Consider the following 109,570-nt stretch of genomic DNA (forward strand, 5'->3'; position numbering starts at 1 on the left):
TATATGCATGCCATATGTTTATACATGTGTGATGTGTACATCCCCACAGATTGAGGTGCACATGGACAGTAGAATGCATGTACATTCATGAGTGGTACTTCACGGGTTTGAACATAGTTGTGGATGTGCATGCATGAGCCCACATTTACATGTGGTACACATACAGGGTGTGCATATGAAGCCACGTGGCCGCACACCTTCTTCTCTTCAAATTCATCAGGGACTGAAGCCCTGGGGCTGGGCAAAAGATGAATGAGAGCCAAGGTAGATGGAGAGAGACTCGCTGCAATGGAAGCTAAAGTCAGCAGCAAAGGCCTGGGGGCCTGCCTTGACCTTCAGCCACCACACCTTCTCAGCTTTTCTCTTGCCTCCTTTTCAGGCTCTAGGAAGACCAGAGGTCAGTTGGGGTTGGTGAGGATAAGTGGGGGTGTGTCTTCGGTTCACAGAGCCGCCCACCTTCTTCTGAGGAATTGCCCAACTCCTGCGTTTAATTCTGAACCAAGACATCCAGAGGGCCATGAGTTAAAGTGTCCAGTGTGAGCTGGACCACAGGTGTTTCTGGAACCTTGCAATAGCCTAACTCTCTTGTCAAAGTCCTGGAGACTCTGTGGTGTGGTGGCCTGCTCGGATCTTGAATATTTCTACCTGGATCACATGGGTCCTTCCAGAGGCCAGGGGGACCTCAGGCCCAGGGTGGGTCTCTGGGAAGACCTCTCCAACAAAACCCAGACCCATCTTGGTCAAGTCATTTCCCGGCAACCCTACTTCTCAGGTCACCTGACATTTGAGGGGCATCAGGGCCAGGTTGGGGGTGAGGGGTAGCATCTCAGGTAGCAGTTTGCTTGCTCCTGACCCTGGAGCTGTGAGTGACACAGTGTGGCCCTTATAACACTTACAACTGCTCATGGATATACACATGCTAAGCTCACACATCAAGAGTACACATAAACCAAGCAGCCTCAGTTCAGCCTAAGAGAACAGAATGCTCAGGTTCCCATGGCTGCCCTTCCTCCATGACCAAGAACAGGGGATGGGGATGGGTGGATTCAGCCTCATGTCCTGTTCTTTTCTTTGGGGACAGTGGCCTTCCCCACCTTCTAAGGGTTGGAGAGCTGCTGTTCTTCACGCCATCTAAATCTGGGACCCACAGGTCTCCACCACCACAGGCACTAAAGAGGTCAGCCCAGGGGGGCCGAGTTACACAAGCTGAGCCCCAGTTCCTGACCCACATCTCCTGCCTGTCCCCTCCAGCTTCTGCAGGGAATGCACACAGGGTGTGACGCCGGGATGCAGAGCATGTGTGGGCGTGTGAGCCTGTGCCTTTGTACTCAGGGGCACTCATGCCCTGGCCTGCTGTCCTTACAGAGTTTACCCGTCATACCAGGCTCTTGGTGCTCTGGGCACAGCACAGTTGTGTTCTCCCCCAGCATCCTCCTTTGCTTCCCCCTACAAACTCCTATACCACTCCCCATCGCAGCTCCCAACTGAGTCAGCCTGCCACATCCCCACCACCCACAGATCCTCCTTGGATTCATCCCTAAGCAGAACTGACTGAGAGTGAGTCCTTGAGGGAAGAGATGCTCAGAGAATTGTGGGGATCAGTCTGGCCTCTGACCTTGAAAGGTTACAACTGGAACTGGCCAGACAGCATGGTGTAGTAGTCCTTCCCGTGTCTGCATGCCTTGGATGCATGACTGTGCCTGTCACTGTAGATTTCTCACTAGGGCTGCTCACGTCACAACAGCCCAGGCACCTTCACTTTCCTAATTTTCTAGCTCTAGTATCAGCTGGGGTCAGGGAACACCAGCACCGGAGCCTTTGTTTCTATTACCATCCAACACCAGAATCAGACCACTGCCCACAGCACTGTCTCCTCTCTCCCATGTCTCCCTCAGGGCTTCCATAAGCATCGTCAGCCACCATAGGCATCCTCAGCCTTGTCCCTGCTTGGGCTTGATCTAACCTGCCTGCAGCTGGCCTCGAAGCTCGTGGTGCCTGTGATGGCCCTGTCTAGGTGGGGCTTGGTCTCCCAGCTCCAGGGCTGCAGGGGGACGTGTAGTCCCCACCGCAGGCTGCACAGGTTGGCTCAGCAGCAGCTAGCTCCCCCTTGCTAATTCTCTAAATAAACAGTAATGGGAGCTGCTCAGGCTAGCTGGGTTGGGCTTTGTGGGCTGTTTATTTATTTTTTTCCTCTTTGCTTTGAATTTCTTCTTTTTTTTTTTTCCTCTAAATTGGTGTGGTGTGGGGAATTCATAATTCGCCCTCCTCACTCCCATTTCGGCTCTCTTCCGCTGCTTAATTATCTAATTTGTAATATTCCATCTACCCTCCCTTTCATCTCCCTCCAAACATCCAGACCTGTTCAAATAAATATGTATTTTTAATTTTAAGGCTCCTAATTCAATCTGGCAGACAGCGGTCTCCACTCTCCAATGGGCCTCTCTAGAAGTAAGTCACAGCCCCCGAGTCCAGGCCCACTCTCCTTCTGCTGCTCTGCCAGTGGAGTGGACACAGGCAGAGAGAAGTCTGAGACTGTGGGCCTGAGGCAGATGGTTTCTGGTCTGAGCCCTGAGCCCCAGCTGGTCTGTTCTTTCTCTCCTTCCTGTATCCAGGTCCTCGTTTGGGGAGGCAAGAAGCACCTCCCATGAATGTACCAAAGCTCAGTAACAGAGTGGACCAGACTCAGACTGTTCAAGTAATAGAATGTCCTTCTAACCTCTCTAGTTTCCTCCACAGGGTGGACCCAGGGAAATGTTCCTCGTACTATCCCACAGCTCACTACTGACAGCCACATCCTCCCTGGAGACCATGACCTTCCTGCCACAGACAGACGGACAGACATGCACATGCGAGGGTGCACACACACACACACAGAGAGAGAGAGAGAGAGAGAGAGAGAGACAGAGAGACAGAGAGACAGAGAGACAGAGAGACAGAGAGACAGAGACAGAGGGACAGAGAGACAGAGACAGAGACAGAGAGACCACACTGTCCTTGGTTGACATGAGCTCCAATACACAGGCTGGAGAACTGAAGTTCCGGGCCTGCCACTCAGCCTACTTAGGGACAGGGACACCTGTAGGGACAGGGAAGCTGAGACTCCTATCCTGCTCACTTGATCAAGCTTGGCTCTGATAACCTGAGAGGTCTTCTCTAGGGGAGACCTCAGACTCCACCTGCCACACACCTGAAGTCACCTACCTAATGGATTAACACGAACCCCCAACTAGGCGAGGGCTCACCTTGAAGTGACGTCTCTTTCCACTCTGGTGCTCTTAATTTGGCCAGTTCACGTACTTCCTCTGGGTATGTCCGGCCAAGTGAGAGCTACCCTGGGAGTTCAGAAATGAGGCATGGGGGACTGCAGTCGCCCAGTAATCTCCAAGTCCCAAGCGCTTGGGCTAGGGAGCATGGGAGCATCCTTCTCTCTGAATGAACAGGCTTACTGTCTCAGCTGATGTGCAATCAGTATATGTTACATCAGGTTACACCTAGGCCAGGCCCTGACTGCCACTGTGTGTATCATTCCTTCACAACATGGACATTAGGGTCTGCTTACCTGTCCCTGCTTCCTGTCCCTCTCAGCTTCTGAGACCAGCAAGAACAGCAAATGGGCATGAACAGGCGACAAGGACAGCAAGATGCATGTCCACACCCTCCGGCAGGATTGTCTAAAATAGGATACAGCAACTGCCAGATATGGAGTGGTGATACTCACGTGCCCTCCTGGAGTGTCGGCAATCTCTCCTAATTCAAGGTGCACAAACCCTTACAACCCAGCACTTTTGCATGCCAGAGAACCCCCGTGTGGATGATGGGTGGATGAGGATGTGGTACTGTGAGCTCTAGGGAGAGAAGCAGATGTGGAACTTGGCTACACAGATTCATTCGTCCTCAGTGTACCACATATGATAATTCACTGTGTTTATGGGGCAACTGGTGAGGTTGAACGTGTGCAGGAATGGCATTCGGGGACTGAGCTGGGTGGACGAACTGGCATGCATTCTCACAGTGGAGTACTATTCAGCCACAAGAGTGAATAAGCACAGAACCACAACTTTGCTGGGAATATATCTTCCTACAAAGCTGATACTACAAAAGGACCATGTGGAAAGAGTAAGATCTGGATGCCTACGACAGTGATTCCTAGGAGCCTAAGGACTCTTCCTTGTGCTATACAGACTGAGATGCAGCTTAAAGAAGATGCAAAGGAGCCAAGGAATGTGCCAGCACCTTAGTCAAGGCAGCAGGAAGAGAGACCTGAACACCGTAAACCCCAAGGCTGGAATGGAAAGGGGGAGGTGGACTGTGTAACTCACTTGCTTTTCAGTAGAGTTGAAATACTATATGAACTTCAAAAGAAAATTTGTACTCCGTGATCCAGAATGGTAAGAATTTCTCCCTGGGGAGACAAAAAATGTCTACTCTTTCCTAAGATTCTAGCAACAAATCAAAGTATAATCCCATCCAAATTTACCCTTGAGTTTGTTGGGCTTACTTACAGAGTGTAGGAGAGAGGATACTTGCAGATGCATGGGTGATGCTTGCTAAAACAGCCATACTGTAAGTCTTCAATCCAGAGTGGATGATGGCTTCCCCATAGCCACATAGCTGGAGCCCTTCTCAATTAACCTCCCCTGGCCTATAGACTCTAAAATCTCTGCAGATTCACGCCACCCGCAGTTAGGGAAGAAATGTCTATAGTTAGCTCCGAAGAAAACTGGAAATTGAGGTAAGGGTCCAATGACCCTGCCTTCTTGTATGAGGGAATGTCAACAGTCAATAAGCCTGATGGGAATAGACCCTTGTCATGCAGGCACATCTTTACAATCTAATGAAGATGGGGGCTGTTTCGACTGAAGGGCTGCATTCTGCAACACCCAGCACACTCCTGAGCCTTGGCAGGTGGGTATATGCAGGTTGGCCTGAAGAGGAAGAGGTTCCTGAAATCCTAAGCTGTCTTACCACCTAGCAGTGGGAAGTCTGGAAGGAGATCTTCCCTGGTGTTGATGTGAATGACTCAGGCAGGTGGTACCCAGAGATGGCCCATCTCTCCATCATAGCCCCTTGAAATGACAACAGCTTTGTCTCCCTCCATGTGTTGCTGAGCCTCTGCCTACTCACAGAACTTGGGTACCTCAGTCTCAACAAGACCCTGTTGAAACCAGGTCTCTCTCTCTCTCTCTCTCAGTCAGTCATAGGCTAAGGCAGCACCCATCTGGGCCCTTCAGAGACACAAAGCATTAAAGTCACATGAGATACACTGGGTGAGCACAACCCCGAAGGGCAGGGATTCGAGAGACTTGCATAACCCAGACCATCTTCTCACCTGCATGCGTACTCATGTGCATATATGAATGCATATGTGAGCTGTTGTGTGCACCTTTGTATGCTTGTACACATGAGCACCCCTCACTTGAGGCTGTGGGAGTTTCAGCTCAGAGTGAGCCAAGTACAAGCAAACATCCAGAGGCTCTGAGGAACTGTGGAACCCAGCTCAGCTGCTTGGGCTCAGTTTTAGTTGAGGATGGAGAGAAGGAAGGCCCCGGCTTCTGGGTCGTAGCTGTAGAAAAGGTGGGAGATGGCTGCAGAGCAATGGGGGATCCTGAGGGTTTGGGGTGGGGTGACTAGCCCCTGTCTGCTTATGTCTGTCCTCATCCATGTGCCAAGTGCTCTGCAGTTGTTAAACCAGGTGACCTTGGACCCAGATCTGTGCCGAGGGCTCTGATGAATGCAGAAGTAAGGGCATTCCTGTCCAGCTAGGGGTCTGCCAAGAGGCACGTGGGATTAGCACTGAACAGAGGCCATCAGAGTGAGGAAGAAGATGCTGAGATGACCACAAGTGGAATGGGAGAGACTTTAGGAGAGTATCTCTGTAGGCATACGGAAGAGCATCAGACTTGTGTTTGAGGTCCCTGCGTCATTCAAACCAGAAAGGGCCATTGTTTTTGTTTTTTTTTTTAACACTTTCAAAGCCAGCATCATCATCCCACTATCACCAGCACCACGATTACCACAACTATCACTACTGTTCCTCACCACCATCCCAAACAAAACTACCACCACCGCCATCACCACTACCATCATAACCACACTATCGCCATGATCACCGTGCTGTCACCATGACCACCACGGTTATCTATCACTACCACCATCTTTACCAACATCATTACCATCACTAACATCATCACCACCACCACCATGTTCCCCAGAAAACCATGAGCAGAGAACTGTACAGACCCTTTGGAGGTCTGTATGGCCTACTTGGCAGGTTGGGTTGCCAGGCTAGTTGATTTTCATGTGACCTTGTACACTGATTTGCTACTTCTGGACCTCAAGTTTCCCACTTTTAACAGGAAACTATGCTTCCTAACCTCTCTAATTCCCATGTAGTTCTGAGAGTGGATAACCAGAATTGTCTGATGTGTTCTGTGAGCTCTAAAGTGGCATGCAGATGCTCTGGATTTTTCCCCGGCTATACCCTTCCTCGGCCCCTTCTAGCAACCACTCACTTGTGGGTCTTAGGAGACTGTGGTTCCAGAAATCAAACTCAGAAGCTGGAAGGTTGATTCAGCCTTTGACTGGCATGCAAACAGTAGGCAAACGAACAGGTAGATTCTCTGCAGCCTTCTGGGAGATCAGCATGGTCTTCTGGAATTGGCTGCACTGCCTCTGGTAGAATGTGTGTGAGGAACTGGGTTTGAGACATTGTAGGAGGAAGGAAACGGCTTTGAAACCTTGGTTCTTGGCTCATCAGCTGTCTCCACAGATGTCCAAGCTGCTCTTCATTGTCTCTAGTGTGCCCTCCTCCTCCTCCTCTTCTCTCTTCCCACCTCTCTCCTCACCCACCCCTGTCCATTTTCTCCCCGTTCCCATTTCCCTCTCCTGCCAGTGTCCTGAAAGGTTGGTATTATCTGTGCCATTGAAAGCTCTGACTTGGGGGAAACTGAGGTGATGCCACCCTAGTATCCTACTCACAGTCCCATCCCATTGCCCCACCTCCAACTTTAAAGTTGTGTGGAGATATAGAGGCCTAGACCATGTTCCTCGAAGGGAAAAGGAGCCTTCCTCCCAAGGGTGCCTTGCCAGGACATGGGGACACATGAGGTGGGGAAGATACTTTAGCTGGGCCAGGCCTGGTGCCTGGTGCCTCTCTGGAGCCTGCACTTCTTCACAGCATGCAGAGCTCAGGACAGGATATCTTTCAGATTTATTTTTTCCTTTTTCTTCTTTTTAATGACAGGGTCTCTATGTGGCCAGGACTTGATCTTGTGATCCTCCTGCCTCAGTCTCTCAAGTACTGGGTTTGCAGGTCTGTGCCAGCACACCTGGATCTTGTATGTATGTATGTATGTATGTATGTATGTATGTATGTATGTATGCATGTATGTATATATACATGCATTACGTTGTGTGTGTGCATGTGCGTGTGCGTGTGGGTGTGCGTGTGCGTGTGGGTGTGCGTGTGTGTGTGTGTGTGTGTGTGTGTGTGTGTGTGTGTGTGTGTGCAGAGCTTGTGAAGGCCAGAAAAGAGTACTGAAGCACTGGAACTGGAATTGCGAGCCGTTGTGAGCTCCTTGACATAGACTCTCTATAAAAACAAGAAGAGCTCTTAACTGCTGAGCTATTTCCCCAGCTCCTTGTATTTTGTTTTGTTTTTAATGGATCTTTTTATAGAGTAATTTTAACTTCCAGAAATTTTGATCTGGTGGACAGGGTCCCACCTGCTTCCTTTTTCCCTTGTCTTTTACTTCCCCTATTTTTTAAATTATGCTCTTACATTTTTAAGGATTTATTATTTAATTTTATGTGTATGTGTATATGGGTGTACACAAGTACACTATATGTGCACTATGTGTGTGCAGTACCCACAGACACCAGAAGAGGGCATAGGATTGCCCTGGAACTGGAGTTCAAAGTGGTTGTAACCTGCTATGTGGGTGCTGGGAATTGAACCTGGGTTCTATGTAATAGCCGTAAGTGCTCTTAGCTGTTGAGCTGTCTTTCCAGCCCCAACTGGCCCTATTATTTACATCTTGCATTTGGGCAATTCATCTGCTATGTGGATCAGCCAAGAATACACAGATCAGGGCTCCTAGGTCTGGACACATAGTCAAGGACTTCTGTATACCATTATAATGTCACATGGAGCAGCCTGTTGTGATCCCCTAGTCATCCCTTGCTGCTCCAGGCCCTGGCAGCCACTGATCTTTGCACCGTCTCCATAACACTCTTTCCCTTTTCCATAATGTGGAAGGGTTCCTTCACTTAGCAATGTGTGTGGAGAGGTTCCTCCAGGTCTTCTTATGGCTTCACAGGCCCTTCTTCTATGTGATGACTACTACTGTTCCATTATCTGCACACAGCAGCATTAGCAGCAGCATCTGCTCCCTTCCCTACTGCGGGACATCTTGGTAGCTTCCAAGTTTGAGCCATTGTGGTTAACGCTGCTATAAACATCCGTGTCCAGGTCAGTGTGAATGTAAGCTTGCAAGTCCTGTGGGTATATACCAAGGGTCACGGTCGCTGGGTAGTAGGAAGGTTGAGTTCTATAGCAAACTGTCTGCTCTTTGTAATAGTTTTTTACTTCTGCATCATCACCAGTAACAGCTGAGGTTCTCGGTGCCCCCACATCCTGGACAACACTTGACAGCAGTGTTCCCGAAGGTAGGCCTTCTCACAGGTTCCTGGCCTTTCCTTCCCTGCCTCAGTTTACATTTCCCAAGGACACTGACTTAACACTGACACCCCCTCCCTCCCCCGCCCTTTTTAAGACCAGGTCTAAGTATCTTCCACTGACTTGCATCTTACTGTGTAGACCAGGCTGCTCTTAGAACTCACAGTGATCCTCCTGCCCCCACCTTCCTAGTGTTGGGCTGCATTATGTCCAGTTAACATCTGCTTCTGTTGCTGTTGTTGTTTTGGTGGGTTTTATTTTTTGTTGTTGTTGGTGGTGGTGGTGGCTTTTGTATGTGTGTTGCCGTTTTGATTTTTTTTTTTTTTTGCTTATTTTCTGGCTGTATGCCTTTTTCACCTCTGAGTTCCTGCTCATTTTTAAATTACTTTCTCATACTCAAGTTTAAGAGCTGGCTATGGCGCCCTTATGTTCCCAGCAGATCTTATCGAAGATGTCTTTCCCCCCGAGTCTGTGATTTCCTTCATTCTCTCTTAACCCTGTGCCTTTTGCAAAACAGTTTTAATTTTTAAAGATTTATTTTATTTGATTATTCTGGGTTACATAAGACCATTTTCATGCAACCATATAATGAACTCTGAGCCTATTCCTCCGGTAGCCTGGTACCCTCCCCTGTGTACACCTCCTCCTTCCCTTTAGGACTTTTTGTTCCCAAGACAATTTGGCTTCTACTCTCCTGCCATCAACACATACATGACTTTTTTTTTAATTTATAAAATCTATGAGCCACACACGAGAGAAAACACGGTTGTCTGAGACCAACTTTGTGTGCATTTGCTGTTGCTGTCTCCAGTTACATCTGGTTTCCTACGAACAGCATGACTTCCTTCTTCTCTGCGGCTGAAACAAAGGGCCCCCTGTGTACGGACCATTTTGAATCCAGTCCTCTGCTGACAGACAGCTAGACCGGTTCCGTAACTCAGCTGTTACGGCTATTGCTGCACTCAACACTGACATGCACGTCTCTGTGACATGTTGCCTTGCAGTACTTTGGGCAGATGCCCAGGAGTGGTGCCCCTGGGTCACACAGTAGATCTACTTTTAGTTCTTTTAGGAACCTCCAAGCTGATCTCCAGATTGGCTACACTGTTTATCCTTCCCATCAGCCATACCAGTTCCTGGTTGTTCAGATCTGTGCCAGCATTGGTTGTGATTTGTTTTCTTGATGCCTGCCATGCTGACTGGGGTGAGATTGACTCTCAATGTAGTTTGTTTGTTTGTTCTATTGTTTCTGTTTGTTTGTTTGTTTGTTTTCAACACAGGGTTTCTCTGTGTAGCCCTGGCTGTCCTGGAACTCACTTTGTGGACCAGGCTGGCCTCGAACTCACAGAGATCCGCCTGCCTCTGCCTCCCAAGTGCTGGAATTAAAGGCGTGTGCCACCACGACCTGGCCTTTCAGTGTACTTTCAATCTCCATTTCTCTGATGGCTGTATAGGCCAAACATTTTTTTCATATGCTTATTAGCTGTTTATATTTCATCTTTTGAGAACCATCTCATCTCATTAGAATGTCTACTGTTTGGATTTTGGTGTTTAGGTTTTTTAGTTCTTTGTATATTCTGAATACTAATCCTCAGGCAGATGCATAACTAGCAAAGGTTTTTCTCTCACTTTGTAGGTTGTTGCCTTAACTAATTTCTTTTGCTATGCAGCACTTTTTTAATATCATGAGGTCCCATTTGTCATCTGTTGGCACTGCCTGGCTGGCTATATTCCTGTTCAGAAAGTTTCCAATAAGGGTGCTCACATTTTCACCTGGCTGCTTCCAGGGCTCTGTTTTCCTTTGAGTGTGTTTGTTTGTTTGTTTCATTTTGTTTTTGAGACAGGTTCTCTCTGTGTAGCCCTGGCTGTCCTGGAAACTCATTCTGTAGACCAGGTTGGCCTCGAACTCACAGTGATCCATCTACCTCTGCCTCCTGGCGACTAGGATTAAACGTGTGTCCCATTATGCCTGCTGCATGCTAGGAAAGGGGCTCTGAAAGTGAGTGGTCCAGCACCTGGATGGAACTACAGTGCCCAGGCCATTACTACAGTTTGGCTCTAAAGTGGCTGCCATATGTGCTAAAGGTGGTGTTCAGACATGGGGCTTCAGAGAAGTGAGTGGATAGTGAAGATGCCAACCTCATCAGTGGGTTCATAACCTGATGGTACCTTAGATGTTTGGTCACTGTGGCAAAATACTTGACATGATTTAAGAGAGAAGCAGATTTATTCAGGCTCGTGGCTCATACCATTATGGTGGGGAGGGCATGGTGGAGCTGAGCAGCCTACATGGTTGCCAGGAAACATCAACAGAGCACCACCAGTATCTTGGGTGCACTCAACTGAGTCTCCTAGGCACCTTTCACTCCAATCAAGCTGAAGGTTGGGGTTCACCATCACAGCTTGGTTGGCAATGGAATGGGCTCCTGGGAAGTGGTAGAAGCTGCAGGAGGTGGGTAGAATCACGTCCCTGGATTAAACATGTGTGTCCTTGGCATGATGCTCTTGGGTTTTCTCTTGTTGCCAGGGCATCAGCTTCCGTACAGTACATGATGCTCTGCCTCATCTTGCATCAAAGCTCTGAAATTGGCCAGCTCCAGAGGACGGGAACCTCTGAAATCATAAGCTAAACAAATCTCTCTTGCTTCCAGCTGGGTTCTCTCGGGCACTCGGACACAGAAACACAAAGTTGGCGAACACTAATTGTTTAGGCCACTCTACCTATGGGAGAAGTGTTGGCATCATTTTTGAAGACTCAGTCTTCTAAATGTCCACATACCCAAACTTCTGGCAGCTCAGCCCTATTGTCAAGAACCTTCTTGTCCTAGAGCGGGGAGGTCTTTCTGGACCATCTGGCCTTCTGCAACGAGGGGTATCTCATACTTGACTGACTGTTCCACCAGAATGCTCACCTAGGGATGAACCGTGCTTGGCCCAGCCAAAGGAGCGACTTTCTCAAGAGATGGGTCACCTGTGGTCATGCGTCCACTTATAACCAATGAGATTGTTAGATAGAAGCCCCACGTCAATCACCAGGGTGACAGCCCCACACTGTGGGGGACTCAAACCACAGAACCTCACAGCCTCACAGTTCTGGAGGCTGGGAATCCAGGGTCAGGTCGCCAATATGGCTGGCAGACTTTAGGGAACAGCCTAGTTCCTACACTTCTCCATCCTGCCGATCGTTGGTGGGCCTCAGCTGGCAGGCACCCCAGGTCAGTGTTTGTTCCGTCTTCTCACAGCCCTCCCAGAGCCTGCCCCGCTTCCTTGCTTCTGTGCAAGCTCATCTAACTACCCCACTTTGAAATAAGGTCATGTCCTTGGGGGCCTTAGCATGTGAAGTTCAGCTCATCACCTCTCCACACCTGGCTGCTGTAGGCCCGCCCTTCCAGGCTCTGCACTCCTCTGGCTCTATCTCACTCTCCACATCCATTTCTCTGCCATGGAGGTGGTGGTGTGTAGGTGAGAGACCACCACCACTACACAACTACCCAGAGAAAAGTGTGACACAGTGGAGGAGAAGAGGTCTGGGAGGGAAAGATCCCACAGGGAAGCACTGGGGTCCCCTAGTTCTTTGTACTTCACTTAGGAACAGCAGTTCTTTGAGTCTTAGCCCCCTCCCAAACCCTACATCTAGTAAACAGACGAGGACAGAGGGTTGCCAGCAAGAGAATGGATGTAAGTCTAAGGATCGGGCTCTGGTCCTCATAGGGGACCTCACCCAAGCTGCGCCATTGCAGGGAGGTGTCCTAGTCATACCAGACCTTTAATGCAGGGTGTCCCTGCAGATATGTTCACACACACACGCGCGCACACACACACACACACACACACACACACACACACACGCACGCACGCACGCATGCACACACACACACACACACACACACACACACACACACACACTACTTTATGTTCAGTTGGAGGAAAGGCCTTTCTGGTAAATGTGAGGAGGACAGAGAGGGATGTGGAGGGGAGGCAGAGGTTCAAGCTTCAACCCATCACTTAAAGCTACTCCCCCAACTTACCTTCAATTTCCTTATCACAACCTACTCTTAATTTTCCTATCTCCAACAGAGACAACTGGGACCCTATGTTGGTGCTATCTATATATGGTGGAGTGCCTCAGTGTCAGGATCATTAGTACATGGAGGGCCCTGGTGAGGACCCAGGCTGCCTCAACCTAGGCCAGCTGGAGGGGTGGAGGTGGGGTAGATAGGAACAGATAACCACAGGTCCACTGAGGACTTCTTGCAAGTGCTGAGGTCAAGGGGCACTTATCTGACCCAGGCCCTGCCCTTCACTCACCCTCTAGCAGGTGGCTCTGGGGCTCCACCCTCACAGCGTCACATCCTCAAGCCTTACGTCTGAGAAATCTCTTTGAAAAAACCCTGGGGTAGAGGCCGTGCCCACCTCTGTCTGTCTGTTTACATGCCACCCAGGCTGTGCTAGGATCCGGGATGCCCAAACCAGTTCCCATCTAGGACAGCGGAAGACAGCATACCCTCTTGGTGAACTGTAGGGCTAGGACTCAGCCTAGGGCGTGGGAAACAATGTGGCTGCCCCCGCAGTGTTGATGGACTTCTGATAACAACCTAGGACAGGTGTAGGTGAGGATGACACAGCTGTGCCAATGGGGAACTAAAAAGGCAGCAGGGGCAAAGGGAGGCTTGTGCCCAAGGGAGGCTGACTGACGGTCCACACATCAGGAACCCATGCAATGCCAAGACCGAGCAGGTGAGCACACAGAATCAGCCAGGCCCACCTCCAGCCTGCTCCTGTTGGCTCCCAGCTCTCTCTTCCTGCCTGTATTGATTTTTCACTGTGCTGTTTATTAAATGCCTAAACTCCCTCCAACAAGAGCTGGCTTGGCATTCTGTATTCCTGGGGGCTCCCTAAGCCCAGATGTGGGGGGTCTGAAGGGGCAGCTGGGACAACTGTTTATAGAGGCCTTGAAGCCCATAGTCTCAGCTTTAGGAACCAGGGTGGAAGGTTGTCTAGTGTGGGCAAGATGCCAGGCCCAAAAGAGGGACTTGGTAAACTGTGTGACTGCAGTTGGTGCCCATCTTTAGGCTGTGACACCGGGGGACAAGGACAAGGGACCAGTCTGGGATTATGGGTTCTGAGCCAATGGATAACCTAGATTCAGGGCTCAATTAATGATTCTAAATATGTGTCCAGATTTAGAATTCAGTCAGAAATCAAGGGTGAGTATATAACCAGTGATCTGGGATCTGTATGTACTCTGAGCCATCTTAATCAGTAATGAGAAGTTAGGGATTAGCATAAGAGTATGGGTCAGCATGCACTCTGAGTCAAGGCTCAGTTAATGAACACAAATTAGAGTTTAGTCTATGGACAGGGATCAGTAAAAAACCAGGGATAAGTGCCAAGGCTCGGATAGTAACAAGGTCAGAGCTCTCTCTAGGGATCTGAAGATGTGGCTCAGTGGTAGAGCACCTGTCCAGCATGCATGAAGCCCTTAGCACCACCCACACATGAAGCTGTCTTTCTAGGAAGAGGGTCCATGCTCTGGATGCTGCATGACTGGAAACAGCTCTCTGAAGTGCCTCATGCTTTCCCTGGAACATTTCTCCTCCTTCACTTTCTGCCCTGTCAGTCTTGAAGACCTCCTTCAAAGGACAAATACATGACTCAGTGTGCAGGTTCTGGAGTCTATCCTAGACCCTGGCTGTGTGACCTGGGGCACTCATCATCACCTCCCTAACTGCAGTTCTACCCGCTTTGGAAGGGGGTCCTTCTCTGCCACCTCTCCTAGCTGTGTGGGAATAGAGGGAGGTAGAGAACAAGCCAGACAGGCCGGTGAAGCCGCTGAGGAACCTTCCAGAACATATGTCTAGGCCTCATCATTTGCAGACGCCTTTATGTTTGCCACCCCCACAGCCTGGCTGGTGCCACCTTGCCTCTCCCTGACCTGCATTCAATGTGCCTGGGCCCTGAGGGGTGTTGGGAAAACCCGCTGCTCACACCTGGTTTGCACTCTGAGAGCTGTGACAAGGAGTGGTTGGAAATAGCTTGAGCTCCTGCTCCGGGAAGGTGGAGCAGGTCCTGAGGCACGGACAGGGGCCACTAGGGTTATGTGCAAACTGAGTCCCTCCGGGGTCAGCATCCCTGACCCCTTGGAGAGGGTCCCTGCCCTGGGGAGCCCTGGCCTGGGGCAGGGCATGAGGAAAAGGCAGCCTCAAAGACCTTGCCAGTGGCCAAGGGAGAAACGACTCAAAGCACCGCCCCTCCCCTCCCCCATCCCTCCAACAAGTGTCCATGCGATTTCTCTTCCCTTGTCTGACTCCCTGACAGCCTTCCAGAATCCTGGCCAATACCTTCCCCTCCCTGAGTTTTTCCCCGATGTGCAAGAATATGTCACCTGCCCTCAGCTTGACAAGGGCAGCTGGCCAGCGAACAGATGTGCACTGGATGGAGTCCTGGCCTGGTCAGGACTAGCCATGCTCCCTATAAGCCCGAACACAACCTTCTGTGCACTCCTTCCAGAAAATCAGTGGCTGAATGCCCCAGCCAAGGCACCTTTGGAAGCGCATAACCTGCCTGAATCTTTCCAGGCCTAGTACTCTGTATGAGCCCTGAATCTACCATCCATAAGGTGAGGCAGTTGCCCCAGGTCTTGGGGGCTTCTCTTGAGTCTTATGCAGAGGAGGCAAGAGTCATGGGGGGGTGTTATCTATGCAAGGCTGCAGTAAGGTACTTGGACCATGCAGGGTCAGCTCCTGAGGGCCAGGGCCACACAATGTTGGAGCCCTGGGGAGTTCCTTGCTCCCTTTCTTTTTTAGGGATGCTCAGACAGCTGGCCCAGTCTACCAAGGGGGTAGTCTATGGGACTGGGCATTGACCAGGAGAGTAATCATAGTTCCAAGGTTCTGGAGGTGAGCAGAGGCAGGGGTTGGGCTGGAGGAGCTAGTGAACTATGCCATTTGCTGTAGTTCTGTCTAGTGCTCAGAGGGCCAGGCAAAAGGGCTCAGCTCTGCAGACTGCACTCAGTTGGCAGACGGGAGAGCTTTATGTACTGGTAAGAGACCTACAGTTATCTGGAGCAGTCCCTCTCCAGCATACACATAGTTGGGCCAGAAAACCAATGTGCTCACTTGGTCCTGTCAGAGATCACCCAGGAAGGCAGCACTATTGTCCTTGTTTGCAGATGAGGCAGATACAGCTCAGAGAAGGTGAGAAACTTGCCTGAACTCAGGGCTGGAAAACAGAGGAGCCAGGACACAGCCCAGCTGGCTGTGGGACTCACTAAGATGTCATCCCCTTTCCTGGTGGTCCTGATGAAAGAGGGAAGAGAGCTGAGGGATGCTCCTGCTCAGCCACTTGAAGCCACAGGACTGTGCTTGATAGAGATAGGATAAATGCCAGGTCCTCTGCCCTGCAGCCCTGTGAGAAGGTAGTCTGGTAGGGCCAGCCTCAGCCGGAATGCCAGTCCAGTAGAGCAGGCACCAGCTATGTGACACATGCAGCTGTTTAAATTTAAATGAACTGAAAGTCAGGAAAATGAATTTCCATCCTCAGGCCACAAGCGGCATTTCCAGTTTGTAGCCACTGTGCCATGTGGGGCATGCCAGACAGAGTGGACAGCAGGCTCTGCCACCATCACAGTGGGACCATGTCCATCTAGAGGCAGATGCTTCCCTTGATGCTGGGTCCCAAAGGCCAGGCCTTCTCTGCCCTATGTCACCCTGGGATCTAAGGTGGGGGACTTGGGAGGGAGGCAGGAGAGCTGGGAGGGTGAGGCCACAAAGCCAGACTCCTGCCTCCCCGTTTCTTGCCCAGATGGTGGTTGCAAGGTGACCACCCCTGGGAACTACTCTTTTTTTTTTTGTACTGACCCTAGGTAGGGATAGCCCCAGAAAGCACCCCTAAGTCCCCAGTCTGTCCCCGGCCTCAGCTGGTGATACTGGAGATGATGAGTGAATTCTGAGGTGCATCACAGAATCAGAGAAGTTGGACAGTTGCTCCTGGAGGCCCTTAGGGTGTCTTGGCTGCCATTAACCCTGGCTGGCCTAACCGTGCAGAGCCTTTCCTGGAGAATCTGTCATTGTTTTTCTCTGGGCCCAGGCAGGAACAGAAGCCCTTGGGCAGGGGAACCAAGAAGGTTGCAGAATCTGAGTTGGCTGGTGAGTGGGCAGAGACAGAGGTGCTTGTGAAATGCCTGGGGCACACAAGGAGACCAATGAGGCTTCCTGGAAGGAGAGTCTCGGAGTTCTGAACCTTGTCAATGAGGGAGCTAGGAAAACCCTGATCTTAGCATCAGTTCCTCTGATATTGCCTCTTGGCATTTTCACATTATGAAGGTTTTAAGGCTGAGCTCAGTCGGGGTTAGGTTATGGGGAGGAGAGAGAGCCGGCAAAGGGCAGGGCTTGCACCTGAGTTATAGAATGGTAGCAGTTTGTGACCTGACTGGAAAGCTTACACAAGGCATTATCGTTGTTAGGCACATAATGATGTCAACACTCAGTATGTTGTGGGATCATGGCTCAGGGTCAGAGTTCAGCTTAGGAACAGGATAAGGACCCCATGCAGCCAGCATCAGGACTCAAGTCTGTGACTAAGGGTAAGGGCTTAGTGTGTGACCAGGGTCAGAGTTCAGGTTGTGAGTAGAGTTTCTGGTCAGTGCGTTGAATGTCATGGTTGAGTCTAACTGTGGTTTAGAGCCTGTTTCAGCCAGAGATGTTGCTTAGAGGGCACTAAGAGTCTCATTCTCCCTAGCTATATGAGGAGACTCATGGTTGGGGTCCAGTTACATGGGGCCTGCTCGGTAGGAGACCATCAATTCTAAGCATTTAGGGCTTCTCAGCAAGGCCGACACCCTTGGAAGAAAATCGATTTGGATACGGAATAGTGCTTAGTGGGTCCAGGCTTAGTGTAGGTATTGGGGGGAAGAGCTACTGGTTGTAAACTGGTGGCAGATCCCCTGGTTTAGAGTTGTAGGACCCTGAAGCAATTTGGCTGGAGGAATTATTGAAGGTCACTTGTGTCCAGAGGGAAGGGGGTGACAGGGGGATGGATGATGACTGAGGCTGTAGTTGGGTTGGTTTGTGGATGCTTCAGGGTGGCATCCCCTGCCTCTGACAATGCCTCTTATCTGCCGAGGTGTAGGGGTGCCCAACTGAGGCCTTACCTTGCACCATCTGGACTCTGCTCGGAGGCGTGGGTTTGGGGGAATTGCTGAAGGCAGCAGGTCAGTGGGGCGAGAATGAGTTCCCACTCAGGAGGAGAAGGTTAGGCCTCTTAGCCCAGCCCCCCACCCAGAAGCCCCAGTTTGGGAGGTAAGACCACTTTGCCCTGATGGCACAGTTCAAGGGGATCTCAGCCTTGCCCGAAGAGCCTCCAGGGCAGATCCCAAATCCCTGCTGCCCTCCCCCACCAACAAGAAACAAGTGTGGAAAGAAAGCGCTCACAGCCTCACTGCTGCTTAGCAGCCTCTTGGCCTGATGTCAGAGGCCCCCTGGTGACCACTGGCTGCTACTGCAGCGAGAAGACCAAAGCAGGACTAACCTCCAGAGACTGGAAAGTTAAGAGGCCCAGCCAGCACAGAGGATGGTCGTCTGAGGCCTCCAGGGACAGCACCTCCTTTTTTGTGTGATTTCAAATACCTTGGGAGGAAGGCCCTTTCTCAAGAAGGCTAGATGGATATGGTACTGACGAATAGGATGAACTGGAAAGGACCTTGGGAGACTTTGGTGTGCCCCTGCTATCCGTCCCTCAGGACACCCTCCCTACACATTGAGGCCTTGCAGGAGTAACTGGTGTGTGCAGAGTAACATGTGCAGTGTGCTTGGGAGCCCCCCCCCACACACACACAGTGTTGACTATGACATTGATGGAGGACACTGACCATAAGTTTCAGTGGGGGCTATGGAACAGCGGTGTGAGTGCCGACACAGGGGGTGGGGGGGCAGGGGGGGAGGGATGTCGACAGTGAGTTTGTGTTGTGGACAGTGGCCCCGAGGGAGAGATGCAAACAGCTCGACCAGACATGTTCTTGGGTAGCAATGGTATCAGTGGTCTGCTCAGATGGAGAGTGTGGAAAGTAGTGGATCCTGTACAAAACTTCCCGAATTCGGATGGACCACAAGTTGTGAAACAGGACCAAGGGGCTGGATGCAGGAGCATCCTGGTGGAGAGGGGCACAAGGCAACTTCCCTGACTGACATCCCGGCTCTGGGACTCTTGCTGTCAGACTAGACTCAGGGGTGTCCAACCTTTTGATTAGAATGTGACACTGTGGTCTACGAACATGTCGGTTCACACTCATCGCTATCCTGGGATGCATGGAGCTGGTGGGCTGCAGGCTGAACATATCTGCTAGAGGGACCCCTTGGGGCACCTAACAGAGGAGGAACCAGGGATCTTAGGACGGAAGACAAAGCAGCTCAAGAGGCCCATCTCCACCCATGGATGGAAACTGTCATGAAGGGTCACTTTAAAACCCGCCTCCTTTAGGCTCTCTCCCTGGCTGGCTCCCCTCACCTCAGCATCACAGGACAGGAGGTCCTCCCCTAGGTACATCTAGGCCCACCAGACCCAAATGAAGCTGTTCAGCGCCACACCCCTGTTCTTCTTGGAAGGGCCCCAGTCCTGCCTCTGACTCCATCTCTTTGCCCATCACTCATCCAACCCACCCACCCACTCATCCACCTATGCATGCATCATCCTTCCATCTGCATGGCCCACCCATCTATGAAGCCCTCCCCCTAGTGCCACCAACGAAATCCACTTTCCCCCGAGTCCTGCTCACACTCACCCACCTTCACAATTCCACCGATCCTGATCCTGAAGGTTACCTGTCCATCCACCCTCCCGCCAACTCGTACCTACATTCACCTGCCTCTTCCACCCCCACACCTATAAGTCTGTGCACAGCCCCTAACTCCTCTTCTCCATCCATCCGTTTGTTGGTTCATCACCTGTCACCCAGATGCAGCCACTCCCCTGCTCCTGGAAGAGAGAGAGCACAGTCCCAACTCTTGGCTTTCCTGCTGCGTGGGGCAGGAGCCGGCTGTCCTAGGTGCGGGTGCCTGTGCGTCGCACCCCTTCTCCGTGATCCCGCTCCCCTCCCCCAACCCGCCCCCCGCTCGCGCTCCCCCTCTAATGTGTGATCTGGAAGCTCTATAAAGCCTGATGTAATCCGTAATGCAGTCTCTGGCTCCCGATTCGGGATCCAGTTTCAGAGAGCGAGAGATTGGGGAGCGCCGGCAGCCGGGCGGGGGAGCAGCTTGCCTCTCTCCTCCTCCTTCCCCGCGTCCTCGGCCTCCTCCTCTTTCTGCCCGCGCCGCCCCGCCCCCGGCTCCGCTCCGCTCGCGCCCCCCCCCCTCCTCAGGAAGGGGAAAAAAGGCGAGAAGAGCCGGGCAGGCGAGAGGACCGGAGCGGCGGCGCGGCCGGAGAGGGAGCGGCGGGCGCAGGCGGCGGCGGCGGCGGCGGCAGGCGCGGCGTTGGCGGCGGCTCCGACAGAGGGAGCGGAGCGGGCGAGCCAGAGGCACAGGCGTCCGCGCCGCGTCCTAGCCCGGCTCCGGGCCCGCGTGCCCCGCATAGCCTGCAGCCGGGGCATCTAGACCCTCCCGGCGCCCGGGGGGCTCGGCCAGGCAGGGGGTGGGGAGGAGCCTGCGAGCGCCCGCGGGTGCGCTCTTGGGAACGTCTCGGCGGGGCCCGGAGCCGGTCGGGGGCGGCAGCGACAGTAGCCTTGGGTCGGGCGCGCTGCTCGGCCGCTGGCGACGCGGTGCGCTCCGGAGGCTTTGCAAGTGGCTGGATCAAGTCCTCGCCCGCGGGGCCTCTACTGCTGGGGAAGGTAAGAAAGGCTTCCGCGGGAGAGGGGGTGGGGGCGAGAGGGGGCGTCTCGCGCTCGGAGGGGGTCGGGAGAAGGGTGGCCTCCCGGACTTCCCAACTTCGCTGTTTGGGGCTTCGCAGCACCCAGGTTTGAGCTCAGAGCTCGGGAGTTTGAACAATCCCCCCCCCCTCCCAGCCCCCTTCCTCCTCCAGCAGCGGCAACGGAATCTGGCAGGTCCCTGCGCGCCCGCATTGGGCGGGCTGAGGAGGGGGCGCCCTGGACGTGGGAGAGGCTTCTTGGTGTTCCTCACCTCCCCCTCATCCTCACCAGGCAGAGCCTGGCCAATCTGGCAGGCTGGGCCGGGAAAAGACCCCCTGCTCTATCACCAGCACAGACCCGGGGCGCCCTGGGGAAGGCGTTCCCGTGGCTCCCCAACACACAGATGCTGACAGGGGTCTGAGGGAGCCCCGCCTGGCTCCCTATGCCGGCCCAAGGAGGCTCGCGAGAGAAAACCCGATGTGTCCCCCATTCCCTGATCTTCCCCCAGAGCCGTTACATTATCATAGGGCCCGGCTGCATCTTCCCCCCCCCCCACGCACAGAGCTGGAGGCGGGCAGAGAAGCCCCCAGACTCCCCCTTACAGCTCTCACCTACAGCCCCGACAATGGCAGAGAGGAGACCCCCAGAGGCCTATCTCCAAATTCGGAAAAAGGGCTATCCTCGTGCCCCCACCATCACAACTGACACGCGCAAACGCCCCAGCTCGTTCCCTGCCGGTGTTCTTTTCTGTTTGGTTAGACAGGCGGAGCAGATAGGCTGCCCTGAACTTTAGGTCGGCCCGCTGCCCTCTCCGACTGAAGCAGCGGGGCTGGGCTCTGAGCACTCCGGGTTGCGTTTCTCCAGCGGGCAGAGGCCACCAGCCTCCGCTGCCGCTGCGCTCTTTCCGAGCTGCGTGCCGCTGCCTCGAGGAATGAGCACGGCCCCCGCCCCCTCCTGAGAGGCCGAGGGCTCGGGATCCAGCCGGGAGCCCTTTCCCTTGGTCCTCTGCACAGCCTAAGCAGGGCAGAAAGCATCCCCGACATCGGGAGAGGGGCGGCGTAGCGGATAATCGCCGCGAAGCGAGGTGGCTCGAGGGCTGGTCCGAGGCTGCGGCTCTGCTCAGGTCCCTCCGCCTGGCCGCGGTGGCTCCTGCTTGGTCACTCCCAGGCAACCCAGAGAGCTGCACCAGCCTGGCACCCTCTCGGGCCTGTTGGGCACCGTTACCCTTTCCACTTTTATTTTGGGTTTCCAAGTTTCTCGGAGCGCGCGGACCCGGCTAAGGCTAGCTTTAATCCACTCCTTCAGTGCCCCTTCCCTCCCCAAAGTCCCCATCACGTTCCTCTCCCCTGGGTCTGGGGCGCTGATTCCTTAGCGGCAACTCCGAGGGAGTTGAAAGGCATGAAGGCGCGTGGGTGGGCACGGGGCGCGCACTCCCGCCCCAGAGGAGCCACTTGGCATCCGTGTTGGGGAGGGGGTTGGGAGGGCTGCGCGTCTCCTCCACCCTGGGGACCCAAGGAGACCCTCTGTAGCTACAAACACACGCCCCTTGTGAGAGCTACTGCAGGGGCACAGACAGCAGGCGGAGGCGTGGGGAGAAAGGCTGGGGTCTTTTTCATTATCTGGGAGGCGGTATCCCGTATTTGGGATCCGAGAAAGCAAATGTAACATCTCCCGGAACCTTCAAGCCTTCCATTTCTCTGAGACCCTTCCAGCAGCGGCAGCAACAAGGGAGGTCGAGGAGGTAGCTGCTCCCTTCCGGACCGCGGGTGGCCTCAAAACTCTGCGCTCGGATGCCGCCGCCGCCGGGGTGCCGTAGGGTCTGGCTTTGAGTACCCAAGCAAGGTCAAGCAAGCGAAGGAGGGGGGCAGAGGCTCCTGGGCGCGTCCCCGCGCGCTCAAATTTGGGGCCTTGGAAGGGGGTGTGGGTAGCCGCCGAGTCAGTCCCGCGGGCCCGCCGCCGGCTCCCGGTCCCGAGAGGTGGACATAGCGCGAGTTCGGGGATCCCGGAGCGCCTCGCGCCCTGTGCGGGGCCCTGCACCCTCCCTCTCCCCTTGCTCGCAGCTGTTCGGCACTGCCTTCAGACTTGTTGCGCCTGGATCTGGGGACTGGAGACCGGCGGGGTAGCTCCGGAACCCGGGAGGCCGGGGCAGAGCCCCAAGGCCAAGGGATGCGCCAGGGAGACGCGCGGACGCGCGATGCGCCGGGAGCGCTAGCAGGGAGTTTGCTGCCTCAGATCCGAGAGAAGGACGCTTGTCCCCGCCTCGATCCCGCGCGGGGGCGGAGAGGAGGCGATTTGGTCGCCTTCGGCTTCATACCGCACTCCTATGGACCTTGAGCCGCGGAGGGGCCGCCGCCAAGTTACAGTGCCCTCCCAGACCCTTCCTTTGCTCAGAGGCTCTTGGGCCTCGGTAGCTGAGACCGCGAAATGGGAACGCGTATTATGTTCTTGGAACGCTTGCAGCCCCGACCCCTCGCGCCCATCCAGAGATCCGACGTTCCGGGTCCGCAGTGTGCTGGTTCTGCAGCGTCCAGGCCGGCCGGGTTCCGAGGCGGCTCTGAGCCTGCAGACACAGCGGTTAGGCCAGGGAGCAGCGGGCCCCAAGCAGGGCCCGGCGAGCAGCAGGGGCCTGGGCAGCTTCCTACGGAGTCCTGGTCTCCTGGCTGCCCGCCTGGCCCATTTCTACCTCCCAGAGCGGGTCTAGGGATGCGGAGTCAGTCCCCGGGGATGCCGCGGGCTCCAGGCCCAGGCGGCCGGCGCCGGGCTGCGGTGGTGGAGGGCGGGAGGGCCCGGCGCGCTATCGCGGACGACCAAGAGAGGGCGCCCGCGCTGCGCCGCGCCGCGCCGGCCCTGCCCGCCCCTTCCGTCTCCTTTGCCGCGGACCCGCGCTCCAGGCCCCATCTTGGGCAACCCCCCGCCGCCCTCTCTTGTCCCTTGGCTCCTGCAGCCACAGCCAATGACGCATCTGGTGTTTCAGACTGAGCCTGCATCACCCTCTCCCAAACTCGCCTGTCCTGTGTGTGCAATGCACAAGCGTGACTGTGTTTGTGGGCACGTGTACATATGTGCCAACGGATGCACGTGTGTGGGGGGGACATTCTGCAGGCTGCATGCATATGTGTGCATGCATGCAGCTTTCCATGTGTGTGCATGTACTCCTTCTACATGGAAGGGGCTCTAGCACCCTCCCCAAGCAAGTCTGGACCTGAAGGGTTCTGTGAACCCCACCATGCCTGAAAGTCCACCCTTATGGCCCTTGTGCCGCCTGGGTACCACTGCACCAAGGCATAGAGCTGTGAATTCTGGGTAAACACTGGATAAACACTGCGACCCTGTGCACAGCCCACAGACACACAGAGGAAGTGCTGCACACCAAACACCATTGCTCAATCGAGCTGGAAGGATAGGGGTGGGCAAAACCAGCCCCCGCCCCCCAAGTGCTTGGACTAGTGGGAATATAGGACAGGGGCCTGACAATCTCCTAGGGGCTGAGGTAGCCCAGAGGTGTAGCTCTCCTAGGAGAATCCCAGGAATGTCAAAACTTAAGAGCCTCCCATCAGCGGAAAGGCAGCGATGAGATCAGAAAGCTGTAAGAGGGTGCAAAGGCCTGAGAATATGAGTGTGGGTGTGAGGACTGGACAGACACTGGGAAGGAAGGAAGAAAGTGAGAGAGAAAGAGAGAGAGGCATCTGAGGGCCATAGACAGGATTGATCACTTGGATTGATAGACATGCCAAAGAAATGGTGGATAGGCCTTTGGGCAGTGGGTCTCAGGGACACCAAGCAGGAGACAGAAATGCACGCTCTGTTGTATGGGGCTGCCACACCCCTGGCTGCCATGGCATGGGAGTTATAGATAAGTTTGTCACACAGGAGAATACCTAGGTTGATGTGATCCCAGGTAGCCCATGTGCCAGTGTGCAACAGACATACAAATATCCCACAAAGAGACACACGGGGTGGGGCGGGGGTTACACATCACTGCCCAAATCCTGTGCCCACTGTGGGCTCACTGTGACTCGTGTTGGCATGAGTAACACAGTAAGTGGAGTGTATTTCATGTGTGCCCGTGTGTGGGGGAGTGTGCTACAGGGTTCCAGGCCTACACTGATGGTTGGGAAGGTCTGTGTGACTTGCTCCTAGAGTGCCCAGGCTGGGGAAAGAGCATGCCTCTGGCTTCCTGCACCCCCTGTCAGACAGGCTGTGGCTGTTTGCATCCCATAATCCATACACACACTCACCCCTGGTATCCCTCCTCACCTGTTCAGCATCAGATGGCATCATATTGGTCTCTGGGTTCTTCATCCCACCCTACCCATCACCCCTACCACCTCATGCCCATGCACAAGTGTCCGCCATTGTCCTACCTCACCCCTCAAACCCTTCCCTCGGAACTTTTTGAGGTTCCTAACTTGCCTACCACCTAACTTCTCACTCCCAGGAGGTCTATGGGTCCGTGCTAGGTCAAGAGTGCTGAGGCCCCCTCAGTCTTGCTACTCAGGGCCTGCAGGTGCTGTCACATTCTCGAACAACAACCTGCAGCTGCTGATTTTCAGAGCCCACTGGTCCTTTCCAGGCACACGTAACATTCTGAGCCAGGGAACTTAGAGGCAGGGTTAAGCCATAAGAAAAGCCCAAGCAGAGGATGGCAAAGCCATGATGCATATCTTACTCGGCCGCCGACCACTTTGTGGGGATTGGCTTTCAGCTGGGACATTGGATTGAAGGACATGTGGTGTGACTGAGTTAGAGGAAGGGCCCCTGGGATTCCCCAGGCCATGTGAGGGCAGCCTGGACTCTCATGGCTGACCTTGACAAGCTTGAATGTGAGGATACTGAGGGAAGAGCACAGACTCCCAGGCCTACCCACTGGCATCCATGCTCTAACTTTTCCATGCCCCTAGTAGGCCAGAGGTCACAGAATGGACCCTTCACCATGCTTGTTGGCACTGTGACTTTAGACCAGCGACTGTCCTGTCATGGTACGTTGATGAGGGGTTAGTCAAGATGAAATTGGCAGAGCATGGGCTTGCAGGGTGTCTAAAGTAGAGGTGGACGACAAGGCTTGGTGGTATGGGCCTCTGGGAACTCATGTAAGTGTTTCAGAATCGGAGTGGAAAAGAATATGGCTTCAGTGCTGGGGAGGTGGCCCCCTGCGTCTGTGCCCTGACTGTCTTCCACATGCTCCTGCTGTCTAGCCTGAGACTCCCAACCCCCATGCAACCCAGGTCACCATGCTGGTGGCTCTGGCAGCATCCTCCTGTGGCCACAGCACACTGACCCCCATGGTTGCAACCTTGCTTCTACATGCCACAGACATGTGTACACCTGTGTTCCTTGCACCCACACACTAACCATTCATATGTACTGTTCAGTACTGTCTTTGCCCACTTGGACTTACAGTGCCATGTGCATACCACACTGCACATTCACAATGCCACGTGCCCATTGCACACACAATACTCTCATATGGGCGGGCTCACACACTTGTAACTCAGCGAGCAAGTCTTCACACATACAGACACACATCCTCGTATATGTAGGTGCACCCATACACTGTGTGACTCACTCATTACCCGCACACACAAACTGATGTACGCACGTCAGACACACACTTCCTAGTTCCTCAGTGCTTAGCTGTCCATCTGCAGAACATTTCCTCTCTTCCTCCCCCTTGCCCTCCCAAGCAAGCTGCTCCTGGTTACCCTTGGAGGCGGCTGGGGTGGGACCTGCTCTCCAGGCCATAATCTCCCTCTATCTCCCCCTCTGAGCACTGGTTTAAGAAGTTGACTCCTGTTACAGCTGGAGAGGAGTGGCCACTTAAGAAACTTGCCAAAGGTCCTGGCTCAGGACCATCCTCCCCTCTTGACCTAGCACCTGAACTCTGCCAGCAAGTGCCCTGCTTGTCTGCCATGGCCTCAGACCTGCCCTGGATTTCTTGGGCCTGAGCAGCAGGAAAGAGGCATGGTACGGGCACAGGCCAAGGGAGTTGGGCATATGGTGCGCCTTCAGTGCCAGGTTGGTTGGGGTGATGGGTACTTGGACAGGAGGGTGCTGTAAGGCAGGGGTCAAGGTCCAATGGACAGTGGGTAGAGTGTGGTAAGGGATGACAGTCCCTTTCTTCCCAGGGGACCTGGGACTATCGCTCATCTTCCCTGTGCTGGAGGTGACTGTCGTACTGCCCTGTCTGGGTGGTCTAAGCCAAAGTGGATTATGCACTGGCCTGAAGAGGGGCTGGACCTAGGCACTCCAGACACTGCCAGAGTGTCTCATGTGTGATCTTTTCTCCTGGCAACTCAGGAGAAACTCAACGTGGTTTCCAGCCATGTCCCCTGAATGGCTCCTGTGTCACGGAGAGCAGTGACTTGCTGGGGCTGATGAATTGGGTGACTCCTGCTTCTGTTTCGGGGTCTTCTGTCCCGTGTCCCTTGTGGGACTGATGCATGGGCCACCCCACATCTCTGCTATGGGTGGAGCCTCAAGAGGCCTTGCTGGCCCAGGCTGCACCAAGCAAATGGGCCTGAGGCCATGTCTGGGGAGCAAGCTATGCAGATACCCCTCTTTGTCTTTGTACCTCTGGGGAGGGGGAGGCCTTTCACAGATGCTTGGCCCTCTCTGGCCCCGAGTCCTGAGGGCTTCACACAGGTTGTCTTGGGCCCACATCAGAGGCTCTGATAGGGCCCACAGGCAGGTGCCAGGGCCACCTCTTGAACTGGTGACTAAGGTCCCTATCCCATGGGAGCAGGGATAGGGGGAGCACCATGAGCAAGGAGGACACCCACCCCCCGTCTCCTGGGCAGTCCTCAGTGCCCAGGGCGCCTACCCCTCCCCCATTGCAGCCTCATCTAGTACACAGGAGGGCACTGTTCAGAGGCCGCAGGACTACAGAGTGGCTTTTGTGGCTGGTGTCTAGGATGCCATTGGCAGCCTGGGGTGGGGAGGGGACACAAGGCCCAGGCCCCTGGTTGATCTGTTGAGATGGGCCTAGGGCAGGGCCTTGAGAAAAGATGGACACACTGAGGCTGGAGAAGGGCTTCTGACAGCATCCTGGATACCCCTGGAACATGATGTGGGTGGGGGGCAAGTTACTGGACCTGATTGCTCGCTCTCTCTCTCTCTCTCTCTCTCTCTCTCTCTCTGTGTGTGTGTGTGTGTGTGTGTGTGTGTGTGTGTGTGTGTGTGTGGTGTTATTTGAGTTTACACTGGAGTGGTTTCTTCCTAGGCTGGACTGGATCTAGGTGGGACTCTCTGGTCTTTGGGTATGGCCTGGAACAGTTAGCTCCCGCCCCCAATGCTCCAAAGACTAAAATCTAGGGTCATAAGGGGCCATGCTTATTCTTGCCTGCAGGTGGCGCTCAGGGAGCCAAATCATCAGTTCCCTTTTCTCCTCTCCTGCTTCCTGCTGTTCACCTGCTAAGGCTTCTATGAATTCCACTACCACTTCCTCCCCTCTCAGGTTTCACTGGGGTCTCTACAAGATGCTGTGTCCAGTAGAGGCAGGCCAGCCTTCTCTGCAGAACAATGGTGGCTAGACACTAGGAAGAACTTCCTGAAGTAAAACAATTGGGCCTTGGGAAAGGTGTTGGGAGAAGGGGCCCTGCAGGGGATTTGATGCAAATTGGACACTGTCTCTAGGAAAAGAGAGAGTAGAAGGGTATATATACTTCCCAGTGTTACTCAGACCTGGAGATGGGGACTTTACCAGAAAAGTGGACTGTGGTTGGAGGGGGGGAGGCACAAGACAATTACCCACTTTTTTGGAGAGAGGGCCAGTGACAGCCTTATATTAACTAAGAAACATTTAACCTGAGAATCCCTCAGCACTTGGGATGGGAAGCATGAACCATTTGCTAGCCTGTTTTGAAGCTTGTAGGCTCTGAAATTCTGTGGGCTGCCCACGACAGGCCAGGCTGCCTTCCTAGGTCCTGATGGATGATGCTTAGACCATCTCTAGGGCATGATGCTGGTAGGTAGCTGCAAGGGATGCCAGGCATTCACTAGGAAGTACAGAGCATGGCCTTGGGAGGTGTGGAACTCAGGGAGCCTGGTCCAGCCCCGGGAAACCCAGGCTCCTCTCAGGGAGCAGTCTATGGACTGACAGAGGGACACAGGCTAGGTAGAGCAGAGCATCTCTGTGCATGGTACAGTGGTTGCGAGGCCGCTTCCTGTGGGAGAGCATATGACTCAGCTGTCCTCTTCCCCCAGCTCCTGGCCACCAAGGTTTTCTGAAACTTGCTGCCTAGGTGAGCCCTCCTTTCCCAGCCTGACTGGCTCAGCTCCCTCTGGACAGCTGAGTGGGTGTACCTAGGCTGGGCTGTCCAGCACATTATATAAATGCAAATTGCCCATGCTCATATAAACGCACACATGTGTATAGACATGGATTACACAGAATGAATGCAGTCACACAAGGGACACATGCCTGCTCCACCTCCTCATCTCAGGGAGGGCCACCAGGGGCCTCCATTTGCCCACCAGTCATTGCCTGTGGCCTTCTGTCCCTGCTGATAAGGGTCTCCTCCTTCTCTCCTTGTCATTGTGTCCCTTAAAATCACAGATGCCTCTAATGAAGATGAGATGAGGCCTCAGCAATCCACTTGGGCTCTGTCTCCCAAGATGCCAACCTTTGGTGCCTGAGCTTAACCTAGCCCATGCCAGTAGGGGGACAGGCCTTGTGGTGTCCTTCTCAGAGTCATCTACTAGAGGGCTTGTTTGGGCTGAGAAGAATGAGAAGGGATTTGTGAGAGGAGCCAGGCAGGTGGCTGCAGGCCTTTGCTGAAGGGCCACTGGGGACAGGCTGGCATGTAGGCAGGGGCCCAGTGTGTTGACATCCAGATTTCTTCCTAGACCTTCCTTATGACAGAGGACAGCCAGGTCCTGTTATGGCTGTCTCTTGTGTCAGCAGTGATGCCTCTGGGCCAGCTGTGCCTTTTCCAAAGCTAGGGGTGGGGCAAGCTTAAGTCTAAGGAGCTTTAGAGATGTGGTTCTCAACCTGTGGGTCGAGACCCCCTATGAGTGTGTGTGTGTGTGTGTGTGTGTGTGTGTGTGTGTGTGTCCTGCATATCAGATATTCACATTATGATTCATAATACCAGAAAATTACACTTATGAAGTAGTCACAAAATAATTTTATGGTTGGCATCACCATAACATGGGGAACCGTATTAAAGGGTTACAGCATTAGAAAGGTTGAGAACCCCTGCTCTAGAGAATGCCAGACCACCTGGAAGAGGCCTGAGCCTTACCACCTCCCTCTCTTGGCGGCCTTGTGCCCCTCTCCAGGCATTTTAGGCACCTGTTTGAGGAGTCCACAGGTGGTGTTTGTTGAAGGCCTTGGGGGATGGTTGCCTGACAAGACATTGGACAATGCCCTCCCTTGCCCCTTCTCCTATGTCTCACTGGGACCGTCTACATTCTTCATAACCAGTCCAGACATGTCCCCTCTTGGTCCCCTACCTTAGTTGGCTCTGGTTCTAGGCCCTTCTTCCTGCCTCCTCCTTGACCTCTTTTGGCCCCCAGCCTGCAGGTGAGCCCCTGGCTATCTGGTGGCCCATTTAAGGGACAGCTCTGTGGCAACACTGCCACTGGCCCCCATGGCTACCTTCTGCCCCTGGAATAGACATTGGGAGCCTATGTCCCTGTCCAGTACTCAAGGAGCAGTTGGCCATCCTACAGGAATCGACCAGGGACAAGAGTCAGCCGGTGCCCTGGGTTCCTGGGATGGTGGCTAGTGAGGACAAGGCAGGGATCCTCTGTGGACCTTACTGGCCATCTGTGAAGTAGATCCAAAGCAAGGGCCCCAGGCTCTGTTGCAATGACAGAGTACAGGGACAGGGCAGTGTATACCATGTATTGTCCCTCCAAGAACTGAGATGAGCTTGTTTCTCACCAAGCTGACCCTTGGAGGCCAGTGCCACAGTCCACATGGCTCTAGGGACACCAGTGATACCCTTACACTCTCTGGTTAAGTTGCCCCATTTTCCAGAAGGGATGCAAGAGGCCCGAGGGTGCTTATATTTGACCTCAGATCTGGAAGTGGGTCTCCAGAGCCAATGCTTTCCTCTGAGGAGAGGGCCCAGGAGCCAGTGGTCCTTCTAAGCTATGTAGGCCCCTAGGTAATAAGGCATGATCACAGCCATGAGTTGTGGCTCCCAAGATGGCCTTAGGCTTCCCAGGTGCTTGGGCTGAACAGAATGAGGGTGGCTGGCCTGGAGTTGGGCAGCGACATCATGGGAGGCTGTACCAGGCTTATCTGAGTGCTTCCTCTAGACCTTTACCAACATTACCCTGGGCTGGGCGCTGACCTCTGCTTTTCATGGCGGGGGGGGGGGGGGGGAAAGTATGTTCCTGGGGTGGGCTCTGCTGAGGGACTGGTATCAGGACTGATAACAGAGTGAGAGGCAGATTGTGAGACCCTGGCCAGAGCTTCTCTGGTTCTGTAAAGGGGAGGATGGTCAGGGAGGCCGCATCAAAGGTCGCCTCTAAGGGTATTTACCTCGGAGCTGGCAGAGGTAGGGGTAGGAGACATGGGGAGTACTTTCCAGGGTACCTGGGGGTGCCAGGGTTGGAAGTTAGCAGTGCAGGTTTGGACATTTTAAAGACCACGATGAGGCTGGAGTGTGTGTCTGTGCTTTGCCCCTCCTTCTGGGAACAGTTGGGGTCCTGCCCATTCTATAGATCCATAAACAGAGGCTCTGTGAGGACTGTCCAGCTTCAAGCATCCTGGCTTCCATCAGCTCAGAACCTCCACCCAGGCTGGGGCTGGGCCTGGAGGCTGCTGCCTGCCCAGGAGGCAGTCCAGGAAGGATGCCAGGATGAGACGCAGGGCTGTGACTGACCTTGAATCAATGGTCAGTTTGGGCCCAGGCTGCTTAGAGAGTCCCTGGGGTGGGGACAGGCTGCTACATATGCAGGGTCAGCAGAGTCAATGTATCTGCAGCTGGAGGCTGAGAGGGCAAGGAAGGAGGGGCTTGGTTGTGACCTCCCTTCTTCCCCTACTGGCTCAGCTGTGGAGGGACAGTAGGGAAATGATGCCTTCAACATGGCAGATCTGGGCTGGGTGGCACACAGCAATCCTGCTGAGCCCAAACTAGATTTCAAGTCCTTGCCCTCAGGAGTGCACAGGGAATTACCCAGTGGTACCACTGCTGAAGATGGAACTATTCCCCAGAGGTACCCTTCATGGTCAGTCCAGGGTTTGGGTTGTATTCTGTTACCCACACCCTGTGACCTTGAGGAAGCCACTCACATATTCTCAGCTTCTTCATCATGAAATGTGGGGCAACTGTGTGGCCACTCAGAGCTGGAGGTAAGGGGAGGGCCCAAGAGGCAGGTAGTAGCAGTGCGGGAAAAGGAATCCCCAGCTGGATTGGCTGGTGCAGGGACTGCCATGGATGGGAAGCAGGCCGCGGGTGCTGAAGCCCTTCATCTCCAGGGCTGCATCTCACCTCCTTTTATGGCAGTCCATACCCGTTCCAAGTCTATGGAAAGGTATGGGGGTCTGTTGGGAGCCCTGGAGATGCCATGGCGACCTCTCTCCTCTTCCCTCCTGTTTCTTCCCTGACTGTCTGATTGGCAGATTCTCGGGAAGGAGGGAGGCCACTGAGGAGGGAGTGAAGGTCAAGAGACCGTTGGAGGGAGCCAGGCCTCTACTCCTGGGGGCCTAGAGGGTGTGAGCAGATCCAGGGCCCATGATTACCCAGGCGTGGCAGAGAGGCCTGAAGAACACAGCTTGTCCTCACTCAGGACAGGAGAGGCGGTACAGTGTCCCCTGGGTTGGACCACTGGTGGAGATAGAGGAGCAGGTGGACAAAGAAAGTGCCTAGGAGGACACCAGGGCCATGTACTGCCCAAAGCCTCATGTCTCACTAGACTTCCTGAATTCCTGCCTTTCTGAGTCCTGGGCCCATGCCCACAGAGGCTTATGCTATTCCCTCTGCTTTTTCTTCCAGCTACCATTGGAGGCCACAGACAAACACCGGGAGCCTGGACGTTAGGAGTCACCTCTGCAACCACTGTATCCTGAAGCCCTGCCCTGAGCCCACCTTGCCTTCACCCAGACCCTGCCTCTTGCCCACTGCCCTGGACGGCCCTGCCTGCTGCCGGACCCTGGCATGTCAAGGCCTGGCCTGCACTTGCCTGCCCAGCCCGCGGAACCCCAGCGGCCCCGCGAGCTAGGATGAGGGGCCAGGCTGCCGCCCCGGGCCCCATCTGGATCCTTGCTCCACTCCTGCTGCTGCTATTGCTACTGGGGCGCCGGGCACGTGCTGCCTCTGGGGCAGACATAGGGCCTGGGGCGGAGCAGTGCACCACGTTGGTGCAGGGCAAGTTCTTCGGCTACTTCTCGGCAGCTGCTGTGTTCCCAGCTAACGCCTCACGCTGCTCTTGGACCCTCCGCAACCCGGACCCCCGTCGTTACACGCTCTACATGAAGGTGGCCAAGGCGCCTGCACCCTGCAGTGGTCCTGGCCGTGTCCGCACCTACCAGTTCGATTCCTTCTTGGAGTCCACGCGCACCTACCTGGGTGTGGAGAGCTTTGACGAAGTCCTGCGGCTCTGCGACCCCTCCGCACCCCTCGCTTTCCTGCAGGCCAGCAAGCAGTTTCTACAGATGCAGCGCCAACAGCCACCCCAAGATGGTGACCTTGGCCCCCGGGGCGGGTTCCCAAACTCTGGTGACGACTTCTCTGTGGAGTACCTGGTCGTGGGCAACCGCAACCCCAGCCACGCTGCTTGTCAGATGCTGTGCCGCTGGCTAGATGCCTGTCTGGCCGGCAGCCGTAGCTCGCACCCCTGTGGCATCATGCAGACTCCTTGTGCCTGCCTGGGTGGAGATGCTGGAGACCCTGCTTCCAGCCCCTTGGTCCCCCGTGGGGATGTCTGCTTGAGGGACGGCGTAGCTGGCGGCCCGGAGAACTGCCTCACCAGCCTGACCCAGGACCGGGGTGGGCACGGCTCAGCAGGTGAGTGGTGGGAAGAGGCCTCTGTACAGTGCTGCGCCACAGAGGGAGTAATAGTGTGAGGGAATGTGTGGCCCCCAAGGCCAGAGTCTATCTAGCGTCACCTTTGTCATCTGGGTTGAGAGACCACTTGTAGAGTTCACATTCACTGATGACTCTCTCTGTTCCCAGGGTAGGAAGCTAGCTAGCCCACATAGGGTGGCCTGTGAGTGAAGGAAGGAAGAAATGATCAGTAGCCGGTCTCCTCAGGCCACTTCCTCAGTTTAAATCTCCCACTGTGGGAAGACACCACGTAGCCTCAATAGCCTTTCCAGCCATCCCAAGGCTGCGGTAGCTGGTGTCCAGGGACTGAAGTGGAGGTCATTGCTGCCCCAGGGTGGGGCATGGGAGCATGTATGGACAGAGTATTCATAGGGCTGTTGCCAGGAGGTAAGGTTTTGGGGTTCAGTATAGCATGTCTACAGCAGCTGCCACTGAGGTGTGGTAATGAAAACAGGGACAAAAATGCCATCTTGGTCTTATGGCCACAGGAAGGAGGATGATACACCACCCAACAGTATACAGCCATCTCAGGCAGAACCAGGGTGTCAAGGATACTTAGAAACCCAGTGTTGAAGGAGCCACTGTCTTAATTCAAGGCTAAGAGGTCCCATGGGCTGGAGATCTGAGGACAGTGGCCCTTGGGGAAGGATGACAGTGCCCAGGCTTGATGGGGATGGGTAGGGTTGACAACTAGTCATATCTTTGTGAGTGTCCTGACTATTATTGGAGGTGGGTTGGCAACCTGGAAGAAAGAGAGGTAGGGGCATCCAAGATTCAAGCTGGAGACCCGAGCTGAGTCAACATCAAAGGGACATTGGGGTATGAGAAGTCAAGACTGTTCCCCACCTGGTGTGCAGGGCCAAGGCAAGGCTTAGCTGAGGACTTAAGGCCAGGAGAGCCCGCGTGGGATGGTGATGCCCTTAGGACATCCAGTAGCCTTAGTATTTCTGAGACCATGAGGTCATGCAGGGCTGCAAAGGAATTTTCCAACCCCGAGCACATTCTGGTCAAGGCTCTGTGGCAGGTCTCAGGTCAGGACCTCTGTCAAGCTGGGGTTGAGCTGACCTCTCCAGGGTCCTCAGTGGAAATTCTGCACACATCATTGTGGTGAGAAAGAGGGTGGAGGACCAGCCTTCCTGCTGGGTAAGCTGGAGGTCATTGTGACCTTGACAAGGGCAGGTTTCATTGTGCGGCAGGAATGGGAGTGGGCTCAAGGGGAACCCTGGAAGAATGGGGTACTCACTGGAGGACTAGAGAATTTGGACGGGAGGACAGAGCCAGCTGCCACAAGCGGATCTAGCCATGTGCCCTACTCTGCCACTCCCCATCATTTAACTGCCCTGAGCCTTGGTTCCTTCATCTACAAAACGCTTCTCAGGGTGACAACATCACCTTGGTTTTATCTGTCTGTCTGGGGCCACAGTCATACCACTTGGGCAGGAGCCTGTCCTCTGTGGCATATTGGGGCAGCTACTATGCCAGAGAGCTTCTGAATGCTGCTCCAAGCACCTTGGCACAGCTGCCAGCAGCCAAGACCTCTGGGGCTGGTGTGATCAATGCTGAGGACACCAAATGGAGGGTCCTGTGTGCCATGAGGCTGGAGGAAGTGTCGAGCTGCAATTATTTCCTGAGGACCTACTATGTGAGGGCCTTGCTGCAGAAGCTGTGAAATGGCCAGGCCTCTCTGTCAAATGTTTATATGACCTTGAGAGCAAAAGGACTTTGGGAGGGCTTAGTGCAAAAAAGGAATGGTGTACCTGGGCTCCTCACAGGAGCCAGGTTAAGGAGGCGGCCGACCCGACGTTGGCCAAGTCAGGGTGTGATGGGAAGGGGGAGGAAAGAGGAAGGACTGTGGATGAAAGAGCCTGGGTGTGGAGGCAGGAAGAGCAAGCCTGGCCTCCAGGATGCTGTCAGGAATGAGGACATCCATGTGGGACAGAGGAAGCAGGATTGCAAGATGCAGCTTGAGGGCGATTCTGATGTCAGGGTAGGACTTGAGATGTTTGTGGCATAGGTCATAGGTTGTGTGAGCACAGCCCTGGCACCGGGTGAAAGGGAGCAGGCCCAGACTAGAGCAATGGCCTTGGAACCCCACTTTGAGGCCATGGACCTGACCCTGGCCCACATGCGTTCCTAGGCCAGCCCCTCGGTTCTCATCCCTAGAGGCCTGAGAATGCCCCCTTCTGTCTCTGTGAGGCTAAGAAGTGGGATGAAGCAGCCAGTGATGAAGAATCAGTGTCCTTGTTTATTGCTAGGCAAATTCCTGGGGCCTGGGAGCAGAGGCAGCCAGAGGCAGGGATATATGCAAGTTGAGCTTGGGCAGTTTGGGGTATGTGTATGGATTCCAACCATGTTGGCAAGTGGTACTCAGAAGCCAACGAGAGATGTGTGTGAATGAGTGTATATGCATGTATTATACATGTGTGTGTACAGGTACAGTGCACACTGTGCACATTTATGCACATCAGTGGAGTGTGTTGTGCACCTATGTGTTCATGAGCTCACACGCAGATATGATACATGGAAACCTAATGGGTATAATGATTATTGTGTTTGCAATTTTTTGCATATGTGTGTGTGCTATCATGTATGTATGTGTCAGCATTGTGTGAATCCACATATGTCCTTGTTTATTGCTAGGCAGACTCCTGTATATGAACAGGTGCATGTACACATGTAGCGCATTGTGTTCATGCTTGAACATGTGCAAAAAAATGTGTACATGTATGAATACATGGTGTGCATGTAGCACATTGTGACTGTGTATGTGTCTGTGGGTGTATGTGTGTGTACATGGTATATATGTACCACACAAAGAGCATGTACGTTCATGTGTGTATGGTGAGTGTGTGCATGTGTATCTATGGTAGCCTCCATCTGTTTGACTTGCATAGGTTGCTGATCTGCTGGAAGATGGTTTGGAGAGCACAAAGACCAGGCTCCAGTGTATGAGGCAGGGAGCATTCCTTTGGGTAGGGTAGACCGTGGCCATCCGGATCAGATTGGGTGCCTGTGCCCTGTGTCCAGAAGGCTCTGCCACTTCCTGGCTGTGGAAGGGGAGGGAGCCCACTGGTGACATCAGTGGCTGGTCACTGAGCGCTGACGGATGAGTTCCCCCTTCACATGGCCATGAGTTAGGCCCCAGCAGAGGCTGTCCCTGTCCCCACCTTGCTCACACCTTCACAGGGGCTGCACCTCCCCAGGATTCCCTCCCTAGGCTGTCCTAAACAAGGCTCTTCCCTGGAGCCCTGCTTCTATGTGTCCTGCCCAAGTGAGGCAATTTATCCCTTTCTGCCTTCCCTGGCAAGTATGTAGTTTTGGTGCCTGTCTTGGACCTCACTCTGTAGCCCAGGCTGGCCTCGAACTCACAGAGATCCACCTGGCTCTGCCTCCCGAGTGCTGGGATCAAAGGTGCGCACCGCCACTGCCGCCTGACGGCAAGTATCACTTTCAAACATGCCATGGAACTCCTCCAGTGGGTCTCTTGCTCACCATCTGTCTATGTTAAGATGTGAGCACAACAGGTGATGGACCTTTGCCCCATTCACTGATGCTTCCCTAGTGTAGAGGACAGAACCAGGCCCAAAGTAGGTACTCGGTACATGCTCGTGAAATCAGGCCCTGAGATATCAAGGTAGGTCGGGTCACATAGCTTGTAACAGCAGACTAGTGGGTGGCGTCGTGTGTACTGAGCTCTACTTTGGGCAATGGCAATGGCTAAGGACTCAAGTTAGACAACCCTTCAGCAGAGAGCAATCTGAGCCAGGATGTGTAGCGGGTGCCTCTTACCTACCTCTGTGCACAGGACCTTTGCCCTCACTGTCTTTTGGGAGCAGGCAAGCCTGGGCACCCATCCCCTCCTAAGGCAGGCGATGTGTCGCCGAGCTGGGGAGCCAGCAGGCAGCCCACTGAGTGTGTGGCCCATTTTCAGCCCTGCCCCCCTGCCAGGCCTGTCCAAACGCCACATGGCCGTGTCACGGGTTGGATTCCATAAGCACTCCTCGGGCTAGGGCAACTGTCCCTGCTGCCTCGTCTCTCTCAGGCTGCCAGGCCCGGCACCTACCCTTGCACAATCTTCAGTTCCCTGTCTCTTTCTGTTTCCTCCTCCATCCCTCTCCCATCTCTGCCTCTGGTAAGATGGACCATTTCTCTCAGGGGTTGCTTTAAATATTCATGTTTTAATTAAAGAATATTATTACAGAAGTGACATGTGAGATAATGAAAAAAGCAGCATTCTGGGCGTGGGGGCCTATGAGTTCCTGTGAGTGTGTGTACCTGTGAGTGTGTCTCTGTGTCATTGTGTGTGGTCCCCGTATCCTGTGAGCCCCTGTCAGTGTGGCTCTTGAACCACACTGTGAGTGTGTCCCTGTGAGTGTGTCCTGTGTGTGAGTCTCTGTGAGTGTGCTCTTCTGTTAACATGAGTCCCTATGTTAGAGTGTGCCCTATGAGCCCTTGTGAGGATGTCCCTATTAGTGTGAGTCCCTGTGAGTATGTCTCAGTGTATCCCTGTGAGTGTGTCCCTGTGAGTGTGAGTCCCTGTGAGTGTGAGTCCCTGTGAGTATGTCTCAGTGTATCCCTGTGAGTGTGAGTCCATGTGAGCTTCTGTGAGGGTATTCTTATGAGTCCCTGTGAGTATATCCTGAGAATGTTTCCTGTAAGTGTGCCCCTGTGTGTCTTCATGAGTCTTTATATGTCCCTGTACATACGTACCCATGTGTTCCCATGAGTGCGTCCCTGTGTTTCCCTGTGAGTATCCTTGAGTGTGTGTCTCTATGAGTGTGTTACTCTGAGTGTATCTCTGCGTCCCTGTGTGTGTTGCTGTGTGTATTCTAGCATACATATGCATCCCTGTGTAAATGCAGTGTTAAATGTGTCTGTGTGCACATGCCTGAGGTAGAAGGCTGGGTTGAATCTGCATGTTAAGTGTGTACACATGCTACACTTGTCTGGGGGTCCTTGAGGGCTCATGACTTGCCCACAGACTAGAGCTGGTTCTCCTACTGTGTGTGTAGCACTGGTCCTACTTGGCCAGTGATCCTCCAATCTTTGTGAGGCTCAGTCCCCCAAGACCACAGAGAAGGAAGGCAGCATGTAGAAGTAGAGGCTAGACTTGGGGGTGAGCCCCTAGTTACAGTTTGGGCTGCAGTGGAGTTGTAGGGGTGACAGAGAGGCACCGGGGTCCACCATGGAGATTCTGGTAGCATCTTGGCAGTGTGAGTGGTTTGTTGTTGTGTGTTTTTTTTGTTTTGTTTTGTTTTGTTTTGTTTTGTTTTGTTTTTTGTGTGTGTGTGTGTGTGTGTGTGTTTTAGAATACTCCAGAAAACTGGCTTCAGTATACAGACAATACTTCTAGAAGTAAAGAACAAGACAAGCCCCTGTGGAAATGTCGGGTGTGGGCAACATCCTCCATAGGGAAATTCCCATGAGCCTTAGCTCTTACTATGTCACCTGCCTCAGGTCAGGGCCAGAACTGCAAGAAGTCCTTGCGGCCTGAACTTGAGTCATGCTGTCCGTGATGATGGGAGGGCCTGTGACCTCTGTGACACACCCTGATAACTGAGGACAGAGGCCACTTGTCTAAGGTCTCCAGCATGCACAAAACATTTTGGGCCTTGATTTAAGATATCTTCTCAGGACAGGGGATACCCAGCAGCAAGAACTTCCTACAGATGTGGCCAGCTTCTTCTTCAAGTGCCTTGGTTCTCCCCCCCCCCCCCCCGGAGAATTAGGGTTGGGATGGTACTCATTTGAAGAGTCTGCCTGAGGCCTAGAGGTGGCTGTGCAGCTGGCTATAGGACCAGGATCAGGGAGGCCAGTGCTCCACAGTGGACAGTGAACTTGGCCACTCAGTCTGTCCTGGGATCCGATTGCCCTTCTGTGGCCCTGACTGTTGCTGGCAGCCTGCATAGCTGTTGGGCGAAGGGCTGTGGAGAGCCTGTGTGGACAGGTCCCTCCTCAGCATCCAGGAGTTCTAGACCCGGCTGTTGGTACCAGTGTCTAAGTACTTCATGGTATGCTTGCTCCAGCTAGGTCTCTGGAGAGGCGGGGGGGGGGGGGTCTTGCTAGCCACCTGGGCAGGGACTGTCCTTGGACTTGCCATGAGAATCTGGAGAGCTGTGTGGCAGTGTGTGTGACCCAGTCCGCTGCTCAGCCTGCTGGAGTAGGGATCCCTCTGCTGGGAGAAGATGGAAGTGCATGGTTTCCTTCCTCCAACGGGGATCCCCGGAACTCGGGAGAGACCGACTGGCTGGGGGAGGGGATCTCCTTCCTTCCCCTATTTCAGCCCTCTTGGGGTGAAGGATCAGGGGAACCACCACCCTCAAACCAGGGCATTAGGGTAGGAAGGGTACCAAAGCCCCCTCACTTCACACACACCCTTCCTCCTGGGTGGCCGGCCTGCCTTGGCCAATAATTGGCTCTATTCATGCCTGTAATGAGATGGAAATCAGGCCGCCAGACAGAGGGAGCATTGAACTGGGAAGAATGACAGCTTCTTTCCGGGCCTGGAGGGGCAGCCCACCCCTGAGCCCTGCCTGCTCCTTCGCTGCCCCCTTGTGCCCACACAGGCCTGACGCACCTCTGTGTCCCCCGGTGCCCTTCACTTCGGCCCCAGGACTTCTTCCTTCATAATGCTCCCTCTGGCATGGATGCTTTCAGTCTGGGCAAACATTTATCATGTCAGCTGTGTGTGAGGACACACATTAAAAATGAAAATGATAATAAAAACAGCAGTTACCATTTTCTGAACATTCATTAGAGGAAGGAGTGTGTCCAGCACTGGGGAATCAGTCTGTGGCTGAGAGCAGGGCCCAGTTTGTGATGGAGGATCAGGGATCCTATGCCTAAGGTCCTAGGTCTAGGATAAGAATCGGGGCTAAGAGTTACCAAGGCCAGATGTTGGTCTGTGAGCAGGGTGTCTAGGATCAGGGATTAGTATACAACCAGAGTCAGGACTCAATGTCATGAACAGGGCATGTGGCCTAGATCAGGATTCAGTGGGACCCGAGTCAGGGCTGGGCCAGAGGAGGGCATCCATCCTCTCCCCCAGCTTCTGATATGCCCCACCTCTTCCCTCCCACATCTTCACCACCTGGGTCACCAAGGTAACCAGCCCCGAAATAGTGGGTGTTTTGGCAGCTGAGGCCTAACCTGGGTCTATCCTGAAAGGCTGTGTGCTGCAGCAGTTGCCATGGGAACTGAGTGGCATCCTCCGATTAGCCCAGCTTGGACACCCTCTTCTCCCACCCACTGCCAGTTTTCACATCACTCAGGCTTCCTTGTGGGGGCTGGGCCGGGGCAGTGAGGGGGGCACAGGAAGGATACAGAACCCTGACCCCACCCTGGGCCTGCCCCCAAAGACTCCTGGCTCCTTTGTCTGGAATCATGAGACAGGCATGACTGTGGCAGGTGAGACTCCCAAGGCCAGAAAGCTAGACCAGGCTTGGTCCTGGCAGGTGGCCTTCCTGGGGCTGTTGGGGAGGGCAGAGATCGAGAGTCAGAACAGGTTCAAGACCTGGAGTCTGACCTGCTTGAGAGCTGCCCCTGCTTGTCCTGAGTTGAAGCATGTGATCGGCAGCCTCAGAGCGGCCACCTGGGCCCCTTCTGTGGACAGCTGCTGTCCTGTCCTACCTATTCTGCACGTGAGGCTGTGCTGGAGACTCTCTGCCCTCTGCTCTCAACTGTGTCTTGGTGGGGGTGTCACTGCTTACCTTTCCCTGTACCCTTGCTGTGCCCTTGCGCCCACCCTTGGGGCTCTCCTGGTGAAAGGGAAGAATCCTCCGTGCTTATAACCGTCACTCAAACCCTGACTCCCTAGCTCGACGCCTCAGCAGAGGTGGGGTTTTAGGGCCTCTACAACAGGCTTGAGAGCATGGAAGATGGCCTTTCCAGTCCTACCCATCTCAGAAGGGTGAGCGCTCACTAGGGGGCCACTCACTCCCTGGAAATCCAGCGCCCCCTGCTGGTCCAGCCCAGCACAGGCAAGGGGAGATGGGCAGACTCTGGCTGTGGTCTTTTCTAAACCCTGGGAGTTGGCTGTCCTTGAGATGGTAAGGCCAAGGAGATGGTTCGTGGGGCCATCGGGTGGGATTTCTCACACTGGGACCTACCATCTCTGAGTTCTCGCCTCAGGAGATGGGGCCTATTCTCTCCAGCACTCAGGCCTGAGTGTCCTGGACTTACTTAGTAGGTAGGCAGATGTGTAGTCTAAGGAAGGTTTCTGGGCTACTGGTTGTGGGAGTGGCTATTCCCTATCCCAGGCTCTGGAGTGGAAATGTGGAGGTCTTGGAAGTGACCTTACATGGACAGGAATGTAAGGAAATAGTCTGAGGGTTTGAGGACCATGGGGAGGCTGGATCTATGTATTTCTGAATGGTAGCCCATGCTGGTCACCAGGCCTCCCACTGTGAGGCAGCCTGGGGTGAGCAGGAGCTGATTGTCTACTCCGAAAGGCAGCCTGGGACAGCAGTGGTTACTTATCCCAAACCTACCTAGTAACCCCTGGCTCAGGGCTGACACCGACTGTCTAAAAAGAGCCCAGGCCTAGGAGCAAAGCTCCCCATGGCCTTGTCCGGCCTTGCTGTCTTCCCTGGCCAGACCTGGCCTCTGCTTACTCTTCCAAAGCCCAACGCTACCCCTTCTGGCCTCTACTGGACCCCAAAGATGGCAGGGCCCTGAGGCTCTCTCTCTTGTTCCCCCAGGTGGCTGGAAACTGTGGTCCTTGTGGGGTGAATGTACGCGGGACTGCGGGGGAGGTCTGCAAACTCGAACCCGCACCTGCTTGCCCACCCCTGGCGTGGAGGGCGGAGGCTGTGAGGGCGTTCTGGAAGAAGGACGTCTGTGCAACCGCAAGGCCTGTGGCCGTGAGTGGGCAGGGCTAGGGTGGTGCTGAAGTGGTGGCTAGGTCCAATCACGGAAGGAGTCAGGGCCTGCCTGGATGGGGCAGAGTAGGGATGCTGCTAGGGATCTGCTAGGGAAAGTGCAGGTGGTTGGAGACAGGGGTGCTCAGAGGTGGAGACTTGAAAGCCCAGTCCGGTCCAGACCCAGGAGGAAGCCGGGTACCTGGAGCTAGGTGGGACTAATTAAGGTTTCCTTATCAGATATGGGTTGGGATTCTTGATGCTGCTCCACAAGCAAGCTGCAGCCAAGCCAGTCAGCTCCAGCAGGCTAAGCCTCCGGGATGTATTTCTCTAATAAGGTTTTCTAATGACCTCATGCATTTTTTAGCTGCTTCCATAAAGTTAAATCAAGTTCTAATGAGACTACCATTCTTCAGGTTTTGTTTTGTTTCGTTTTTGGATGCACTTTCCTGAGGAGACAGTTCTCAGGAGCCTGGGGAGGCCCCTGTGTATCTCACAGGGAGGAAGGGATGGGATGTTGGGTAGGAAGCAGCAGACACTAAGGAGTTGCCCTGCAGGTCACTACCTGCCCGCCGTGCCAGAAGCTGAGAGGGAGGAGAGGCAGGATCCTCATAGAGGGGCCCACAGTGACCAGAAGAGAGTTGATGCCATGGGAAGTGCTCTGGGCGTGGTCTCCCGCTTGTCCATTGGGGACAGACTGCTCTGGTGGCCAGCTGTGGCCAAGGACAGAGGGAATCACACAGGGATGCTGACCTGAGCCCATCCCACAGCCACTGGGCGCACCAGCTCACGGAGCCAGTCCCTGCGGTCCACGGATGCACGGAGGCGTGAGGAGTTTGGAGATGAGCTGCAGCAGTTTGGGTTCCCATCCCCCCAGACTGGTGAGCTGGCAGGATGGGTAGGGCTGACCTACACACAGCCCTGGGCAGGGAGGGGAGAGGGCTGGCTTCTGGGACCAGGTTAGTAATGGCTGCTAGTTGCCAATAATAATTCTAATAACTTACTTCTCATCTCATCTAGTCGGTGCCAGACTCCTGCTCCAGGCAGACTGGCTTAGGGGAGCTGATAGGAGAATAGAAGCCCGACCCAGCCAGACCCAGATCCTGGGGCTTTCAGCCTTTGGGATCGTAGGCTATCCCAGAGCCCCAGTCCGTGGCCTGTTGCCCCACAGCAAAGTCCTGCCTCCCCAGTGGGGCTCCGAACCTGGCACAGCCCTATGGGAGGGGGCATGGCAGGCCCATGATGCTGCAGGGCTGGACCCACAGGTGACCCAGCAGCCGAGGAATGGTCCCCGTGGAGCGTGTGCTCCAGCACCTGCGGCGAGGGCTGGCAGACCCGCACCCGCTTCTGCGTGTCATCCTCCTACAGCACTCAGTGCAGTGGGCCTCTGAGGGAGCAGCGGCTCTGCAACAATTCCGCTGTGTGTCCAGGTGGGTGGAGCAGAGCACGGGGCGGGGCATTTGGCTGGTGGGGCGGGGCTTGGGATGGTGGGGCGGGGCCTCTGGGCAAGGGACAGCTATGGCTGTCCTGTCTCTCTCCACAGTGCACGGGGCCTGGGATGAGTGGTCACCTTGGAGCCTCTGCTCCAGCACCTGTGGCCGTGGCTTCCGTGACCGCACACGCACCTGCAGGCCCCCACAGTTTGGAGGCAACCCCTGTGAGGGCCCCGAGAAGCAAACGAAGTTCTGCAACATTGCCTTGTGCCCTGGTAGGTGAGAGGGAGTGAGTGGCTGGGGGTGGGGGATGGGCCCAGCGGGTCACTGGCCAGTCCAGGGACCCAGCTTGACCCACCTGCAGGTTCATCTCCAGGTGCTCAGTAGTTAAAACCTCAGACCGAGCTAGGTTGAGGCCTTTCCCAGTCCCAAGGGGGCTGTTGCGTGGTGCCCCTGGGGTGTTCTTGTGTGCCCCAGGCCAGGCCTCCGTGTGCCGGGTATTCACACCAGTTTCCTGTTCCCTTCTTCCCCCGGGCCGGGCAGTGGACGGAAACTGGAATGAATGGTCCAGCTGGAGCACCTGCTCTGCCAGTTGCTCCCAAGGCCGCCAGCAGCGGACTCGAGAGTGCAATGGTCCTTCCTATGGAGGCGCGGAGTGCCAGGGCCACTGGGTGGAGACCCGAGACTGCTTCCTGCAGCAGTGTCCAGGTCAGGATGCCGTCTCAGGGTTCAGGGAAAGGATGGGGCCCACTGGGGAGGTATGGCTGTGTGTGGGGGGTTGGTATAAGGTGGAAGTGGTGGCTGTTAGAATGCAGAGTAGGGTATTAGGATGAAATACAGGGTGGTGGAGGTGGGATTGGGGTACAGGGTGGTGTGGTAGGGTCAGGGTGCTGGTTAGGGTGTCAGGGTCGAAGTACAGGGTGGAAATGGTAGGGTCAAGTGCAGTTTAGCGTGGTGGGGTTGGCTGGAGGGTTAACCAGGTTCAGGATGGAGTAGTGGAGTCAAGGTCAGGTGGCAGACTTCAGCTGCACAAGACATCGGGTTTCTTTCTGAGTCAAGATGATTTTAGACCTCTTCTCCACTGATCTCAATTTTCTCTCTCCTCATGGCCCTGCCCCAACACTCCTGGTCTTTGTCCTTGTCTCATCTGAATACTGTTTTTGTTTTGTTTTGTTTTATCCTCCTGGCCCCTGGCTCCACTTCCCTACTGATCCTGGGTCCCACCTCCACTTCCTGTCATCTGTGCCACCATTGCAGTGGATGGCAAGTGGCAGGCCTGGGCATCATGGGGCAGCTGCAGCGTCACATGTGGGGGTGGCAGCCAGCGACGGGAACGTGTCTGCTCAGGGCCTTTCTTCGGGGGAGCCGCCTGCCAGGGCCCCCAGGATGAGTACCGACAGTGTGGTGCCCAACGATGTCCTGGTGAGACCCTTCCCACTGCCTACTAGCTCAGAGGGACCGGAAGAACCGAGTGTCTCAGCCCCTCATCCCAAACTCTGTCCACCTCACTGTCTGGCCCCTCACAGAGCCCCATGAGATTTGTGATGAGGACAACTTTGGGGCCGTGGTCTGGAAGGAGACCCCAGCTGGAGAGGTGGCTGCAGTCCGGTGTCCCCGCAATGCCACAGGTAAAAAGTGGTGGTCTGAGAGGCCCTCCTCTGTCTTTATACAGCTCTCCTCACAGGCCTTGTCTGAGACTTAAAGCTCATTGCAGCTCTTGTGTATGTGTGTGTTGGTGCAAATGGCACCAGATAGGACATCATGGGCAGCCATTGTGTCCTGAGTTCACAAGGGTCAGGGCACATCCATGCCCTCTGTCTGAGAGGGCCCTTTGAGCATAGACAGTTCTGATGCCATTGCCCCTGTGCAGGTGAGAAGCAGGCATAGGACAATCAACATATCGCCTACTCTGGGCTTGCATTCTACAGGAGAGAAGTTGCCTTTAAACACCAGTAGTTATAATCCCATGTCATCCCCGGGGACTGATGGGGTGCTTTCGGAGGGTATGAAAAGCAGGGTGGACTCCATGGGGAAGGGGCCTGCCCACTCACAGGCACTGGTCTTCTTCACTTTGAAAGAGTGTGAGTAGTTCCCACACCTGGGAGGCCGCAGGGAGGGAGGTGGGGAACCCAGTTCAAACCCCGACTCTGCCCATGTTTGCTGTATTGCTTTTGGGAAGTGACTTCATTTCTCTGAGCTTCAGCTTTCTATAAAAGGACTTCAGGTGATCCTTTGCACTGGGCTGCTGTGCGCAGTGGGTGAGGTGGCCTCTAGGGGCAGAGGTGGTGGGTGCTGAACATTGCAAGCTATGCTTGCTGCCCCATCCTTAGTTACTCTTTCTTGCTGGCATACTGCAAACCCAGAGAAACAGAATAAAGACAGTGCCCATCCATCCCTCATGGTATCTTCCCCTGGCCCTTTTCTAACTTCGTAGACACACTGTGTTTCCTTCATTTTTGTTCCCGTCTAAGTTCATAGCCCAGGCGTCTGCATCAGGCCACCCTATGGTTCCTGTCAGGTGATAGGGCTGGAACCATTCTATGTGGCTGTCACCCTGAATTTATTTACTCTGCCGTCCCTGCTCAGACATCTTTCTGGGGGTCCTTCTGAGAGTGAGCTTGTGTTTCAGGCTGTTGATTTTCGATACCAAGTGGCCCCAGGAGGCTGCACCAGTGTTCAGGGGCCAGCAAGCCCCATGAAACCCTGTGAATGTGCCAGGACATAGCAAGAGGCTAGAGGACAGCTGTCCCTAAGTCTAGATTTCAAGGAACTCCAAGAGAGGCTGTGGCTGTACCCAGAAGCCCCTGCTTAGCTGAGGATCCCACCTCCACACAGCAAAGTTCCTGAAGGGCTGATGCCTATTGGTCCCCAGGTCCTCAGGTCCCCAGGACCTAGAGTAGGGCTGAAGTGTGTGCACATAGGAACAAAGGCAGCATAGCTTGATTCGAGGTCTCCATGGTCCTAAACAGAGCACTCCTGCTCTGAGAATTGTGGGTGGGACCCCAGAGCTCCTTGGTGAGCAGTCATGTGAGGAATGGAGTTTCCCCAGGCCTCATCCTACGCCGCTGTGAGCTGGACGAGGAAGGCATCGCCTACTGGGAGCCCCCCACCTACATCCGCTGTGTCTCCATTGATTACCGGAACATCCAAATGATGGTGAGGCTGGCCCTAGGGGCTCAGGAAACTCCCGCGCCCACCCCACCCCCCGTCTTTGAACATGAGGTTGGGGCTGTAGGGGCCTCCAGGCATCGGAAGTCCCTGGCCCCCACCTGGCTGTAACCTGCAGCAGTGACAGCATCCAGCCCTCTCCATCTCCCCAGACCAGAGAGCACCTGGCCAAGGCTCAACGTGGGCTGCCAGGGGAGGGGGTCTCGGAGGTCATCCAGACACTGCTGGAGATCTCACAGGATGGCACCAGCTACAGCGGCGACCTGCTCTCCACCATTGATGTCCTGAGGAACATGACAGAGATCTTCCGCAGGGCCTACTACAGCCCTACACCTGGGGATGTGCAGGTGGCTCCCAGGGGAAGCTCCAGGGGAGGACACTTGGGGAAATATCAGAGGAACTAACCCGGGTCCCAGTCAGAGACTAAGTCCCAGTGTTGAGTGTGGGCGGGGCTGTGACCCCACTATAATAATGAGCTTTAAACAGAGTTACATGCTGAATCCTGGCCTGGTGGTCATAGGATGATCCCTGATCCAGGCCATATACTGAGTCCCGATCCAGGTTGTATACTGAGTCCTGATCCTGGTCACAATGACCTCTGACCCCAATGATAGACTGAACCCTATCCTTGGTTAAAAGACTGAGCCTTGACTCAGATCATATTAGTCATCATCCTGGATCCTGCTCACACACTGAGCCCTGGCCTTGGTCACATATAAGCCCTAACTTTGATCACACACTGAGCATTGGTCTGATTCTGGCTACACTCTGCACTCCGATCCTGGTCCCACACAGCCTGGATCCTGGCTACTGTCTGCGTCCTCGTTTTGGTCATCCATTGAGCCCTGGTCCTAGTCTAGACTGAGCCCTTACCCTCGTCATAGGTTGAGATTTTCCCTCCCTCACACACTGATGCCTTGTTCCCTTTCACTGGCCCTCATTTCCAGAACTTTGTCCAGATCATCAGCAACCTGCTGGCCGAGGAGAACCGGGACAAATGGGAGGAGGCGCAGCTGGTACGTGTGGAGGTCCGGAGCCCCCCTGGTGTTAGCCACAGGATCAGGATAGAAGTAGGCAACTCTAGGCCTCCTACACTCCAGGCCAGCCGTGGTGGGGCCTTGCTGCGTCTTCTGTGGGAGTCTCAACACCGCTTCCTGTTGATTGAAAGACCTTGAAAAAGCCACTGCACCTCATAGGCTTTGTTCCCCCACCCATGAAAGTCCAGTGGCTTTTCCCTGGGGCTGAATGAGGAGAGCAGGAAACTGTGTTAAGATCACTGGGTATGTCCAGAGGGTGGGGCGTGGTGAGTCTTCTCCAAGCCTCTCTCTGCCTTCCAGCAGACCTCAAACCTGCCATCACACTAACCCCAGGGCAGTAACCCTCACGGTGAATATTTGGAACACTTTCTTTCCTACAACTTAGGGACCCCTGTGGTGCCCATAGCAGTTTCTCTGGGCCTCTGATCTTATCTGTAAAATGCAAATGGACACTCTGAGCTCACCTTGCAAAGGAATGACCCATAGGGCCTAGAAAAAGAGATAGCAGAGGAGGGGAGGGCACAAGAACCTCCCCGAGCTTGAGCTTCTCCACCTTTCCCTACTCCAGATGGGCCCCAATGCCAAGGAGCTCTTTCGGCTGGTGGAGGACTTTGTGGATGTCATCGGCTTCCGCATGAAGGATTTGAGGGATGCCTACCAGGTGACCGACAATCTGGGTAAGCAACCTCCATGGCCTGGTCCTGTGCCTTTGGGCCGGGTCCCCGCCTTATTTTTCTTATCTATAAGGAACAGATGACCCTACCTTTCTGCAGCCACTGGCTGTCATTACATATTAGCCTGGGGCTTAGGTCAAGTCCACGGGGTTGATATCAAGAGCCCTTTGGGACCTGAGATCCAGGCAGAGACCTGGAGATCTCATGCCAGGGACACATGCAGGAGCCCAGCCACCCCTGGGGTCGAGGCCCCTTTGTCCTGTCACCCCAGAGCCACCTCTGCAGCTGCTGTTTGTCTGCCCTCCGGGTCTACAAAGCCTAGGTGCAGTGGGGCAGGGGACTGGCATCTGCCTGGTTGCAGTCTCATGCTTCCTGTATTTTAAGAGTGGAGCTGTAGACTGGTCAGTGGTCCTGAGGGTAACTGGTAGCTATCCTCACAAATATACACCGATGCTTGAGATGACCCCCTATCTAGGCTCCAGTTCTACATCCCCTGAGGGTGTGACTCCAGCCTCCCATGCTGAGTCTTTCCCAGCACCTGGCTTTACTTTCTCACCAGCTCTGTCCCCAGCTCATTCACTAGTGACCACTCTTCTATCATGAAGCCACTGTGTTCTTTTCTTGGTGTCCTCACTCCACCCTAGACTGACACCTGTCTCTGCTCTAAGTCCCTCCCCTACCTCCACTGGCCCTTTGCACTTCAGGCTTACTTGGCCCTTCTTCCTCACTGGGCCTCTTGCCTACCTGACCCTCCAGCCTGGCCCCAGGCTCCATCAGCCTTTAGCACCAAGCCTTTCCCTAAGCTCCATGTCTGTGACTTCATCTTTTCAAGGCCTGAAAACAAGTTGGGTCAAAAGCCCCCAATGTCCATCTGAGCCTGCCAGGTCTCTAATAGCTCAGCCTGGGACCCCGATTCAGCTTCCCCTCACGCGACCTAGGAGTCACATGCCTCTGTACCTCCCTGCCTTCCACCCACAGGACCGTCTTTCGGAAGGTGGCTGTCACACTCAGATCTCACCCCTTGCTCTCTGCCACTTTTAGACCCTTTGCTCCCTTCCTTCTCCTCTCCCTGGGGTATGTCCCTCTTTTTCCTGTCCTCGGCAGGGGGCTTCCTGGCTACTCTGTATGGGAACATCACCCCCCTTTGTTGCCACTACCAACAGGCCATGTCCCCATTTCATGTGCACACACGGTTCTGCTGCCCACATATCTTTCTCAGCATGTAGTGGCCGTGAGCGTGCAATTGGGGCTCAGAACATGTGCCAAATGAGGTGGCATGTTCATTCCCTGGGAAGCTCTCAGCACCAAGGGCCAGCTGGGTGCTGACATTCAAAGGGAGGCTTGTCTCTGTCCCCATGGCCTCTGGTAAGATAGATACTTACGAAACACTGTGGGAGAACCCTCGTGCTCCCGAGGCCTCATGGTCCTAAGGAGGGCAGGACCAGGTAGGTGGGGAGGCTGCTGAGCCTGGCCAGGCAGAGTAGGTGAGACAGCAAAGGCAGAAAGCACAGGGACCATGCCTGGGTGCATGGCTGCATGGCCTGGAGCTGAGCAGCTCTCTCTCTCCCACAGCTTTATAAGTAGCCCCAGGCTGTGGTACTGGTTGGAGTGTGGAATGTGTGCCTAAAGTGGGTTATAGAGCCTGGATGGAACTGGAAAGACTACCTCACTTACTAGGGACCTCTCTTTGTCTCCCAGTCCTGTCCCCTGGGCCTTTGATCACTGGGCTAGTGTGCATGTGCTGGAGGAAGATGGGGTGGCAGGCAGGGAAGTCTTCTAGGATATCCCCTAAGGTAGAGAAGGGACCATCCTGCTGAGGTTAGTGCTAGACTGGAGTCTGGTCTTGAGTGAGCTGGGAGGGCCCCAAGGACAGGTCTGCCTCTGGTAGAGGCTTGCCAGGCCGGACTACAGGAGAATAGCATCCTACCTGACTACAGTGCCCAGGATTCTCCCTCCATACTTGCTGCCCTCCCTCGCAGAGACCTCCCACCCAAATAGAGAGACCTTATGCCTGAAGCTCAGCTACTCCCCTCTCTTTATAGAGGGAGAGGAAGCTGGAGAGTGGGTCTCAGAATGGATGCATGACCCCAGTGGGGTAGGGGGATGGTGGGAACCAAGGCGGGTGCCTACACCTGTAGATCCTTCTGTGCCCACAGGATCCACCTTTGACTTTTCTCTGACCACAGTGGCTGAGTCTGAGCCTCGATACTAACCAGGCTGGACAGGGCCTGGTCAGGTTTGAATCACTAAGAATAAGACTTCCTGCTGGTTGGCGGTGGTGTACGCCTTTAATCCCAGCACTCGGGAGGCAGAGCCAGTCCGATCTCTGTGAGCTTGAGGCCAGCCTGGTCTATTTATCGAGATTTAGGACAGGCACCAAAACTACACAGAGAAACCCTCCCTCGAAAAACAAAAACAAAACAAAACAAAAAGAGTAAGACTTCCTATAGGTATTCTGTTCCATACAGTCCCCACCAGACAGCCCCGGGCTCTGGGGTTTTCGCTCATCTGGGAGTGAGGGCCTGTGGAGGAACTAGTGAGTGTCAGAGTCAGGGTCTACAGGCTTGGTGCTCATGTCCGACAGCAGCCTGGCCACGGGACCCTGCCCACCACTAGCCTCAGGAAACCATGCCATCATCTTGCACCAAGGCCTACTGCCTGGGTCCCAGCTGACATTCTGGGTGGGGTGATGTTTTTTTTTTTTTTTTGTTTTGTTTTTTTTTTTATATGTTGTCCCTTCCCTGCCTTAGTGCTTAGCATCCACAAGCTTCCAGCCAGCGGGGCCACCGACATCAGCTTCCCCATGAAGGGCTGGCGTGCCACAGGAGACTGGGCCAAGGTGCCAGAGGACAGGGTCACTGTGTCCAAAAGTGTGTTTTCCACAGGCTTGGCAGGTGAGGCTTGGGAGTGGGATGGGCCTACTAAGAACCAGGGTCCCAGAGTCTGAGGATTGTCATCCTGGGATATTTCTTGTAGGGTTTTGTGCATGGTCTCCAGTGATAGGGAGCATCCCTGGTACACCTCGTTATTCCTGAGACCATCTTCTTACAGGAATCTCGTCCTTTCCTCCATGGAAGAGTACCTAAGTCAGAAGTATACTCGGAGTGGAAGGGGCAGGGTGGATCACGCTCAACAAGGACATGGGATCCCAGGGAGAGAGATGTATCTTGCTTCCCCCTCTCTCTTGTGGGGTCACTTGAGGAGATAAATTAGCCCTCTCTCCCCATATAGACCCAGACTGGTGCCCCAGATCCCAGCTGCACATCAGCATCTGTGGGGGTTGAAGCACAGGCCTTTTCTCGTCAGGACCTTGGATGGGACCCAATAGATGGGACAGTGGAGATCACTGGGGTGAGGTCCAGGCTAGCGGGCAGTAGCAGGGCTGGGGTAACCGATACTTCCTTCCAGAGGCTGATGACTCATCTGTGTTCGTGGTTGGTACTGTGCTCTACCGAAACTTGGGCAGCTTTCTGGCCCTGCAAAGGTGAGTGTCACGGAAAAGGGATAGCCTGGGCTCCTATGAGAGGTCAGGAAGATGCAGGTGGGCTGGGCGTGGTGGTGACTGGTGGCGTGGGACAAAGCACCCCACTGGGGCTGGGGCTGGGCTACAAGGCTGGCTCAGTGCCGTTCCGCACCTCTGACAGCCTTTGATGCTTTTGATGCCTCCAGGAACACAACTGTCCTCAACTCCAAGGTCATCTCCGTGACAGTGAAGCCCCCGCCTCGATCCCTGCTCACACCCTTGGAGATCGAGTTTGCCCACATGTACAATGTGAGTGCTGCCCATATGCATGGGTGCAGGGACACTTTCATCAGCTCTGAGTGCCTCCGTGTACATCCTTTAGGGTCATAATGGGAATGGCTCTCATCTAAATTCCAAAGTGAGGAAACTGAGTTTTAGAGTTAGGGACTCACCCAGGACCACACCGTGGGTCCATGGGGATACTGAAATTCAGCCCATCTCCCACCTGCCCCCTGACTCAGTCCCTAGGTTCTCTCCCTCCACTCCAGATCCTGATCCCTGGAAGGGATCTGCTTGCTATTCCCTGTGCCCATGGCCCAGCATCCTGGGGAGCTGTGTGACAGGCCATCTACCCCAAACCAGGTCTCCAAAACTCCCTTCCCAGTCCACGTAGCTGGGAGCGTGTGAGAGCCACCTTCTGCCAGAGTCAGGGCTGACTACCAGGCCACATCATGCAGGACCTCTGGGAAGATAGTGCCAAGAGCATCCTCCCCAAACTCCCTAGGACTCCAGGTCACGACTGCTGTGTGACCCTGGCAGGTCCCCAGTTCCGGAAATGCTTGGATACCTTGATTGGCACGGGGAAGCTGGAGGCAGCGGGGGTTGTCAGTCCTCTCATATGACTTTTCAGAGACTTGAGCTGAGACCACTACAGCTCACTGGCTCTGCTTCTGAGTGGATTGAGTAAGAACCCCAAGGGGGCAAGACAGCTGCATCAATCGACCAGGACATGGCAATGCCACAGGCCACAGGTTCAGGAAGAACCCAAACCTGTCCCTTTCTCCTGAGTGGCCTTGGGGGAGCTGCTTACCTTCTCTATGCCTTGGCTCCCTCCCCTTATCAAATAAGAACAAGTCATCCTCATGAATGCCCAGGGCATGTAGCTATTGTGAGCATAGACAAACCCCACCGTGCTCTCAGCTTTCCAGTGCCGAGCCCAGTCAGTAACCCTCTCGGGGATGCAATGCTCTCAAGGTTCCGCTTTCAGGACCAAGGACAGCAACCGAGCAGCTTTTCCCCTTAGGAGCCTCTAACTCCCTCCCCTTCAGACGTGACATTGTCCTTTAGCCCAGCCCTGTCGGGGGGCTGGACCAGAGAAGGGACAGGAACTGTCTGAAGCCATGTGTTGGGCATTGGTGGGAGGAGGGAGGGGGTCAAGCTGGAACTAGCTAACCTGGAACTGCTCTGAACGTCACTTTTTACCTCACACGATGCAGTCTCTTGGGGGACGGCATCAGCATCATATATAGTGTCCCCATGAGTGGATTCGGTGACCCGGGTTGTGACTAGAGGTGGCAATGGCCCTGACTCCTCCTTCTTTCTTAGGGCACCACCAACCAGACTTGTATCCTGTGGGATGAGACAGATGGGTAAGTTCTTTGGGGGCTTGGTAGCCCCAGGGCCGTGGGGGAGTGGGAGAAGCTTGAAGTGTGATGGGGGAGTGGAGGGCTGATTTTAGGGAGTGGAGCCACTGCCCCCTGGTTCCCTGTCTGCTGGTGGTACCCCTGCACAGCCCTCCCCTTCTTCCTGCCCACATCTGGCTTCAGAGCCATTGACCTGCCCTCCTTATTCTTCTAGGGAAGTCCGTGGCGCAGGGAAGGAGGGCCAGAGAGGTGTGTCCTAGCTAGATGCTGAAGTGGGGAATTCAAGCCATCCTGTCCTGATGTTGGGTTTGGGGCAGGGAGCAAGCACTAAGAATTGGGAAAGTGGCTGTGTGCACTAAGACAGCTTTGGGGTTGAGGACCCCGAGACCCCAAATAATCAACTGGGACAAGGGCCCCAGGTGTCTCTAGCAGCATCATATGGCCCTGGACCCTGAATTCAGACGTTTTTTTTTTTTTGTTGTTGTTGTTGTTTTGTTTTGTTTTGTTTTGTTTTGCAAGCACATAGTGGGCACCAGCCCGCTCTAGGACACTCAGACACAGAATGGAGCCTCCTGGCTGGAATAAGGTCCCAGGTGAAATGATGGGGAGGTGAGGAGGGGCCTCCTGAGGGAGAAGGAAGTGTGTGGCAGGCTAGAATAGTGTTCACGGAAGCCAGGAAGGCCATTATGCTTGGGGTGAAGGCTTACAAGCTGGAGGCTTGGTGGTGGGCTGTGTTTAGGATGGTCTGGTTGGAAGTTAGGTACAGAGATGTTGTTCCCTTCCTCTGGCCAAGTGGCTTGGGAACTCAGGTGGTCCCAGGCACTGGCGGTGTGTGTAGCAAGCTCTGGTGCTGTGGGCTGTGTAGTGATGCGCATGTTCTAGGCATTAGGGAAGGCCTCTCGAGTGACTGGCCTGGAAGAGGAAGAAGGTTCTAAGAGAGATGCAGTCAGGGCACCAGAAGGAAGGCTTGGAGGGCTCAGGGAGGCTCAGGCATGATCCAGAGGCATCATGGAGGGGTGCAAACAGTGAGCTATTGTGTGGGGTTATCTACCATCCATCTTCTGGTGACTGTGACCATTGATGACTGTCCGATGAGGTCCCAACCCTCATTTTCTCCATCCCAGGGAAGAGGGACAGTGTGTAGTCAAAAACTTAGTCTAAAACAATGTCAGGCCCTGTCCTACACCAACAGGGGTTCAGAAGGCTCTCCGGTAGGTTGTGTGGTACCTTTCTGAGCAGGGGCATAGTGGTCTCTGTGTTGTGGGGGAGGCTGATTCCTGCCCAGAGTTCCTGCAAACTCTTGTGTGGTGGGTGTCTGAGGACCAGCATTTCAGCAGAAGGAACAGCCATTGCTAAGGCAAAGTAATGTTGAGTGCAGAACCAAGCCATGCTGCCTCTCCTGCAGGACACGGGCCTGCATGCTGTGGGTCTGGCACCAGGCTGAGCTGCTTGCAGCCCGGGAGGCCAGCCTTTGGGTGTGTTGTTGTCTATGGCTTTCTTCAGGTGTTGTGAGTGCCATGTGCTCTTTGCATATGAAATCAGAGAAGGGTGTAAAAGGAAAAGGAAGAACAGTTCTTAGTTCTTGGTTCACAGCTTCACCCTGGGACTGCCATGGGTATGCTGGGGCTCTGTGCTTTGGAGCTGGAAGTGACCTCCCTTGGAGGGCTCAATGGTGGCAGCTTGTGGAGAGGTGGCCAACCTGTTTGTCCTCTTAGTTCATACTGGCACCCTGCAGAGCCCTCCCTCTTCCTAGTAATGTAAAGACCAGCCTCCTGGTGGGGACAGCCCCATCCATGTTTCCGACTTCCCAGATGAGTCAAGGGCACTGTCCCCTGCCAGGCCATAGCCCATCAGACATCCCTTAAGTTGAGACTCCTAACCTTGAGATGGCAGCTGCCTGATACTGGGTAGGATCTGGGCTGCTAAGGTACCATGGTGAGCCCTCGGGTGTTGCAAGTTAGTGTGGCCTCCCCCTGCCCTGTTCTCACAGCTGTGGGCAGTGACCTTGACCTCAGTCACCTTAGGCATGCTTTACCCCAGCCCTTGAGAACTGGACTGTGGAAAGTCAGGCCCCAGGACAGCAGAATGATACCTATTCAGCTGAGTGGCCTGTGCCTAAATAGAGGTACAAGTCTATCACATACCGCCCACCCCCCAATGACTGGTTACAAGGCCTCCAGAGCCAGCCAAAAGCCCAGTGGTGGTTGAGGACACTGCTCAGGACAAGTAGCTAGAACCCTTACACTGAGGCTGGAGGATGACTGGAGTATGACTGGATGGTAGACAGGCTGGTTTTTGTAACTTCCCCATGCCCTGGTCACTCCTCTGCTCTCTGTTGGGTGGATTTTCATGCCATAACTGGTGGCCAGGACTTTTGCTGTGGCTTGTGAATGTGAGTGCTTTCCCATTGGCCTAAAGCAGGACAAGTGGCAGAGCAATGGTTCGCTTCCACCAGGGCCTAACCACCAGTGTCCCTGACCTGCCTGGTGTGGCCCGTGCTTGCTTGTGCTTGGCTGAGAACAGGCCCAAGGGACCAAGGAATGGCCTGACCACTAGGGGGAGAGGAGAGCCTCCTGTGTCTGTCACCTTTTTGTACTTTCATTGTGACCCATAACCAAACCATCCTAATCTAGGGTAGAGCCCAGATCCCTAACTAGAAGTGAGCTGAGACCAGACACTGGCCGTACCTTGAGTCCTGACTCTCACTGGGTCGTTGAGTCCTAATTCTGGTCAAATGTTCCTCGTGGTCACAGGTTAAGCTTGCTCGGACCCTCGTCACACACTGAACCCCGATTCTGCTCTGACACTAAATGTTGACTCTTATCACAAATGGAGCCCTGATCCTGGTCCACGTTCAGCCCTAATTCTGCACATAAACTGAGCCTTGATCCTGGTCATACACTGAGCATTTATCTGGCTCACACACTGAATACTGACCTTCATCGTACACTGAATCCTGATCTTGACCACTCACTGAGACCTCACCCTGGGTACACTCTGAGCCTTGATCCTTATCATACACTGAGCTCTGACCATGGTCACACACAGTATGCTGACCCTCCTCACACACCGAACCCTGATCTTGGTCCTAGGCTGAGCCCTGCTTCCTGTCTCTGTTGGACCACTGAGTTTGCTCACACTCATTCCATGTAGGCCACGTGCTCAGAGGATCACCCTCTCTTCCAGTCACATGGGACAGTTGATAGCGTGACACATTCACATAGAGAACAAGCCAGAGGCTTCCTTCTACAGTGTAGCCTCTCTTTTGGCTTTCCTCCAGGAACTCCACAGACCTGCACAGACTCTGGTGGTGTCCACATTGGAGATGTCTGTCCAGGCTCCTTAAACACGCAATGTCTGTCACCCATGTCCCTGGATCTGGGTCTTGAACTCTAAGTTAGCAGCAGGGTTCAAAAGCTCAGTCTCTTTACACCCCTATAGAAGCATGGCCAATGGTTGGGAGAGCCTGGGGTAAGAAGTGGGGAGAAGGGAGCAACCCTTGCTACAATATACCACCCATGCTGCATCCCCACAGAGCCCTAGTTTTCTATGTCTCCCCCATGAGGAGGACAGCGACAGTCATGTGTGTATTCTCAGAGTCTTCTGCCACCTGTTAGGATGAGGAATTATTCGTGAGTGGGAATGGGCGGCAGGAGGCAGGGCTAGATGGTTGAGTAAGTAGGTCATGATCGGCCGTGCTGGGCAAGGAGTGAACAAGGTAAGCAGCTCGGGAGTAGGGTGGAATGGGGTATGGACTGCAGGGGTACAGCATGAATGACTGAATGGAGAATGAGATCCAGAGGACAAACAGGTGCCTGAGGAAGGGGCCAATGTCATAGGAAGTGGGCAGAGAGAGCACAAGGGCCTGCTTCATCTGGCTACTCTAACAGGTGGGCAGGTTGCCCCAATGATGGGAGGGTCGTAGCAACTGAGCTCTGTCTCCCCCTGCGCAGGATGGCCAGAGCTCTGACCTCAGGCATTGTTAGGGCTATCCCTCTCCGCAAAGTGTTCCTTTCCAACTAGATCCTTTCCTGGGTGGACGGCCAAGCCCCACTAGGTCCACTCACGTCCCCCAAAGAGCTTCCTGCTGCACTGTCCTTTGTGAGCCAGGTTCACAGCCAAAGAGCCTAACCCAAGTCTCAAAGGTTCCCAATGAAACCAGGACTAACTTCAGGAACCCTCTCTGGACACTCTGCCAAAAGCATATCTTTTAAGAGTCCTCTTTTTGTTTGGTTGGTTGTTTGGTTGCTTTTTTGAGACAGGGTTTCTCTGTGTAGCTCAGCCTACAGTTGCTTCCCTTATAACATGGCTAAGCAGGGGCTACTGAGTGGGTAGAGGGTTTGAGTTGGAGCAGAACATAGGGGCTTTGCCACCCCCCTTTGCTGCTCCAGGGAGCCCTTTACTCTGCAGGCCCCAACTTTGCCCAGGATTCTGGGCTCTTGTTTGCAATGTCCTCCATCCATTCCCCAGGCTGAACCAGTGGGGCATGTGGGCTCATAATGCCCACTACAAGTGACCCCTGGCCTGTACCCATACAGAGGTCTTTGTCTGTCATGGCAAGCTTCCATCATGTTGAGCCTTGGTTTCCACATCTGTGAAATGGGCTGTTGTTGTGGTGGGCAATGTGCTGAATGTCAGGATGTCATCCCAGAGGAAAACAGTAAGCCACATAGATGCATGCCACCTCATAGCATTCTATGATGGCTGTAGTGCACCTCGGCAGGAGGGTGTGGGAACACAGGGTGTACAGAGACCCAGCAAAGTGCAACTGGAGTTGCAGCGAGTGGTCGGTCCAAGGAGAGGGAGGTAGGGAATAGGACAGAGAACATACTTGATAGGGAAGTGGCTGCCCAGGCCTGGGGGTCCCTTCCTGTAATCCCCATACCTCTTTTTAGATGTGGAAACAAGGCTCTCTGGCCTCAGAAATGACCTAGCAGAGGTAGAATTGGTGTGGGTCCTATTCTCAGATTGCAGGGTGTGTGGAAAGGCAGTTAGCTGGAAAGCTTGAGTGATGTGAGGACCTGCTCTTGGCCCTTGCCTGGAAGTGGTGGGATGATGGAGTAAGCAGGTCTGCTGGATCAGGTAAGCAGTGAGGTGCAGGAAGGAAGGTCGTAGGGGCAAAGGCAATAGGGCAGGTTAGCTGGCTGTCTGCTCTTACCACCCTGACCTGTCAGGGAGCACATTGAGGCTCCCGAGAGAGGGTCCACCAGTATGACAAGCTGAAGAGGACTGCTGAATTCTGGGGACAGTGTCCATCCTGGAGACAGGCTGATGTCGTGGGCTGGACAGTAACATGCCCACGGCAAGCAGGTGGGCACTGGTCCCTATGAAGGAGGACACATTGGGCAAGGTGGTGCTGCCCGGCTGTGGACCTTCGTCGGCTGGTGCAGGCGGTCTTTAGCATCAGTGATACACACCGCTGACTGCATTGGTAGACATGGTGATGATGTCAGTGCTGGTGCTGGCACTGGCCTGGGGATGTGGTGGTGAGGGAGGAGGATTGTGTAATGTCTATGGTGATGAGGACTGAATCGTGCTGCTGGAGTCAGTGCACTGAGCGGGAACAGTGGGGCATGGGGTGGTGAGAGAGGGGCTGATGGCAGGGTGGTGGTGGGGACGGCTCTGTGGTCTGTGATGCTGGTGAAACTGGGGCTGCTGGTGGTGGTGAGTGTTGCACCATCATTCATGATAGTGTTGCTGTGGATGGGAGTGATGGTGGCATGGAGTGGTGTATTGCCAACATAATGAGAGGTCACGGTGCTTCTGTTGGCGATGGTATTGCCAATGTCAGAGGCATGGTGGTATTCGTAGAAGTGGTGTCGGCGATGTAGGGCTGCCCATGGAGGTGACGGTTGCTATGTGGTAGTGGTCACAGAGGGGGTGTCAGCAATGTGGTAGTGGCCATGGAAGTAGTATTATTAGTGATGCAGCAGTGGCTGTGGCTGGGGTGTCATGATGTGGCCATGGTTATGAAGGTGTAGTGGTGATGAGAATGGAGGTGGTGGGGATGGAGGTGGTATCAGGGATGGAGGTGGTATCAGGGATGGAGGTGGTATCAGGGATGGAGGTGGTGGGGATGGAGGTGGTATCAGGGATGGAGGTGGTATCAGGGATGGAGGTGGTATCAGGGATGTGGTGACCATGGAGGGGATGTCAGTGGTGCAGTGGTGGTGTGGTGGCCATGATGATGATGATGATGGTGATGACGATGATGTTGATGATGTTGATGATGATATGGCACCTAGGGAGGTGGCCGGGATGGTGGCAGTGGCCATGGAAGTGGTAGTGGTGACATGGCAGTGGTAATATTATGGTAGCTGTGGAGATGATTTTGGTAATGTGTGAGTGGTGGTAGAGGTAGTAGAAGTATGCTGGGGTAGGGATGGTGGCTAGTGGTACTTACTGACTGCAGATGCTCTGGGCCTTGGTTTGTTATCTTGGTGGTGGTTCTGAGGGTGAAGGTTGTGGGCATAGATATTATGAGAAGAGGCTGGCTCTGGAAAGATTTGCAGACTCCCTGTGGGTATCATCTCCCTTCCCCTATGGCACAGGTCATGCGTCGCCACGGTAACCACGTGATAGGTATTATAGGGCAAGTAGGAGAGGAAGGAAGTCTGGGAAGATGTCTTGGAGATGAGGCTAGGCTGGCTAGGGTGGGGTGAGGTACACATCATCTTCAGCTAGGGGAATGCCAGGAGTGCCCAGTGCTCAGCAAGGGTCTAGCTCAGCAGGCGTCAAATGCTAGAGCATGAGTGGTCTCTTGACTGGTTGGTGGTGGTGGGGTATGTGACAGGCCAGGTGGGTGTGTCTGTAGGAGCCTATTCAGCAGGAGCCTAGGAGAGGGCCGGGGGTTTAGGGCAGGTATCAAACACCTTCCTGAGCCAGGCATAGTCAGCTGGACCCTGTTCCCCAGGCTAGGTCATTTTTTGCCAGGCTGAGGAGCCAGCGTCATCCACTGTCCTCAGGTTCCCCACTCTGTCCCACAAACAACCATGACCTATGTGCCCTGCCTGGGTAACCCGAGAGGAGCCACGAGGCATAGAGGGGGACCGTCTGAGACCAGAAGCCCCAGTGCAGAGTGTCTGGCGCCAGATGGGAGAGAAGAAGAGATCGGTGTCTGGGTGGTGGGAACAGGAGATGTCTCAAAGGCCCTGCAAGATCTGAGGTGCAAAGAGAGGTTCAGGGTGGCGCCAGCTTCATAGTTAAGGGCACCAGACCACCGGTGTTTGGATCTCAGAAACAGGCCAGGAGGGGCGCCAACCTAGCAGCGTGGAGTGGCCCAGAGGTCTGGACACAGTGGTCTGGCCTCACAGGAAGAGCAGCAGGCTGAGAGCTTGGGCATCCGAGGCAGCAGCATCCATCTCTATGTGGAAGGAGAAGTGAGGGAGGGGGAGGGAACTGGGCACCCCTGATGGAGAAAGTGTGACTAAACAGGAGAGACCTGGGGTGGAGATGGATCAGGGAGTTGATTTCTGGGGTGCAGGTCGAGGCTGGCTCAGGAAGGATCTCCAAGGCACAGTTGAGAACGCCTCAAATGCAGAGGCTTCAAGTCCCACCCCTGCCCAGAACCGAAGATCCCCCACTGGGGTGCGCTGTGCCCACTCCTGGCTGTTTTATACCGCGTGGGTGGATACCCTATGAGTCATTCATACTGGGGTGTGAATTAGCCCATCAGATCCAAGGGGACCCCGACAGGCACAGTCCTATAATAGCACCTGCTCGTGGGCTGGCGGGAGGCATCACGATGCAGTGAGGGCCCCTGCTTGGTGGGTGGGAGGTGGGCTCCATGCACTCTCCACACTGTCCCCTCATGTTCCTCGAACACACAGGCCCCACAAGCTCTGTCCTTCTCTGAACAAGCCCAGGTGACTGCATACCCACTGCCCAGCAGGTAGCAGAGCTCTGAGTAGGGTAGGGTCAGGATTCTCTGTTCACTTCTCCCTCCTAGAGCTGAACTGGGCTGGCAGGTACTAGGAGAATAGAACCAGCAGCTAAGTGTGTGGTCAGCTGCAGGGCTATCCCCTTGGGGGTCTTCCAAACTTCCCGGATCCACCTCTTTTGGGCACTACTGGAGGCACCTATAGGGGCTTGCTGGTTGGTCAGATGGTAATACCTTTCTTGGACCACCGAGACCTGGGGATAGGGTTGTGACCCTGCTCTTGGAGCGAAAGCTAAAATGAAGGTGCAGGAGGTGTGGGGGGCACACTGTCTTTGAAGTGACATTAGGAGTTGTGACTGCTCCCAGGTTTAGGGAGAGCTCCATGGAGCTAAGGTTCTTGGCCAAAGTGTGGTTGTGGTCTAGGAGATTGGGGCCAGTCCCCAATGGTCCTGTAGGACTGTGAGGAGCAGTATGGCCTTGTATTTGAGTGAAGAGGGGCCTGGGAAGTTCTTTGGATGAATGGTGTGGGGTGGCAGCTGGAGAGCAGAGCTGAGGCTGAGCTGGGATGCAGGAGCCAGGTGGATCCCAGCAGGTTCCCATGGGGGGCCAGGCCAACAGGAGGCAACCACCTCGACAGAGGCTGCTGGGGCCGATGAACTACAATGAGCGCAGGCAGAGACAGGGGAGTGGACACATTTCCCATGGATGGAATACGTGAGTGGTATCCACAGAGCTAGTCATCCTTCCTGCCTCACTTTACCTAAGGTCGGTACTGGGTACCCTACCTTACACACAGGCCTGCAAGGCCGGGGATGACTGTGACCTGTCAGGACCTGTGCTTGGGGTAGAGGAAGTTGAATCAGGCCAGGGGATCATCAGAAGTGGAGCGATGGGACAGAGAACTGTCTCTACATGTGTGCTGACATGTATATCATTGGGCATCTGGGCGGAAGCTAAATATAATTTCCATGATAGAGAAAGGTCATTAGTGGCATGTAGAGAGGTGGACAGTGTCCAGATCCATCCTGGGCCCCTGGGACTAGAGGCCCTTCCCTGGGGCCCTGTCTTGAGAGTTGTAGGCTTCCACTTACTCAGGAAAGGGTTCCTTGTCATGACCCCAGACCCATGCTACTCAGTGTTGAGGAAGGTGCCATTGACCTAGCTCCTTCTCTAGTCCTGGATCTGTTGCCAGGACACGGGGGCAAGTATGGCCAACCCAGATTCCTCAGTTCTGGTCCAGGGTAGGGACCTGGCTGGCTGGCTGGCCCAGATCACATTTCTGAGGCTCAGAGGAGAGGCTGCAATAGGCACTGTGGGAGCAGCAAGCGAGCAAGCAAGCAAGGGATGCCTGTGTGTACTGCAGCCGAGAAGAGACAACCCTGCAGAAGCATGGGTTTCAGTCAGGCTTGGGGAAGAATTTCCAGATGTTCGGAACCAGGACCTGGGTATAAGATGATTGCCAAAATACTATGGCAGGGAGGTTGAGAGCTTTTCCTCCACCTTCAACAGGTGGGGTGTCAAAGGTACGCGCGAGTGTCCACCCACTAGGGCAACCTCCACACTTGTGCTGAAATGCCGAGGTCCGGGCTGAGCTCTCCTGGCTTAGGGCCAGTCAGGATTCTAGGTTGCTGAAAGGGCCGGATCAGATCTGCATTCAGCCAGGGTTCAGATGGGGACGCTGGGGCAGCAGTAGAGACGAGCTGGAATCTAGGCCCCGCTGCCATCTTGCTGTGTGGACAGCTGCACCTTCACAGCTTCTTTTTAGTGTCTACAAAGCTGACCTGAGGCTGTGGCAGAGAATGGAAGATGAAACACACAGGCACCTCAGAGCAGAGCGGAAGCTGGGGAGGGAGGCGAGGAGAGGACCTGTCCCTGGGCTGCACGTGGGGTGCCCACGATACTCCTAACACACGTGGCACTTGACTGGAGGGGTGGGCAGGCAGAGGCGGGCCCGTATGGCAGTCTGGGCAGCTTACAGAGGCTAGCTCTGCCCTGGCTGGCTGGCTGGCTGGCTGGCTGGCTAGCTGGCTGGTTGGTTCTCTGGGCCCACACAGGTGCCTTCTCTGCTCTCCACAGCCTGGGACCGGAGAGTCTGGCTCTGGTGACCCTCACTTGGGTAAGGCGGCAGCCGCTCCTCCTCTGCCCCTGGGAGGCTGAGCTAATTGATGCCACAGCAGAGGTCCTGGGTAACACTGGCTCTCAGGCTGGCGGTCTCCCAGGTGGTGACCAACAGCTGTCAGCCTGGCGCCCTGTGGACCTGACTTGGGCTTCTGGGAAACTGCCAGGCTGCCAGCCCAGCTCCCTTTACCCTGCCTCAGGGTACTGTCCCCCGAAGCCTTCCCAGCAACCATCAGGCAGGTAGGAAAGCTGAGAACTCTATGTCCTGTTCTAGATAGCAGCCACATGGCCAACATGGACAGGCCAGTGATGGCATGCAGACCCAGCACACAGGGTTTTCTTGGAATGTGTGCATGCTGATGACATTTGTTAGTCTGTGTCTAATCTGTTGTTTGTGGCTTGAGACTGTCCCTCTTCCAACCCCTATCCTTGAGGGAGGGTACAGTCAGCCAGGACTCCATGGCTCCTAACCTGGGGTGGGGCAGGGAGGGAGATAGCCAGAGGCATGTCTGGCACACAAGTGTGATTTTAGAAACCTCTGCAGATAGCACAGAATCTGGGGTACTGTTCAGAGCAGGGGTCTTTCTGGGGAACCCACATTCCCTTCCCTGACCCCTTTGTATCTTTTCTCCTTCCCTGTAGTCTTCTTTAGTGGGGGGAAATGTGGGTTTGCCCTGGGCTATTTATAGTCAGGGGTGTGTAGTCCTAGGTATGCTGGGTGGCAGGCTGGGGGAGAGGCCACCTCAATAGTAAGTAGTCTTGGTTCTTGGAGTTGGTACTGGGGCTGCCCTTTGGGGACTTGCAACGTCCTGACGGGACAGGGTCTCAGGGCTCAAAGGCTTTCTTGAGAACAAAGGTCCTGCAAGAGAAAGACCTTCCTTCGGCCCATTTCTGCTTTGTAATCTTTCTCTTTCCGTGGGAAGAGAGCCCTTGGGTAGAACCTGGGCCTCAAAGGCTGGCATCTACAGACCAGGTACCCAATAGCTCGACTTCGTACTGCACCTCAGAGTGAGCTAACAAGCATAGGGGATGGAGAGAGGTTCCCACAGCTCAGAGCAACACTGACACTCCTGGGCTAGCCCCTGACCTAAGTCAGGCTTCTCTGCAGTAATTCTTTCTGAGGGACAGAGGGACACCGAGGGAGATGCAGATGCTAACTAAGGGTCCTGTCTCCCTGGACCTGACTCACCGGATTGCTGAGAAAAAGGGAAAGAAAGTAAGGAGTCACCTGGAATTAAAGGAGGGCTCAGCTTTCTGAGAGATGGAGCTGCTGTGGCTGTCTCCATGCATTCCAGCCAGGCATTGAGTTGTGCAGCCCCATGCTGGGTTGGGGTCCTTCCCCTCTTTAGAGACAAAGAAAATGAGGTAAGGGGTTGAAAGTTACTGCAATTAGGAAGCAGCTGACTGGAACCCAGGTATCTTGCTAATCTTTCGGCTCTTAGCATGCATGTGCATGGGTCAGGGCTATGTGTTGGTCAGGGCCGTGCACAGCCAGATTGCTCTCCAGTCTATCAGGAAAGAAGCCAGACAAAGAAAACCCACCTACAGTGTAGACAGGCAGGCCCATTCTTGTCTGTGGACTTTACATTCTCCAGTGGAGAGGCCTCAGGCCGTCATCCAAGCTGGGAATGGAAGCTACAGCCTGAAAGCTTCCTGGGTGCAGAGAGGACCTCTGGCTGGCCTCCCAAAGCCTTGGACTGGGAAGGGGTGAATCCTTTCAAGCCCTTAGAGTGGTTCAAGAGACCACTTCCACCTGGAAGTCTTGTAAACTCGAATCCTTGGGTGCTTCTCAGACAGGAGCAGGACTGGGTCCCAGAGAGGTGCCTCCTGGCACTTCCTGCAGGGCAAGCTCAGCCCCAGGGCCAGAGGGTGAAGGATGGAAGTTAGCAACTTTCTGGTCAGAGTTTCTAGCTAGTAGGCCCCAGGGGATGTAGCTCAGTGGCGGCAGAAAGGGGAGGAGTGGGTATTTGCCAGAACCCTTTAGATCCTGACGCGCCCAGAACATAGATAGCACTTTGCTTTACTGAAATGGGGCCAGTGGAGGCCTGGAGGCAGCAGGAGGGGCCAGGGTCAGCGCGCAGAGGGAAGTTTCCAGCGGCGGGCCGGCTCCCTGCAGGGAGAGCTGCGCTAGTCCAGGATTGGAGCGGCAGACACCCTGGCGGCCTGGCCTGGAGGAGGCTGCCGCGCGGGATGGAGCCGTCCCAAGGTCACCAGCTCCGAAGGGCCCTGGGCTGGTGGGGCTGGGGTGCTCCGGGGCGGCCCCTCGCGCGCCCCCGCGCCAGGGCCTCGGGCTCGCGCGGTCTCGCAGCCGGGCAGGCTGGCGGGCGGGGCAGCCGGGCCCCGGGCCAGCTCCCGCCTCCCTCCCGCCGCTCCCGCGGGCCGCGTTCCCGCGGGCCGCGCTCCGCGTCTCCAGCGCGCGGCAGGCGGTGCAGAGCGCGGCCATGGGCGCCGGGGCGGCGGGTCCCGGTGGCGGGGCGGGCGCGCGGCGGGCGCAGGTGCGGGCCGGGCCGGGCCGGGAGGGCGCGGGGCCCGCGCGCCGCCGCTGACGCTGTCTCCCGTCCCGCCGCCCGCAGACCCTCCTCCTCCGCCCCCCCGCAGCTCGGGCCCTGGTCTTGGCGCGGCTGCCGCACGGTGCCCCTCGACGCCCTCCGGACGCGCTGCCTGTGTGACCGGCTCTCCACCTTCGCCATCTTAGCCCAGCTCAGCGCCGACGCGGTGAGACCCGGGCGGCGGGGGGCAAGGGGCGCGGGCGGGGATGTGCGTGCGTGTGGGCGGGCGGGCGGAAGGCACAGGGCCCGGCCCCCCCAGGGGTCCCAGAGCCAGGCAGCCAAGGTGGCCCGTTGAAGTGTTGGAGAGGGTGAGTGGGAGCCTGGTGGGCGGCAGTGTGGAGTTAGAGACCCCTAGGAAGTGACTGCCAAGTGGGTCCTGTCTCTACTCTTCCTTGGAGGCCTGGGGCCTTGGAGACCTCAGAACTGGGGCTGGGAGGCGGGCCTGTGGACCCCTTCGCTTGGCTTGCCAGAGAACAAGGGGAAGAGGCGCTCCTTCTCACACAGCGCTTCTGCCTGCCCCCGCCCCAGTGGAGCCTGGGCTGCGGAGGTGGTTGTGTCCCCAGGCAGGGTTCTGGGGGTGGCTGAGGCTGCTGGGCCTGGCCCAAGTCCCTAGACAGGCCCCATGGTCTCAGGGGCCTCCTTTTTTGTTCCTGTGATTCTTGTGGGGGCTGCTGGTTTCTATGGTGACAGCATCTCAGGCCAGCTTGCTGCCTCGGGCCCCGGGTGCTGGCCGAGCCCTCTAGACTGGTGGGCTTTCCTGTCCTACAGCCCCAAGAAGGCCAGGGGAGTGGGGGTAAGGACTGGAGTTGCACCGTCCCTGGGCCAGGCTGGCTCAAGAAGAGAAAGAGGCAGGTTCTGAGCTCTGGCCCCCAGCCCAGCCCTCTTGTGGAAGGGGCCTCTGGGCTGGAATGGAGGACTCTGGAGAGAGGACTTGGCTCTCCTGGATGTGGGCAGACAGATCTTGGCCCTCTCAGAGTCCAAACTCCATGTAGATGAAGCTCGGGACCTCAGAATTCTTGCCCCCTTCCACCCCTCATCATTCTCTGGAAAGTAAGGAAGGCACACTGTAACAGCTAGGGTCTCAATGGGGGCGGGGGTCAGAACCAGAGGGGCCTCATTCTGTACTACCAAACTCCTTTTTGGCAGTCATGGAATCTGAGGCCAAGAAGGGCCAGCTCCAGGTCCTAGGGTGAGTCTGGGCTCTTGGTACTGGCCCTGTGTGCCCTCCAACTGGGCAGTTCCTTCAGTGGGGACCGCCTGTGTTGGCAGGTCTGTGGGCAAGGCAAGGGCAGTGGCTGGTGCCACCCTGGGAACTCTCTGCAAGAGGTGGCTTCTATGTAGACGGCCATTCTAGGGTTCCTAGAGGTTGGCCTGGATGACATCAGTCCAGCCTAGTCTCCTATGCTGCTGTGCCTCAGGACATGGACTCAGAACCAGAACAGGGAGAATGACAAAGGACATGTCTCCACTTCCTTTCTAGCCCAGGGTGGGTCAGGCTGTGGGAGGTCAGAGTTGTAGACTGGAGAAATGTGCTTGCTCCTTACACACAACATGACCCTGGGCTGGCCTTTTACTGTCTGTTAAGAGTCTCAATTTCCCTTGTGAAAGGGAGGGGGCCGTTTGCCCTTAGGGAAGAGCACTGTGGTTGTGAGCTGGACCCCTGGAGCAGCCATAGCCGGTGTGGTGCTCCTGATGCTGGGGGTGAGCTGAGTGTTTGGATGTGGGGGCCCCAGGTATAGCTGACCATGACATGTGCCTGGGGTAGGGAGAATGAGGCCACCCTGAGGGGGAGGGGCCGATGGACTGGCCCAGCTCTGCTTTGTGTCGCAGGCATCCATGGATGCCTCCAGGGGCTTCTATATCAGGTTAGTGGTCACAAAGCAGTGTCTCTGCAGGGTGTCCTTTGCTCCCTGTCTCTGTAGTCCAGATGAGGCAGTAGAAGCTGAGTTCAGAGCCAGGTGGTACCTCCTGGGGCCTTTTCCCTCACTAGTGTGATGGAACAGGATCAGACCTGCCTGACTGCGGGACTCCACCAAAGGCAACTTGGTGGGGTTTGAGGAGGGGAAAGGGGTGGTGGTGAGGGGAACCACAGTAGGCGTGGCTTCTGCTTACCTCCTTCCTACTAGAACCCCTCTTGGTCTTCCTCTCCTTTCTACCTGACCCATACTAGCTGCCCTAGGGCTGAGACCCCACTTAAGATGCTAAGCGAAAAGGAACCAGAATTTTAGACAGGTGTGTATGCCTGTCAGCCCCTGCTGATGCCCTCCAGGTCTGGGGCATGTGTTCATATGGCAGAGTCACCAATCAGGAGGCGAGGAGGCTGGTGGGGGTGGGGGATTGGAGAGGAGCAGGCAGGAGTCTCCTTCCCCGAAGAGAGCATCTAGAAGTACGTAAAGAGGAGGTTCGGAGTGAGGTCCTGAGGGGGTACACAGGAGTTCACTAGCCTAGCTTGGGGTAGGAGGTATCAGCCATCCCTTTAGGTGAGAAAGGCATAGAGATGCCAGGGATATGGGGGATATGAGAGAGGCACGGGACCCAGGACAGGAGAGACAGGGTGAGAAGGAGGACTCAGCTTCATGCCGATGGAAGGAAAGACAGGAAGGACTGAGCAGAGGCCAGCAGTGAGGCATGGGACCCTGGTAGGAACAAGCAAAGGACAGCCTAGCCAGCTACAGAGAGGTGGCCAGGGCTGAGTTAGGTAGCTGCAGAGAGAGTCGGGTGGTCCTCTCCCTGGCCGACAGGGCTGGACCAGCGAGTTGGAAGCATAGACAGAGACAATGAACCTGAGTCACAGTCGCTTGGGGGACTCTTGTCTAAAGGGCCTGAGGCGGAGGTCGAGTGTGTGGCACCCAAAGCTGGGGTCACAAACTGGTCAAGGCGTGCTATGAGGGAGACAGACCTGAGAGCTGGGAGCTGGCCGTGAGCCAGGGTGTGGGCGCAGATGCTGCTGGGATGCAGCTGCGGGAGGTGAGTAACCGCTCTGAGTCACACCTGTGAGTGGGATGCACCACCTGCCTGAGCTTTGTGGATGGACTAGGCGATGTGTTTATGGTGCCCCACACAGCCCGGCCATAGTAAACAGAATGTGAGGCCAGCTGTTGATGTCGTTGCTTCTGGGACATGCCTCAGACTTAGCGGGTAGTGGACCAGGCCATCGTCCTTTGTGTAACCAGGATTGGTATCAGCGTGTGACCTAGATCAGTGCTCTGTATGTCACCAGGATCAGGGCTCAGCCTGTGACCACAATGAGGGCAGGTGTGTGAGTAGGGTTAGGGCCCAGGTGCAGTGGGGTCAGGTATTAGGGTGTAGCCAGGATTACACTCAGAGTATTAGTAGGGACGGGGTTCAGAGTATGACCAGGATCAGGGCTCAGTGTATGAGTAGAGTCAAGGCTCATATTGTAACCAGAATCAGGGCTCAGTGTGGGAGTAGGGTTCAAAGTGTAGCCAGAACCAGAGATATGTATGTGGCTAGGATTGTGGCTCAGCTTGTGACCAGAATCAGGGCTTAGTGTGTGTCTCCTTGGTCAGAACTCAACTTGTGATCAGGGTTAGGACTCAATATGTGGGACCGTGGCCCAAGCTCAGCCTATGACAAGGATCAAGGCTCAGTGTTTAGCTGGTATCAGTACTCAGAATGTGCCCCAGGTCAAGAAGCAGAGTGGAAATATGACTGGGATCAAGACTTAGTATGTGTTAGTGGTGAGGTGTAATGGGAGAATGTGCGATAGAGTTCAGATCTTAGTGTCTGAGGTAGGGTTAGTTTGTGGGTACTTAGGGGCTGTAGATAACAGTGGAACAGAGCAAGAGGAAGCCAGCATTGCAGGATAGAAGTGACTCTTCAGGAGATGCATATACCACCTGGAGACTTGGAGTGGAGAATTTATGAGGTGCTAATGAGCATCAACTGTGGAAAGTGCAACCCAGGCAGGCCATTGGTGAGGCAGGCAACCATTATCCAGAGTGCTCAAGGGAAAGCCACAGGCAGAGTACCAGAGGCTGGTTCAGATGGAATGTTCTGAGGGTTTCTAGATGGTGACTTCTTAGCTAAAAGAAGAGCCAGTCACGTGAAGGTCAGAGGGACAGTGATGGGTGATGGGAACAGCCTGTGCAAAGGCCCTGGGGCATGCTGAGCTTGGCATTGGAGCTGATCTCCTACAGCGGGCCAGCTTGGTCTTGTCTCCTCTCTAGGATTTGGGGCTTGTTTCTTGTCCTTGGGGTCTCCAGTCTGACCTTCCTAATAAGACCTGGCATGTCTCTTGACAGACAAAACTCTGCTTCAGAGATTGCTGCTGCCCCCATCCCCCACCCCCAATAATGTGCAGAGCTGAGGTTGTCGTGAATGACCCTGAGCCAGTTGGGAGGAGCAAACGGGCTAGGGGTGTCTGGCAGCTGCCAGACCTAATGAGGGCAGACAAGGCAGATGGCCATAGAGGTCGAAAGTGGAGTCAGTCATGGCATGGGTGTGAGCCACTTGCTCAGTTGGCTGTGACCTTCCCAGAGCTCTGGAATACTTGCTGGCCACTTCCCCCACCTGTCCCTGTCACCTGGCCTCCTGTCAGTTTGGACCCAGGTTCTCCATTGGTAAAGCCAAGTATGAAAGGACTGTGATCCTAGAGGGCTCACTCCTGGAGGATGATGCCCAGCCGTGCCCTGTCCACACTTGTCCTTCCCAATTATGGCTAGAGACTTTTGAGGTTGCAGAGTCACATGGCTGGTCACCCGGGTCTCCTGCAAGGCCTCAGAGGCCTAGGGTAATGAGAGGGGCCTGCTACTTCAATACAGCAGGAGTTGAGCCTCTTTCCAGAGGAGGCTTGGCATATACATAGGTGCCTACTAGCATGTACAAAGAGCAGGCTTGGTGTGAGGGCCAGCGCAAATCAGGGTAGGCAGCCCAAGTCTGCCTGCTTGTGCCAGGGGTTATGTGTGTCTGTAGAGATATCGGGTAGGTGGGTATCTGTGGATGTGCCAAGCATGGGGCCCATGTCGCCCTGTGGGTAGAGCCTAGTTAAGCCACCTTGGACCTCTTTTCATTCTAGAAGAGGGAAGGGAAGAACTGGGGGTAGTGTAGAGGTTCTGCTAGTGCCCCATGACCGATGGCCTGGGGCACTGCATGGCTTATGGGGTGAGCCGTGTTGTCATTTGCAGTGAACGTTGCCTTGCGTGAGCAGGGCCAGCCTGCTGTCTCTGGGTTGTGCTGGGCGTAGGGTAGAGCATGGTGGTGTCCATGGGCTCTGCCCCTGCACAGGGATGAGCAAGATCAGAATGGCCAAGGCCCCAGTCTTGCGTTGGTGGGAAGTGAGTTTGGGAAGAGGGAATCCCAGGTGCAAAGACTCTAAGATGGAAATGAGGCATCCCGTTGAGTGGCCTTTGCAGCCAACTGGGGGTCCTGAGGCCAGCAGGGAGGGGACATCCCAGATAGGGAGGTGAATCAAGGTACTTTAGAGAGCAAGGGGAAGATAGATAGAGGAGCTTTGGCAGAGAAATGGAGTTGTGGGAAGGATGTTGGGGTGGTTGGCCATGGAGTTGGGTGTGTTGGCTGGCTGCCCAGTCAGATATAGTGGGAGCTGGGGGTGGACACCATCCTGGGGCCCTGGCAGTGTAGAGCCACAGCCTGGGAGCTAATTGTGGGGGCAGGGCTGAGTCTGTGCCTCCCTCACCCTACCTGTGATGTGGTGTGAATTGAGGGATTGGAATTGAAGGGTTGTGACATGAGGGAGCTGAGGGCTATTGTCAGGCATGGCCTGAGACTGTCATTACCCTGGGGAGGGTTTGTCCTCAGCAAGGGACAAGGACTGATCTTAGGGACAGCCCAGCAGAGAAAGAACAGGGGTGGGAGGGCACAAGACCCTGGGGCTACATGGGGCTTTGGCCAGACCTCTGTTTGCCATGGGTCCTGTCTTACTCCTTGTCTCCTCCCCCCCCCTCCCCAGAACATGGATAAGGCGACCGTGCCATCCGTGACGCTCATCGTGGGCTGTGGCGTGTCCTCCCTCACCCTGCTCATGCTGGTCATCATCTACGTGTCTGTATGGAGGTGGGTTCCTGCTCCAGAGCCTGGAGATCCAGCCCTCCCTTTCTCTCTCGTACCATCTCCTCTGGACCATGCTTCCCATCTCTTTGTCCCATGCGGCCTGAGTTTCTGTTCCAGGTTTCTGATTGCTGTGTCACTCGGGTCATGGAGGAAGGATGGGGGTGGGGGCCATGTTGACCACACAGGTCCTCATTCCTGCTGTCACCTGACTACACTTCTTGACAGACACTAGTTCTGAGCTTAGGCTCCAGCTGGACACTTTGGTTACTTGGAGTCCTGTGGCTACTCACTATCCCTGTGCACACTCATACCTGGACCTACAAACTCCTTGGAGTCAGAAATAACTTCCTGCACTGGGCTCCCAAGGCTACAAGGATCATCAAGGACCCTCATGTCCACCTCAGGCCCTATCTGCCCATGTGTAGGCTGTGGGGTAGCACAGCCTGGTTAAATCCCAGACAGGTGTGGGCATAGGAGGATTGCATAATGTGACTTCTCTTAATGGCTGAGCCATTAGGAGCCCACTCAGGTCACAGATGTGTCTGGGCAGTGCCCCCACCAGTAGGTACATGTAACCATGGACGTGTGCCAGTGGGGTGGCCTTCTCCCTGCTTACCAGCCTCTAACCCCACCTAGTAGTTTGCAGTGAGGTACATTCAAGGTCATTGTACACAAAGCTGTTCTAGGGCTCCCGTGTGATGGCTGGCCCCTGTGACTGGCTGTTCCATTTCCCTACCCTGTGTGATGGTACCCTATAATCGAAACTGATGTGCCAGTCACTGCCTGCAGCCAGGCAGCAAGAGATCGATGTGACTAGTGGGAGAGGGGCAGTCTATGCAGCCTCTAGCATCAGCTGCCCTCTGTTCTTCCCAAAGACGGAGCATCCAGAATGCTTCTCATAGGACTCCCTCTTACCAGCCTTTCAGAATCTCACACCACCTAGAGCTTGGAGCTCAGAGGCTGGACTCAGCTCTGACCTGGAGAGGAGGGTACTTGGTGTTCAAAGCACCTTCCTTAGTGAGCACTGATGGCATCACTGTGCCCTGTGAGCTGTGGACAGGGACTGTTCTGATGGCCAGTTAGGAAGTGGGGGCCAGATGAAATAAGGGCTCTGCCTACATCAAGCATGTCAAGCCCCAACGGCTAGCTGAGGACCCTCTCTCTGATCCCTACCTGGGTGGTTCATAGTGTTGATGATTAATGATGATGTTGGCAGTGATGGTAGCCCTGGTGGTGGGTTGTGATGGGCACAGTGGTGGTGGTGTTGATGACAGTGGTGGGCATGGTTGTGATGGTGGTGGTGGTGGTAATAATGGTGATCGTGGTAGTGACGATGATAGTGATGGTGATGAAGGTTATGTTGGTGGTGCATGATGGTTATGGTAGTGGTCCAGGTAATGATTGGGGTAGTCATGGTGGTAGTTGGTGGTGGTGATGGTGGTGGCAGTGATGGGGATAGTGATGATGATAATGATAGAGGCAATAATTTCAGGGAGGAAATGGAACACCGTTTCTTGGACAGGCCGCATGACCTTGATTCCCTGTTAGGTGCTGACCCCAGGCCCTGACCCCTCTCACAGGTACATTCGCTCAGAGCGGTCCGTCATCCTCATCAACTTCTGCCTGTCCATCATCTCTTCTAATGCTCTCATCCTCATCGGGCAGACCCAGACCCGCAACAAGGTAGGCAGCCTCTTGTGTTTTCAGGCGTGGTGAAGATGCCCACTCCCCCACCCCCCGCCCACCCTGGGCAGCTCCATGTGGGAGCCCTCTGTTTGCCTTGCCCAGGACCCCTTCCTCACTCCCACCCTGTGATCTCCATACCCTGTCCTGCCAAATGTGACCCAGAGGCTAGGCTTGGGGAGGGCTCTTCATGGGCCACCCTATCATGTTGGAGACAGAAAGAAGGCCTAGCCCCGGACACTGCTGTGTGCCCTGGCAGAAACTCAGCCATAGTGGGCTCGCCTGAGATTTGATGTGGGTCCGAGAGTGTGACTCCCCCTGACCCTCGGGCCTCAGTTTCATCCCTGCTGAGGGATAGGCCTGACAGGAGCTCCTCAGTAGACTTCTGACCCCAGTTTATTGGAAGCTGGGGGAGGAGGATGAACATCTACCCCAGGCCTTAGGCTTCAGTGGTCTATCTCGGGGTGGGAGGGACCATGTTGCTTCCTGCCTAGGAACTTGACAGGTCTCAAAGTCATTGGAAACAGCTGGGTCATTCTCCCAGCTGTTGCCACATGCCCATAGGGGATGGGTGAGAGCCAGTGAGCACCTGCCCAGTCCCCTTGGCCCCTGCCTGCCCAGGTTGTGTGCACGCTGGTGGCTGCCTTCCTGCACTTCTTCTTCCTGTCCTCCTTCTGCTGGGTGCTCACCGAGGCCTGGCAGTCCTACATGGCCGTGACTGGCCGCCTACGGAGCCGGCTCGTCCGCAAGCGCTTCCTCTGCCTAGGCTGGGGTGAGCAGGGCAGCTAGGGTTGGGAAGTGAGGGTGGACTGTGGCTAGGGCTTGTTGGGGGATAGAGCAATCAGGAGCTGGGAGCGAGGGCGGGCAGTGGGCTGGGGTAAGTAAAACCTCAGGGGATGGGCAGCCTGAGTAGGATGATGGGCTCTCTCTGTTCCTGGCATTCTTGTCTTGGCTCTCTGCTTGTTCCTATCACTCCCAGAGTCTCCATTTGCTACCCTGGCTTTTCCCTTTGGGCCTCCAGGTCTTTATAAGACTGCCAGGAAATGCAGCCCAACCAGGCCCCTTAGCATTCAGATGACACATAACACCGTGCTGTGTCTTTCACAGTACTTGGGGCACATGCTCTAAAAATGATACCCTCTTTCTGTGAGACTGAGTGGTAACAGGCCACGGCTCACCCTCCGATCTGCAGTCCTGCAGCATTCCCCCATCTCTCATCTCCTACCGTACCCTGTCCACCCCTTCCCTGTAGTGATGCCCTCATTTGGGACTTCCCTCATGCAGTTTGGCCCTGGGCCCATGTGGGCAGGGGATGGCAGGACTGACCCCCTTTCTTCTGGTCCTCTTCTAGGGCTCCCTGCACTGGTGGTGGCCATTTCCGTGGGATTCACCAAGGCCAAGGGGTACAGCACCATGAACTAGTGAGTTGGTCAGGCGGGGGATGGAATAACCTTCTGCAGACCTGGGAGATGCCCCACCTTGCTGGCATTGTGTCAGCCAGGCTTAAGAGGGTGGGCCCTTAGGCAGCTCCCTCACTCCTAGGCAGTCAGGTCCTGTGGGCAGGGAGATGAGAAGAATGTCTGGGGCCTCCTGCTTCCTTCCTCATTGTCTGATCTTGATGGCCATGAGCCTCTGGAGTCCTCGTCCCCATGTGTGCAAGTGTTGAGGGGACTCCCAGAGGATAGTGGCGGGTGCATCCTTCCTGTGGGCATTATAGGGGTGAGTCAATTTCACAGATGAAGCCCTGGGGCCCAACAGCTGACCTAAAGTGATGGTAAGCTCCATGGGCAGAGACAGGTCCCCAGGCTCAGATGGGACTAGAAAGAGGAAAAAAAGACCTGAGGGGTTGTCTGGCTCACACTAGTCGGGATCCAGATAGGGATGGTGGCTAAAACCATCAGAGTGTGGGGGTCAGAGCAAACCTAAATTACTCTGGAGCCCCAGGAAGGTAGGTGGTAGGGCTCTGGAGCCCCTCTATCTGAGCCATGTTGGAGACACAGATTGGAGATTCTGAAGAATGGAATGGAATGCATTGAACATCGTTAGCTAGAATGCCCAGGCCAGAGGTGGGGACAAGCCCGAGGCATGCTGAGTAGCCTCTCTGGCAGTGATTCTCAACCTGTGGGGTCATGACCCCCACAGGGGTTGCATATCAGATATCCTGCATATCAGAAACTTACATTTTGATTCATAACAGTAGCAGAATTACAGTTGCAAAGTAATAATGAAAATAATTTTATGGTTGGGGTCACCACAGCATAAGGAGCTGTACTAAAGGGCTGTAGCATTAGGAAGGTTGAGAACCACTGACTTACTGGTTTGATCTCCCAGGGGTACCATGGATGGTTCCTAGGGGCTGATGGATAGTATGGGCTGTGGAGAGCTAGGCAAATGAGCATAGGACTATTGACCTAGGCCAGGAACCTCATGTCAAGGAGGGTCTGCTAGAGACTCAGAAAGAGCCAGAAAGCGCCCCACCCACAGAGAGCAGAGGGGAGCCCCAGGGCTTCTGAGAAGGCGTGCCCTATTCCCTCTACTGGGCCATGCCTCCATTTGTAAGTGGAGATAACAGTGGGTGCGTGGGGACTCCTGGGGATCCAAACCAAAAAACTGTGTGCATGTTTCCTGGTTTCTTTCACGGCCACCCAATTCCTATACTTCTTCCGGACACACTGGTTGCCTGGTGGGCATGGGGCTGAGTACTGACAGCTTGTCTCTTCCCCAGCTGCTGGCTCTCCCTGGAGGGGGGACTTCTGTATGCCTTCGTGGGACCAGCTGCTGCAGTTGTGCTGGTACTGACCCAGCCCCTCCCCTCCCCTATCTCCCAGGCTGGACCCCTGGGTCTTTATGTGGCCCTTGGCTGACCTATGGGGGTCTGGTCACCAGCTCCATTCACCCCACTCCGGTCGCTCAGTGTGGTCACTGTCGTCTTCTTATCTCCATGACCATGGCTTGCCTGGATATTGGGCATTGATTATGTATCTGCCAGGAGGCCCTTGCAGGTTTGGTGAGTAACAGGGAGGTGGGGACAGATGGACAGATGGACAGCTGTAGCTGCAAGGATTGAGCAGACATGGCCCAGGTCAGGCATGTCCACAGCTGTCAGCACCCAGAGTGCCAAGAGCTAGGACTGCTTGTTTCCTGGTGTCAGAGAGACCTTGCTTTTTCCTGGCCCTTCGGTGGACATGCCCATTTGGAGGAGAGTCCAGAACTACAGCTGGGGACTGGCCCAGGGCCAGGAATGGCTTGGCTCAGCATGGGAGTAGATGCTCTCTCTCTAGTCCTTGTCTCCCGGTCTCACCCTCTGTCGAGGAGGGATGGTTAGGAGGCTTGGCTCAAGTCAGTCTAGCAGACAGGTGGCACAGGAGTACCTAACTGACCCTGCCAAGTGCGAGTAGTGGGTCTGGGAAGAGTGTGTAGGTGGGTAGAAGAAGTTGGATGGTTACCAGAACCCTGCTCCTTCTTCCTCAGAGGCACCCAAACGGAAGGCCAGGTGGGCATCCCTGGCAGTGCCTCAGAGGGGAGCTGCCGACCAACTAGACCAGGTTGTCATTTAAAGAACAGGCTCCAGGGCCTGCCTGAGGGCTGCTGAGAAAGAAGCTCCTACCCCTGCTTATCCACATGAGTCACAGGATCCTGTGCCCTGGCCATTCTTCGTGTGACAGCCAAGCAGGGCCTCCTGCAGTAGAGTAGCCTGGCCTAGGAGGACACCCTCAGTCCGGCTGTGGTCAGCAAGCTAGGAAGCAGGGCTACACCAGGAGACAGGGCCCTGTGTTTGGAATCCTGACTGTGCAAAGCCATGGAAGCTGTCAGCCCCTCGGCCTCTGGGCATGATCCCTAGTGTCTCCCCACCTTGACCTTTGCCCCTTAGGGCCAGGCCAAGGCCTTCAGGTCCTGGCAGCCTTTCTACAAAAAGGTAATTACCTAGGGACCCTCAGGGATTCTCTTGGAGTGGTGATAAGAAGTAAGATTTGAGCAAGGCCTTGTCCCTTGTCCCACATCCTGGCAGAGACAGCCGAAGAGAGGCAAGGTGCCAGGGTCCCCAGGGCATGGAGCCTCTGACAGTGGACTTAGGAATGATTCTTACCTTGTGTAGTAATTTGGTTAGCAGCTTAGAGATGCACCTGAGGCCCTAAGAAGCCCTCAGGACGCACCCAGTGGAAATTGTTAGTGGGGTTGAGGGTCAGTGGTCTTGGAGATCAGGAACAAGGGGTGCCCAAGATCAGCCGGTGAAGCCATCCTTGGCCCTAGGCTAGTAGCTCACCATTATCAGGGGCCAGGGGAGGGGTGTTGGTGGTGTGGGGTACATTGAGGACAGGGCTCTGGATGGATCCACCTGGCCAGCACTGGGGTCTGAATTGTGGGGGCACATGAGTAGCCCTTGGAGGACTGTGGACATTCTGGGCATGGCCATTGCTGATCTGGGCACCCATGGGCTCTGGCCCACTCCTGCCTCTGCCCGGCAGGTGAACATGGTGATCGGGATCCTGGTGTTCAACAAGCTCGTATCCAAGGACGGCATCACGGACAAGAAGCTGAAGGAGCGGGCAGGGTAGGCCCTGTGGCCCTGGCACCTTGCCCTTCTTGGCTGGAAAGACCCAGAGCCCACCCACCATTAAGTCCCAAATCCAGCCTGACAATTCCGGTGTCATAGAGCAGGTTAGGAAACTGGGGCACAGACTACAAAGGCCTTTTCTAGCCGGTCAGTCTTGGTCTTGCTCTGTGCCTCAGTTTCTTTATCTGACCTGTAACAAGGTGGGACCCTGTAGCGTCTCCAGAAACATTTTTAAGCTCATTTCAAAAAGAGAGCCCCCTTGCTGGGCTCAGGCTAGTGGGAGGGCACCTCAGGCCCAAGGCTGGGAGTGTTCTCCCTGTCCCATGGACCCCATAAGAGGCCTTGCCTGCCTGGTGCCTTCATCACTGGAGGACAGCTAGGGACTGGTGGGTAATGCTCCTCCCACACTGCTCAGGCACCTATTCTGTGAGTCGTCCTGGGAGTGAGGGACGACATGGGGGTCACTGCTGCTTCCGCTTAGTCACAGGTCACAGGGAATTGGGGTGGAAGCCTTGTCCTGCCCGGAGTTCTCCCTGTCCCGCCTTCTGCATCCCGCAGCTGGTGTACTGGTGTCTTTGTGGGGGCCCTCCCCCTGCCCTCCCCTCTGTGCCTGTCTTGCTCGGTGTCTTTCTGTCTCACTGTCTCTCTTTCTGGTTCCTCCTTCTCTGCCCAGTGACTTCTCTGGGTGTCTGGTGGGCTCTGGCCCTGGTTAGAGCCCTTGAATGGGCTAAGGGAGTTCTGTCACTGTGCTGGGTGCTCTGTGGTGGAGAGCCTGGGCCTGAGCCTCTAGCCTCAGCCCTGCTGTCTACCCCAGTACAGTGGGCCCACATCAGAGTCCGAGCCCCATGCACGTGGGTTGAGCTGTGGCTGGAGTTGTAGGTGTGGAGGTCTCCTTGTATGCTCCAGCACTGGCCTGCTTGATTTGCTTTCAGAATAGCCACAGGGAAGCTGCCAAGTCTATATCTCCAAGTAGACAGAGGTTTAGGGAATGGGGAAAGCTGGGGGAGCTGGAATCAGACCCCAGTTGTGGGTGTCCTGGGCCAATGCCTAGATGGGAAGGCACCCACCTGCTGCGTGTGCATGCACACACCTCCCTCACACGCATGCACTCGCGCACATGGACAGGGTTGCCATACAGCTCACCCTATTTCTGCTATCCTTGTGAGGCCTGCAGATGGAGCCTTCAGCCCATGAGCTAACTAACCTCTAGCATGCCTATGCTGGAGGAGGAAGGCTATCAGGCCTCCTTCAGATCTCGCTGCTCTGGACACTTAGAGACAGAGGCATGCTGTCAGTCAGCAGATGCTGGCAGCCTGTACTCCTGCCCATCTTACTCCCGGCCCTAGGCTTGGGTCCCTTAGATGACCGAGAGCCTCAGGCTACCGTCTCTGCTCCTCGCCTCGCGGTTTCGAGGGAACCTGTTTGCTTTTGTTTCAGCCTTTGATTTCACTTGCAGTCAGCCGCCCGCGCCCCCCCTCGGGCGTACCCTCACGTGTGCCGAGTGCGGAGTCCTCTCTGCTGCCGAAGCCACCTCCGACGCCACCAGTAACGCCATGTTAGTGCCTTGCTGCCACCTCGGAGCAGCCCTGTATGGGCTCTGCTCCCTCTTGAGTCACTTCTGTTCGTTTTATGTTTTTCTTTCGTTTCTTTCATTTCTGCCGCCCCCTCTGGATTTCCAAGGCAGCCCTGCCCTCTGCCTGCAAGCTCGTCTCTCCCGACTCAAGGCTGGCTTGCTATGCAGCATATAAGACACTGGGGAGGCAAGCAGTGGGTCAGCTAAGGTAGTAGAATGGGACTGAATCCGAGGACGGTTGGAGTGGGCCTGCACTGCTTCCTGCTGCTCCCTGAGCCCCCCCCCCCCCAACAACGCTGGCCCAGAGCCTGGCCTCAGCCCCAGCTCCACAAGACAAGTGGATAGGTGATGGAGTCATGTGAGTGTGTGTATATATATATATGAGTGTTTAGCGAGGGGGTGGGGGAGTGGGACAGGTAGTGACTCTGTGCATGTACATGTACGTGTTGCTCATGTATAAGAATAGCCGGGTTTGTATACAGAATATATGTGCTAGTGTGCATAGGAGCGGTGCCTATGTGTGGGAGTGGGTGTGCTTCCAGTGTGCAGGTATGCATAGAGGTTCCCATATGTGAGAGTAGCTGGGTACGTGTGGATAGTGTGCTGCTGTGCATGGGGGTGCCCATGTGTAAGAGTGACTGGTATGTGTGCAGACATGGGGGAGAAAAGTGTGCAAGTATGAACTTGCAAGCAAGTAAATGGTGAGTTGGTGTGAGTGTGTGTGTGTGTGTGTGTGTGTGTGTGTGTGTGTGTGTGTGTGTGTGTTGTACCTGTAAGCGTATATAACCTGTAAGAATATAACTGGGCATGGACAAAGGTGTTTAGATGCATGTATAACTGAGATGTGTTATCCCCTGTGGGTACATGTGTTGTGTGTCTGTGTGGGTGCACAGGAAGATACAACCATGGGGACAAGATACAAAGAACAAGGGATGCTGATCCCTGACTTGGCTGTGTCAGCATAGCTGGATTGGGTGGATGGAACTCAGCATAGAAGGTCATCTTGTCCAGGCCCCTGTCTCCTTCAGGTCATAGCAATAGCAGAGACCCCAAACACTAAGCTTCTCAGGTCCTCGTGCTCACTCTCAGAGCAGGCACTGGAGCCCAGGACTCTTGGTGCCTTAGGCAGATATGAGGGCCAGATTAGGCTGGATGGGTAAGAGGACATGCATGGTATAGAATCCAACCAAGTAGAGTCGCTTATTCCCACAATGAGCTCCCACTGCTGTGAGCCCCAGTGGACACCTTTTGGATCAGCAGTCTTTCTGGGTGGAGTGCAGACACTCAGGTCTAGCCTGAGCTAAGCAACTGAGTCCTGGGATCCTGAAGGTCAGGCACCAGCTAGAGGTGGTGACACCCAGGCCTCACTGGAGGTCTTCTGGTGCTCAGAGGTATCTGAGTCCCTAGGGAGATGGTGGCTCCTCTTCCTCTGGGCTCCTGGGGACGTGATTTGGAAACTGGTGGCCTAGAAGAGACAGAGATGACAGGGCTAACCTTATGGAAAGTCAAGGGGGCCTCTGTTCCTGCACCAGACACCGGTGACATGAGATGTCAGAGGTCCTGGCTCAAAGAATGTCTGCTTTGAAGGGGAGGGAAGGTGTTACTGGGCTCAATGCTATGGTGGAAACAAGTCTAGAGCGGAGAATGACCCTGCCCATGACAGGAAGTCATGTACTAGAGGGCCAGCCTGCCATTGTTCAGTTCTACCTTCAGGGATGGGGATGGGAATGGGGTTGCGGGGTGGGCGGGTGAGCTGGCAAGTGGGAGGGTGGGGGATACTTCTGGCTTCTGCATCCATGGGGGAGGAGAGTGCAGTAGCCGGCACTGTGTGGGGAAGCTCCACACCATCCTCAGCTCCAAAAGTATGGGTGGGGTCAGCAGGGACCCAGGAGTTGGGGCTTTGTGCCTCGCATGGGGTTCCCTCTAAGAAGGGAATGATAGATTATATAGTTGACTGGAAATGGAGGCTGTGTGAGGTACAGTTTAGAAGCCCACACTTCAGGGCATTGAGGGAAGGGTGGGTCATCAGGAGGATTCCTGGTTGGGGCCTGAGCTGGGCAAGGAGAGCTGACAGAGATCTGAGCAGGGCTGAGAGCCAATCCTGAGTGTGTGCCTGGCTACAGGTGGTTACTATGTTCACCAAGTGATGATAGCTGTGGCTGGGGGCAGGAAGCTCCCTGGGGTCAGAATAACATGGGTTTCATAGAGGCACAAAAGTAGGCCTGGAAGAGGCCATGGTAAAGGGCTGGTGTAGCCAGCTATGTGGCCTCAGAGGCCAGAGATGTGAGGCTGGCTGTGTCCTTACAAGGCCAGACCCCACATAGGACCCCTGTCAAACTCTTTGGTTTGGTGGGAGTTTGGGGGATCCTCTGCCCAACTGGGCCCTCAGATCCTCTAGCCTCTCCCTGCTGCCCTAGCTCCTACTCTGTGTTCAGTTCTCCCATCTGCTCTTTTGGGGGACGGTATGACCCCCAAGAGGGGAGGAACCAGTGATCCCGATGTCCACCTGATTCCTAGAAATGGCAGGGGTCACAGACAGGCCACAGTGGCTCCTAGCTCCTGGGAACTAGGAGTTGGGGTCAAGGCACAGTTCTGAAGCACTGACATGTCCCTACCTGAGCATGGGGGGAAGCTCAGTGGTTGACGTGCAGGCCGGGTACTGATGGAGGGCATGGAAGGCTCAGGCTGCTAGGCTCCCCGTGCCAGCCAGGTGCTCTAAGAAGAGACTGAGTACTGAAGGCAGGGGTGGCTCAGGTTGGGGCCACAGGAGGGCACTGAGACTCAGGAGGGTAGCTGCAGCCCCGGAAGAGGAAGAACACCCTTCATGTCTGTTCTGTCTGTCTTGGTCTCTTCTCTGACCTTCTGGCCTTGTCCAGCTGTCCACTGTCTGTCCTGTCTCTCCCTCACAGTTTTTCTCTCTCTCCTTCTCTCGGTACCTCCCAAAACTCCTGTCTCCTCCAGCCATCTCATATTGCAGTTGGGGCCCTGGGGCTCTGGGTCCAGGGCTTAGGGCCTGGAAGATGGAATCAGGGGCTGGCTACCTTGCTCTCTGCATCTCTCCCGTCTCTGTACCCTTCCTGTGTGTCTCCCTTCTGTCACCTCCTGGACAGGGTCCAAGTTCTCTCCCAAAGAGCTCCTCTACTTTGCTGGGTCCCTTGCAAGCCCTCAGGCCTGGGGATGGGGGAAAGGGTTGTCCTCAGGAGAGGTGGAGCGCCCACGGGGCCGCCCTGACGCCCTCCATCCCCAGGGCCTCCCTGTGGAGCTCCTGCGTGGTGCTGCCGCTGCTGGCGCTGACCTGGATGTCTGCCGTGCTCGCCGTCACCGACCGCCGCTCCGCCCTCTTCCAGATCCTCTTTGCGGTCTTCGACTCACTGGAGGGCTTCGTCATCGTGATGGTCCACTGCATTCTGCGCAGAGAGGTGGGCTCCCTGGGCCCCTCGAGGTGGACTTGCACCCAGCATGGAGCCAGGGTTGCTGGAAATGGCCCCCTTTGGGGGGGGATAGCTTATTTTCAAGGATACTTCATCAGCTATGGGAGGTCTGTGGCAGACAGGACAGAGGAGGAGAGCCAGCACTAGATGCTTGGAGTGTTTTCTGATCCTTTCAGAAGGTGAGAGCATGAGGTTCATATCCAACTATGTCCTGATGGCTACCACCAGGAGGCAGTAAGGAGACTGAATGGTTGTCCTGACCCCAGAGAGGCTGCATGTGGACAGAAGGACATCTCACCTCCACAGACCAACTTCTGCCCCAGATAGAGCAGGGGACATGGCTGGGGCCTAGAAAGAGCCTTTTGCCTCTGTTCTCCTCTGAACCTCCTAGACTGCTGCTAAGGGGTTTGAACTGAAGCAGGTATAAAAGGACAAATATCGACCGTAGCTGCAGGAACCAGGGACCTCAGTTGGCAGAAGAGACTGGGCTGGCAGGGCAGTGAAGAGGTCAGATACCGCTGCTCCTCTAGAGAGGCTCTGGAGGAGCACCCTGGGAGAGAGGGATGCCTGAAGTTGCAAAGGTATTCCCACAAGGCCTGTGCCCTCCTTCCCCCTCCCTGTGCCAGTCATGTGTCACTCAGCTGTGACCATTGAGACTCACAAAGAGCGACCTCTGAGCCCCCTTGTCCTGGCTACCTGACCAACGCATCTACAGTTCTCCGGAGCTCCCTAGCCCCGCACCAGGTGCCCTGACTTGTAGCCCACAGGCAGATGAAGTCTAGCCTCCTATTATAAGGCCACTGATCTGCTCTGAAGTCACACTCTTGCCCTCTGCTCCTCCCTCGGTGTCCTGGCTTCTACAGGGCCAGCTGACTGAAAGTGAACGTAGGCACTCCAGGAAGGTAACAGGACAGACGTCAGCAGAATAGCGGAGCATCCCACTAAGATCTGTCCCTAGGGTGTGGCATCTGCAGAAAAGTCTTGTGGTCAGGAAGTTGAGATGCGACCAGCAGCCAAAGGGCTCACCACTCCATGTTGGGTAGGGTGAGCATGTGGAGCCAGCTCGAGCCCTTGTATATGGTCCTGATGCAGGTCTCAGCATCTCACTGCTATCTCCAGAGCCCGGGGTTTTAGGATAATGTTTGATCCTGTGTCCTTCCTCTTGCTGATTATCCTGGGTGGTTAGCTAGTTCCTTTGGTGTCTCTTCCTGCCAAGATCTATGCTGACCTTGTGGCTGGCCTCAGCCTTGTCCATACAGCCTGCCCTGAGGAACAGGCTCCTTGCCTGCAGTCAGGATGGGTTTTGGGGGTGCTGACCTGCCCTGAAGTCAGGTACCTGCTTTAGGCTAATGTTCTTACAGTGGCTTCCAGCCAGTGGAGTCTGCAGCTCCTTCCCAGCATCAGGAACTCCAAATGTCTTCATCTTACATCCTTTCTCCTCCTAGCACAAGGGGCATTCCTGTGCTGCAATGAGGCGTCTTGCAGCGGGTGCTGTGGGAGCCCGTTTTCAGGTTCCTCGTGGCTTTACTCAGCAGATCTGCATAGAGAGGATGATTAGGACCGTGGGCCTGAGTACAGGTGTCTTAGATGGTCTGAGCTTGGGTGTGCTGGGGGAAAGTCTTTTGCTCTACCGCTTGGCGTCTCTATAAATACCCTGGGGCAGAGACAGTCGGGGCCGTTCCGGGCCCTCTCGAGGCTCTCCTGTATTTTCTATCTGTTTATTTCCACAATCTAAATCCTTCTAGCTAATATTTCCTGCTGCTCACAATCAAGAAAACTCTGGGGAGCTGTGGGTTGGTGGGTAAATGCCCTGCAGGGTGCCATGTGGGTCCGTGTCTCTTGTGACATGCTTTCCCTCCTCCAGGTCCAGGACGCTGTCAAGTGCCGTGTGGTAGACCGCCAAGAAGAGGGCAACGGGGACTCAGGGGGCTCCTTCCAGAATGGCCATGCCCAGCTCATGGTAGGACTGATTGCCTGGGGATGCCAGCTCTCCTACCAGGACCTCTAGGGCCTCCCTGTGCCCAGAGTTTTGCTGGGCTCTGGTAGCCCTAGTAGATGAACTCTGAGCCCAGTTTGTAATTGGGGAAACTGAGGCCAAGTGGAAATCCTCGATCCAGGGTTTTGAGCTGGGAAAAGCTGTTGGTGAGTTGGGTAGGGGCTGTTGCGCATCTTTGCCTTCTTCAAAGCCGGCCCATCCAGAACTTTGCACAAGCCAACCGTGAGTTTGCCCATACTGATTGCTTCAACTATGGGGTCTAGGCACAGTAGCCTCTGCAGCAGAGCCCAGGGCTCTGCTGGCCAGCTTCCTGCCCCTCTGGCATCACCTATATGTTGTCCCAGGTGTTTTGCACCCCGTGGGTGAGTGAGGCACTAGGGAGCGTCTCCAAGTGGTGTCTACACAGGGCCAACCCTCTGGGCCTCAGGGCCACCATCTAGAGGGAACAGGTGTCAGCTGGACAGGTACTTTGTCATTTGGGGACACAGCTTTCCCTCCTCTTGATGTTTCTCTTGGCCTGACCTCTGACCTCAGGGGAAGACTGCCACCTTCCCAGCATCCTGGCTCCTGCTTTCAGGGAAAGACCTCCAGTTTGAGATTAAAGGCCAGACTGACCCCCCTGGAGCCCTGTGGTCTCTGGATGGGTCTTCTAGACCCAAGCTCCTAAGGTGGTCCTGGGTCACCACTATGGCCTCCCCAGCTGCTGTCCTCGGAGATGCAGCGGGGACCATGTCTCTGCTCTAGGGGAGGCTGGTGCTGGCCCAGGTCTGTGTCTGTCCCCTGCTGTCTGCCTTGGATGGAATGGCAGAGGTTTTGGAAGCCCTGGTGGCTGCATGGCTTTTGGGGGGCATGGCCAGAGGGGCAGAGGCTGGCTGCTCCGTGATGCCTTGGAGGTAGAGCACGCATGGTTGAATGCACGCACACACAGGCAGACACAAACACATGCATATGCATGGAGAAATGTGCATATGCTCCTTCACATAAACACAGATGTGTGAGTCATATACACAAAACTCCTCTCAACATACATGTTCATGCTCACACAGTACAGTCCTCTGCCTTCACCAAGGCACACGTACCACACACACACAGAAACATGGCTCACACATGCATGTGAATGCCGGCAGACACACGCATGCTTGCATAGACAAGCATAGCAGATGCATGGCCACATGATGTGGCCCGTGGACTAATCATGTGGGCTGGGGCTCTTGGTGGCAATATCAGCATATTTGTAACCTCTGAGGTGTGGGTGTGGCTTTGGTGGCCCCCTTCCTACCACGCTGAAGGTTGCAGCCCGACTTGCTACCAGCCCTGCCCTCATCTTGCCCTCGGTCTCTGTCTTGCAGACTGACTTTGAGAAGGATGTGGATCTGGCCTGTAGATCAGGTGAGCGCCTGACAGGTGAGAGCCATGGTGGCCAGTCGGCCCACCTGCTTCTTTCTTTACTCCCAGTATCTGTGTGCCCTATCTGTCCCCATCCCACACCCACTCTCACATGGCCCTGCCTGGGCTCCCTGCTCCCCAAGGCTTTAGGAGTCCTGTTCGTGTGAGCCCCAGAAAGCTGTCATGGAGGCCATGCTAGGCTGGGACCATCTTTGGTAACCCCTTCACATGTCTGTCTTTTCCCCCTCATAGGGCAGAGCAGATAGGCCAGTTCTGTGTGAGACCCAACCCCGCTCCTGCTTCTGCCTGTACACCCCATTGTCGCCTGCCTCCTGCCTGCCCTCCCTCAAGCATCCATGTTGTCTTCATTTCTTCCTTGTTAACCTGCAGTGGGAGAGGGGAGGTGGTGCTTTGCAAATGGGAGACTTCAATAGCGGGAGGGAAGCAAGGGGAAGGACCTGCTGCTGGGGCACTTGGCTAACACTGAGCTCCCAAAGTCAAGAAGGGGCTCAGTGCCTCCCCCATGTTCCCAGTGTCAAGTCATAGCATCTGAGAACCAGGGGCCAGGACAATAGTAGACAATCTCTGGCTGTGGAGGGGCCATCTGGCTTTATTCCATCTGGTCCCCAAGTGGGGAATGTCAGCTGCTGCCTGGGTGGGATTCTTGGAGGACCGCCTTGGGATAGGGCAGAAAAATCCTTCCTTGGTTTTCAGTGATCCAGCTCCACAGCCTAACCGAGAGGTGACCCCGGCATTGGGAGTTGGGAGCTGGCCTTGTAAAGCACAAGGTGCTGTGGATTGAATGTAGCTGATGGGCACATGATAGGTGTCCGTGGATAGGTGTCCATAGTGGGGCAGAGTCCCTGCTGGAAGAGGCTGGGATGAGCTGTGTGCAGGCCAAGAGGGTCCTTGAGATGCTGTTGATCCTTGGAGATGGGCATACAGATTGAGAGGAAAGATGAGTCCTCTGCTGGGGTGCTGGGGAATGAGGGAGGACAATTCTGGGCATCTTAAGCCCTGTTCTGTTGCTATGAAGGGACACCATGGCCAAGGCAGCTCTTATGAAAGAAAGCTAGTTGAGGGCTCGGTTAACAGTTTCAGAGTTTTGGTCCATTATCCTCATGATGGGGAGCCTGGGGACATGCAGGCAGGCACTGGAGCAGTAGCTGAGAGCTACATCATAATAGGCAGAGAGACTCTGGGCATGGGATGGGCTTTTGAACCCTCAAAGCCTACCCCCAGTGACACAGTGACACACTTCCTCCAACAAGGCCACACCTCCTAATCTTTTAAAATAGTGCCACTCCCTGAAGACTAAGCATTTAAATATGAGCCTATTCTTTATTCGAGTTTATTGTCATTCTTATTCAAACTGCCACCCTGGGGGATAGTCTGGAAGAGCCAAAGGTTGTCATGGGAGGGAGCTGGGGGTGGGAGAGTTTGGGCCTGGGAAACTAGGATGCTGTGGATGACCGACCGTAGTTGATGAAATGGTAAGAGCTGCTGGTGGGCCCCAAGGCTGGGCTAGGTGTGACCAGAACAGGCAGTGTGCAGGCCTGGGCCAGGCTCCTTGAGAAGCAGGTGTGACCTTGCTCTGGAGAGCGTGCCCAGGAGGATGGCTGTCTTGATTCAGAGCTAGTCTGATACCCTACTGGCCAGTGGGGCTAAGCTGAAGGACCAGTGACAGATGGGCTATATGGTGAGCTGGAGCCCAGGCCAAATGTTGGACAGCTTGGGATCGCTAACCAAGAGAGGTGGATGGATGGGAACTTCAGGAAGAAGGACTTTATCAAGGCACAGGGACAGCAAGGCAGGAGAGCCCTTCAGAGGGGTTGAGCTCATGTGCAAGGTCTCTTGGTGTGGTTCTTGGAGCTGATGTGCCTATGCCAAGCACAACCTCCCTTCAAGGACTTGTGTGCAGCAGGAGTACTGGAGGGAAGCCTGAGCTCCCTAGAAGAAGCTGTTCTGCCTACCTGGAAGTACCTAGTTCCTGTGCTTTCCAGCAGAGGGCACCCTTGCTTGCTTTTCAGAATTGCCATAATGGGCTGTGTATGAGTGACAATCTGGTTATCTTGGGAGGCAGGCAGAGACCGGTGTGGGCCATTCTCATTGGAAAAGGCAAAGTAACTTTGTCCAAGTGCCAGCATGGACCTGGGGTGGGTGTCAGGGCTGGTGTGGGTCGAGACCAGGGTGGCAGCAGTGCTGGCCAGGCTAAGCCTCTGCTGCTGCTGCTGACCCTCCTCACCGCTCTGACCCCCTCTTCCTATCTGCTGTCTCTTCCGATGCTCCCCATTAGTGCTGAACAAAGACATTGCAGCCTGCCGCACGGCCACCATCACAGGCACCTTCAAGCGACCATCACTGCCTGAAGAGGAGAAGCTCAAGCTGGCCAAGGGCCCGCCCCCCACCTTCAACAGCCTACCAGCTAACGTGTCCAAGCTGCACCTGCACGGCTCGCCCCGCTACCCTGGTGGGCCACTGCCCGACTTCCCGAACCACTCTCTCACCCTCAAAAAGGACAAGGCCCCCAAGTCCTCCTTTATCGGAGATGGAGACATCTTCAAGAAGCTGGACTCAGAGCTGAGCCGGGCCCAGGAGAAGGCTCTGGACACGAGCTACGTGATCCTGCCCACGGCCACGGCCACACTCCGGCCCAAACCCAAGGAGGAACCCAAGTACAGCATCCACATTGACCAGATGCCCCAAACCCGCCTCATCCACCTTAGCATGGCGCCTGACGCCAGCTTCCCCACCCGTAGCCCACCTGCCCGTGAGGCCCCAGGTGGTGCACCCCCCGAGGTGCCCCCTGCTCAGCCCCCACCCCCTCCACCTCCACCACCCCCTCCACCCCAGCAGCCCATACCCCCACCACCCACCCTGGAGCCCGCACCCCCCAGCCTGGGGGACACAGGGGAGCCTGCGGCCCACCCAGGACCCAGTTCAGGTGCTGGGACCAAGAACGAGAACGTGGCCACCTTGTCAGTGAGCTCCCTGGAGGTGAGGGTGGTTCGGGGTCTGCAGAGCAGAGATGGGTGGACCCCCAGCCGAGGGCTGGTGCTTCCGTGCTGTGTAGGTTTAGGGCATGTCAGAAGTGGGTCCGGCTGGCCCAGGGACAGAATCCTTATGCACTCAAGCCCATTTCGCATAGCAACAGTCTCTGTGGTCAGCCTAGTGCTTGTACTGCCCCTGCGCCTTGTTCAGTCCTTAGGACATGGGTCTTGAGGTCAGGATGGGACCCTCACTCAGGTCAGGCCCTGCCCCACCCTAGCATGTGCTACCATCTGTCTTTCAACCTCTTAGGTGCAGCTAGCACCCTGAGTTCACTGTTAGGGGTCCAACTGTGTGGCTCCAAGATCAGGTCTCCTTGACCTGTGTAGCCTGGCTGAGCTGGACACTTCAGAGAGAGGACAGGGACAAATAGGCCTGGAGTGGGGGGGGGGGGGGGGAAAGACCTCACTGCACACAGAGAACTTGGGGTAGCCTTGGAGTCAGGGCTCTGAGACCCCACCCACATTTCATCATTGTCTGGGGGTTCTCCTTTGGTCTCAGCACACCCTCCAAACCCAGAGCTGGGCCTCTATCCCTAGGGAACAGGCAACCTGGGTACTTGATACACCCTCAGCATGTTCCCTGAAGGCAGGTTGGTGTCTCCCCAACTGTCAGGCAGGAGGGCCTGGATGTGTGGTCTAGGCAGTTTTAGGGGAACACATTGCCCATGCACACAACCCCTTTCTCCTGCAGCGGCGGAAATCACGGTATGCAGAACTGGACTTTGAGGTAAGTGCAGGTTCCTCTCTGGAGAGACAGGCTGGGAACCAGGGCCTTTTCAGCACGTGGGAGTTGGGGAAGGGCTCAAGGTCGGAGCCCAGGGACCAGCAGCAGGTGGGACAAAGGGGTGGCTGTGGATGCCCATCCTGGCTCAGGACGCGTGGCCCCAACCCACAGAAGATCATGCACACACGGAAGCGGCACCAGGACATGTTCCAGGACCTGAACCGGAAGCTGCAGCATGCGGCTGAGAAGGAGAAGGAAGTGCCAGGCATAGACAGCAAGGTCAGGAGGGTGGGCTCTGCTTCTGCCCGCTTCCTTCCCTCCCTCCCTCACTAGATTCTTGGTTGGTCTTCCCCTGCGCTGCCTGTCCCCTCAGATGTGCAAAGGGCACGGGGCAGGCGGAGCCTGAGCCTGGCCCTGTCTGGCGGGTTCCCCACTGTCCATCCCCACAGTACTGACCCTGACCCCCATCATGGGAGCTTCAGCCACAGCCAAGATGGGCTGTTGGGATACAGGGGTTTCTGCGCTCTCTGGGAATTCCTCCCTAAGAGCCTTCCCCTCTCTTTCTTCCCTCTCATGGAATCACCCCATTCATCCCTGCCCTGCCTACATCGCTGGCACCGAGTAGCCAGAGAAACAGCAGACTCCCAACAAGAGGGCCTGGGAGAGCCTCCGCAAGCCCCATGGGACGCCCGCCTGGGTGAAGAAGGAGCTGGAGCCACTGCCCCCTTCCCCACTGGAGCTTCGGAGTGTGGAGTGGGAGAAGGCGGGTGCCACCATCCCACTGGTTGGCCAGGACATCATTGACCTCCAGACCGAGGTCTGAGCGGGCGGGCGGTGGCCCCGCACCGGGCCAGGAGGTGGGATGCTGCTCTGCTCGCTCCACCATAGGACGGGCACAGATGCGCTCGCGGTGGCGGGCCGGGTCCAGCCCCGGCCTCAGGGCGCTCAGAGGCGGCCAGGCAGAGGGCCCGCGGTGCTGGGACCAGAGCCAGACACAGGACAGGAGGTGGCATGGCCCGCGGGCACAGGGCTCCGGAGGCCAGACGGTGCCTCAGACTCTGCCCTCCTTGGGCAAGCCCGAGCAGGCGGGCGGGCGGCTGTGGACACGGACAGGCCTGGTGTGGCCAGCGTCCCCAGGATGCCCACCTCAGCCACCACTGCAGAGGACTGCCTGTGGCCCGCCAGCCTGGCTCCGTTTTTTAGACACCCCTATCCCTTGGGAAGCAGCCAGACCCCCCCACTCCCTTCCAGGACCCTGGGTCCCTCCCAGACCCAGGCAGAGAGCATGGTCCTGACCCAGAGACCCAGGGGCTGGACTGAGACCACTCTGGAAAGAGGCGGGGTGGGGAATCTATTTTTTCTCTCCTTTTCTTTTCTTCAATAAAAAGAATTAAAAACCCAGTGCTTTATGGTCTGTTCGTTCTCTGTAGCAGCCTGGCCCCATTCAGTGGCAACGCCTACCCTGTGTGCCTGCCCTGCCCCGCCCTCCCTTGCCCCGCCCTGCCCTGGGGGCCTGCCCTCTTCCCGGGTCCTCTGAGGCTGGACTTACCCAGTTCTCCACCTCAGGAGCATTGGACTCCATGGCCCCTGAGTCACCTGGGAAGGACAGAGCTAACAGGTAACAGTTTTAAAAAAACAACCTGAAATGGTGAAAGGCAACAAACAAAATGTGTGTAGCTGGAGCCTAGGGTTCTACCTGCAGCCTCCCAGAGCCCATCTTGGAGAGGCCTGTCCCACTGTTATGCACAGCCAAGTACTGACTCCCGTTGTCCATCACTAAGTACATCCTGTCCCCAGGCCATGGCGAGCCTATCCATTCATGGGGTGAATGAGAGGGAAAAGTGAGTTTGTCAGATCACCAGAGGCTTTAGAAGCACCAGAGCCACCTTCCCTGATGCCATTCCAGCTTCAGCATTCTTGCATTTCTCAGAGCTTCCAGCAGGGGGCAGCCTAAGCATTCAAGGAGTCCGGCTGGGAAGCCAGGAGGCCCCTCCTTTCCCCAACTCTGAGAATGCGCAAACCTGAACTTCTGCAGACAGAACCCTTCAGGCCTCTCCTTCAGACCACAACTTGAGCTGGAACGCAGATACAGACCATTGGCCCTGAGGGATATATGGAGCCCCTAGCACCCTAAAATATCAAGAGCTGGAAAAGGAGGACAACCCGGTATGGGTTTTTATACCCTCACCTGAATCTTCATTCCTATGGATCTCACTGTGGGCATGTCCTTGACACACACACCCCCCACACACACACACAAAGCATCCTTTTTAGCAGGCAGAGACAGGATTAGCACTGTTGGCACAGTGACTGCAGTGAGCTCAAGTAATTGATGACCACACACCCCCCTGGATGCACAAACATGGGTGGGTGAATGGCAAGTGAGAAGCAGCATGTCCACAGATGCCCAGAGAAGGGCATGCAGAGCCCAGCACAAACCCTAGCAACAGACCACAAACAACAACAAAGCAAAACACAGACAAACAAGAAACCACCTACCACGTTTGGGTGAGATTTGGCAACAAAACATGATCCAGCCTTGACCATGCTGTGGCTAATGTGAACTGTGCGCACCTGTGCACATGTCTGCACTGGAAGGCTTCTGAGCCTTATCACAGTGCCTCCTGCAGGTTACATGGGATGTCACTATCACAGTACACTGCACAGTCTGCACAGAGACACTGCCTTCCAGACCTGGAGGGCTTCCTGTGAGTTGAGTGGCCACGGTCTCTTCCTCACCCCCAGCTATTAAGAATTAAAAGAAGCTTGGAGGGCCTATGGGTGCAGGCAGCATGTACATGTGGGCTAGGTCTGGGTCCGGAGGGCTGAGCTCTGCTCAGACTTACCACTGTCCTCATGGAGTGACCAAGCATCCTTAGCCAGCTCCCTAACGTCCCTGTCCCTGCCCACTCAGCACCACCAGCAACAAAACACCAAGCAACAAGGAGTACCTCAGCCCCTCACACCCTCTGCATGAAGGGAGAGACTCAGAACAGTGGAGTCTAAGGCTTTATCAAGATGCAGTGTGTGTCCAGAGGCAGGCTCTCTCCTCCTCTGCAGGCCCTCCCTCTGGAGGGCTATTTGTGCTAAGAGATGCCCAGGACTCATGGCTGCCCAGGATTCTCCCGCCTCCTCCTGGAGTGACTCACCACAGAAATTGCTGTCTACTTCCGGCCTTGGCAGAGGAAGCTGGGCAGCGAAGGCTCTGCTCCATCAGCACCCTGGGCCTTGCTCCAGCAGGCTCCATGTTCATTCCAAGGGAGTCCTGTCCTGAGCGTTGCCTTGGCCCAGAACTTTTGTGGGGACAGGGACCTTGCCATAGACCTCTTTCAGGCCCCTTTGCTCTTTGGAGTGCTATGCTCTTGACACCTGGCAAGCAGGGGCAGATCTTATCTAAAGTGAGGAACAAGACTCAGGGTGATTAGAGGAGGATGCTGGTATCCTACAGCTCAGGTGGGGCTGTGCCTGGAACTTGGCTCTCCTGACCCCATTGACTGGCCCTAATGATTATCTTTCCCAAGGGCCCTGACACCATCCTCAGTTGCTGCTACCACCACAAGGCACCCCTTTCCTGTGGAGCCCCCCAAGCTGGCTGGGCCCTTCTTGCATGACTTGGCTGATTTATCCTCTCAGACATGTGCCACCCATTTTAGCAACCTGTTACAAGTGAACCTGAGACACGACACTGGCAGTGACAGTGGCTGGGCTCTTTGGGTGACCCATAAGCTGCCTCTAACCTCATGGACATTCAGGAAGCCATGAGGAGCTGGCTCTATCATTCCCCCCCCCACCTGCCATCATTAGGACTAGCTTGCCTCAGGGGAACCTGTAGGACTGGGGATGATGGTGGTCACCATGATGGCTGGAATACTGTGGGGGCAAAGGTAATGGTGAAAGTTTGATGTATAGGCGTAGAACTGGAGATTTTACTAGTGATGAGGGGGGTGGTGGTGATGGAGATGATGATGGGTGTGATAGTGTGATGAGTATGGTCACAATAGTAGTAATGGTGATGCTGATGTCATGGTGGTAGTGGCAATGATGTTAGTGAGGTGAGAGATGGGGATGGTATTGATGAAGATAGTGATAGAGATGATGATGGTGAGGCTGGTGATAATGGTGATGCCGCTGCTGGGGATGGAATGATGGTGGTGATGGCGATTATGATCCTGGAGTTGATAGCAATGGTGGTGATGAAGATGACGACGATGGTGGTCAGGTTGATTACATCAACAGATAGTCATGATGGTGGCAGAAATGGTACTAGAGAGGTAAGGGTAGTGGCGATGCTGGTGGTGGTCGCGGTGATGGTCATGGTTGTGGCTGTGACATTCCTCCTAGTGGTGCTGAAGACAGTAGCTGCTGTGGTCTGTGTGGATGAGATTAGGACCTGGGTTCTCACAGTTCATTGTTCCTGGCTCCTACAGACTGGAGAATGTGAAGGAGGTGTGTGTGAAAGGAAGAACACATGAGGACAGCAAGGCTTTGCGTCAACTGGGGGTGCAGCCAGGGTGCCAGCAGGTACTGAGTTCTTATCAACACCCACACGCCTCCAATCTGGAGGATGCCCCTCCTTACCTGGTTCCGTCTGTTCATCCCCCTGTGACTAATGTGAACGCTTCTGAAAGGGGGCTGAGAGTTGCTCTAGCCCCCTTTCCACAATGCCTTGCCTCGACAATGACCTCTCTTCCACTTCCTGGGCCCAATTTGGCAAAGAGACTTCGCATCTAAACTACTTGCCTTGTGCTCCGTCGTGTGAGCCTTCCTGTTGCCCTGGAAAACTCTGTCCTTCAGTGTCATGGCCCACCCCCACCCCGTTCTCCTCCCCAGGTCCTGCTTCCCAAGGGCTGTCCCCAGATGGGAGCAAATGTACAAGATGATCCTGGATCTAGGGCTTGTTCCAGAGTCTTCTGCAAGATAGACTTTCCCTTTTTTTTTTACTCTACCCTGTTATGGCCTTGGGAAGTGGGGGGGGGCTGTGCTGGAGGATGAGGGCTGAAGAGGTGTCAGCTCCTCGTGGCTTCCTGAATGCCCATGAGGTTATGAGGCGGCTGATGGATCACCCAAAGAGCCCAGGAACTGTTGCTTCCACCCAGGCTCAACCACCTCTTGGCTTTCTTCATGGTCAGAGGTGGCCAAATAGTACTCTTAGATAGATGTAAAGTCCTATGGTCCTAGTTTGCTCTGCCCTCAGATCCTTGCTGGTGCTTTGGTCCTAAGGAACCAACCCTGAGGAGGACTCTAGGACCCTGGAGGCATCTCAGACCTGGCCTCTGAGCACCTGTCCATTAAGGGTCCAAGCTGGGTCTGTAGAGCAACCATGCTAAGGGTGCCCTCTACTGCCTCACTGGCTACCAAAGGATGATCAGGGAAAGGGGGTCAAGTCTGCTTTTCACCACGCCTCACATGCCCACTCTGGGTATAAGATTCCCTACTGGGATCCTTAGTCCTTTAAGGACTCCCAGGGCTCCAGATTTTTAATGCAAAGCTTCTTGAGTAGTCGGGAGCTTTGGGCTCCCCTTTGTCAGACCCTAAAAATAACCAGGCAGGAGAAACTCTGAGCAGCTAGCAAATGTGCCAGCCAGCACCCCACGCAGCGGAAGCACCTCCAAATAAGGCCTAGGCAATGAGGAAGACAGCACCCAAGCTCATCACCACTGACGTGGATTCCAGAATCTTCCCTCCCTACACCTCAGAGTCTCCCCTCCCCAGACTGTGTGACTCGGGGGCCTGGGAATCTGGCTTGTTCGGGGGCACCCAGAGTTTATTAGACAATTCATTACAGAAGTCTGATCCTGGAACATCTATGGTCAATTTGGGGACCTTAGAAGCTGCTAGCTGGGTTTGTGAACTTAAAGGACAATCAGTCACCCCTTCGCAATCTCAGTGGACATTGTGTGGGCTCAGTCAAGTGCCATGGGGGCCCAGAGGCTTCCCCTCCCTACTTCCCTTGGCCTCATTGGGAAATGGAACCAGATGGATACAAGGAGGCCGACATGGATGGGACATTGACACACAGCTGTCCTCAAGCAGAGGAGGTGTTGCTGGGCTCCTTATGGCTTCCTGGGAACACCATATGGACCTCACTCAAGGATGGGGGAGGCTAGAGGCAGCACCCCCATTAACATCTTCCTATCCTCTCTCTTGGGGTTCCTGGCAGGAGTGTGGAGCTACAAGCCAGGACTTCCGCATTCTCAATGACCTCCGTGGCTGAGCCTCACTGAGTTCACAGTGAACATATGGGGCTGGGGCCACTCCTCACCGGCTAGCACTGGCATGTACCCTCACCTGTCCTCTGTATCTGTTGGTGCAACCCAAGCCCTGCTGAGGTTCAGCGTTCTCTCAGAGGTTCCTCTGCTTGTCCCTCCATAGGACAAACTCAACCCCCAATGGACAAAGGCCAGAATGAGAGAAAGGGAGGATGAACATTGCCTGGGGTGAGTAAGGATGAGTGAATCAACCTTCCTTTATAAACCAGGCTTTTCTCAGTCTCCCTGTATCTGCAACAAGCACCCCGCCCCCAGACTTTGCTAAGACCTCCCTCTGGATAGCTTGGCATGATGGCCTGGCTGTTATTTATTAAGTGGTGCTGTTTATCATATGAGAGAAGCCATGAGGCACAACAAACCGGCTATAGGAGTTTATTAAGGGAAGGGAATAGAAAAAGGTGTGCATAGGTCTATGAAATGACTGTGCAGGAAGAGGGGGAAGAAATAGGTGGAACCTGCTTTTATAGCCAACACCACCATCACCCCCACCGCCTCCCACCCCACCCCCCACCCCCGCACATGCACATATGGGCACACCACGCATGCGCATAGATTACGTGATCACGCAGCACACAGATTACATAGGATGTAAGGCCCTGGAATGACTAAGCATCTTGCCTGGCTACTGGACAGAGCATGTGCGGTCATGTAGCTGTGGGGAGTGGTTAGGAATTCTAACATTAGCCCCACCCCTGATTCACCCCTGGTGTCACCAAACTCATCCTTACTTATATAAGGCTGGCTCTGCTCAGGACATGGACTTGAAGCATGCATGCACACATGTGCTCAGAGGAGGCGCTCAACAGCATAGTGACTGAGGGGTCCTGGAGCACAGGACACACAGGTATGTCCTAGTAGTGGTTCCCATGGAGACTCTCAAACCGGGCGGTGGTGGCGCACGTCTTTAATCCCAGCACTCTGGAGGCAGAGCCAGGCGGATCTCTGTGATTTCGAGGGCAGCCTGGGCTACCAAGTGAGTTCCAGGAAAGGCACAAAGCTACATAGAGGAAACCCTGTCTCGAAAAGCCAAAAAAAGAAGGAGTCAACGAGGACTGAGTCTTCCCATGTTTGTCCCTTTGTGCTGCACCCAATGGAGGGGTGGTGAGGGCAGATCATTGTCACAGCTTCCAGCATCCTGAGGGGCAGGACCACTACCATTGTCCCACGTTGTAGAAGTGGGCTGCTATCTTACCGCCCCACAGCAGGTCTCCTGTGCAGAGGCCGCGGAGCTGAGACAGCTTGTAATTTCCATTTCCAAACTGACACCGAAGCAAGAGCTAAAACCAAGTGTTGACTGGTGCTGATCTTGGGCCTGGGCTTTTCACAGACTGGCAAATATGAAGTGTGTCTGTGTCAAGGCGGCTCAACACAGGGTCAGGTAGGAGAACTCCGTCTCCCTCTCAAAGCCTCACACATCCCAGCACTCCAGCGGCCGCACTTCCCCACCTCCCAGCCTAGAGTCCCCACACTGGGCCCTTCACCCAAGGCTGTTTCTAACCCTCTTCACCCAAGGCTATTTCTAACCCCACACTCCCCCATTCCCCCCTTAATGAAATCCTTCTCAGCAATTAATCATAGCTCTGCACAGGCTTTGGGTTTTTTTTTTTAATCACTTTTAATTCATTTGATATCTTTGGGAATCTACTTCTGACATTGCCTTACAGTGCTCATAATAGCCCCTCCTTACTCTCAGAACTGCTGACATGTCGGGCCCCCCCTTGTCATCCCTATCATGGGAACTACGTTTTCTCTCAGTCACCGTGCTTAGGAAGCCACTGCATGCCCCTGTGGGCCCCTTGGCTAATTCCTGCTTCTGCCTGTCACTTCCTTCTTTGCCTGAGTGCAGGAGTGAATACCAACCACCAGCTCAAACTGGATTCCTCCCACGTTAATTGTTAGCCTTTCTTAGCGTCTAATATAAGCATTTTTAGACCATCAGCTTCTCTCAACATGTCACTTGAGTTCCATCCTACAGGTTCCCATACGCATTATTTTTACCATTCAGTTGTAATTATTTTTCTAATTTTATCAGGAATCCTTCCTTGGGAAGACAAGTTGGTTTATACACATTTTAAGAGTTCTAAACTGTAGGATTTTGAAAAACAAATCTAGGAATTTATGATTTTTTTTTTCTGACAGGGTCTTTCTTCTTAGGTAGCTCAGGATAAGTCTGGAATTCTCGATCGCCCCGTCTCCCCTTCTCAAATGCTAGGATCAGAGGCGTACACCCCTACTTGTGGTTCCTAATTTAACTATCATGCTGGTAAAATGTAGCCTGTGTGACAAATGCTCTGTTGCATAAGATGTGAGCCTTCTCATAAATATTCCACACACATTTTCTCAGCCCAGAGAGCAGAACATTTTCATTAAGTCAAGATGGTCAGTGTCATGGCTCAAATCTATACTTCGGTGATCTTATAAAATATGCTTCCTGTCTTTGCTTTTTCACACACACACACACACACACACACACACACACACACACACACACACACACACACGGCTCCTCTGACTTTCTCAGGGCTGATGAGTGTCTTTGGTAAGCTAATGAGATGCTGCTAGCTGGGAACCCTTGCACAGCCTGAGGAAGGGGCTGGCCACAGAAGAACCCAAAGCAGGACTAGGGAATGGAGACTGCTAGTCTACTGAAACATCCAGGACAGGAAAAAGGACTCAAGGTGAAGGTTAAATTGGTCCCGAGTGGCCAACCAATTAATTGAGATGGGTGTGTTCTCAGAGTTCTGCAGGCTGCAGTCCAGGATCAAGGTGCGGGCAGGGCTGGTTTCTCCCAAGACCTCCCTGGCTTATGGAAGGCTCTTCTTCCTGTGTCCTGGTGATCTTCCCTCTACCTCGGTCAGTGATTTATTAACCGTGCCCACATAATGAGATCTCCATGAAACTCCCAAAGGACAGAGATCAGGAAGCTTCCAAATGGCCAACCATGGAGTCCCCTAAGCGCTGCACCTAAGGGTCTGGGAGCGTGAGATGGGGCATGGGAGCCGAGTGCTCAGAAATCCAAGCAGACTTTCTACATCCGGGCATCTTAGGGGACAGAGCTCTCAGCCTGGGGTGGGGGGGGGGGTAGGGGTCTGACACTCCAGGTACAAGCTGTGGGATGGAACTGAAGGGCACCCAGCTTCTAAGGACACAGCCTCTGCTCCTCTGGTGGCGGAAGTGACTAGTCAGCCAGGAGACTCTTTCCTGCTGTTTTTCTCATAACCCTTTGGTATTTTGTATCTGCTCAGCCATTCAGTAACTGCAAAAGACATATGGAAAATTCCCACTGTCATAGTGGAAAATTCCCTGCAGTCCTGTCCAATGCTGCTTTATGTGTTTTGAAGAACACAAGATGAGGACAACTATGTCTTCCTGGAGTGCAGAGGTTTGGGGTCTCCCTGGCAAGGTTGTTGCTTTTGACTTCAAGCCCACCCTGTCTGAGACTAACTTGAAGCCCCTCTGTCCTTTGTTGTTATTTCCAGGGTATTTTTCAGGGGACAGAATACAGCTGCACTTAGAATTCAGTCGCACTGGCTTTGAAAATCTCCTACATTTGTTGGACTTACATCTTTTGGTTGTCTCCTCCACCATAGCTCCCTAGGTCTTTCCACCTTCTATGGTAGCTTTGAGAAGTCCCCCCTTTTTCATTTTCTGCAACAATTACATCTTGTATACATTTACTTTGGATGCACTCTCATCTTGTACTGGTGTGGAGAACACACGGGCTCCTTCCGTTCCCTCTTGGCTATTCTTATGCATCCTATTGGCCAGAAGATCTAAGATGTGTCCAGGGGGAGCCTACACCACACCAATAGCACAAGGACCTCAGAACTTTGCTCTGGTCCCTGGCCTCACCCAGGGCCTCTAACTGCTGTTTCAGTCCTGTATTTGATCACTCTGCAAGTGAGACGTTATTATCTTGTTCTTGTAGAAGGGTAAGGTGCTACCTATGTGTGGACTTCATCTGGGTGCACTAGCTGAGGCTCCAGGCTCGAGCACTCTCTCTCTCTCTCTCTCTCTCTCTCTCTCTCTCTCTCTCTCTCTCTCCCTCTCTCTCTCAATCTCTCTTCTTCCCTCCTTTCTTGAGTCAGTCTCTCTGCTGTTAATGATTGAGTTAACAACATCTACCCAATGGCACCTTCTGCCACTGGCCTTTGAGAAGCCCCAGGCTTTACCTGTGTCCCCATAACTCTACTCAAGCCTGTAAAGAATTGCTATAATTTAGTTGATGTGTGGCTCCTGTTCAAATGCTTCTTTGAAATTTTTGTGACCATTCCAGGCATAGAAAAAGAGGCAAAGAGAGTGTGGGGAGTGTGGTGGCCCATGCCCAAGCTTCCCTCCCACTGATACCTTGCATAACTAGGACCCAGTGATCAAAGCACAGCTCATTTCAATATTGCTCTATATCTTAATCCATATCTTAAAAATTTCCACTAAGCACACTTTGAAAACCACCCATCTGGTTGTTATGTGTGCATCTGATCTGTTACTTTTTCCTCTCTTCCTTTCTCCACATGGGATATTTTAATTAAAAAAAAATATATAGCTGAGCACATAGCTCAAATTACACAAAACTATACTCAACAGCTTTCTCGGCACATGGCAATAAACGTGGCCATAGGTTCTTGGATTTCACCATTTCATTCAAGTTTAGCAAGGCGCCATTTATATATGCACAGGGAAGTGCACATTTGAAGTCTTCAATGAGCTTTGTCAAGTGTGTACTCATCTACTCCACGCTCTGTGAGTTGGGCTTGGGTAACTGTAGCAATGAGCAGGATGCAGAACAGTGTCCCAAACTGCCCATCCTGTTTCCTGTCAAGCCCTCTCCTGACAACCCGGCCTGTTGTTTGTTTGTTTGTTTGTTTGTTTTTAATTCTTCAACACTGTGGTTGAAACCAGGGCCTCGTAGGTGAACACCTTACCACTGAGCCATACCCTGCTTGCCCTTTCAGCCTTGAGTCAGAATCTCAGAAAGCTGCCCAGGCTGGCCTGGAGCAAATGGTCCTCTGGCCTCAGCCTTCTAGTCTCTGGATTTGTACAGTTGGCAGCCTTTTTAGACAGGTCTATGTGGTGTATGTGCACACGTGCATGTGGGTGCACATACCCCTGTATGTACACATAGAAGCCAGAGGAGGACACTGAGCATCTCCCTCTACTGTTCTCCATATTATTATTATTATTGTTATTATTATTATTATTAATTACTATTATTATTATTATGCTGCTATTAGGGTGCTGGATTTAAGCTCAACTCCCCCCTGCTCTTACCCACTGCACCATCTCCCCAACTCTAGGCTGGCGTTTTTTTCATTTAGGGATCTGCATGTAAAGTTCCTGCCATGGCTTAGCTTGTTGTATGTTTTAGCAAACAATGGCCCATTGTTTGAACACAACACAGTTCATCCACTCTTCTACTGAGAGGTATCTCGGTTGCTTCTAAGTTGGGGAAGTTATGAATGAAGCCCTTGTAAGTTTCCAACTCCTTCCAGTAAATGCCTTGGACTGCAATGTTTGGACGAGAAGGTCAAGGCTGTGTCTTATTTGTCTTCCTCTGTGGCCATTTCACCTGCCTTTCCTTATCAGCGTTTGCTGGGGTCATGCTCTGCCTTGCGTTTTAGTGGTTTTCAGCCATCTTACTACACACATGGTGCCCATTGCTGGTTAACTTACTCTTCCTCCACTGTTTCCCAGCCCGGGGCCACCCTCTTCATTCTAAAAGTAGTATCTTTTATAGAGCAGAATGCTCTGTGAAGAGCTTTAGCTTTTTTTCCCTTGGCCTGGATGTGTGTGTGTGTGTGTGTGTGTGTGTGTGTGTGTGTGTGTGTGTGTGTGTGTGTGGTGTGTTGACCTAAGGACTTATTGCTCAATTCAAGGTCATTCTGGTTTTTTCTTACCATGTTTTAGGAGTTTTTAGTTTCGCACACTCTAATGTCCATTCCGAAGGTTATGGTTTTGAGACAGCATCTAATTCTTTAGTCCAGGCTGACCTGGGAACAGAACAGGTAGCCCAGGCTCATGGCACTCCTCCCAGCTCAGTTGCCCTAGTGCTAGAATTTCAGGTGTTAGCCACGCCCCCTATACAGCCAATCTGATAACTTTCTTTTTAAATTAAAAAAAAAACAAACCTTTTCTTTTAGTTTATGCATGTGGGTGTTTTGTTTGCGTGTATATCTGTATATGTGTGCAGGTCTTGCAAAGTTCAGAAGAGAGTGTTGGATCCCCTAGAACTAAAGTTACAGATGACTGTGAGCATGTGGGTGGCTGATTTTTGTGTGAGAAGGAAGATAGGAGCATCCGAGCTGCGTTCTGTTGCCTTGACCCCTTCATCCAAGCTCAGGTGGCTACAGGAGGCTCCGTCTGGGTTCCAGGTGGCCCTGCCCACGGGTTTGTCTCCCATCAACTCTGCTGCCTTGGGCTTTGATGGTTTCTGTCACATTTCTTTCTTTGACGCTTCTGTTTCCTCCTTGCCTTGTTTTTCTACTTGATTCTTTTCTCTGTCCTGTTTGATTTTTTTTCTCTTCTGTCTTCTCTCCAAACCCAGGTCCAGTCTCTTTCTTCACATAACCATGTTTTGGGGGATACCAAGCTTTGGTATAACATGACATCTGCCAGACTGTGGTTGTAAGATGCGGCTCACGTTCTCACTCTAGAACTCCTGGTTACTTTAAAAACAGCTTTAGGGATCTGTCTTCTCTGTTTAGTTCTTGTTTTTCTGTCTTGTCTTGATTCTTCTGTCTTCTGTCCCTCTGCTGCCCGATTCTTCTGTCTTCTACGGTTCTGTTGTGAAGTCTCCACTTCCTATTCACTGCGTTGCTTCTCAGAGCATGGCAACTGTGGTGGCTCATGCACGGTCTTTGAAAATTCACCCTCAGGACCCTGGCTTGCCAGATGTTCTTTCCCCTGCAGCTACTGGGGGTTTTCCGAGTCTTTACAGATGGTGTAATTTTGGGTTGCAAAACTGGCTTTGCAGATGGGGGTCTAAGATTCTTGGCTCTATGAGGCATCTGTGCAACTGGCCATCTCCAAGGTATCAGGCACCTAGGGAACAAAGAGAAAACAGAAAGCAAGGGCATCCCCTGCCCCCTCAGTCCCTGCTCCTTGCCTCTGAGGACTGTGTCTTCCGTGTTGGTGCAGCTCACTTTAAGATTTCCCAAGACTGGAGCATCAGACAGACACATAGAAGGCAGAAAGACATTCACTCCCTATAGGAGCCCTCTCTATCTCCTGGACCACAAACAGGTGGCTGCTCTTGAAGCTCTGTCTGTCTGTGCCTGATGATGATGTCTAGGCTTTAGATTGCCTTTGAGTACTGGCCCGGAAATACCAGAGAAAAACCGAGACCTGGGACCAGTCCAGAGTCCTTTGCAGCTGTGCAGTGTACCAGCTGCCCTGCCTCCTCAGATCACCAGGATATCAATGTGAAATACAACTGCATCTGGCAGGAAAGATACTTTGCTCTCAGACCCAGTCCCTTTCACTGCCTCACGGTCTTTTGTGCATGCATTTACCATGCTTTCTCTAGTTATTGCAGACACACACACACACACACACACACACACACACACACACACACATCCTCACACGGGCCTGCTGTGGTCTGGCGTGAGAACTCACTGGTCAACGGTGCTATGTGGGCTTCATCAGGTCACGTGGTGTCAGGATGTACTCCAGTTGTCCCCTAAGGTGCACAGCCCCCTTGCCCACACCAGGCATCAGCTGACTGTCTGACTTGCCAAAGAAGCGTAGAAGGATTGGAAGGCCTTGTTCCAGGCATCTCTCCCCTCGTTATTCCTGAACTTCTTCTCTCCCTGTAGTCATAGGCCCCGAGTTGTCCCTCCCAGACTGAGAACTGCCCACTGTGCACTTGACCCATTTCTCTGCTGGAGGTACTGCTTGTCCTGGCCTGTCTGTCCTGTAACCCACCTGTATTGGTTACTTCTCTCCTTGCTGTGATGGACACATGACAGAACCAGCTTTAAGGAAGGAAGGGATTAGTATGTCTCACAGTCCAAGGGATACAATTCTCTGTGGTGGGAAAGGCAGGGTGGCAGGAGTGTGGTGCAGCTAGCCAATCACATTGTACTCACAGACAGGAAGCAGGGTGACGAGTCCTGGTCCTCCTTGTTACTCAGTCCAGAACCCCGGGCCACAGGAGAGTGAGTGCGACCTCTATTCATGGCGGGCAACCCTCCTCTATTAAACTTTTCTGTATTCATTCTCATAGACACACCTAGGTATGTGTTTCCATGGTGATTCCAAGTCGAGTTGCCGGTGGAGAACCATCACAGCATCATAGTTATTGCTGATGTCTCTTTGCTTCATCCATGGATCTGTCAGCACATACATGCCCAGCTGTGGTGATGCTTCCCAGGATACTGGGTTGCTGTGAACTTCCTTCTTTTTGTTTGGTTTGTGTAGCACAAATCTTAACAGATCATATTAATAAAAAACAAACTCGGGCCAGGTACTCGGGTGAACACTGGAAGATCAGAGAAGCAGAACAAGCCACAGCTTCCTCACCTCACCAGTTCCTCAGCTGATTCTGTTTCCTCAGACTGGAAGCCTCTCAGTCCTCATCCAGAATGAATCTCAGCTGAACTGCTTCCCGAAAGCCTGAAAGCTTAACCAGCCAAATGCTTCTAGTTTCTGGTCTTCACACCTTATATATCTTTCTGCTTTCTGCCATCACTCCCTGGGATTAAAGGCTCACTTCTTGGGATTAAAGGTGTGAGTCACCAGACTTGGCTGTATCCTTGAACCCACAGAGATCCAGGTAGATCTCTGCCTCCGGAATGCTAGGATTAAAGGTGTGTGCTACCTCTGCCTATCCTCTATGTGGCTGTTCTGTTCTCTGACCCTAGATAAGTTTATTAGCATGCACAATGTTTCGGGAACACAATACCACCACAGGTTTGCCATAGCCTTTAATCTTAACGAAGCCGTCACCACAGGTTTGCCATAGCGTTTAATCTTAACGAAGCCATGCAGCTCAGGTTTGCCATAGCCTTGTTTAATCTTAACGAAGCCGTGCAGCTCAGGTTTGCCATAGCCTTTAATCTTAACGAAGCCGTCACCACAGGTTTGCCATCATAGCGTTTAATCTTAACGAAGCCGTCACCACAGGTTTGCCATTGCCTTGTTTAATCTTAACGAAGCCGTCACCACAGGTTTGCCATAGCCTTGTTTAATCTTAACGAAGCCGTGCAGCTCAGGCTGCCTAAAGCTTGTCATCCTCCAGCCTCAGCCTTCTGCGTGCTCGAGTATTTTGTGCTTTTCAAGTTTGCCCCATACATTCTTTTGTACCCACAGGGGACAGCAATCATCTCTAGCAACTCCTGCTACCCTGGAAGCTGTTCCTCACGTAGCCCATCTTACCCTGGTGCTGGCTTCACTGTAGCATTCCCGGAGATGAGGCCAGCCGGGTTTTCTGCATGCGGAGAGCCGATGGCTGCCTTTTGAAAGGGACACTGAAGCACTTCCCCCTGAGTCCGTTGCTTTTGCCTTCCTGCTCAGAAGTTAGAGTTTACGCTCCTGGGCAGCAGTTAGGAAATGTCACTGTACGCTCAGTGACATCACCACTGCTAAAAAGCTGTCTGTTAGTCCTGAGGGCAGGAATAGCCATTTTCAAGACTTTGACTTCTTTATATGGTTTTCTGTGACTTGGTGTATATTGCTCTCCTTAAGATTATGGATTCATGTGTTTCTTCTGCTTTGGAGAACATCTCAGAATTTCATCTCATTCTCTTTAGCCTTTCCTGGTGTGCCGATTCTTGTCCTAATGTTCTGGGCATGGGTGTTTTGACTGCTGTACTGTTCATTGTGGTATCTGAAGTTCCTGGGGGCTGAAATCTGCTGAGACCTCTCTCTCAGCTCCCATGGCAAGGCCTCTGACCCCTTGTCTCTAAGCGTCTGCGGGGGGGGGGGGGCATTTGTGATTCAACCCAGTCATCTGTGGGGGCCCATTTGTGATTCAACCCAGTCATCTGTTGGGGGCCCATTTGTGATTCAACCCAGTCATCTGTGGGGGTCCATTTGTGATTCAACCCAGCCATCTATATGAAGAGGGCATATGGTGCGAGCCTCTCACTGCAGGGCAGCTCTGCCCCTGCCTCTTGGAATGGGTGGGTATTACTGTCCTGAGGACCCTTTGGAGCCCTGACCTAGTGTAGCCTGGGTTCAACGCCCTCCCCTGTGGGAGCTGGGGCCTGTCTTCTAGCTCCAGCCCCGTGTTCTCTTCAGTCCCAGTGACCCTGGATTTCTCAGTGCCTTCCCTCACCATCCTTGTTTCAGCTCACTGTCTGGGAGTCTTAGCTTTCTTTAAGCCTTTAGAATTTTCTGGCAACACATAAAAGTACAGTTATTGTAATGTGCCCAAGATGAAGGCACATTGTTGTCTTTTAGTGGGAGCATCTATCACACATGCTGTAAAAGTTGCCCACCCCCCCCCCCCCCATCCCCTCCCCCCCTGCCAACTCATGTCCCTAGTACTCTGGAGGGACATGTCCTTCCCCTTCCTCAGCCCAGCCTCTCATAGGTATCCCAGATGGTGGACTGCCCTTCTCTTGCTGATTCTGCTCTCAGCTCTGTAGTGGGTACCTGTTCCACCTATGACCTTGAGGTACCAGCCCCTAGGGCATGGCCTCGGGGCTAGTGTAAGACCTGAGGGGCACGTACATACATCTCACTCTCTTCTCCCCATCATGGGCTTGGATGGTGTGGACTGACTCGGATGACGGAAGCAGCCATCAGCCTTCTGGAACTCTGTAATGAATTTTCCTTATCCTGTTTAGTGAGTTGTTCTCAGTTTATATCCTAACAAATTCCCTAATACTCCTTAAGCAGACTACTATGGATATATCACAATATCTGGCGCCCCAATGTGTGGGTGGGCTGTCACTACAGCCCTAGTGGCCCTTTAATATCCCGGCTTAATATCCCGGCCTGCTAGCAGCAGCTCAGATCCCACCCTCAGAGGCCAGAAATTACTGCTCCACCAGACACATGCCACAGCCTCTCTCACCCTGTGCCTGTGTTCCATGGCTGGAGCTGTGTGCCCCTGCCTTCCTCCACTGCCCTCCAGCTTCTCTTTCTTATTCTGGCTGCTTAGTCTGAGTGTTGTCTGTGGGGCCATCCTGTTCCAGCCACACCAAGATCTGTAATTCCAGGATCCACTGTTGTGCATAGAGCTGTAGCCCTGGGTTTTACCTGCTATCAAGGGTCAGGAGCTGGATGGGTTTTCTCTGAATTTAGGACTGACTTGGAAGTTCTGGTCCTAGGGTCTATCCAGAGGCTCTTCAGCTCCTTCCTGCTTCTGATCACTCCTCAATCCTGCTGCCTCCCCTTTGGGGATGTGACTGACAGGTGTGAGTGTCTAGTGATTTTGGGGCATGTAGTTGGAGATCTTCTCTCCAGCCCCCACCAATCCCTGTTAGTCCAACAACCCATTTGTAAAATAAACATACAGACATTTATATTATTTAAACTGCTTGGCCATTAGCTCAGGCCTACCATTGTCTAGCTCTTACTTTTATATTTAGCCCATTTCTATAAATCTATACTTTGCCACGTGGCTTGTGGCTTACCGTGTCTTTACATGTTGCTTGTCATGGCAGCAGCTGGCAGTCTCTCTCCCAGCCTTCCACTTCCCATAATTCTCCTCCTCCTTGTCCCGCCTACCCTATCCTTCCTGCCTGGCTACTGGCCAATCAGTACTTTATTTTACCCAATCAGAGCAACACATTTAACATACAGAACATCCCACAGCAGGGGCATCTGGTATAACCCAGCACCTCCACCCTGAACAGTCACAGTACTCTGAGCATCTCTTAGAAGGCTATGTACTCCTGAAGAGCCGCATCCAAGGCACTGGCTATATCTAAACTCAATTTCCCATCACTGGGTGGCTATGATCCAAGAATATCCTGAGTCTACCTGGTAGCCTCCATAGTATCTTAATGCCACTGTGGTAGGCAAGGGCACTGGGCATGGCTGAAGGACCTGGATGGGCTTGAGGAAGGTGACTTTGCTAGAGAGAGTGGGTATCCATGGCAGAAGCACATAATAGCAGTGAAGCAGCCAATCTGAGTGTGGGAAGCCTGTCCCCAGAAACTGCAAGTCCCACCAAGTCCTGGGGGTTAGCAAATGTCCTGGGCAAGTGTGAGAGGTTCAGTGGCCACAAGAGTGAGGTAGTTGACTAAGCAGGTTCATGTAAGACCTATCTGAGGGCAGGATGGATGTGGACAGGCAGATGAATAGGGTAGGCAATGGGCCAAGGAGGCATGTGGGACAGACTGGACCTGGCTGAGGGCAAACAAGGGTTGGAGAAGGGGCTGCTGAGGGTGGTTCCTAAGGGCTTAGGTGCTGTAAGCCACAGGAAAACATAATGGAATTCAGCTACTATCCCAAAAGCTACTACTTGGAAAAGTCAAGGACTTCTCCAAAGGTCAAGCCATGGCTTAAGAAGTCTTGGTGATATTTTAGCATATATATATATATATATATATATATATATATATATATATATATATATATATATAT

At 54.3% G+C, this 109,570-nt stretch overlaps 1 protein-coding gene across 3 annotated transcripts; it reads left to right on the forward strand.

The window, feature by feature from the left end:
* The first annotated feature begins 20,089 nt into the window (after window positions 1–20,089).
* Window positions 20,090–92,165, forward strand: Adgrb1 (adhesion G protein-coupled receptor B1). Of its 3 annotated transcripts, none has more exons than XM_036207502.1 (31): window positions 20,090–20,495; window positions 32,462–33,472; window positions 42,211–42,372; window positions 43,140–43,250; window positions 43,635–43,799; window positions 43,913–44,077; window positions 44,337–44,510; window positions 45,060–45,224; window positions 45,329–45,430; window positions 46,852–46,958; window positions 47,123–47,317; window positions 47,918–47,986; window positions 48,576–48,684; window positions 51,432–51,575; window positions 52,090–52,165; window positions 52,351–52,453; window positions 53,750–53,793; window positions 66,358–66,499; window positions 72,266–72,369; window positions 73,947–74,049; window positions 74,671–74,821; window positions 75,401–75,470; window positions 76,775–76,841; window positions 78,516–78,601; window positions 83,425–83,596; window positions 85,473–85,568; window positions 86,954–87,008; window positions 89,287–89,987; window positions 90,732–90,767; window positions 90,936–91,043; window positions 91,390–92,165. In XM_036207502.1, exons 2-31 carry the CDS (start codon window positions 32,689–32,691, stop codon window positions 91,585–91,587), a joined length of 4,764 nt encoding a protein of 1,587 aa, XP_036063395.1. In that variant the 5' UTR covers window positions 20,090–20,495; window positions 32,462–32,688; the 3' UTR covers window positions 91,588–92,165. The 3 variants fall into 3 exon arrangements, with proteins under 3 accessions (XP_036063395.1, XP_036063397.1, XP_036063396.1); XM_036207504.1 differs by having other exon boundaries at window positions 86,954–86,993; XM_036207503.1 differs by having other exon boundaries at window positions 44,346–44,510.
* Window positions 92,166–109,570: the final 17,405 nt, after the last annotated feature.

The sequence above is a fragment of the Onychomys torridus genome, chromosome 16 (assembly GCF_903995425.1).
Source record: "Onychomys torridus chromosome 16, mOncTor1.1, whole genome shotgun sequence".
NCBI lineage: Eukaryota > Metazoa > Chordata > Mammalia > Rodentia > Cricetidae > Onychomys > Onychomys torridus.

What these genes read in the sequence shown, in the direction of transcription:
- Adgrb1 (XM_036207502.1), top strand. Translation starts at nt 32,689, where the DNA reads ATGAGGGGCCAGGCTGCCGCCCCGGGCCCCATCTGGATCCTTGCTCCA. An exon ending in CTTCCTGCAGCAGTGTCCAG is followed by an intron (nt 44,511 to 45,059) that starts GTCAGGATGCCG and finishes CCACCATTGCAG; the next exon opens with TGGATGGCAAGTGGCAGGCC. An exon ending in AGTTTGCCCACATGTACAAT is followed by an intron (nt 52,454 to 53,749) that starts GTGAGTGCTGCC and finishes CTTCTTTCTTAG; the next exon opens with GGCACCACCAACCAGACTTG.